The 144,179-nt window shown below is 42.5% G+C and overlaps 1 protein-coding gene across 2 annotated transcripts; it reads right to left on the bottom strand.

Moving 5' to 3' along the window:
- Positions 1-53,771: 53,771 nt before the first annotated feature.
- On the bottom strand, positions 53,772-122,322 carry LOC143940688 (uncharacterized). 2 transcript variants are annotated; one of them, XM_077462321.1, is made up of 14 exons: positions 122,193-122,322; positions 119,867-119,944; positions 116,608-119,004; positions 112,575-112,769; positions 89,798-89,965; positions 87,368-87,469; positions 83,888-83,998; positions 80,935-81,048; positions 71,771-71,949; positions 59,668-59,825; positions 58,431-58,473; positions 56,531-56,717; positions 55,771-55,906; positions 53,772-54,682 (listed from the first exon to the last, which is right to left on the bottom strand). In XM_077462321.1, exons 2-14 carry the CDS (start codon positions 119,919-119,921, stop codon positions 54,583-54,585), a joined length of 3,945 nt encoding a protein of 1,314 aa, XP_077318447.1. In that variant the 5' UTR covers positions 119,922-119,944; positions 122,193-122,322; the 3' UTR covers positions 53,772-54,582. The 2 variants fall into 2 exon arrangements, with proteins under 2 accessions (XP_077318447.1, XP_077318448.1); XM_077462322.1 differs by lacking the exon at positions 80,935-81,048.
- Positions 122,323-144,179: the final 21,857 nt, after the last annotated feature.

The raw sequence follows: 144,179 nt of genomic DNA, 5'->3' as shown, positions 1-144,179 counted from the left end.
GAAATTCAAAAATATAGAAACTCCTTTCTCCACACATTAAAAAATAGGGCAACGTTGTCTATAACAGCCCAAAGATACTATATTCTTATTATAATTCAGGCTGGATTCACCACATCCAATTCTTCAATTCGCATGTCTGGAGATTGTTACTGGCTCTCTATGGAGTCGGTTCACACATCTCCGGAGTGACTCCGGTTCAAATTACACAGGGGTCCTATACTTCTGGTCTGTTTTAGGTCCGAATTCAGCCAAAAATTAGGACTGAAATGGTGAACTGGACGCACAGGACCCCTGCTGTGAGCCGCTCCGTGCTGCAATGTCAACCCAGCCTCGAGGAGGGATTGGCTGCAATACGTACATTGTGAATCTGGATCCTGCTTGCAAGACATTGCACAATCTAATTTGCTGGACGTTATTGGACACCTGTTTAGACCCCAATGGAAACTCAATCTGATATTATTCAGTCACTTGGCCACCCAGATTAGAATGAGATATATACACCAATCAGCCATTATTTTATGCTATGGTATTTGGCACCAAGCCATTTTTAGCAGATCCTTTAAATCCTGTGAGTTGAGAGGTGGGGCCTCCATGGATTAGACTTTTTTTCCAGCACATCCCACAGATGCTTGATTGGATTGGGATCTGGAGAATTTAGAGGTCAAGTCAACTCCTCAAACTTGTGTTCCTCAGACCATTCTTGAACCATTTTTGCAGCGTGCATTATCCTGCTGAATGAGGCCACTGCCATCAGCGAATACTGTTCCATAAAGGGGTGTACTTGGTCAGCAACAATGTTTTGTTTGTACTGGTCAAGTAACTTCCACATGAATGGCGGGGTCCAAGGTTTTCCAGCAAAACATTGCCCAAAGCATCACTCTGCCTCTGATTGCCTTCCCATACTGCATCCTGGTGCCATCTCTTCCCTAGGTAAGTGACACAAGCACACCCGGCCAATCACATGATGTAAAAGAAAATGTGATTTATCAGACCAGGCTACCTTCTTCTGTTGCTCTGTGGTTCAGTGCTGATGCTCATGTGCCCATTGTGGGTGCTTTTGGTTATGGACATGAGTCAGCATGGGCACCCCCATACACAACAAACTGCAATACCCATTTTTTTCTGCTTTCATCATATCAACTTGAGGGACAACATATTTATTGCTGCCTAATGTATCCAATCGACTTTCAGATGCCATTGTAACAAGATAATTGTGTTATTCACTTTAAGATATATGGAAAAACCTGTGCTCGGACCCAGTTGATTACATAAGAAAGCTGCTAACATGATTTGCTGGTCACAAACATATGCAAAAATAAAATAAAGTGTAGCACTCTTTAAAAATCACACCAAAGTGACTATAAGTCCCTTTTCCTTCTCCACAGACAGTCCTTGAGTAGGGATATAACCCAGGCAGAAAACCACTACCTCCCACAGACGCACACTCAGCCTCTTACCAAATGTGATTGACCACCCTATTACAAGTGGTCAAAACATGCAGTAATGCTCCCCGGATGGCTCCTACACCCCTTCAAAAGGTCAGAAAAGTGTTACATAGTAGGTGAGGTCGAAAAGAGACACAAGTCCAACCTATGTGTTAAAATCTTTCTTCATCTGCCAGGAGCAAAGGGGCTGCAGTTACAGTGTGTGAGAGCTAATTTGCGGAAATTTGCCCCTTCACACGGCAGAAGAACTGTGTTACGAATAGACAAGCTGTGTGCCCTCCCTGACACAAATTTATCTCATGTGTTGGGAAAACTTCTCAGAAGTGATTCATACTGATAACAGAGGAACGAAGCACCAGATGGAAACGACACTCAGAGCTTGTTGAGAGATAAGTACACTATAGATATATGTGCTTTGCTCATAGGTTTACAACCACTTTAAGTTTTACAAGGAGCTGAGCAAGAGGAAGCACTCGATTCCCCCATCAATGCTAGTCATCATGGATGGATGAATATTTGCTGTTGGCTATTGTATTATGGCAGCTGGCATCCACAACTGTTAGAATACCCAAATAATGCTCACATCTAATTGGATGCAGGTACTGTAGATCCAAGAATTGTACAGTATGCTCAGCTTTTTTGACCCAAAGGCCGGTGGTGGCAACAGGGTCACCCACAGAATACATTTTGGCCAATTTAGCAACAATTGAAATGTGGTCCTCATATAGTCAGCTTTAGTCCACTGAAACCTGAAATGGTAAGATTAATTATTTGTTGGCTTTTCATACCTCTAGGTAACTTAAGGGTAGAGATTTTGTCAACAGAGTTTGACTCCTCAGCAACTGATCTCACTCCCTCTGCAGTTGTAGGGTTGTCATCCGTGAGATGTTCAAAGCTTGGGATTTTTATATAACCTAACCCTGCTTTAGGCTGGTTTCATGCCTATGCGAATTGGATATGGATTTCTCCACATCCAGTTTGCGTATCAGGTAAATGTGACCGGTTCTCTATAGAACTGGTCACATATCCCCGGGGTGGCTGTGGAGCGCACTGCGTCTTTGGCTCAGTTTAAGGGCCGAATTCAGGCAAAGATTAGTCCCTGATTTGTCCCTGAACCGGAGAATGGGGACACACAGCATTCCTGTTCGATCCGCAGCTTGTTCCAGTGTGAACCAAACCTCAAACTTCTCCACAACTTTATCCTTGACCTGTCTGGTGTGTTCCATGGCCTCCATGAAGCTGTTTGTTCACCAAGGTTCTCTATCAAACCTCTGGGGGCTTCACAGAACAGCTGTATTTATACTGAGATTAAATTAAACACAGGTGGACTCTATTTACTAATTAGGTGACTTCTGAAGGCAATTGGTTCCACTAGATTTTAGTTAGGGGTATCAGAGTAAAGGGAGCTGAATACAAATGCACGCCACATTTTTCACATATTTATTTGATAAAAATGTTGATGACCATTTATCATTTTCCTCCTACTTCACAATTATGTGCCACTTTGTGTGGGTCTATCACATAAAATTCCAATAAAATACATTTATGCTTTTGGTTGTAACATGACAAAATGTGGAAAATTTCAATGAGTATGAATACTTTTTCAAGGCACTGTATGTATTGAAGATGTAACAGTGGGAGCTTTCTCCAGATAAGACTTCTTTTCTCTTGAAGAAAAGCCATCATCTATATGGAAAAGAAATCTAGCTATATAAATGAAAAGATGAAGAGAATCCCTTATCTTCCAGCACACAGAATACATCATAAAAAGTAACAGTAAATGGTTAGGTTGGAAGCAAAAAAACTAGTAATTACTAAAAATCCAAAACCGTGTGCAACTGGGATTATTTCTAGAAATGTCTCTTTCAACTAAGACATTGCAGCTAGAGACTGCTTAATTAATAACATTATGTATGGTATTGAAGACTGCAAAGGAATAAATACGCAGAAATTAGAATAAAATGACTGCTGCCTTGGTAAAATGCCATGCAATTTCTCAAATGCAGACGACACAGAGGCCAAGCTTTTTAAACGATGGGTTTTCATTTCATCAGGAAAGAGCTGTAAAGTAGGTCACAATGTGCAGAGTTTTTTCTTAACAGCCTGTTCTGATGTGCTGCGCCACACTCTGTCACCGTCCTTGAAATAGGCATACGGCATGAGGAATTATTGTTTTTACATGGAAATAAATAACTTTTTATTGCAAAGTTCACCTCTGTGAAAAGATAATGTGTTGCAGAGCAAAAAGAACATGATAACTTATTTTATGAATTTTTTAAATTTGTCTGGAAATGAAAGGCTCAAAACAACACCGTCCTGGATGATGTCACAGTGGCCTTATTCAATAAAGAACTTCCATTCCTAGATGAAACTCAGAACAGCCGATCAGTAATCTTCTGAAGTCCAAAAAAGTGCATCATGGATTCTTATTGATGGCTATCAGTTATTGCCCTTTATAAGCACTTATATATAAAAATTATTTGGTGCAAAAAAACCAAGGGAAGTGTTGTAACGTTCCAAGTCAATAAGCTATAAGCTATATTGTGGAGTAAGATTATTTGCATGTCATTGCATTCTGTGTAACTTACCGTAGGAAATAAAATCTCATTAATGGTAGAAGTGAGCACTTGCCTTTCAGCCATTGCAGCATATTAAAAAACAGAAAAAGAAATCGTGATTTGTAGAAAATTCTGACTAATGCCGCTTACACACGTAGCAGACTATCCGGCAGACTTAGTCTGGCGGACTTTCCGAACGAACTACCTGCCCACACACGGTACTTTTGTGGCGGACTAATACGGCGTACTAAGTCTGCCGGACTATCCGCCGTACTTTTGAAATGAACGGACTCGCCCACACACGCGGAGAAAGGTCCACTCATTTTGAGCGCAGCTCCAGGTAGCGGGGGCCAGCGAAGGAGGCGTCGCTGGCCCCGTCACCTGGTATGGACTTAAAGGGGAATCCCTATGCCGAAAAATCGGCGTGGGGGTTCCCCCTAGGTCCATATCAGACCCTTATCTGAGCACGCTACCCGGCCGGCCAGGAAAGGGGGTGGGGACGAGCGCCCCCCCACCCCAAAGCACCTTGTCCCCATGTTGATGAGGACAAGGGCCTCTTCCCGACAACCCTGGCCGTTGGTTGTTGGGGTCTGCGGGCGGGGACCTTATCGAAATCCGTGAGCCCCCTTTAATAAGGGGGCCCCCGGATCCCGGCCCCCCACCCTATGTGAATGAGTATGGGGTACAATGTACCCCTACCCATTCACCTGTGAAAAAAAAACACAACACACAAGGGTTAAAATAGTTTATTGCACAGCTCTGGGGGTCTTCTTCCGTCTTCAGGGGTCTTCTCGCCGGACTCCTCCGCTATCTTCTGCTCTTTTGCTAGCGCTTTAACCAACGGAGGAGCCCGGCTTTCTTCTTCGCCGCTGCTGCCCTCTTCTTCTGACTTCGGGGGTCTTGTCCCCCTCTTCGGTTCTTCTTGCCGGGCCACCGCGTCTTCTTCTACATTCTACATTGTACCCCATACTCATTCACATAGGGTGGGGATCCGGGGGCCCCCTTATTAAAGGGGGCTCACGGATTCCGATAAGCCCCCCACCCGCAGACCCCGACAACCAATGGCCAGGGTTGTTGGGAAGAGGCCCTTGTCCTCATCAACATGGGGACAAGGTGCTTTGGGGTGGGGGGGCCGTGTGGCCCCCCTTCCCCAAGGCACCCCCCATGTTGAGGGCACGTGGCCTGGTAGGGCTCAGGAGGGGGGGCACTCGCTCGTACCCACCCCCTTTCCTGGCCGGCCGGGTAGCGTGCTCGGATAAGGGTCTGATATGGACCTGGGGGGGACCTCCACGCCGATTTTTCGGTGTAGGGATTCTCCTTTAAGTCCATACCAGGTGAGGGGGCCAGCAACGCCTCCTTCGCTGGCCCTGGCTATCTGGAGACGCGCTCAAAATGAGCGGACTTTTCTCTGGGGGCGGGAAAAGTCCATTAATTTCAAAAGTACGGCGGACTGGCACACACATGGCCGTACTGTCCGCCGAAATGCGAGTCTGGCGGACAGATTGGAGTGCTAAAATACTTTCTTAGTCCGCCGGACTTTTGGGTAAAAAAAAAGTCCGCCGGAGCCTACACACGGGCGGATTGTCCGCCGGACTTTTCCACGAGATTGTTTGATCGTGTGTATGAGGCATTATACAGAGGAGCATGAAGTATGGTCAGTAGTAGCAGTCTAGATATATTCCCTAGCATATGTTACATTTTTACAAATACTGATTTTTTTCCACACTGTTAGAGCCCTTTTCATATAGGATTTCCAAAGAAGGTGATTGGCATGCATTCCTGCCTCTCACTATACACCCCCACACTGCTGGGCTAGAAAAAGTATTCCAAGCTAATGGCTTACTACACACACATTTATCATGTATGGTAATGCCATTTGTCACAACAGTTTTTTTTTTGAAGGCTCCATGTACACTAGCTTAAATAAATATTTCTAGCAGCAGTGTTTAGCTTTATTTTTGTAAGCCTTTAGCAAATAAAGTTATCGTATGTGTCCATGCACACTTTGGAGTCCAGAGGTGTTTTTTAAGCTCATCGGTTAGGAGCAGAAAAAAAAGCTCTCTGGTTTGCATTTTTGGAAGCGATTTACCAGTAGAAGTAATGCTGACAGCTCCAACGAGCTCCTAACGGCTGACAGTGGCATTAAAACAAAAAGTGTGTGGGGGTCCCCCCAATTCATAGCAGGCCCTTCGGGTCCAGATACAGATACTGGTACAGATTTCCCCCCCCAAATAAATGGTGTGGTGCCCCCCCAAAATGTTTAACTTTAGCTTCCCAATTCCGATAAGCCCCCCACCTGCAGACCCCAACAGCCACCGGGCCTGGGTTATGAGGAAGAGGCCCTTGTCCCCATCAACATGGGAACAAGGTGCAGGGAGGGTAGCCCCCCATGTTGAGGGCACGTGGTTTGGTATGGTCTCGAAGGGGGGGGGTGCTCGCTTGCCCCCCCCTTCCTTGCCTACTAGGCTGCATGCTCGGATAAGGATCTGGTATGGATTTTTTGGGGGGGGCATGCAATTTATTTTATTTTTGCAGTGGGTTTCCCCTTAAAATATGTACAATGGGACCCCCCATGTTGAGGGCACGTGGCCTGGTAGGGCTCAGGAGGGGGGGCACTCGCTCGTACCCACCCCCTTTCCTGGCCGGCCGGGTAGCGTGCTCGGATAAGGGTCTGATATGGACCTGGGGGGGACCTCCACGCCGATTTTTCGGTGTAGGGATTCTCCTTTAAGTCCATACCAGGTGAGGGGGCCAGCAACGCCTCCTTCGCTGGCCCTGGCTATCTGGAGACGCGCTCAAAATGAGCGGACTTTTCTCTGGGGGCGGGAAAAGTCCTACCACATGAAATGGACCTGAAAGTGTGCCTTGGTCTAACGTATGGTATACCAAAATAAGGGGGCAAAAACATTCAGGTAGGGAATAGCTCTTTATTGATTTGAGTTTAGTCATTGAGTGAGTTTGGCAAAGGCCTGGGCCATTTCCACTTGCGGATTGGGGATGTAGCGGGCGAAGCAGGCAGACTTCCACCTGCCTAGTCTTCTAATAATAATGTGGTCCGGGACCCCATGATGGGACGCTGTTGAGGCTGCCCCGATACGAAATGAGTGTCTGGAGTACAGGCTAGGGTTCAGGTGAAGAAGTATCCTCATGTGCTTCATGAATTGACCAGTGTTAAGGGGCTTGACAGGAAAGGGTAGAAGGGGACTAGAGTCTGGTTGCTCGGGCAGTAGTAACAACAACTGATTTAGTGTGGCAACTGGACACCAGATGTTATTGGTTCTATAGAAGTTAATATCTGTTCCTGAGCCTACTTGCTGGATTTTGGAAACGGCTAGATTAGTTAAAACGGGAAAGCGCATCTGCTGCAAGATTGCGCTTACCCAGAACAAATGAACAATCAATATTAAACTGAAATTGTAATGACAGCTGTAATAGCCTATGCAGGAAGGACATGACTGCAAGGGATTTGGACCTGCCTTTATTTATAATTTCTGCTGTGGCAAGGTTATCGGTAGTGAAGGTTTGCCCTTTCCAGCTATGGCCCCAGAGCTGTGCGGCTGCCACTATAGGGTAAAGTTTGAAGAGGGAAGATGTGTTGGTGAAACCGGGTATTGCTAGTATTTGTGGTGGCCAGGGTGCTGCAAACCAGAGATGGGCAAAAATTGCCGCGAAGCCTGTGGATGCAGGCAGCTGCGTCTGCCACTACCTGGGGTGACAGGGAAGACACGGTGGGAATGAATAATGATATACCGTTCCAGGTGGAAAGGAACTCCTCTCACATGGAGAGGTCCGCTACTGCTGCGGTATCGAGACTGAGGACTTGATCGGGATCTTGCGTACAGGAAAGGTACACTAGTAGGTGGGACACAAAGGAGCGACCCTGTGGGATGATGCGCATGGCAAAATTGAGCATTCCAAGAAGGGATTGCAGTTGTTTTTTGGTGCACCCTCTGGTGCGGGTGAAGTCTCGGAGGACCGCCCTGATGCGGGTCAGTTTGTCTGGGGGGAGGCTGGCCTGCCTAGTGCAGGCGTCCAGATTGATACCAAGAAACGTGATCGTCTGTGCTGGACCGTCAACTTTGTGTTCAACGATGGGAACATTGAGATTTCTAAACACAATCCTTAGCTTGTCGAGGTCCCCTGGGGATGAGCCGGGCAGCTCTATTAGTAAGAAATCGTCTAGATAATGGATGACCTCTTGACACTGGGCTTTGTGTAAGAGGATCCATGTAAGCGAATGCTCAAACGTCTCAAACAGCCAGGGGCTACTTTTTGACCCGAAGGTCAATTTGGTGGCAAAGTAATACGCGTCTCTCCATTTGATGCCATGCCAGCACCAAAGGGACGGCTGGATAGGTAGGAGTTTAAAGACGTACGAGATATCGGCTTTGGAGAGCCAAGTACCTGTGCCTGTTTTGAGTATAGCCTGGATCGCCATATCCACAGAGGCGTATATGAGGGAAAATTCTTTGGAGGGGATAAGGGAATTAAGACTGGGGATGGTGGAAGAATGAGGCGCTGACAAATCATACACAAGACATTGTTTATTGGAGAACGTGCCCTTGACAAGCCCAATAGGGCTTACTCTCCATGTGTTGAAGGGGGGCTGATTGAAAGGGCCTATCATGAAGTCCCGGTCTATCTCGGTCTGTAGGAGCTGGTCTATGGCCTGCTTATCAGTGGCCCCTGAACGTAGGTTCCTGCACTCATGGGTAGTGTGAGGCAGAGAAATGAGGCCAGTGTGGAAGCCTTCCGTGAAACCTTGGATGAGGTAGGTGGCTAGGGAGGGAGTGGGGTGTGCAGAAAGATAGAAGCCGAGCCATGTGACATTGACCTGGCTTAGTCATGCCTTTTTCAGTTGCTTGACCTCGCACGATTACGAACGATTAAAACAACTGAAATTATTGAAATGTTTGCGAAACGAATGCCTGATGTGGCATCGACCGACGTGTCACAAGCGAGTGAATCGTTTTTTGACACATGGTAAGAACGATTATATGAACATGCAAAACACGACGGTGCGAAATGAAATATATGTACAGATTACATGAAATGTTGTGAGTAATTTGTTGTTTAGATATCACAGTTTAGTGACATGGTAATTTCCGAAGCGTGAAATGAAAAAAACGTGAGCCGAAGCCCTACCTGCGACAGCCGAACCAGAAACGTTGTACGACAAATGCAACTCGACAATGACTGCTACGAAGACCTCGTAAGATGGCAACTTACGAACGCAGTAGCTCACGGACTCAAAGCTCACGGAGACATCGGACTCGGAAACAAAACTAAGAAGACGGGACTGACTCATGCGGGATCTCTTGAACGCTTGTCTCGAATAGTCGGCCTAGTGACGTAATAGGTATCGATCACAGGAACCGACGAAGACCACAGACGAATGGGCTGGTTATATACCCCTCCGGGTTCCTCCCATAAATTCAGGCCACCATACTGGCCTTCTTATATATATATTCGGTTAAAATAGATATTGAACAAGTCACCCTTTTTCTAAAGGTGTTATTGACATGACATTCTTACCACATGTCGGTAACAACCCATACAATCCATACATACAAAGAAACCAAAACAAATAAGTTCAGGAATTAAGTTATGTGTACTAAAATGAAATGACACAGGGAAAAAGTATTGAACACGCTAACTAAAATGTATTTAATACTTCGTACATACAATAGTCCGTATGGGTGGAACTCCAAAGGGTAGAAGTAAGCAGGAAAATACTAATGGGAATATGTTACAGACCCCCTAACCTGAGGGTTGGAGATGGATCTCCTGTCATGATTAGAAGTGGCAACAAGAGAGGGAAATGTCATCATAATGGGGGACTTCAACTATACCGACACTGACTGGGTGGAAGGGACAGCCCACTCATTAAAGCCCACCATTTCCTAAATGTTCTACAGTACAGCTTCATGTCCCAATTGGTAGATTCCCTGACTAAGAGCAATGCATTGCTAGATATTTTGATTACAAATGACACAGATCTCATTGCAGATGTGGAAATATGGGACAACTTGGGAACTAGCGACCACAGGATTATTACATTCTGTCTTAACAGTAGAAAAGGGAGGCACGAAGGGAGTACAAAAACACAACATTTCAAAAGAGCCAACTTTTCTGAACTCTGCTCAATACTGCAGGATATTAAGTGGGACCAAATCCTTGAAACATTGAACACAGAGGAAAAATGGGAATGCTTTAGGAATATATTAAATAAAAGTATCACCGAGTGCATTCCAAGGGGTAAAAAATATAGAAGGACAAAGGTTAAACCTGGGCGGCTGAACCAATAAGTAAAATGTCTTATGAAGGACAAAACAAGGTCAGTGTTAGCATTCAAACCATAAAAGGAATGCAATGTGAGGTGTAAATACGCAAACAGGGCGGTTAAAAAAAGGCTAGATAAAAACAGCATCATTAGCAGTAATCAGCACGAATTTACGAAAGGTCATTCTTGCCAAACCAATCTATTAACATTCTACGAGGAAGTGAGCTGCCATCTGGACAAAGGTAGGCCGATGGCTGTGGTATATCTGGATTTTGCAAAAGCATTTGATACAGTCCCTCACAAATGCTTAGCTACTTCAATACCAGGCACTTAGACACCTTCCTGCCCAGGCCAATTTTCAGCGCTGTCGCAATTTCAATGACAATTGCGTGGTCATACAACACTGTACCCAAATAATTTTTTATTATTTTGTTCCTACAAATAGAGCTTTCTTTTGGTGGTATTTGATCACCTCTGCGGTTTTTTCTTTTGCGCAACAAAGACAGAAAATTCTGAAAAAAAGTTTTTCTTTGTTTCTGTTAAATTTTTTTGTAAATAAGTATGTTTTCTTCTTCAATGACAGACACAGATATGCCTGCACTGATGGGGGCCCTGATAAGGTGGCACTGATGGGCACTGATGAGGTGGCACCAATGAGATGGCACTGATGAGTTGGCACTGACGAGCACTGATGATGGGCACTGATAGGCAGCGCTGATGGGCACTGATAGGTGGCATTGATGGGGACTGATAGGTGGCACTGGTGGGCACTCATAGGTGGCACTGATGGGCACCAGTAGATGGCACTGATGGGTACTTATGGTGGGCACTGATGGGTACTTATGGGTGGAATTGATAGGTGGCACTGATGGGCACTGATAGGTGGGCATGGATGGGCTTTGATTGGTGGCACTGATGGACACTGATGGGTGGCACTGATCAGTGATTGGGTGGCACTGATGACACTTATGGGTGGCATTGCTGGGCATCACTGATGTCATATTTGTGGGCACTGATAGATTGGGCATAATTTGCACATGTGGATAGCCATGGGGTACATACCTGACCATCCACATGTTGCCCCCTTCCCTGGTGGTCCTGGTGGCTTCTCTGGTGGTCTAGTGTGGACATCCGAGGGGAGGCTGCACGGATAAACAATCAGCGCAGACCCCCCCCTGTCAGGAGAGATGCCGACCAGCTCTCCTCTACTCGCGTCTGTCAAACACGAGTGAGGAAAAGCGGATCAACTGCTTTTCCTGTTGACATTGTGATCAACCATGATTGGACGCGGCTGATCACGTGGTAAAGAGACTCTGTCGGAGGCTCTTTACCAAGATCAGTGTAGCGGTGTGTCAGACTGACACACCGCACCACCGATCGGAGTGATGCGCACCCCCCACAGGCAGGAGGCGGCTGTTAGCCTGAAGGACGTCATATGATGGCCAGTCAAGATAACTGAACCACCTATAGCAAAATGACGGCCAGGCGGGAATTGGTTAAGCTACAAGCTGAGGTATGATACCATATGGTATGTACCTGAATAGAAAACTGGCTATGGGGGCGTGTCCAAAGGATTTTGATAAATAATGTTTACTCAGAATGGTCTACAATGGTTAGTGGAGTACCCCAGGGCTCTGTCCTGGGACCAATTCTGCTTAATTTATTTATAAATGCTATAGAAGATGGGATAAATAGCTTGATCTCAGTGGTTGCTGACGACACAAAAATATGCAGGGCAATAACAACACAGTAGGATATAGAAACTTTGCAAGAGGACCTGAATAAATTAATGGAGTGGGTGCGGGCTACTGCATGGCAATTTAAGTTTGACATTGAAAAATGTAAGGTAATGTACTGGGGGGGGGGTAAAAATATAAAGGCAAGTTATTCTTTAGGGGGAGAATCAGTGGGGATTCTAGGATGGAGAAGGATCTACACGGGTCCTAGTAGAAGACAGACTGAGCAATAGTATGCAGTGTCAAGCTGCGGCTAAAAAAAGCAGAATATTAGCATGCATTAAAAGGAAATTTACTCCAGAGATAAGACCATTATTCTGCCACTTTATAACATTCTGGTTCAGCCGCATCTGAAGTATTCCGTCCAGTTCTGGTCACCAATCCTCAGAAAGGATGTCCTGTAGCTGGAGAGAGTCCAGAGAAAGGCAACTAAATTAATAAGGGGACTGAATGAGCTCAATTATGAGGACAGACTACAAGTGCTCAATGTATTCTCCCTGGAGAGGAGACGCTTGAGAGTAGGGATGAGCCGAACACCCCCCTGTTCGGTTCGCACCAGAACCTGCGAACAGACCTAAACTTCGTGTGAACTTTAGAACCCTATTAAAGTCTATGGGACTCGAACGTTCACAATCTAAAGTGCTCATTTTAAAGGGTAATATGCAGGTTACTGTCCTAAAAAGTGTTTGGGGACCTGGGTCCTGCCCCAGGGGACATGGATCAATGCAAAAAAAAGTTTTAAAAACGGCCGTTTTTTCAGGAGCAGTGATTTTAATAATGATTAAAGTGAAACAATAAAAGTGTAATATTCCTTTAAATTTCGTAGCTGGGGGGTATCTATAGTATGCCTGTGAAGGGGCGCATGTTTCTGGTGCTTAGAACTGTCCCTGCACAAAGTGTCATTTGTGCAGGAAAAAAAGTCTTTTAAAATCACTTTCGGCTAAATTGTCGGGTCTCCGTTATACAGAGAACACTCAATGAGTGTTCTCTGTATTAGCCGACAATTCATTCATTCATTGATTTAAAAAAAAAAAAAAAAAAGCGTGGGGGTTCCCCTAAATTCAATTACCAGGCCCTTCAGGTCTGACATGGATATTAAGGGGAACCCCGTGTCAAATTAAAAAAAAAAATTGACGTGGGGGTCCCCCCAAATATCCATACCAGACCCTTCAGGTCTGATATGGATATTAAGGGGAACCCCGCATCAAATTTTAAAAAAAATTGACGTGGGGGTCCCCCTAAAAATCCATATCAGACCCTTTATCCGAGCACGCAACCTGGCAGGCCGCAGGAAAAGAGGGGGGACGAGAGAGCGGCCCCCCCTCCCTCCTGAACCGTACCAGGCCACATACCCTCAACATTGGGAGGATGCTTTGGGGGTCTGTGACCCCTCAAAGCACCTTGTCCCCATGTTGATAAGGACAAGGGCCTCATCCTCACAACCCTGGCCGTTGGTTGTGAGGGTCTGCGGGCGGGGGGCTTATCAGAATCTGGAAGCCCCCTTTAACAAGGGGACCCCCAGATCCCGCCCCCCCCCTGTTTGAAATGGTAAGGGGGTACAAAAGTACCCCTACCATTTCACAAAGAAAGTGTCAAAATGGTTAAATAAGACAAACACACTTTTGAAAAATTCCTTTATTAAAAATGAAAAAAATTAAAAAAAGATTCCAGCGGTGCTAATCCACTCTTGCTATCCAGCGACGGATCTCCGGGGTCCAGCGATGGATGATCATATCCAGCGACGGGGGATCTCTCAGTCCAGCGCTGTCCATACATCCTTCTTCTGTCTCCACTCCGGAGACAATGCAGAGAGCCCAGCGCTGACGTTTCTTATATTAGGAGGGCGGGGTCACCTGTCACCTGACCCCGCCCCTCTGACGCTGGAGAGGGAAGCCAGGGGTTCCCCAGTGACGTGTGGGTGACCCCGCCCCCTCTGATGTAACGCAGGTTTCCGTTACATCAGAGGGGGCGGGATCACCCACACGTCACTGGGGAACCCCTGGCTCCCTTCACCAGCGTCAGAGGGGGCGGGGTCAGGTGACAGGTGACCCCGCCCTCCTAATATAAGAGGGGGACCCCCACGTCAATTTTTTTTAAAATTTGATGCGGGGTTCCCCTTAATATCCATATCAGACCTGAAGGGTCTGGTATGGATATTTGGGGGGACCCCCACGTCAATTTTTTTTTTTAATTTGACACGGGGTTCCCCTTAATATCCATGTCAGACCTGAAGGGCCTGGTAATTGAATTTAGGGGAACCCCCACGCTTTTTTTTTTTTTTTTAAATCAATGAATGAATGAATTGTCGGCTAATACAGAGAACACTCATTGAGTGTTCTCTGTATAACGGAGACCCGACAATTTAGCCGCAAGTGATTTTAAAAGACTTTTTTTCCTGCACAAATGACACTTTGTGCAGGGACAGTGACGGGTGGCCCCGCCCTCCTAATATAAGAAATGTCAGCGCTGGGCTCTCTGCAGTGTCTCTGGAGTGGAGACAGAAGAAAGATGTATGGACAGCGCTGGACTGAGAGATCCCCCGTCGCTGGATATGATCATCCATCGCTGGACCCCGGAGATCTGTCGCTGGATAGCAAGAGTGGATTAGCACCGCTGGAATCTTTTTTTTATTTTTTTCATTTTTAATAAAGGAATTTTTCAAAAGTGTGTTTGTCTTATTTAACCATTTTGACACTTTCTTTGTGAAATGGTAGGGGTACTTTTGTACCCCCTTACCATTTCAAACAGGGGGGGGCCGGGATCTGGGGGTCCCCTTGTTAAAGGGGGCTTCCAGATTCTGATAAGCCCCCCGCCCACAGACCCTCACAACCAACGGCCAGGGTTGTGAGGATGAGGCCCTTGTCCTTATCAACATGGGGACAAGGTGCTTTGAGGGGTCACAGACCCCCAAAGCATCCTCCCAATGTTGAGGGTATGTGGCCTGGTACGGTTCAGGAGGGAGGGGGGGCCGCTCTCTCGTCCCCCCCTCTTTTCCTGCGGCCTGCCAGGTTGCGTGCTCGGATAAAGGGTCTGATATGGATTTTTAGGGGGACCCCCACGTCAATTTTTTTTAAAAATTTGATGCAGGGTTTCCCTTAATATCCATATCAGACCTGAAGGGTCTGGTATGGATATTTGGGGGGACCCCCACGTCAATTTTTTTTTTAAATTTGACACGGGGTTCCCCTTAATATCCATGTCAGACCTGAAGGGCCTGGTAATTGAATTTAGGGGAACCCCCACGTTTTTTTTTTTTTTTTTTTAATCAATGAATGAATGAATTGTCGGCTAATACAGAGAACACTCATTGAGTGTTCTCTGTATTACGGAGACCCGACAATTTAGCCGCAAGTGATTTTAAAAGACTTTTTTTCCTGCACAAATGACACTTTGTGCAGGGACAGTTCTAAGCACCAGAAACATGCGCCCCTTCACAGGCATACTATAGATACCCCCCAGCTACGAAATTTAAAGGAATATTACACTTTTATTGTTTCACTTTAATCATTATTAAAATCACTGCTCCTGAAAAAACGGCCGTTTTTAAAACTTTTTTTTGCATTGATCCATGTCCCCTGGGGCAGGACCCAGGTCCCCTAACACTTTTTAGGACAGTAACCTGCATATTACCCTTTAAAATGAGCACTTTAGATTTCTCCCATAGACTTGTATAGGGTGTTCCGGCTTTTCGAATTTGCTGCGAACAGCCCAAATTGTTCACTGTTCGCTGAACAGGCGAACAGACAATGTTCGAGTAGAACATGAGTTCGACTCGAACTCGAAGCTCATCCCTACTTGAGAGGAGATATGATTGCGATATACAAACATCTCAAAGGGGACCCCAGCATAAGTATGAGACTTTTCAGTCCCAGGAAGTGTAAGAGGACACAGGACCACACAATGACACTGGAAGATAAGCGGTTTAACCTTAAGCTGCGTAGGGTGTTTTTCCCTGTCAGGACGGTTAGGATGTGGAGCTCTCTTCCACAATTAGTGGTGTCAGCAGGGCATATGGATAGTTTTAAAAGACTCTTAAACTGAACAACAGCCCCACACCATGAAGTTCCCACCTCCAAACTTCACTGTTGGTATGGTGTTTTTGGGGTGATATACAGTGCCATTTAACCTCCAAACATGGTGTCTATTATGGCTTCCATAGAGTTCAATATTGGTCTCATCTGACCAGACTATGCCCTCCAGATATTTCACAGGCTAATCTAAATGTGCAGCAAACGTTAAACAAGCTTTAACATGCTTTTTTTTCAGCAATGGAGTCTTGCATGGTGAACGTGCATACAGGTCATGGCGGTTGAGTGCATTCCTTTTTTTTTTTTTAAAACAATTGTACCTGCTAATTCCAGGTCTTTCTGAAGCTCTCCACATGTGGTCCTCAGTTCTTGGACAACTCTTCTGATAATTCTTTTCACTCCTCTGTCAGAAATATGATACGAGGAGCACCTTCATCAATGCCAGTTTATGGTGAAATGATGTTCCTTACACTTCCAGATTATGGCCCCAACGGTGCTCACTGGAACATTCAGAAGTTTAGAAATCCTTCTGTAACCAATGCTATCAGTATGTTTTGTAACAATAAGGTTTTGAGAGAGATGTCTCATCATGAGATGTTTCCTGTGTGACACCTTAGTAATGAGACACCTTTTTATAGGCCATCATTTGAGACTGAACCAGCTGATATTAATTTGCACTGACAAGGGATTGCTTTTTAATTACTGATAGATTTCAGCTGGTGTCTTGGCTTTCCATGCCTTTTTTCACCTCCCTTTCTTCATGTGTTCAATATGTTTTCCCCGTGTTATTCCATTTTATTACATGTAACTTAAAGAGGAAGTAAACCCTGATGGGTTTACTTCCTCTTTTTTTCCCTGCAAAGGTAAAGCATAATGGACTACTATGCATCGCATAGTAGCTCATTATGTGTCACTTACCTGACACAGGAGCCAGCGAAGTCGCCGCTGTCCCCTGTAGTCCGACGCATCCATGTTGCTTGTGGCGTCCCGCAGCTCCGACGAATCACAGCGGCGCAACCGCCATGACGTCACTCCCGCGCATGCGCACGGGAGTCGCGTCTCGCAGCTCCGCCGCTGCCATACGGCGAAGCCGCGATGACGTCACTCCCGCGCATGCGCACGGGAGTCGACAAATTTGGCAAATCCATTCTTGGATTTGCCGCATTTAGTGCGCCTGAGCGCCGCTGTCTACGGCGCATGCGCCGTAGACAGCGGTGCCCATTTTCGGGCAAATATCTCCTAAACCATATAGGTTTAGGAGATATTGCTTGGACCTACAGGTAAGCCTTAATCTAGGCTTACCTATAGGTCCAAGTTGTTTGGAAGGGTTTACTTCCTCTTTAATTTATGAACCTATTTGGTTTCTTTGTATGTGTGGATTGCATGGGTTGTTACCAACATGTGGTGAAAATTTGATGTCAATAGTACCTTTAGCCTAGAAAAATTGTGATGTGTTCAATAGTTATTTTGCCCACTATATATATATATATATATATATATATATATATATATTCATTGTGTGTGTATTTTTTTTTCTTTAACGCAAGCAGTGTAAGCACCTGAACTTGACCTGGTAGTTACCTCTTGCAGCTCCAATACATCAAAGATCAGACTGGCAGAGAAAGAAGCAGCAGAAGGAACCAGCCAGTGGCACTGTCACGCTCATATGCTAACATGGTGCATGCTAATTAAGCCCCATACACACTGTCAGATTGTATGCTGATTTTTTTCCTTCAGATTTACCAAAACCACATACTATGAGGTCAAACCTTAGGTTTCAATTTGTATGCAATCAGACAGGCCCTTGCACTACATGGTTTTGGTAAATCTGAAGATAAAAATCTGCAGAAAATCTGATAGTGTGTATGGAGCTTAAGAGGAGAGACAGACAGGGGGAGATAAAGAGGTGGAGGAAGCAATAGGGCAAAAGAGGGTAAAAAGAGAAAAGGAAAAAAGAAGGTCTGTATCTTTGAGCACAAGGTGGAAGATTTTATGTAAAACATAAGAAATATAATGTTTCTTCATCTTTTATGCACTTTGTACAATATAGTTTATTGAATATGTTTAAGGCAAGAGTTAAATTAGATCCTATGTGTAAGTACACAGGGATGAGATTATTATTGGTTTGAACTGCAAACAGTCATATTAGCTTACATATATAGAAAGTTTTGTACTGTCTCCGTAAGTCAATATGGTTAATTGGTCAATGTAATTTAAGAGACTCTAGTTTTTTCCGTATAGAGGGCTGAAGGGCCTTATAGATGTGTGAAAGTGGTTTGGTGAGAGCAGGGTCTCTCAGCAATTCTTCCATAGGGGAAACTAGGACCGTCAATGGGGAAGCCCAGAGCTGTGTGGAATAGGCATGGCGAAGCTGCAGATATCTAAATAGTTGCAGCTGGATGCTGCGAACAAAGGCGGCTTCAATAAGAGATGAGGAAATGATCCATGCTTAATGATGGAGTCGGAGTTAGCTTTAAGCCGCCTTAAAGTGTGTACTTTAGAGAATGGTTATGGAGACATCCCTCCACTGATGTATATTCACCTCTGCCTGTTTGACCCAACACCATAGGCTCATTGTGTCCACGAGCTTTTTTAAGCTTATTCAATCCTATAAAGTGGTGGATATTCATCACAGTGGTGACCTGTCTATGAAATTGGGATTACCAGCCATTTGCCATTTGGAGTCTTGTCTCTTCTCTTCGTGACTTTTCTGCAACACTACTGAGGACTTTCTTCTTTTTTTATTATTGTTTACATACCTTTTGGCTACCATTCTTCTTATAAGAATATTTTTTGTTGGTGGCTATGAGCCCATGATGATATTGTGCTTCACATAGTATATTCTTGAGAATTTTTATTTGCACTTTTATTGCACAAGACACTTAATTATATGTTATACCTTAGTTTATTTACCTTTTATTACATATATTTTTAATTACCGTAATTGTTTTAGCACTTCGATTTTTATAGTCACTTTGTCACATGAGTAAATGATTCATGGGGTCCCTATTGGCGAGGGTCCACAAATACTACTCTTGTCAGCTTAATAGCACAGCACATTATAGTAAATGTAATTTAACCCTTCGCCCTGGACCAGCCCCATTTCTAAGCCTATGGGTGAGAGGTGTAAGCCCTTGTACACACGGTCGGAGATTCCGACAACCAAATCCGTCGGATTTTGTCCGAAACTGTTGTATACACACGGTCGGACAAAGTTGTCGGAAAATCCGACGTGATGGCGTTATTTTGTTACGACGGGACTATGTTCACGCTAGTAGCCAATAGCTTTGGTGTAGGAATTTGATCTGAGCATGCGTGGCACTTTGTCCGATCGGAATTCTCTACACATGATCAGAGTATGTCCAATCGGAGCATTTTGTCGGAAAATATTTCCGGCAAGTTGGAAAAGTTGGTCCGACGGATATTCCGACGGAAACAGTCCGATGTATACCACACACACAGTCGGAATATCCGACAAAACGCTCCGATCGGACACATTCCGACGGAATCTCCGACCGTGTGTACAAGGGCTTAGAGGGGCCGGTCTCCAATCAGGGAAGTTGATATTCACTGTTTGGTTAAATAAAGATCCCTGATGAAAGTGACGTAACCAGTGAGTGGCCTTCATCTTTTGCACGGAGCTCCAACATATTTTTTCATCTGTAAATTCAGCTGGTTGCCAGACAGCTGATGGGGTTTTTGTGCTGCTAAGAGAAAAAAAAATCTGTGCTATCAATGGAATCGCTGATAAATTAGTAATTGTGTTCTTCTGTCAGTGATTTATTCTGGAAGAGCTTTCAGCTGGCTGCAAAATCACAGCCTGCAATCACTGCTCTTATTCTAATGCAGTTGTTAAAGTAAATGTCACAGCAGTGATTTGTAGATGGAAAAATCTGAACTATAGCCAGATACATGAGCTTTGCCAACTCTGACCACAAAGCTCCATAGTAAAATGAGTCTGTAGCTTCTACAACATTTTCTAATAAAAATACCAGTCTGACTAAATGTTAAATTAATTAATATAAAGGATGATGTGCATAGTACCAATAGATTCTGGTTCCTAATAACAAACTCAGGCTTTGAAAATGTGTCCTTGCATTCTCAAACTACCTAAATGTCCCATATAATTGTTCCACGCTTCATTCAATATGTGTCATAAGTTCTTAAAGAGGGAGTGCACCTGAAAAAAAAATTATTAAAAGCCAGCAGCTACAAATCCTGCAGCTGCTGACTTGCGATGTCGGCAGCCGAGGCCGATCAATCGATCGGCTCTCGGCTGCTGCCGGCGGCATTCTCGGGGAGGGAATCAGGAAGTGAAGCATTGCAGCTTCACTTCCCGGTTCCCTACTGCGCATGCGCGAGTCGCGCTTCGCAACGAGAATGCTCCACTGTCTCTGGGACCCCTGTGTGTCCCAGCAGACAGCGCAGCAGGACAGGAAGAGGCATAGACTCTTCCGATGAGCGGAAGTTCCACTTTAGGATGGAACTCCACTTTAATCACTAGTTCTCAATTTAGAATATAGAGTATGTAGAATGTGGTAGCAAGGCCTCATGCACACAGGATGTTTTTTGTAGTTGCTGTTAGGGGCGTCTGGCGTTTTTTTTCATGCCTCTAAACTGATGTTTCTCAAACTTTTTTTTCTTGTGGTGCACCAAAAAGATCTAACATTTTTCACGGCACAACTGAAAAGATTTAACAATTTTTGTGGCAAAGAACTTATTTATTTTTACATTTAATCTTACATTTAATGTGAAGGATATCCCTGCTTTCGGGCAAATCGGATTGAAGCGATTGTAATCTTCTTTGTACTTTCGCTTGCTTCCTTGCTTTTCATATAACAGTTTCTCTTTCAGGCTGGGCCCGCATCCAATTCTCAATAGCAAGAGATTTTGACTGGCTCTCTATGGAGCCGGTTCGCATATCTTCGCAGTGGGTCTGGTGTGTTTTGCACAAAAATGCTCTGCGTCTTTTGATCCGTTTTAGGTCCAAATTCAGCCCAAAATTTAGGGCTGAAATCTGGCCTGGAATGGTGAACCAGGATGCACTGAACCCCTGCTGTGAGCTGGATTCGTCAATGGTGGGAACCCAGCTTCAAAGTTCCAGACTTGAGTAAGTATTTCTCTGTCAGGGCTGGGATCCTAGCCCTTCCTTCTCTGTGCTAAGGTTGCTTTTTTTTGTTTTAAAACAAAAAACAAAAAACTATTTTTAATTTTAAAATAAATAAGATTTTTTTTTTAAAGCGCCCCCCGTCGCCGCGAGCTCGCGCAGCAAAGAAAACGCATACAAAAGGCGTGCCTGCATATGTAAACGGTGTTCAAATCACACATGTGAGGTATCGCCGCAATCGTCAGAGCGAGAGCAATAATTCTAGCACTAGACCTCTTCTGTATTTTCAACCTGGTAACTGTTAAAAAAAAATTTAAAGCGTCACCTATTGAGATTTTTAGGTACCGTAGTTTGTCGTCATTCCACGAGTGCATGCAATTATAAAGTGTGACATGTTTGGTATCTATTTACTCGGCGTAACATTATCTTCCACATTATGCAAATTGGGCTAATTTTACTGTTTTTTTTTTTTTTTAAATTGTCCCTTTTCCCAAAAAGTGGCGTTTAAAACACTGTTGCGCAAATACCGTGTGACATAAAATATTGCAACAATCGCAACAATTTTATTCTCTAGAGTCTCTGCTAAAAAAATATATATAATGTTTGGGGATCCCAAGTAATTTTCTAGCAAAAAATATGGATTTTAACTTGTAAACACCAAATGTCAAAAATAGGCTTAGTCATGAAAGGGATAAAATAGGAGATAGTTTTATGGCATTTTGATTAATATTTTTTTTTTTACTAGTAATGGCAGCGATCAGCGATCACTGCCAGTGACATTATGGCAGACAAATCGGACAATTTTTACACATTTTTGGGACCACTGGCATTAATACAGCGATCAGTGCTATAAAATTGCGTTGATTACTGTAAAAATGTCACTGGCTGTGAAGAGATTAACCACTAGGGGGCAGGGAGGGGTTAAGTGTGTCCTTGGGGAGTGTTGCTAACTGTCTCCCGATGACAGGGAGCAGACGATCAGTGGCCTGTCATTAGGCAGAAAGGGGAAATGCTGTTTATATCTGCATTTCCCGGTTTTTCAGCTCCGTGACACGATCGTGGGTATCCACGGGCATGGTCACGGAGCTTGCAGCAGGGAAATTCAAGGTACATTACTTTGTCCAGCTGTGCCATTCTGCCTACGTATATATGCCGACAGCGGTCGGCAAGTGGTTAAAGTAGAACTATAGGCAACACTTTTTTTTCAATTTTGGATAGAGTAAGGAAGGTTTATAGCCCCTATAAATTTATTTTTTACCATCCCTGTCCCATTGCAGATATTTCTCTTAATTTCCTGCCCCATAGCCAAACAGGAAGTGAGAGGAAATCTATGCAAATTAAGGGAATCCATTACCCCACCCCCCCAGGCCCTCAGAACTAGTGTCCCCACTCGACAATTTCAGGGCAAGCCTTAAACAGCAAGGTGTGTGGCCTTGACAGGAAGGTGTGGGTCATATTTAAATTAGAGGGTACACGAGTTTAGTCAGGCGTAGGGCAGCACAAAAACCTAAATACACTACTGGTGGCTTGACAACTCACCTGTATGTCCTGTTGTTAAAGAGGAAGTAAACCCTCATGGGTTTTTACTTTCTCTTTATTTCCCTGCAAAGATAAAGCATAATGAGCTACTATGCATCGCATAGTAGCCCATTATGTGTCACTTACCTGATGTCATAATGTAGAGTATAAGATTTCCTATCATTTGAGCCCAGTCTTGCCACAAAGAGTTAATCCAGCTCTGAGCAATCCTCTTTTATTGTTCAGTGAGATAAATCTTGACAAACAGTGAAAAACTTTGTCAAATCCTCCCCCTTGCTGCGATTGACAGGTGATTTACATATCTCGTGCACTAGCCTAAGACATGTATTCTTTTTTAATTCCCTGCCACTCCTTTCTTCTGCTGCTCTGCAAGGATTGGCTGTTCAACACCTCAGCATGATTTGGCATGCGGAAGTCATGTGGGGACTTTTCTAAATTTTGACTGGATGTTACTGATCATAGCAGAAGTTCAGTGTAAGAAATACACAGGAGAAAATGCATGTTGATAAGGGGCGTGTAGAGGTGGACGGGGAGTCTACTGACATCACGACTCCACCCACTGAGCCCTGGAAAACAGACCCACCCACAAAATCTGCAGTTTTTCGGGTCTCATAGCAGACAAAGGGTTGACATTTGACAGATAAGTATACATGCAGGAGGCATGTATATCCTTCTAGATAACCAATATTGCAGTAGATTAGAAAGGATGAGAGTGGGTTTACATCCACTTTAATATAGGCTTACCTGTAGGTAAAAGTGTGGAGTAGCGTGGTTCCTTCTGCACTTCTGTGATCCATTTCAGCCAATATCAGGCTAAAGTCTGTTGTCCGCTGACATCACTCAGCTGGTCCAGGCGCTGGATCGATCTAGACTCTACTGTCTGGATCCACCAAGAAGTCTGGACCTGCAGCTGGCTCAGCCTCTCAATAAGTCGGTTGGAGACTGAAGCTGAAGCTGCTCCCGCCCCCTGCACCTTCAAGGGCTCTATTGAGTGCTGGAGGGGCAGAGCAAGGAGCTGGGGACTGACAGTCATGAATCTCTGCTCAGAACAGAGGGTAGAACTGAGCGATCAGCGGTGTTTGGATGCTCAGTTCCCAGTGTAGAGGCGGTGGGGGACAGATGCAGCAACAGATTGATGCTGCATCCACCTAGGTGAATATAAATAGTCTTTTTTTTAAACCCAAATTTCGCTTTAACCCATTCCCGACCAGCTGCTGCAGTTATACTGTGGCAGGTTGGCTCCCCTGGGCGAACCGTCGTAGCTAGATGTCAGCTTGCCTTTTGATCACTAGGGAGAGCGTTCGCGTGCCTATGGCACGACACCGGAGCTGATGCGTGTGCCTGAAGGTCGCAATAATTGCGGGGCATGCGCGATCGCTCCACACAGAGACAGAACGGAGATCTGTCAATGTAAACAGATAGATCTCCGTGCTGTCAGGGATGAGGAGACCGATCTGTTGTTCATACTAAGTATGAACAATGATCAGTCTGCTTACCCAGGCAGTCCCATCCCCCATAGTTAGAATCACTCCCTAGGTAACACAGTTAACCCTGTGATCGCCCCATACTATTAACCCCTTCCCTGCCAGTGACATTTACACTGTAATCAGTGCATTTTTTAAGCACTGATCGCTGTATAAATGCCATTGGTCCCAAAAATGTGTCAAAAGTGTCCGATCTGTCGCCATAATGTCGTAGTCCTGATAAAAATCACTGATCACCGCCATTACTAGTAAAAAAAATAATAATAATAAAAATGCCATAAATCTTTCCTCTATTTTGTATATAACTTTTGCGCAAACCAATCAATATACGCTTATTGCAATTTTTATTACCAAAAAGAGGTAGAAGAATACATATCGGCCTAAACTGAGGAAAAAAATTGTTTTAAAAAAAATAAAAAATTGGGGATACTACAGCAAAAATGGCAAAATATTGTTTTTTTTTCAAAATTGTTTCTCTTTTTTTGTTTATAGCGCAAAAATAAAAACCACAGAGATGACCAAATACCACCAATAGAAAGCTCTATTTGTGGGAAAAAATAGCATCAATTTTGAAGATGAAAATATTTCAAAAATATTAAATGCAAGATAAACAAGCAGAAATAATTTTTTTAAGATGAGAACATCATCAACTCACTTAGTTTCTTCTGTCTTTCCATATTAAACTGTGCTAATCAGAGGTGATGGTGTAAGTGATTATATATTCAATGAAAAAGAAAGTGAGAAACACAGAAGGTATCATCACACTTAAATGTTGCATGTTTTTGGTAATGATAACAGCTTTAAAGAGGAGCTCCAGTCTATAGAAAAAAAAAATTTTAAGTCAGCAGCTACAAATACTGTAGCTGCTGACTTTTACCTGTCCAGGCATCCTACAATGCCGGGACCCTGAGCCAATTCGTCATTCGGCTTCAGGTGCAGGCGCTAGCATTGTAAGTACCGCCATTGAGGCCTTTTTCTGGGACCAGTGCAGGTAGTTTTCTGCACAAAGCTGAAAACAGGTTAAATCACCAAGTAACATTGTCACACGTTGTAACACATTGCAAATTAATTTTCATCTAGTTTAGTGAACTAGGTGAAGCTGTGCTGACTTCAATCATTCAGTCACATTCAAAGCAATAATGGTGTTTTTTTTTATCTTTCTTGTACATGTTTGGATGGTAATTTTTTTTACTTAGCTTCACCTCATTCACTAAGCTAAGTGCCTCTGGCGTGTGTCCAAGATGGTGGAGCAACCAGATGTCCTTCCCGGAGCTCTGCTGGGACCTTCTCCTACTTTTACCTGTACCTGGCAGATTAGACAACCTGAGCTGCAGCATCTGTCAGTGGATGCCTTCCAAATCATCGGGCCATGGCAAGGGTGGTAAGAAACTCCACTTTCCCCCGGATAGTCCTGATATCGCTGGCCCTAAGCTCCGGTCGCGGCCTGCCCAACTGCCACGCGCCAATATGGCACCCCAGACAGACTCTCCTGTGGAGACCTCCGTCTCCCCTCCGGGGATCCCGGAGGTCATGGTGGCTATTGCATCCTGTCACACTGCCATAGCCACCTGTCAGATGACCCTTACTGTGGCGGAACTACCGCCATAGCGACCCATGTGGGTGCTATGGGGCCCACAGCCGAGTAGGGCCCGGTGAGTCGGTTTGTAAGTGAGGGGGCGGCAGGTTACACTATGTCTACACCTACTATAATTTTGTGGAATGCGTGGGGTCTTAACCCTGCCATAAAAAGGTCCTTGGTATTTACCTTAAAAAATACTCTCCCCAGATAGTTATACTTCAGGAGACCCATCTTATTGGATCCCGTGTTTTAGGTCTTAAGTGGGCGTGAGTCATGCCACGAACTCCAGTTACTCCAGGGGGGTCAGTATACTAGTGCATAGATCACTCCCCTTCCAGCTTCTTGATCTTAAGATAGACCCAGAGGGTCAATTTATAATAATGCATGTTCTTGTCCAACGCTCCCTTGGTGTTGGTGGGCCTTTATCCCCCCCCCCAACTGACTTGATTATGGGGGATTTCAATATGACTCCCTTTCCCGATTTGCACAGACTCTCATCTATCTCTCCGTGGTCCCCTGGATTGGCCCAGTGGATGGGCGCGTTCGAACTGGTGGATGACTGGCGTCACTACCATCCTACTCTTAATGAATTCTCCTGTCACTCGGCATCCTTCCGGACGTTCTCGCTCATTGACTTGGTCCTTGCTTCCAGCTCCATGCTGAGTAGGGTGTCTGAGGTCAATATGCTCCCAAGGGGGGTCTCAGATCACGCTCCAGTGCAGATTTAATTGAAGTTGGGGACATCAGGGGAATGTATGTGGCGGTTATCCATATTCTGGATAGAGGACCCTACCATATAAGAACATATTCAGAAGGGTGTGTGTCATTACTGGCTTGCTAATGTAGACTCTGCTGCCCCTACAACTACTTGGGATGCCTTCAAGGCCTGATCCCGGTGGGAGCTTATATCTCTCGCATAGCAGCAGCGTGCAAAGCATCCGCACAGTCACTGGATGAATTGGAAAGGGAGGTTGGCCAGAAGGAGGCCTCCTATGTTGCAGACCCAAATCCTACCACATATGGGGCCTGGCAGTTTGCAGGGTGTCCCTGATGAGGGTAGATATGACCCATAAATCTTGGTTACACACTGCTCAGAGAATATTCAAATATGGGAATAAGAGTGGCAGATTATTAGTTTGGCTACCAAAGGGGCAGTTTGCGGTGACCTCCATTAGTGGGGTTAGAGATCTCACTGGATCTGTGCTGAAAACACCCACTGAGATTAATGACCGATTCCTTCTCTACTATCGACAGCTATACTCTTCTCGGCTATCCTATACTACCTCTGACCTGCATTTCTAGTTGGACAGAATTAAATTCCCTAAGATTGACAACAGGACTTGTGCCAATCTAGAGCAGGAGATAACGTTGAAGGAGGTGCAGCTGGCCATGACTCAACTTGGGCCAGGGAAAACTCCAGGAGTCAATGGTCTCCCTGTGGAGTTTTACATGCAGCATCTGGAACTACTTGCCCTCTGACTTACCTCTTTGATCAAACAATTTTTTCTCTTAGGGGAGTTTCCGGATTCTATGTCAGAGGTGGTAGTGGTGTTGGTGCCTAAGCCAGGCAAGAACCCTGAGCAATGTTCCTCATACAGGCCAATATCCCTCCTCAATGTGGATACAAAGATTTTGGCGAAGGTGTTGGCTAACTGTCTATCCAGGGTTCTGGAAGATATAATTCACATTATTCAAACTGGCTTGGTGCTAGGCAAGGGCACCGACATTAACCTCTGCCGCCTCTTTCTGAACCGCTCCATCCCTCATGCCAATAGTGGGAGTAGAGTCATAGCTTCCCTCGATGCTGAGAAGGCCTTCAACTCAGTAGAGTGGGGATTTCTTTGGGAGGTGATGGATAGTTTTGGCTTTGGACCTCATTTCCTCCAATGGCTTTAGATGCTGTATGGCTCCCCTAGGGCTAGAATCCGCACCAATGATAGGTTAGCTGAACCTTTTCTGCTGTAGAGGGGTACCTGACAGGGATCTCCACTACCCCCTCCCTATTTGCTCTTGCTTTAGAGCCTCTGGCGATTCTTATTGGGGAATCTGGCTCAGTCAAGGAACTGCAGATGGGGCCGTTGGAAGAGAAGATATCCCTATACACTGACGATTCAGGCAAGGGTACCGACATTAACCTCTGCCGCCTCTTTCTGAACCGCTCCATCCCTCTTGCCAATAGTGGGTGTAGAGTCATAGCTTCCCTTGATGCAGAGAAGGCATTCAACTCAGTAGAGTGGGGATTTCTTTGGGAGGTGTTGGATAGGTTTGGCTTTGGACCTCATTTCCTCCAATGGCTTTAGATGCTGTATGGCTCCCCTAGGGCTAGAATCCGCACCAATGATAGTTTAGCTGAACCTTTTCTGCTGCAGAGGGGTACCCGACAGGGATCTCCACTGCCCCCTCCCTATTTGCTCTGGCTTTAGAGCCTCTGGCGATTCTTATTGGGGAATCTGGCTCAGTCAAGCAACTGCAGGTGGGGCCGCTGGAAGAGAAGATATCCCTATACACTGAAGATTCACTTCTCTATCTGCAAGATGCAGATGGATTTCTGAAGGTGGCCCTGAACCTGTTTAACGAATGTAGTCATTATTCAGTGGTACGTATAAACTGGAACGAGTCCATACTATTCCCCTTGATCCACAAACAAGAACTAGCACCCCAGATACTCAGCTGGTATGGGTTGATCAATTCAAATACTTAGGCATCCAGGTTCAGAGGGAACCAGCTAGATACTCTGAACTAAATGTACTTCCGCTACTTTCTCAACTTCAGGAGAAGTGTGCGGCGTGGTCCTTGTTACCCTTAAATCTTATGGAACGAATTAACCTCCTAAAGATGATCTTCCTCCTTAAGTTAACGTACATCTTCCGCAACTGCCCGACCTGGATGCCCAACTTATTTTTTAGGGAGGTGGAGTGATGTATGGGAAGCTTTATATGGGGGGGAGCCTTCCCTAGAATGGCTAGATCTACTTTGATTTTCCCGGTGCGCTGTGGAGGGCTAGCACTACTAGACCTACAAGTGTATTTCTGGGCCACTGTTCTAGTTACCATCTGATGGTGGTTCCTGCACTCACAGACGAATGCTGTGGTGTGACTCGAGGCTGCTAGTCTGGGATCTCTCAAGGAACTAGGGAATCTGATCTACCTGCAGCTAAGAAGAGATTTACTCGAATGAACCGGTGGTCTCCTTTCACCCCACTGTGGCGAAACCCCAATCTCCCACATATGCGCTCTGCCACTGACCCCCAGCTATGGGCCAGGAATGAGATTAGGATCCTGCGTGATGTTCTGTGGCCGACAGACTGCTTTTACTGGAGGAGCTTAGGACCAAATTTCATTTGCTGGGCTAGATGACTTTCTGGTACTTCCAGCTGAGCCTTGCTGTACGAACCCAGTTCCCTGCTACCCCAAGCCTAGCTATGGACCCTATAGAAGAACTGCTGGCCCAAGACCGTTTGTCCAAACCTCTATCTGCCCTATTCTTCGACTTACTGGGTGTTGATTCTCCCAAGATGGAACGTCTTTGGGAGAGATAGAAGGCTGACATAACTGGACTTGACAGAGAAGACTGGGAGGATTGTCTGGGGGAAAGTGCACAGGTGTGGATTTCCTCTAGGAATAGGTTAATTCAAGTAAAATTTCTACACAGGATATACTATATGCCCCAGAGGCTGCATTAAATCTACCCTGAGAAGTCCCTGGATTGCACTCGCTATGTGGGGAATGTTGGAACCTACATGCATATGTTCTGGAGTTGTCTGCTTCTGGATAGAGGTGGTTGAGCTCATAAACCTTTGCCTCCAGTTGACCCTCCCGACTACTCTAGAGCTGTTGCTCCTAAGTATTCACAATGATGACTAAAGGCCTAGATACACCAAACTGCTAATTTCCTTTTTGTTATAGTTACATAGTTAGTAAGGTTGAATAAAGACACCAGTCCATCCAGAGTGAGTGTCTACAATTGTCCCTATCCCTGTACATTGCACACTCACATCAGTCCCTACGCTCAAGGAGCTCACAATCCAAGGTACTCATTCATATACTAGGGCCAATTTTGGACAGAAGCCAATTAACCTACCTGCATGTCTTTGGAGTGTGGAAGGAAACTGGATTACCCGGAGGAAACCCATTCAGGCACAGGGAGAGCATGCTAACTCCAGGCAGGTAGTGTCGTGGTTGGGATTCAAACCAGCAACCCTTTTTACTGCTAGGCGAGAGTGCTAACCACTACCCCACTGTGCTGCCGTTATACTATGCTAGAAGAGAGATCATACAAAGGCGGAATTCCCAATCCCCTCCCTCCGTAGTTTCTTGGGAAAAATCAAGCTCTGCTCTTCCTATGTACAAACTGACGTATGTTAATAGAAATTGCCCCAAGAAATATGAGAGAGTTTGGCAACCCTGGACCAAGTAGATGGGGGAACTCCCCCTGGGATTTCTCTTTTAGACAGGATGGGGGCCACGCTCTCACACATTAATTCCAACCTGTCTTTACTATGGGCTTTTTGGCTCTGTGTGCTGCTGATATACATTGATATGCTGACTATGCCTCTCACTTAATGTAAGAAGACTTTAATGTAACTTTGTTTATTTCCGTGCTGTTCTTGACAAGTTGTACCATGCCTATTTTTCAATAAAGGAACATTCTGTTCATGTTAAAAAAAGCTAATTGCCTCCATCCAAGGTTGAACAAGAACCCTATGGACTTTGCTCCTTTCCTTTGGCCTCAGAATTGTGTTTACTTTGTTTACTTTTGTCATGTGCCCCTCAACCTCAAACTTTATTTTTTGGACAGCCTTAAAGTGGTTGTATAGTAATTTTTTTTAACTTTTACCTACAGGTAAGCCTATAATAAGGCTTACCTGTAGGTAAAAAAAAACCTGTACGGTTTAGGAGATATTGCCCTCGCAATGCTCCGCTGACTGCAGCGGCGCATGCGCACAGGGGATTCTTGGTTGAAAGTCCGGCAGACGCCGGACCCTGCCGAAAAGAAATCTCCTGCGCGCAGGTGCGGGAGTGACAATATCGCAACTCCGGCCACTCACAGCGCCGGAGCCGCAATACCCGGAAGACACGCTGAGGGAACATGTCAGCTCCCTCAGCGTGGATCTGCCCGAGATCTCGGGGGCCTCAATCTAAGGTAAGTATTTCATGGATGCGGAGTATCGGTGCACAACCATTTTCAGTTCTCTCTACAGAGATGTTCAATCGGATTCAAGTCTGGGCTCTGGCTGGGACACTCAAGGACATCCACAGAGTTGTCCCACAGCCACTCCTTTGTTATCTTGGCTGTGTGCTTAGGGTCATTGTCCTTTTGGAAGATTAACCTTTGCCCCAGTCTGAAGTCCAGAGCACTCTGGAGCAGGTTTTCATCAAAGATGTCCCTGTACATTGCTACATTAATCTTTCCTTCAAACCTGACTAATCTCCCTGCTCCTGCTACTGAAAAACATCTCGACAGCATGATGCTGCCACCACCATGTTTCACTGTAGGGATTGTATTGGCCTTTCAGTGATGAGCGGTGCCTGGTTTCCCCCAGACATTACGATTGCCATTCAGGCCAAAGAGTTCAATCTACATTTCATCAGACCAGAGGAGTTTGTTTCTCATGGTCTGAGAGTCCTTTAGGTGCCTTTTGGCAAACTCCAGATGGGCTGTCATGTGCCTTTTACTGAGAAGTGGCTTCTGTCTGGCCACTCTACCATACAGGCCTGATTGGTGGAGAGCTGCAGAGATGGTTGTTCTTCTGAAAGGTTCTCCTCTCTCCATAGAGAAATGCTGGAGCTCTGTCAGAATGACCATCGGGTTCTTGGTCATTTCCCTGACTAAGACCCTTCTCCCCCAATTGCTCAGTTTGGCCAGGTGGCCTGCTCTAGGAAAGGTCCTGGTGGTCCCAAACTTCTTCCATTTACAGATGATGGAGGCCACTGTGCTCACTGGACATTCAATGCTGCAGAAATGTTTCTGTACCCTTCCCCAGATCTGTGCCTCAATACAATCCTGTCTTGGAGGTATACAGACAATTCCTTGGACTTCATGGCTAGGTTTGTGCTCTGACATGCACTGTTAACTGTGGGACCTTATATAGACAGGTGTGTGCTTTTCCAAATCATGTCTAAACAACTGAATTTACCACAGGTGGACTCCAATCAAGTTGTAGAAATATCTCAGGGATGATCAGTGGAAACAGGATGCACCTGAACTCAAATTTGAGTGTCATGGCAAAGGTTGTGAATACTTATGTGCATGTGATTTTTTTAGTTTTATATTCTTAGTAAATTTGCAAAGATTTCAAACAAACTTCTTTCATACTGTCACTATGGGGTATTTTGGGGAAAAAAATGAATTGAATCCATTTTGGAATAAGGCTGTAATATAACAAAATGTAGAAAAAGTGAAGCGCTTTGAATACTTTCTGAATGCACTGTATGTGGCAGATGAGGTTTAATAATGCAAAAATGTAAAGATATGCTCTTGGGAGCTTAAAATATGTATGCAAGGTACCCATTAGGTGGTAAAGTTGGAAAATGATATAGGATTCCTTGTGGACTACAGGCGGCAATGGCAGGCCGCAGCAAGCAAGACTAGCATAACTACTATTATGATACAGAAATATATTTATTCAAGAGATAATTTTACCTTAAATATAGTAGAAAACACCTGTAGTAATTCCCCAAGGAGGTGAGTGGTTGGTGCACTGACTTGTAGTTTCCTCTTAGCAACCAAGCAAACATCTACATGAAGGAAAGCCAGCAACTCGATCTTCCACAATGAATACATTTATTAATCCAGGTGTGGTACAAAATAATACAGGGCTCACGTGTTTCAGGATAGCCATACAATATTCAGAAGAACAACTTATACATACATATACAGATACAAATCCTGCCCCTACCAACACAAGCTGTGGTAATTGAATGAGACAATTAGCTTCAGACAAAGAAGGTGGCCTGGCTGGTGGGGGAGGAAAGAGAGAAAAAAAGAGAGAAAAGACACACCAAAAAAACAGTATTTGTACAATATATGAAGATAAAACCAAAACAGTCAATTATTATGCAGGAAAAAACTGCAAGTAAAAAGGAAATAATGAAAGTGAGGGGGGTCACAAAAAAGCTTTAATTTTACAAAGGGAATTAAACATTAAAAAACCCCATACATACAATCAATGCGCTACAAGGATTGAGTGGGTTTATTGTCAGCAGGAGGTAGCTCTTAAAGTGGATGCAAACCCAATGTCATCCTTTCTAAGCTACTGCCATAGGGGTTATCTATAAGGATATACATGCCTCCTGCATGTATCTTTACCTGTCAAATGTCTCCCTTCTGTCTGCTATGAGTAGGGATGAGCTTTGTGTTCGAGTCGAACATACGTTCGACTCGAACATCGGCTGTTCGCCCGTTCGGCGAATTCCGAACGTTATGGGCCGTTCGCGCCAAATTCGTGTGGCGCTCACGGCCCACAATGCACTGCGTCATCACAGTGCATTGCTGGCTCATGATTGGCCAAGCATGCACTGTGACCCCGCATGCTTGGCCAATCACAGCGCCAGCAGCGAGGAGAGCCTGTGGCCGATCGTTATCGGCCGATTTTCGATCTTGCTCTTCTGTAGTGGTTGTTGTCTGCTTGCCCTGACCGCAGTATACACCGCTATATTCACCTCACCTATTGGGCTAGTGATCTATCTTTTATAATAGAGCTTGCAGTCAGTAGTGTTAGGAGCTTGTGCGTGCTGTCTGCGTGCTCTGTACCCAGTACACACCGCTATATCCACCTACATAGCTCTTCCCTATTTGAGCCCACTTGCCATCTGCAGGAGTTATTGGAAGTTGTGTGTGCCTCCAGCACAGCACAGTATACATCTGTATATACCCCTTTATCTCTGGTGTTCTATAAAAAAGGCATCTGCAGGAGTTAGTGGGTTTTTTGTGCCTCCAGCACAATATACACCTGTATCTACCCTTTATTGCTGTTCTCTAATAGAGGCATCTGCAGGGCTTAGTGGGTGTTGTGTGACTCAATTACAGTATACCCCTTTATCTCTGGTGTTTTATAATAAAGGCATCTGCAGGAGTTAGTGGGTGTTGTGTGACTCCAGCACAATATACATCTGTATCTACCGTTTATTGCTGTTCTCTAATAGAGCCATCTGCAGGGCTTAGTGGGTGTTGTGTGACTCCATTACACTGCTGTTTTACCCAACTCCCTTCAGGCCATTACCATGTCTGGAAGGCCAGCAAGGAGAGGCAGACAGGCGCGAGCCGATAAAAGAGGGCAAGCAGGCTCTGTGTCTATAGACAACAGTGCTGGTCGTGGACGCAGTGCATTGTCATCAGCACGTGGCCATGGGACACGCTTGTCCTTCTTTTCGGCAGCTGGACATGTTGAACCGCAACATGCCAACGACTTGGTAGAGTGGATGACCAAGCCCTCTTCATCCTCCTCATCCTCTCTCACCCAGTCTCAGGGTACTAGCAAAGCAGCTGCCAACACATCGTCTTCCCTCCTCTCAATGTCATCATCAGTGACTCCTTCCCTAGACCCACCACGTCCTCCTGAGGAGTTTCCTGAACTCTTTGAGCACAGTGTTGAGTACATGCTCCAGGAGGATGCCCAGTGTTTTGTATGCTCTGATTATGACACTCAGCTAGAGGAAGGCAGTAGCGTGAGCGCAGAGAGAGGGGATGCTCAAGAAGGACAGCAATCTGGCAGTCATGTTCCACAAGCTGCAGCATACTGCCAGGTTTGCTACAGCGATGAAGAGGGAGGGGATGATGAGGGCACTGACTCCACGTGGGTGCCTGGTAGGAGAGAGGAGGAGGAGGAGGCACATGTCCAATGAGGCAGGATGCCCTCCGGGGGCCAGCTTAGGGGCAGCACACCGATTGAATCACACCGCAGAGCTCCACCTGTGCAGGGCGCTGCCTCTGCGCGTTATTCTAAAAGTTCTTTGGTGTGGGCCTTTTTTGAGACGAGTGCATCAGCTCGCACCGCTGCTATTTGCAACATATGTCTCAAGCGTATCTCGCATGGCCAAAACATCAGCCGCTTGGGCACCACATGCTTGACCAGACATATGTTGACCTGCCATGCAGCTCGTTGGCAAGCGTACCTCAAAGACCCACACCAAAGAACAAAGCGGACCTCTCCTTGCTCCTCATCAGCTGGCATCTCCAACCCCACTAGACCTTCAGTCCTCTCTGAAACCTGCTCTGAGAGGAATGAAGGTGTAGAATTAGGTGTGTCACAGCCAAGTGCTTCCGGGCACTCTGCTAGCAGTACACCCACGTCCGATTATAGCAGGCAAATGTCCCTGCCCCAGCTGCTGGACCGGCGAAAGAAGTTCACTCCCAGCCATCCACATGCCCAGCGGTTGAATGCTAGCTTGGCTAAATTGCTAGCACTTCAACTGCTGCCTTTTCAGTTGGTAGACTCGGCCCCCTTCCGTGAGTTTGTACAATGTGCGGTTCCTCAGTGGCAGGTCCCCAAACGCCACTTTTTCTCACGGAATGCGATTCCGGCTCTCTACCGGCTTGTTTAAGGCAATGTCCTTGCCTCGCTGGACAGGGCGGTCAGCGGTAAGGTGCATATTACCGCTGACTCATGGTCCAGCAGGCATGGACAGGGACGAATACCTGTCTTTCACGGCCCATTGGGTCACTCTTCTGGCAGCTGGGAAGGATGCAGGACAAGGTGCAGTAGTGTTGGAGGTTGTTCCGCCACCACGCCTCCAAAATGCTACTATTGGTTTTGACACACCTCTCTCCTCCACCCCCTCCTCTTCTTCTTCCTCCATGGCCTCTTCCAGTGCTTTGTCCTCAGAACCAGCGGTGCTCCGTAGGCGTTCCAGGGGCTACGCAAGTACGCAGGCAAAACGATGCCATGCCGTGCTTGCGCTGGTTTGTTTGGGGAACAGGAGCCACACTGGGGCGGATGTTTTGTCAGCTCTGCAGGGGCAGGCCGAGAGGTGGTTGACGCCACGCCAGCTTAAGCCAGGAATGGTGGTTTGTGACAATGGCACCAACCTCCTCTCCGCCCTCCGACAGGGACAACTGACCCATGTGCCCTGTGTAGCTCACGTCCTTAACCTGGTGGTGCAGCGGTTCTTGGGCAGGTACCCCGGCTTACAGGATGTCCTGAAGCAGGCCAGGAAAGTCTGTGTGCATTTCCGCCGATCATTTAATGCCTGTGCTCGGCTGGCTGAGCTCCAAAAGGAGTTGAACCTGCCCAAGAACCGCCTTATATGTGACATGCCCACCAGGTGGAACTCAAAGTTGGCCATGCTGCAGCGGCTGCACACGCAGCAGAGGGCCATCAATGAGTACCTGTGCGACTACGGCACCAGGACAGGGTCAGGGGAGCTCGGTTTTTTCTCACCACGCCAGTGGGGCATGATCAGGGATGCATGCACTGTCCTGTCACCGTTTGAGGAGGCCACAAGGATGGTAAGCAGTGACAGTGCATGCATCAGTGACACTGTACCTCTTGTCCACCTCTTGGAGCATACGCTGCGTGGAATAATGGACAGGGCACTTGAGGCAGAACAGAGGCCGGAAGAGGAGGACTTCCTTGCCTCTCAAGGCCCCCTTTATCCAGACAGTGTTCCTGCTGTGCCACCCATCACACAGGAAGAGGATGAGGAGGAGGAAGAGGAGGAGGAGGATGATTGTGTCAGCATGGAGGTGGAGGCTGGCACTCAGCATCAGCAGCAGCAGTCTTGTAGGGATGATTTACAGTCCCAAGAAACACGTGGACTTGTACGTGGCTGGGAGGAGGTAGCTGTGAATCATGTTGCCCTTAGTGACCCAGAGGACTCCGGACCGAATGCCTCAGCTAACCTACGCTGCATGGCCTCCCTGATCCTGCAAAACCTGCGGAAGGATCCTCGTATTCTTCGGATCAAGGAGAGGGACCATTACTGGCTGGCCACTCTCCTTGATCCACGGTACAAGGGTAAGGTTGCCGACCTTATCTTGCCATCGCAGAGGGAGCAGAGGATGAGACATCTCCGGGAGGCCTTGCAGAAAGGTCTGTGCAACGCGTTCCCAGAGACTGGGAGGTTACAAACTCCTGGTCCTGTACAACGTGTTGCTGAGGCATCGGTCAGAAGGAGCGGTGGAGAAGGTGGCCGTCTGACTGATGCTTTCAGACAATTTTTTAGTCCGCAGCCCCAAGGTATGATCGGTTCCAGCAACCATCGCCAGCGTCTGATTTACATGGTGCAGGAATACCTAGGGGCAAGGTCAGACTTGGACACCTTTCCCACCGAAAATCCTCTGGCTTACTGGGTCTTGAGGATGGATCACTGGCCAGAGCTTGCACAGTATGCAATTGAGCTACTGGCCTGTCCTGCATCCAGCGTTCTTTCGGAACGCACCTTCAGTGCTGCTGGTGGCTTTGTTACCGATCACAGGGTGCGCCTGTCCACCGAATCAGTTGATCGACTGACCTTCATCAAGATGAATCAGTCTTGGATCACCCACAGCTACCAAGCACCTGAAGCTGATGTAACCGAATAATTTTTTTTTGAAATATCACATCCCTTCAAGACTGCCTATGCTGATGCTGAGTGACTGTCCTGTTATGTTGATTGTCTATCCTCTTCCTCCTCCGCTGATATGTTGGAAGAACATTTCTGGTTCTGGGTGATGCCATCAGCCCAATTTTTCTGCCCCTGTTTAACAGGGGTGTTTAAGTACAATTTTTGATGCAATGCTTTGCAGCAGGGCTAATTCCTGCAATAAAACTAGAGTATATGGGAGAGGTTGCAGTGTGGTGTCACCAGCACCAGTGCCTAAGGCCCAATTTTTCTGCCCCTGTTTAACAGGGGCGTTTAAGTACAATTTTTGATGCAATGCTTTGCAGCAGGGCTAATTCCTGCAATAAAACTAGAGTATATGGGAGAGGTTGCAGTGTGGTGGCACCAGCACCAGTGCCTAAGGCCCAATTTTTCTGCCCCTGTTTAACAGGGGCGTTTAAGTACAATTTTTGATGCAATGCTTTGCAGCAGGGCTAATTCCTGCAATAAAACTAGAGTATATGGGAGAGGTTGCAGTGTGGTGGCACCAGCACCAGTGCCTAAAGCCCAATTTTTTTGCCCCTGTTCAACAGGGGCGTTTAATTATAATTTTTGATGCAATGCTTTGCAGCAGGGCTAATTCCTGCAATAAAACTAGAGTATATGGGAGAGGCTGCAGTGTCGTGGCACCAGCACCAGTGCCTAAGGCCCAATTTTTCTGCCCCTGTTTAACAGGGACATGTAATTACAATTCTTGATATAATATTTCACAGGAGGGCCCGTTCCTGTGCCCACCCAGAGTAACTGTGAGGACTTATAGTGTTGTGGCACCAGCACCACAACCACCAAAGGTAAATTTTTCTACCACTGTTCAACAATGGCATGCAATTACAAATCTTGATATAATCGTTCACAGCAGGGCGCTCCAGCGCCCACCAAGAGTCACTTTGAGGGCTTACAATGTTGTGGCAAAACCAACACCTTGTTCCGCCATTTCTGCAGAGCATATAGGGCAGGCCCCTACTTTCAAACATCCAACTTACAAACATCTCCTACTTGCAAATGGAAGGAGACAACAGCAAGTGAGATGAAAAAAGATGGACGACAAAACAAATTATACAGGGGTGATAACCCTTCCCTATGTTTTCCAAAAAGCTTAAAAATAGTTTTTTTGACTGGAGCTACACTTTAAAAATGTACCAGTTGAAAATTACAAACAGTTTCAACTTAACACAACAAACCTGCTGTTCTGAGTATATAGGGCCTGGGGGCCACACGTATTTCCTTTTTTTAATATGGGTACAGGGTTCCCCTTGATATGCGTACAAGACCCAAAGGGGCTGTTAATGGGCAGGGAGGGCTACCCATGCCATTTTTCTCAATGGTTTTCAACCATATTGCAGGAACCAGATATAACATTAAAACCGCAAGCAGTTTTCAATTATGTTATTTCTGTTGTCATTTTGTGCAGGGACTGTTCTAAACACGGGAAACACGTGGCACTTCACAGGCATACTACAGACACCCCCCAGGCACCATATTTAAAGGAATATTTCACTTTTTTTTCACTTTAATCATCATTAAAATCAGTGCTCCCGCCAAAACGGACATTTTTAAAAACATTTTAGGCATTGACCCATGTCCCCTGGGGCAGGAGCCAGGTGCCCAAACCCTTTTTAGGACAGTATCTTGCATATTAGCCGTTAAAATTAGCACTTTTAATTTCGAACGTTCGAGTCCCATAGACTTCAATGGTGTTCTCAAGTTCGTTCGAATTTGGGGTCCGTTCGAAAGTTCTGGTGCGAACCGAACCGGGGGGTGTTCGGCTCATCCCTAGCTATGAGACCCGAAAAACTGCAGATTCTGTGGGTGGGTCTGTTGTCTGGAGCTCGGTGGGTGGAGTCGTGATGTCAGTAGACTCCCCACCCACCTCTACACTCCCCTTGTCAATGTGCATATTCTCCTGTGTATTTCTTACACTGAACTTCTGCTATGATCTCTAACATCCAGTGAAAAGACAGGAAAGTCCCCACATGACTCCAGCATGCCCAATCATGCTGAGGTGGGGGACATCCAATTCTGGCAGAACAGCAGAAGAAAGGAGTGGGAGGGAATTAAAAAATAATGCATGTCTCTTAGGCTAGTGCACGAGATCTGTAATTCACCTGTCACTCACAGCAAGGGGGAGGATTTGACAAAGTTTTTCTCTGTTTGTCAAGATTTATCTCACTGAACAATAAAAGAGGATTGCTCAGAGATGGAATAACTCTTTGTGGCAAGACTGGGCTAAAATTATAGGAAATCTTATACTCTACATTATGATAAAAAAAAAAAAATTCTGGTTTACATCCACTTTAAGCATGGAGGAGATCAATGATGCAGGTTTATACATGATAAACTTTAAAGCATATGTTCGATTACCTAAACACTTGCCCAATGACAGCTACAGTGTGGTCATCCAGTTCTGGGAGCATCTATTGTCCTTCGGACACAGTTGATCACAGTTTGGGGTAAAAAGCCAATCACAGCAGCTCTTTACCAGGTGTTCAGCTGTTTCCAATCACAGCTGATCACAATGTGAACACACTTGCCAGTAACTGGCAAGTGTGAAAGGGACATCTACACTGATAATCAGGGCACCTGTGTCAGAAATCATGAATCAGACTGAGACAGAAGTACAATTAAATCACACTTGTATATTAAATAAAAATAAAAAGGTAAATAGAAAAAGCGTAGTCAAAGCATAGCCAGAGTCCAGTAACCGGATCCAGTAGTCAGCCAGGACAGAGTTGTTCAATAACCAGATCTGGTAGTCAGCCAGGCCAGAAGTCAGGGATCCCCGTAGAGCAACAGCAAGCAGGATAAGGAGCCAGAAGGGATGTCAGCAAGCCAGTCTTTAAACAGAATCGCAGGAGAGGGTTTATTGTGATGTGACCAAGGCGAAGGCAGAGGTGAAGTGAGCTGGAGAGCTTTAAGTAGGCAGGACAGACGAGCATGATCAGGAACAACTGGTAACTGTGGAGAGAGATGAGAGCTGCCAATTAGCCGACAGATGAGAAACCAGCCCAGAGAAGGAAGGGCTAAGCCAGCCCTGACAACCTGTCCTGATTATCAGTTCAGCTCCAACAATGCCTATCAGTGCTGCCAATCAGTGCCCACCAGTGCTGCCAATCATTGCCTCCTCATCAGTGCCACCTATCAGTGCACTTCAGTGCTGCCTACTAGTGCCCATCAGTGCCGCATATCAGTGCAGCTTCATCAGTGCTTCCTCATCAGTGCCCACCAGTGCTGCCTCATCAGTGCCCATCAGGGCAGCCTATCAGTGCCCATCAGCGAAGGAGAAAAACCTGTTTGCAAAATTTCATAACAGAAACTAAGAAACCTTTTTTTTGTTTTGTTTTTTTTGTTTGTTTAGCAGAAAAAAAAGAAAAAAAAACAGTGATTATTAAATACCACCAAAAGAAAGCTCTATTTGTGTCAATAAAATGATAACAATTTGATATGGGTACAGTTCTGTATGACCGTGCAATTGTCATTCAAAATGTGAGAGCACTCAAAGCAAAAAATTGCTCTGGGCAGGAAGGGGGTGCATGTATATGGGAATTCATAGCAGCACACGTGTTGACCTGGAAGGGCCTGTGTTTTTATTCAACCTACCAACTAGGTACCAAATCACAATCTCAAAAAGGAAGTAACACAAGCAGATGCTAGATTAGATGAAAAACGGGGTGTAACGTCCATACAGGCTCATTTTGTTATCTATAATTTCCCAAAATTCCTATATCATCTAAAAGGAGGGAAGAGCTTTAAGGTGGTTTAAACACAGAAAAGTAAACTCTCAAAATGTTTAACCTTCCTTTATAGTCTGATTCCAAGAATTTCCCCCTTTAGAAGATTTAGGTAAGAAAAATCACTTGATATGTTCATTCCCCTAAATATTAATAACTAGAACAAAGTAATGAATGGGAAACCCCCAGGACTCTTCAGTGCATAAATCCTAAAACATTTCATTACATTTTTATTGTAGAGGATGTTTAGATGTTTTGTCGAGTTTTAAATAATTTTTTTGTGTTTTTGGACATTTCCCCCCAAATCCTGTTCAGTTTATGGAATTCAGACAGGATAGGACAGTGATGGCGAACCTTGGCACTCCAGATGTTTTGGAACTACATTTCCCATGATTCTCCACTGCACTGCAGAGTGCATGAACATCATGGGAAATGTAGTTCCAAAACATCTGGAGTGCCAAGGTTCGCCATCACTGGGATAGGAAGTGAAGAAAAATCTTCTAACTAGGAACACATTTAAAACCTGACAGGGAATCTAAGCCTTCCCCACAAAAAAAAAAGTAAAACAATGTTGTCTTTTTAGTATGGAATAGACCAGGGAAGGCTTTAAACCCCTATTGTGTTATTTTATTATCTCTGTCCTAATGAAGAGATTTCCCTTTATGTCCTGTCCTATTAATGCAACAAAACAATGAAAGGAAATCTCCCCAATTTGTGAGTATTTTCTGTCGTAGGCAGTAACTTCCATTGAGATTCCATTGAGATTTCACCTCAGGTTTTGCTCTGCTGACAACTGTTAAAATAAATTTACATTTCCGCTTACGTTCTATTTTGGCAACAATGGTCACCTGGACAAATAGAGATGGTAAAGCTCCTAAGCTAATAATCAGATGACAATAAAACATCTAAACCCTGAAAACTCTATGCAAAGATAAAAATAAGTTTTGCCTTTACATATACTTTAAAGTGGGGGCCCCAAACACCGGGCCATGGGCTCTCTGCAGCTGGGCCGCGAGCGTGGCAGGTAGAAAGCAGGCGAGCCAGCAGGCAGGTGAATGAGCAGAGGGATGACATCATCTCTTACCGCCCATCCTGCATCGCCGCAGTTCTGCCCTCACTGTGTAGCCGTGGACAGAAGAGAGATCACTGCCTGCCCTGACTCTGGGAGTCATGTGCTGAAAATCTGGGGACTGCCAGATCTGCTGTCACTATTGCCTGCCATCAAATTGCCTTTACAAAATGACAATTAAAAGTGGCAAGCTGGATTTGGTATTTTTTGGTGGCAGGCAACAGTGGGAAGCATCAGCTGGTGTCAGGATAGTGACAATCAGCATCTGGTGGCAGGTGACAATCTTCATCTGGTGGCAGGCAATGTGACAAGTAACAAGCTGCATCTGGTGGCAGGCAACATGGCAAGTGACAATCCGCATCTGGTGGCAGGCAACATGGCAAGTGACAATCCACATCTGGCAAGTGATGTGACAAGCTGCATCTGGTATCAGGCGACGTGGTAAGTGACAAGCTGAATCTTAAGACAGGTGCTATGACAAGTGACAAGCTGCATCTGAAGGCAGGTGACCACACAAGTGACAAGCTGCATCTGAAGGCAGGTGACCACACAAGTGACAAGCTGCATCCAGTGACAGTTGATGTAGCAAATGAAAATCTGCGTCCAGTGGCAGGTGACATGGCAAATGACAAGCTGCGTCTGGTGGCAAGCAATGTGGCAAGTGACAAGCTGCATCTGTTGGCAAGTGACAAGCTGCATTTGTTGGCAAGTGACATGACAAGCTACATCTGGTGACAGGTGACATAGCAAGTGACAAGCTGCCTCTGGTGTCAGGCGACGTGGCAGATGACAATCTGCATCTGGTGGCAGGCAACGTGACAAGTAACAAGCTGCATCTGGTGGCAGGTGACATGGCAAGTGACAAGCTGCATCTGGTGGCAGGTGGCATGACAAGTGACAAGCTGTGTCTGGTGGCAAGCGACGTGGCAATTGACAAGCTGCATCTGGTTACAGGCGACATAGCAAGTGACAAGCTGCATCTGAGGACAGGTGGGATGACAAGTGACAAGCTGCATCTGGTGGCAGGCGACGTGGCAAGTGACACGCTCAGGGATCCCACTGATTCTGCATTATGGTGAGTTGAACTGTTTCATTTTATATAACAATGTAATACTAGAAAAAATGTGCTTCAATCGTCCTGACACCATATCAACCATGGTGCCATGATGATTGAAGCACTAACAACATCCATTGCCCCAACAAATTGCCTGCGAAAAACCGCATTCCCCCTGGGCCTTGACATAACTTTCTTCTATGCAGCCGATCCCCGGTGCCAAACAGGTTGGGGATTGCTTCTTTAAAGGATCTATAGTAACTTCATTCAAAAGTCGCAAATAATACCTGTAATGTTTGAAATATGTGTTTTTAGTCAGCATTTTGCAGGGTGAATCTAACATGCAATTGTAGTGCTTACCTCCTAAGGAGCCGCTTGACACGTTGGACCTCCTGTTCATGTGCCAAGCAATAGGAGTAATTTGCTGTAGCAACAATGATTGGTATAAAACACAACCCCCCTGAACCTGCAGGGGGCAACCCTATCTGGGGGATGTGTATATCTATATCTGTCTATCTATATATATATATATATATATATATATATATATATATATATATATATATATACCACACTAACAGTTCATCAACCAGGAGTATGCTTCCCTATTCTACTGGCCAGCTCATTGGGGCTCAACCATTATGGTGGAGCGCTCATGTCCCTTTAAGGACTGGTGCAGGCCCTGCCATTGTATTCCTGACAGACAACTTTGTCCCTCATTTATCAAGGTGTAATGCAGGGTTGGCCAGTGGCCTCCCCACTCTGTGTCACCAGGGGCATCTCGGTCTGCTCTGTACTCTGGTCAGTGTCCTTAGAGTCCAGCTCCTTGCTCAGGCAGGAGGCTCAACCAGCACTGGCAGTGAAGGGGTTAACCACTAGGGGGCAGTGTAAGGGTTAAGTTTGAGGGTTAAGTGTGCCCTGGGGAGTGTTTCTAACTGTGGGGGGGCATGGCTGTGTGTGACACGTCACTGATCTCTGCTCCCGATTACAGGGAGCAGAGATCAGTGACACTGTCACTAGGCAGAACGGGGAGATTGTTTACATTAGCATCTCCCCGTTCTTCCACTCCGTGAGGCGATCACGGGTATCCCCGTGACAATCAAGTCCGCGGGACCCACGACCTGACTAACGGAGGTCCCGGACAGATTTAAAGGGACTTACAGGTACGCCCATTTGCCTGTCCGTGCTATTATGCCGACGTACATCGGCGTGCGCCGGTCGGAAAGTGGTTAATAGCGCCTGGAAGGAGCTGTCATTCGGTCCCGCCACTAAATTAAACAAAGGGGTGGGGTCACTCAGTGACATCACCGGTTTGAGCAGGCGGATGACAGGTCTGTGCCCGCTCCGCAGATGCAGAGCAGACACGGACACAGCCGCTGTTCTCTATGGGGCAGTCGGATGGAAATGGACTGCCTGCTCATTTCCATCCGATACCATCCAATCTGCTAGATGGAGGGGGAATGGAATCCCCATCTGTCTGTTTTTAGCAGAGTGGACTGGATCGAATGGAGGCGGGTGTAAACGGACACATGTCCATTTACATCAGCCTCTCCATAAAGAACAATGGGTGGTCTGAACTGAAAAACAGACAGGCAGACCCAATCGGTGTGCTTGTGTGAAAGGGGCCTTGTTCACACAGGGCATACACAGCGTACCTTTATGGGGACGCACAGGTGTTCAGTGCATCTCTGTGCAGACCGTCCCATTGATGTAATTTGGGATGTAGCACCTGCATGAATTTTACATCCATGTAGGTCTGCAAGGATGTCAGATTGGGAACAGTGCAGTGCCTGTGCAGTCATTGCATCCCAATTGACATAAATGGGACTGCCTGTACAGGGATGCATGGAACACTTGTGCATCCCTGTGTGGGTAAACATGGCCCCCCATAGCCCTCCATGGGCGTACACTTTAGTATGCCACATGTGAACGATGCTTTAGTGGCAATTTAGCAGGAATTTTGTTATGTTGTGTTTATGTACACTATTAATGATTTTAGTGTATTTTTTGACGAAAACATTGCTTTGATAAACAATTGCACAAATATCGCGCTGTCTTAAAAATCAGAAACACCTTCTTTTTATTCTACTGGCCATGTGCTTTCAGAAAATGCATGGTTTGGGGGGTCTTTTACAAATTCTGAAAGCTGTAAGTGAAAAATTAAAACCTTCAGATTTTTAGAGAAATTTTTGTGTGCGTTCGATTTTCACCATTTTGCAAAAAGGCGAGATGTAAAAATTTTATTTTTTGTTTATTAACTCCATGCAGGTTAAATTTTCATATTTATTAAGGATTTAGCAGGGATTTTGTAAAATTAGTTGTGTTTTTATCTACTAATAATGGTTTTAGTGTATTTTTTGGGAATATATTGGTTTGATAAACATTTATGCGCAAATACCATGGGGTCTAAAAAATCGGTAGCATCATCTTTTTATTCTAGAGGTCATATGCTTTCGGGAAATATATGGTTTTGGGGGTCTTTCACAAATTCTGAAAGCTGTAAGGGAAGGAAAAATGAAAACCTTCAGATTATTCGAGAAATTTGGTTATTTACATTTTTGCGTATGTTTGATTTTTATCATTTTGCAAAAAGGTGCAATGTAAAGATTAAGCTTTATTGTTATTTATTAACTCCATACAGGTTAAGCTTTTATATTTAGTAGGATTTAGCAGGAATTTTGTAAAATTAGCTGTGTTTTTATCTGCTAATAATGGTTTTAGTGTATTTTTTGCAAATATATTGGTTTGATAAACATTTGCGCAAATACCACAGGGTCTAAACAATCAGTAGCACCTTCTTTATATTCTAAAGGTCCTATGGTTTCAGAAAATATATGGTTTTGGGGGTCTTTCACAACTTCTTAAAGCTGTAAGAGAAAAATGAAAACCTTCAGATTGTTAGAGAAATTTGGATATTTACATTTTTGCTTACGTTTGATTTTCACCATTTTGCAAAAAGGCGCAATGTAAAAATTACAAATATTTGTTATTTATTAACTCAATACAGGTTAAGCTTTTTTATTTAGTAGGAATTTTGTAAAATCTGTTGTGTATTTATCTGCTAATCATGATTTTAGTGGATTTTTAGTAAAAATATTGGTTTGATAAACATTTGCACAAATATCGTGGGACCTTAGAAATCAGTAGCATCTTCTTTTTATTCTACTAGTCATGTGCTTTCAGAAAATATATGGTTTGGTGAGTCTTTTACAAACTTTGAAAGCTATAAATGAAAAATAAAACAGCAAAGGAAAAATTGCCAAAATGGCCTACCCACCTGAGGGTAAAAATGGAACTGGCAGCAAAAGGGTTAAAGTGACTGTCACCAACTTAGAAAATTGCAGGTAAAGGCACACAACACATAAGTATTTTAAATGCTTATCTGCAGTGTTTTTCTTTTCCATTTTATAATACACTTTAATTCATTGCAATGAGTCTTGGATGTAAAATTGATCAGTCAGTTCCCTAGCACAGGATTCTTCCTCTTTGGTAATCATAGCTCTCTCTTATTCTAATGCTGCGTACACACGATCGGAATTCTCGTTGGAAAAGCTCTGATGGTTTTCCCGACAGAATTACGATGGAATTCGGCTCAAGCTGTCTTGCCTACACACGGTCGCATCAAATTCCGATCATTTATAACGCAGTGACGTACAACACATATGACGTGACTAGAAAAAGGAAGTTCAATAGCCAGTAGCCAATAGCTTCTGTCTCGTAGTTGAATCTGAGCATGTGTGATTTTTGGCGTGTCGGAATTGCACACACACGATCGGAATTGCCGATAGAAAGTTTTTCCGTCTGGAAAATTGAGAACATGCTATCAATTTTTGGCTGGCAGAAATTCAGACAGCTAAATTCTGATGGAGCATACACACGGTCGCATTTTCCGGTGAAAAGCTCTCATCTGTCTTTTTCTGGCTGGAATTCCGATTGTGTGTACGTGGCATAAGAGTGTCTAATCATTATCTGTGCTGGTTTAACATCTCCACTGCTCACCTCCCTACATAACCCTTTATGTAGCTGTTGGGGAAGGAGCGAAGGGAAATACTATACAGCATCACTTGAGTGAGAGCTTTGAGTCTGTTGGGGGTCCTACTATAGCACATCCAAGATGGTGGCAACCATCAGCAGACTCAGAAATTTCAGATATCACAAGGGAGGCTTTTACAGGTAAATAACACACATAAAATATAATAAATGCACGTATAATCATATGGGAAGATTTTTGTTGAAATGGTTTGACGAAGGGGTTTCTTTTTATTGATAACAGAAAACAAGAAGGGAGCAAATCTTGTATGTTAAAAGATGTGGAACTAGTCCTTCCTGTGATCAGCTGATATACCAGCCATCTGAAGGCTTGAAAGATCAGTGGAGAGCTGACATAAGCACACCGGCAATTATGCCCAGAAACATGCCGTAAATTGTATCTAAACCCAAAACCATAAATGTAATTTATAACAGTTTACCAATTTTTAGATGTGGTGGCTGCATTAGTTTTTCGGTTATTATGTCTTGATTTATACGTAGTGATCCACCAGTAAGCCTGTTATTTCCTTTAACTTCCTTTAACAGATTAACCAACCAGCCGCCACAGTTGCACTGTGGCAGAATGGCACGGCTGGGTGAAACAACGTTACCTTATGTCGCTTCGCTTTTGGCCCCTTGTGCCTGACCCCGATGCAAGTGCCCAGCGGGCTTCCGCGATCGCTCGTGACAGAGCGAGAACTGGGATCTGTGTGTGTAAACACGCAGGTCCCGATTCTTTCAGGGGAGAGGAGAAAGATTGTGTGTTCATATTATGTATGAACACCGATCTCTCTCTCTCTCCTCCTCAACAGTCCCCTCCCCCCCCCCCCACAGTTAGAAACACACATAGTGAACACAGTTAACCCCTTGATCGCCCTCTAGTGTTAACCCCTTTCCTGCCAGTGACATTTAAACAGTAATCAGTGCATTTTTATAGCACTGATCGCTGTATAATTGTCAATGGTTTCAAAAATGTGTCAAAAGTGTCCGATGTGTCCGCCATAATGTCGCAGTCCCAATAAAAATTGCAGATCGCCACCATTACTAGTAAAAAAAAAAATAATAATAATAAAAATGCCATAAATCTATCCCCTATTTTGTAGACGCTTTAACTTCTGTGTAAACCAATCAATTTTTTTGGCCAAAAATATGTAGAAGAATACATATCGGCCTAAAATGAGGAAAATATGTGTTTTTTTTAATAAAAAATGTGGGGTATTTATTATAGCAAAAAGTAAGATATTGTTTTTTTTTCTAAATTGGCGCTCTTATTTTGTTTATAGCACAAAGAATAAAAACCGCAGGGATGATCAAATACCACCAAAAGAAAGCTCTATTTGTGGGGAAAAAAGGATGTCAATTTTGTTGGGGTACAGCACCGCACGATCGCGCAATTGTCAGTTAAAGAAACACAGTGCCGAATCGCAAAAAATTGCCCGGACATTGAACAGCCAAATCTTCCAGGGCTGAAGCGCTTAAGCTGTCCAGCAAAGTGTAAGTTAATGGGTTGAGACAAACCATTCAATTATTTACAGCAAAGGAAACTGCCATATTGGCCTCTGCTGGACCTGCAGTTGACATGATGCTGCACATGTGATCAGCTATGATGTCATTTTATGGCTTGGCAGTTTGGTTGGGAACTAATATAAGCACATGGATAACTGTAACAGTTATCAATCAAGGCATGCCCTTAATGTAACTGTTTTGAGAAACAGTTAATCAATGGGTTTAGTTCTGCTTTAATACTGACAGGGGTGCTTATAATCGTCAGCTTTTAATCATTTAGTTAAAAACCTCTATCCCAAAAGGAAAAAACCTTTTGTAACTGCTTAAAATATGTTAGCTGGGTTTTGGCTTCAATTTTGTAGTCACTTTTATAGCCAATCCAAATCTACTAGTCTATCTAAAACTACCCTTTCCACGGGTTGGCAATGTAACTGTCTAAGCCCCTGTACACACGGTCGGAGATTCTGCCAACCAAATCCGTCGGATTTTGTCCGTCAGATTTAGTCTGACGGATTGTGTCCGAAACTGTTGCATACACACGGTCGGACTAAGTTGTCGAAAAATCCGATCTTTCAGAACGTGATGACGTAATTTCGTTACGATGGGACTACATTCAGGCTAGTAGCCAATAGCTTTGATGTAGGAATTTGATCTGAGCATGCGGGCACTTGGTCCGATCAAATTTCACTACACATGATCGGAGTATGTCCGATCGAACCAGTTGGTCAGGAAATATTTCCAACATGTTGGAAAATTGGGTCCGACGGATATTCGGACGGAATCAGTCCGATGCATACCACACACAGTCGGATTATCTGACGACACGGTCCGATAAGACGCATTCCGACAGATTCTCCGACCGTGTGTACAAGGCTTAAGAGTGGCTACATTGCAACAGTAAGTGATTGAGTGTAGATACCCTAATTCAAGAATCATGTTGCTGGCTGGATTACCAGTAAAAAAAGACTAAAAAGGAAAACGATTGCAGCCACCTAATCTACAAACTGGAAAGTTGCAGTACATTACATTTTTGTTTTTGGGTTTAGATACTTTTAACTTTTTCTACAAAATAGCCTATGCAGTCAAAGGGCATCACTATTAAAAAAACAGTGCAGCTTTATAAAATGTTTGTTAATTTTAATGTCATATCTGTAGCCCATTTGGGACTCCAAAAAAAACAAAACAGTTAGCATTCCCTACATGACCAAGGCTGCTGTTAGAATTCATGGGGCCGGTATGGTCTTCCTGACTGATCCCCCCCCAACCCTGCCTACACCACACCCCCAAGATGCAGTGGAACAGTGGCACTGCCTTTATCCACCTACGCCCCAAAAATGAAAAAAAAAGTTCCTCCTCTGCTCCTATCTCCTGAGCCCCTCCATTGATGTGATGGGGTCTAGGGAAATGTAATTTAAGCCCTGGTAAGAAAGTAGGAGCAGGGGTGGGGTCTAGTAAAGTCAATTTTTTCATTTAGGCAGAAAGTTGCCCCGGCGATCCCTCTGTTTAGCTGACATGGCCTGTGCCCAGTACAACGGGACCAGTTGTACTGCCTTATCAATGGTCCTGCCTACATTGTGTCCTGTTGTTAGGATTCAAAACCATTTTTATTCACTCCATGCTGGGAGTGAGTATCCAACAGATTTCACATAATAGCAAAATGACAAGATGTGGGGATTGCTAACTGGGAGCCCAGGGGGCAAATTGCCTACAGGTACGATAATAAAATGAATAAAAAAAATGTAGTAAGCTGCACATCAATTGAAGCCGATTGACTACATAGGCTATTTTCTGAAAAGGTGAGTTTAGTTCTGCTTTAATAGTAGAAATGCTTAAAAATAGTTACAGGAAAGTAACCACTCAGCAGCACATCAAGGGCAATTAGGGAGTCCAGCAGCAATGTTAAGTTCAACAAACCATGGCCAGTGACCCAGCTGTGTGATAGACCTATGCACTGTAAGTAACCTTCACAGTCTAATAATTAAGCCTTTCTACTACTAAATCATCTTTTAACACACAAGGTTTGCCCCCTGCTTCTTCACAGTGCTGCATTTTTCTTGATTATCAGAAGCTACATGACCAAGTGTGTCTCCTCCTGTTTTCTTTTACATTTGGATGGATTGTGGATGGTTACCTACTGATTGCCTTATTTATTTTACAAATTTCAGTGCAGTGGTATATTTTATTTTTCTCTATAGATTGAAAATGCCCACTTATTTGGGCCCTCAACATGCATTCTTAGACCAAAAAGCATACCTGACTTTTTTTTGTGCACCACAGGCAACATGCAGGCTTAATTGGCTACCTTTTGGTGTGCTAAGGGGTAGGTGTGTTTGCTGAGGTTAAAACACATTAACATGCATGCTACTACGATTTAATGCATACAACAAGCTTCATGTATAAAGTGTGAATGCTATCAGAATTGTGCCAGAGATTTTCCCCAAAAATACCCATGCTTCTTCCTTCAAAGAGTGCTGGCAATGCCCAGGGGCTTTATATGTTTAGGGATCTGCAGTCTTCTACTGTCAGCTGCTAGTATTACATTGCAGTGTAAAATTATGTATGTTACTTGCTGACTGGGAAGTGTTGGGAAAAGATCCTTCAAGGAGGAAGTAGAGAGAGAGAGAAGGTCTCAGCCACATGCCCTGTCCATTCTACAAATACCAGATCAGAAGAGACAATTATGCAAGTATTCCTATTTTCTAATAGTTTAATTGCAGCTGCTCATAGCTTTTTCATTGTATTCTGAATCCTCGTGACAGTTTATCTGTCCTATTACTATCCCACATGCACAGTGGCAGATTACTAGGAATGCATTTCACACTGGCTGGGCAAAACCTGGAGGGTCTCCTCATCACCATAGATCTTGTTTTCAGGACCCTGCTATTGGACTTGGCTACAACATTCATCTGGGGGTATCTATATAAATAAATATAGATACCTGGGTATATGTGCACAATTCCACCAGGTTTCCTATTAAGCCCGTTGCTGATAATATCTATTTGTACATTGCATGTATGTACTGTTATGAATCTTTTCTTTTAGAAAGTTTGTATTAAAGTTTGTATTATTTCTACAGTGATATGCATCTATATACTTATGGTTAATGTTATATGCTGGTTGCAGTAGTTGCTCTGCTCCCAATTACTGTGATTGGTTAATTTCCCAAGAAGGAAATCCCCCCTGGGCAACAGGGGCCTTGTCCTGGACGGAGGCATCACCAACTTTATTTTTAATCCCCACGCTTTCACTTAGTGAAGGTTCTGGTTCCCTTATTTAACTACATATTTAGTGAAGAGCACGCGCTATGCATTTTTCAAGTGTCTAACATTAGACTTCAGCATCAGTCTGACTGGACTGTGAGAGGTTCTGTGGTCTGGTTAGATGCTTAAGTTACTCTCTCTTGGAGCTCGCCCAGTGGGAGTGGTGCTCTTGCTGTGCTTTCTGGGAAAGGGTATATAAGATGCGGACGTCACATGGTTCGGGGTTCCGGTCTAGAATGATGTACTGACTTCATGGTCCTGGTCCTCCTGACCAGCCCCCAGGAAGGCTATTGCCTGGGGTGTGGATCCACCCGATTTTCATGTCTCGGGGCTGGTAGCCCGAGGCAAGGAAACTAAAGGAGGATTCTGAGGTGGTTGGGTGCCGTCTCCGGTTTGGGAGAGACCCAGTGACTTCAAGCATTCCAGGGGAGGACTCTTCAGAAGAAGACCACGTACGGGTTGGTTTCTTAGTAAGAGCCTGGAAGGGCTGAAGTACCCAAGAGAATCCAGTCTCGTGGATATCGCCAAGCTGACTGAAAGATCCAGGTATCATACGAGTGTTCTTCAAGTTTAGTTTCCCTACATGTTCTACAACAACGTCTGTAGCAGAGACATTATCTTGTACGTTCTACAACAACATCTGTGGCAGAGATTTGTTCCTGATTAAGCACCTTGTTGGCTGCTAGGCCTTGTGAGAGAGGAACTGTCCAACTTGAGTGAACATCCAGTTGTGAATGGCTATTCTCTGGATGCAGTCAAAGTAAGCAAGTTCTTCAACATTTTGATTTTGACATTAAGAGTACCTAAACTTCTTTCCAACCCTCTGATCCCAATTTAAGAGACTGTTTCATTGTCTATGTTTTTCAAATAAAATCCATTCAAGTGGATCTGTTGTCAGTCTCTCGAGTTACTGGGCCATTTACCATGGGACACCCCTAGACGTGAAGCGAGGAGAACAGAAGGTAATGGTAAGCCCAAATCTTACCAGCAGCTCCTTCAGGGGTAGTGCTACATTAGCATAATATCCTTTTTAGGGAGTGCCATTTCTTATAACCCGCACCCAAAAGAGGTCTACATATGTAACTGTAGAATATTTTGACAGCCACTTCTTAGGCCCCATTCACACGAGGTGTTTCAATACATACCCTGTGCAAGGCCATGTTTACCTGCATGGGGATGCTACATCCCCATGCAGGCAGTTCTTTTGATGTCTAATGGGACGCATTGGCTGCACTGATGCAATTGCTGCTCCCAGTTCGACATTTGTGCGGGTGCAGTGCATGACCCTGAACGCAGACAGTGTGTTTATCTCATTGATGTGCACCTGTACATGCACGAATGTCAAATTAGGAGAACCAATAGACATCAATGAGATTGCCTGGATGGGGTTGCATGTGCCCTGTGTGGGTAAACATGCACTTGCACGGGGTATGCATTGATACTCACCAGGTAATCAAGGCCTTACAGCTGCTATTATTATACAGAAGGAAGAGGGGGGAGCTGGAAGGACTTGTGAGCAGGGACTCAGGCACAATCCTCCCACATGTGTTGCGTTCTTTAGAAATAAGATTGGCAACATGTTACCATCTGATTAAACAATCTTGTTTTGATTTACCAAAAACTGTAGTACAAGTCACGCCTAATTGGATATAAATGATGCTTACACTAGAGTTGCTAATACATTTAGGGGAAGTTGCACTGGAATTGTACAGTCAGATTACCAGAGAAAAACAAAAATAAAATAAACCGGTGCCTGTATCAACCCATCAAGCATTTTACACCAAACAAACATGATATATATTTATTAGTGGTATTTTTGTGTGCAGGTTTCAGAATTGCCTTTCAAAAAAAAAATTTCTAACCACAATTTGCATACAGACATGCCATATTACATAGCCACAAGGTAATATTGCAGAAACTCCAGTCCTTTACAAATGCAGAGAAATACAAACAATAGTATGTAGCCACTGTGTGAGTGGTAGAGGGGCAGACACAGAGCATGGTTCCCACTAAGTCGCAATTCTCAAAAAGCAAGGCATGTATTGGCAACAAACAATCTTGGGCGTCTGGGCTAAACCATCACATAAGATATAAAATAGCAGCTTTCTCAGTCCCAAAAATAGAGATACATTTAGTAGGTTATATGAAATATGCTAATATCTAGATGTCTTTTTTTAACTTAAAATTCTCTTTTGAATATAAATAAATAAAAATTTCTGTGACTTAGTGTATGCAATTTACTAAAACATGAAAATTCCTATGTTTTATTTGGACTAAAGGTCACTTTGCAGAGATGCTTTGAGACATATACAAACTTTAGTCCTTAATGCATAGGAGAATTCCTCCTCCAGTCCTGAATTCCTTTGGTTCCTCTTGTGGATTCACATTGACATACCAGTGTGATGACTGCAGTTGACTCAGCTATGAATGTCCCTTCCGAGCTGTAATGATGTAAGGTTGTTGGTACAGAAAAAATTCACATCCAGGATGTTGTTCTGTGATGATGCTTAGATTTGCTGAAATTTCTATGAATCTGTTACTATATATATATATATATATATATATATATATATATATATATATAGCAGCTTAGATTGATCACATCCTGGTCTCCTCTAGAGGCCTGCTCATAAAATCCTGGATAGCTTGATGAAGGGGTAACCATTTGTTAATTGATGTCTTCAGAGCTGTAATCCATCTGTTGAAATAATATATGTCAATATAAAAGTGCAACACCCGTGCTATTTAAAGATTATCTGTATGTTTTATTTAAAAAAATAAAACAAAATCTGGCAATGTTTTCCATTTCACATGGGTGACCTCTTTTCTGTCTCAGCAGTGAATCCCCGATTGATACCCTGCTGTGTTGTATCAGAATTAAAATGAGTATCAAAATTTGTGACATGCATGAGTGTTCCAAATTTTCCTCCATCTTGTGATGGAGGACAAAGAAACACATGCATTTTTTATGGGTAGCTGGCTATAATAAAAAAAAAAGTAAGAAAATGTGCCCACCTATATCTGCCCACATGTGGTCATGTCAGTAAAAGAAGACTTGGACACAAACTTATTGCGTTTTCTCATGAGATGGACCCATAGGTGGGCAAATATAGGCAGACCCATGGCCGCTTAAATATGACCACCTACAGTGATACTTTGTAGTCCATTTTTAATTTGTCAAAAACAGACTACCAGAATGCCCATGTAAAGGGAGCTAAGAAAAAACTGCTACACACAGGTCTCAGATGCAGACCTCCAGTGCATTGGCAGTGTTTAGCCTGACTTCTAGTGTTTTCTCTAGAAAATTGATATGCTGCATATACACGATCGGAACTCTCGTCGGAAAAAGCTCTGATGGTTTTCCCAACGGAATTCCGCTCAAACTGTCTTGCCTACACACGGTCACGCCAAATCCCGACCGCCAAAAACACGGTGACGTACGACGGGACTAGAAAAAGTAAGTTCAATATTTAGTAGCCAATAGATTCCATCTTGTAGTTGAATCTGAGCATGCGTGAGTTTTTGCACATCGGAATTGCATACACACGATCGGAATTTCCGATAGAAAGTTTTTCCATCGGGAAAATTGAGAACATATCAATTTTTTGCTGGCGAATATTAAATTCCGATGGAACATACACATGGTCGCATTTTCCGATGAAAAGCTCTCATTGTCTTTTTCTGGCCAAAATTCCGATAATGTGTCCGCGGCAATACAGTTGTTCTGACAACATTGTTTGGATATGAAATCTGCTCAGCTCTACACATAACAGAAACAATCCATACCGCTTGTTCTCAGCTGCACTTCCTGCACTCAGGTAGAAAGTTTTAAATTCTTCAGATGGGGGTCTGAGCTCTATTATGCAATGTCTTGAGTTGTGTGTCTGTTCATAAACAGTGTATCCTTGTAGGTAGATGCCACCTGAAATTAGCAAAAAAGCTCATTAGTTTAGATAAATAACATCTAGAAAATGTCATGCTGCTCCTACAGTGTTATATTCTAACACTAGTTCTGATGGGTCAAAACTTGGTAACATCTGGCTTTGTGCAGATCAGGATTGTCTTGAAACACAGTCATAAGGCATTAAGGGTGATTTACTAAAGTTGAGTATCTTGACACAATAAATGGTTTGAGTATTTACTTCAAATCCAATCATCATCCTAACGTAAACAAATTTATTGCATGGAGATTCTCAACTCGCTTTTTTTAAATCGGCCTGACTGCTTCAACCCAAACTTCCACAGAACATTCAAAAACTTTCCACAAAGTTTTGGAGAACCACTTTTAAGGACAGTCTCGAACAAGACCTAAAGCAAGTATAAGAATAAGCAATTCACAGCTTCCGCTGAACTTTTGTATGCTTCTTTTAGGTGTGTGACTCAAAAATGTTGAAATCAGACACAGAGAACCAACTAGCATTTTTGGAGAAAGGTGAGCCATTGCCGCTACCACATATCTGTTAGAACAGGTGTACTTTAGCTTTTTATGGTCTGCTAATTGGTTCAAACACCTAAATATTTAATCACTGGGGCATTTAAAACTCACCAAGAGCACTGTTTGAACGAATACTTGCGTAGAAGTACAAGCAGCCATCTTTTAATATGCAGTAGTGCTGGACCCAGACATCCTTGTTTCTGTCCAGCTGGTGAAGGAGACCCAAGCACTCTGGGCTCTTGATTGCTAATGGAGGAAGACTGATATTGTGCATGGTCACATCCACCCACATATGGTTCTATATTGAAAAAAATGTTGTGAATTTGAATTATTTGATACAAACTGCACATTTATATTGTTAAATAAAGAGCACATCACTTTTAGTTAAATGTACATATCCTCACTATCCCTGTAACTTAAAGTGGTTGTAAACCCTTACATATGGGAGGCACAGTGGTGTAGTGGTTAGCACTCTCACCTAGCAGTAAAAAGGGTCGCTGGTTTGAATCCCAACCATGACACTACCTGCCTGGAGTTTGCATGTTCTCCCTGTGCTTGCGTGGGTTTCCTCTGGGTACTCCGGTTTCCTCCCACAGTCCAAAGACATGCAGGTAGGTTAATTAGCTTCTGTCAAAAATTGGCCCTAGTATATGAATGGGGACCTTGGATTGTGGGATCTTGAGGGCAGGGACCGATATGAGTGTGCAATGTACAGGGATCGGGACAATTGTAGACACTCACTCAGGTTGAACTGGATGGACTGGTGTCTTTATTCAACCTTGCTAACTATATATGAAATTACTAACTTCAGGTGATACACAGTGATAAAACAAATCCTCCTACATAAGTTGTACCTGTTTATCTGTAGTATTCTCTTCTACAGCCAAGTGTAGAATTTATAAAGCTTGTCGTGTAAGAAAAAAAAATATAGCAGAGTGCTTAAATTACCCATAGGAGAGCTGATTGGCACGAAGGGACACACAGCACACAGGAACAGAGCTGAGGCTGTCAATTGGCTGGATATCCCTCCCCTGTCACCCTTTTCTCTTGGTGTCAGGAAAACTTGTCAGAAGTAAGTCATGCAGATAGGAAAGAAGCAGCAGACAGAAATGACACTTAGTGCTCTTAACTGAGACAAGTACACCCTATAGTAGGATATGCTGTGTTCATATAATCTCTGAAGTTTACAACCACTTTAAACTCATTTAGAAACCCTGCACACAGTTGCTAACATACTGTATGATAGCATTACAGCATAAAAAAAAAATACTTCACATTTTTTCCCCACTTTGCCCAAACCAAAAACATTTTTTTGGGCTATAGCTGGTCTAATTGGGAAAGAGATAAATGCTGCAATAATAACGGTATAATCTTCACACTACACTTTCTTTTTAACATCTTGAGTCCTGGGTGCCATTAAAAATGGAACTTGGAAAAATGGAACTCATGAGCTCACAAGCTTCCAATACTTCTACAATACGTTTATGTCGGGAGTATAGTGACATCATGGCAGTTCCTGTCAGTATGGAGGCTCCAGCAGAGCTGTTGTAGCTTTGTCCAGCCTCTACCTGCAGCAGTAGCACTTTAATAAATATCTACTGCTAGAGATGGGCAGAGGGAGCTGCAGCAAGCAGCTCCAGCTCCAGCTTTCTTGCTCTCTATGTTGTGTTATGTACAGACACAAAACATAGAACAGAGCAGACCACTCTTAATTAACAAAGGGGCTTGTATCCTGTTTTAATTAGAAGTAGAATCTGCTCAGTTTCTCAATTTCGAAAAGCAGTGCAGGCTTTATATCTGCACCACTCTTTGGCAATACCCTCCAATATGCAAGACTGAAACACTGCCAAAGTTAAGAAATGCTCTAAAATCCAAAAGGTTTTAGGGAGACAATGGTCTGGGACACAAGAGGTTATTAAACAATGTGTTGTTATAAGACTCTGCTCAGTAACAACCCTGTAAATAAATTAAATCAATTAAAAACTATTTAAATATACTACAAACCAATTACCTGATTTAGAGGATGAATGGCTTTATCCATTGCCTCCAGCCACCTAAAACACAGGATAAATGCAGGAACACGTAATGAGTGAAGCAAAATTTAATTTCAGAAAAAAATGCACATATCTCTTACAAAAGTTTAGTTTTCAATTAATGTATGACCATTTTAATGGTGGACACCTTTCCTTTTGTGTAATAATTATGTCCTATGATTAAAAGTATTATAAATAGAAAGGCTGCACAGAATCATGTAAATATTTTATTCTATATATACAGTATGTATATATATATATATATATATATATTTATCTCAGTCATTCGCTGATGTACTGGTACAGCAAGGTTATTGATATTGTAGGAACGCTGATGGCCTGTTCACACCAAGCTGATCTCACATACATTGGTGCACTGCAGTGCCGATTATTGTGAATAGCACTCCAATGCAATTCCAAAATTCATGTGTGCTGCAAGGCATTGCAAGGCAGCACATCACACAGGGGGAGATTTACTAAAACTGGGGCACTCAGCATGTGGTGCAGCTGTGCAGGATAGCCAAACAGCTTCTAACTTCAGCTTGTTCAATCGAGCTTTGACAATAAAACCTGAAGATTGGCTTCTATGCAAAGATTTTACATGCTCCAGTTTTAGTAAATCCCCCCGTGTCCTGTGCATTACACTGTGATAAAATGCAAGCAGCACCCATTTTTTCATGCACTGAGGAGTGTTGCAGACATTTTATGTTGAATGGGCTGCCAAATGCATGCATGAAATCACAAAAACATATATAATTCATTGCACTGCAATGTGCTATGAATAGGCCCTAAGTCGTTTTTAAACCAATAGATGAGTATACACATGCAAACATACATTTTTAGATTAATAAAATATTTTTTTAATTTAAATTAAATTTAGTAATTTTAAGTATATCATCTGTTGTAATGTTTAGTGTTAAAATGTAGAAATAGAACATTATAAAATCCACCCCACTGCATCTTTAGGATATAAACACTATTCTGGCCTTGGACAAACCATGCAGAACTAAGATGGATTAGCCTGGCTCTGTGGTCTGCTTGTATGTGAGGAAGCTGCAGAACGGGGGCTGGATTATGGGATTTTTAAAACCGCAATTAGTGTTGCATAGCATAGAATGTAACATTTTGTGAAACTGTGAATATTCAGTGAACGAATTGGAACTCAGGCATTGTTACTTGGTTTCATCACTGCTGCTCACCAAGGCAACACATTACCTTTTCATCTCTTGGTTAGATGTTGCACAGAAATAGAATATGCGGTTTCCAGACTGTGGTACACATCTAAATACAAATGGTTTCCCCAGTGTAGTATCCACACCAATTTCAGAGCCTTCCAGTTTTGCCACCTCAAGTGGCCGACATTTTCCTTCATCCTGCAAAGAGAACCCAGATAAATGTGAAGCTTGTCCGAAAACAATACATTCTAATCTAAACTGCTTTCTTTCTATGTGCATGCAGGTGACACCAATATTTTTTTTATGATAGATAGATAGATAGATAGATAGATAGATAGATAGATAGATAGATAGATAGATAGATAGACAGATAGATAGATAGATAGATACATACATAGGCCATAAGGAAACGTTTTCTAATGTGCCTAGTTGCTGTTTTCACTGGGAATATTCATAAGGGCTGTCATGTTTTGCCATCTAGATACAGGATTATTGCCTCATCTGGCCAAAAATCTATTGGTACTTTAACTGGTAATCTTGAAGCTCCAGCATTATCTAAAGCCCCGTAGTGTCTGGATCTGAGAGTATGTTGAGCAAGATATGTTGGGCTGCCTGAACTCAGTATAAATACAATCAACACAATCTGAACTCTTTTTACAGTGAGGCCCAAAACTGCACAGTAAACGGCAGTTGAGTGGTGCTTCAAAAAACACATGTAGCCCCAGTCTGCAGAGCTGACATAAGAGGAGAAAGTGCATGAACCTGGCTGTCAGATTTTACTGTCTTTGCTGCCGTTCCTGCCCGAGCTGAAAGAGGGACAGGCATAGGTGTGAAGATGTTATTACAGAGCTTTGTGTAGCCTGTTTAAGCCCACCCACCACAAAGACAAAGAGAATGGGGACTGCTTGAACTTCTGTGAATGTTGGGAGAAACTGAGAATCGTGGGAGAGGTAGTTCCATACAGAATAAGCCTACTATGTGGACTAGGTGGAGGAAATATATTTTCCGTCACTAGAGATCTGTGGGAAGATAAAAGGAAAGACTTGTTTCTGGGCTCATTTAGATGTAAGGGAGACATTCTGAGAGGCAAATTGTCTATCTGGTCACTCGCAAGCTGCTTATGACCCTATGTAGATCGGAGAGGTGTAGCAGCAGGCATTCCCTGGTACTAGAGGACACTGCTGACACTGACTGAGCCCACTGTTTCATTGTCAGGGAGATTGCAGCTACGGATGTTGATTTTGTTGTGTAGCCACACTGTATATTAGTTAGTGTTTAAATGTATCTTTCCTTGGTAGGGTAACTCACCTAGGACAATTTCTAGCTGCTCATTTGCTTTATGCCTTATATTTCATAGTTACTGGAGCACCCTACTGCCGCCACTAGGTGTCACTTATGCCTAGGGCTATAGTTATGGGGCTTAGCAAGTCTTTTGCTATTGAGACTTTATGTCCCTTCTGGCTTCCACTAGTAGACTTTCTACAGTGCTGCATACTGGGGGAGGTTATAAAAGCTCAGGGAGTGGCTTGGTGATCTCTTTTCTCCCCAGGCCTCAGCCTGGGGAGGACGTGTTCAGAGTTTGTGCTGTGTAGGCCTGAGCCCTATGGGCTCAACACAGGTTTAGCTGAACAGCCCTGCATGGCCGAGGAGGGTACATATTGGTACAAGAGAGCCGATGGAGGTCTGTTAGATGGGGACAGAGTGTTTGCTCTTGTAGAATCCTGGCCCTGTCTTGGAATAATGGAGTCTGTAAGCCTGGTTGCAAGTGGAGACTTAACCCTAACCCTCTCTCCCCTTGTGAGTAGTAGCAATAAAACTTAAAAAATTCTAAAGTGGCTTGTGCCCTTCCTTGTCATGTAAAGCTCTCTACTGTGACCATGGATCCACCCTGAGGTAAAGCTAGCCTTCTCCTTGCTAAAGGTCCACTTTTCCTCTCCCCATGCAGTAGATGTGCTACAGTTTTACTGCTAATGAGTTGCAGGAGAGGTCACTGACCAATCCCACTACACCCTAATAAAGTGTAACAGTGTTGGTTTTACCAGTGTTTGGAGGAACCTTATCCTGAGCACTTCAACATCATATTTGGGCCCCAAAATGCTGACTGGTGGGGAAAGGCACTTAATATAGACTGCCAGTCTATTATTGTAGTACCAGCCCCTAGTATAGTGTTTACGGGTTACATTTGTTTGTTACCAACTGCATATTTTGTTTACCATTGTTTTACCTATTTGTTGTGCAGTACTGCTGTTTGTATTGTTTTATGCTGTATGGGTACTGTGTATATTTGCAACAAATATTCCCCCTTTAGCCCTGGTGTATCGTGGTGCTGCTTGTATAGAACAGCGGCTCCTTCTGGGGTAAGCGCTACAAGCAATTACTTTGTTGGACTGTAATAGCTCTTCAAATACACAAATGCAACCTGAAGAGTTTTATTTGCCAGGGCTGCTTCCTGTCTAGCACTGGTGACCTAGGCATGTTGTTTCTGTGCTTGCAGAGGATTCTGACCCCCTTTATAAAAGGAGGTTATCACAAACTGTGCATAAACAATAGTAGCATTGTACTGATGCAAATGAGTAAAAAAGCGCTAACCCTACCTCAGATTGTTACTGACATTTTAATTCCAGCTAACTTAGAGCTTATTTACCCCACTTCTCTTTTGTACATTCACAGGTTTTATGTGTGTTTTCTGATATTTTAAAATGAATGTTTACCGTATTTATGGAACCTGCATATACTGTTTTTTGGCTAATCACTTTGCTCTGTTTCCTCATATTTATACTCCTATGTGCATTTCATTTATCCAATTACCTCATGGGGAAGTTGGTCTTGCTTAAAGGAAATATTCAGTCTATTCATTATTTTTTTTATTACTATATGTAAATGCTGTATAGCCAAGCTTGCTTATTGCTTACTCAGGTTTAGCTTATTGTTTGGCAGTGTTGCACAATGTCTGTAATTTACGGCTTTTTTTTTTCTCACAATCCAAGTCTTTAAGTTGGCTGACTGTTAAAGTGTACGTATACTCAATATGTTTAATTTTAGGCCAACTACATTTTTATGTCCCAACTGGGGCAATCCAACCTTTTCACTTGCCAAGGTGACCATAGCCAGCAGGACAGCAAATGAGGGGCAATACAATTTTTTTAAGTTGTCTCCAGAACAGGAGGGAAGTGAAATCTTCTGATGGGGGCACCTGTTCCAGTAGCAACTGTCCAACAGAAAGAAATCTCCACAGCAAAACTAAAATGAATGACCCGTCCTCTACTTTATTCATTAAAAAAATAAATACCTTTTTGTCTATACAAACACTCACTAATCTCTATTTTTAATACAATAACAAAAGTATAGAAAAGAAAGCATGCAAAAGGGTGAAGCTTGAATTAGGGTAACTGCAAAATGAATTAAAAATTTAATTCAATGAATTGAATTAAAATTAAATGAAAACACACTACCTCCTTTTTAAAAGGTGTAACCCTTTAGGTAGACTAAATATCTTGTCTCTAGAACTGTGGGCATTACCAAATATGGATATTTGCAAACCCATTATATTTGAATTTAACTTTAACTTTAACCTTTAAATAACAGACAATTGAAAGGGACAAAACAAATGCATATTTGTGAATGTCATCAGCAAATCCTCTGAATTCACTAGCTTTACTATCGACTTACTATAATGCAGCTTTACTACAAGTTTGCATTCATACATTGTTCTAGATTACTAAAGATCACTTCTCGGAGAAATTGTTTTGTTTTGAAACAAGGAGTATTTAATTTGAGCACGTGCTGCTGTAGCCGTCCTGCTAAAGATAATGACTTGTTTCAATAATGGCTGTTGCTTGATAACGCAGGCATGTGGCTTGTACACAACCAGCGGTTTAAATATAAGCCTATTGCTTCACTAAGCTGTTTACATAAAATGCTAAGGCTTATGCCCCGGAACTTGAAAACAAGAGCAGGACTAGATATATATTTTACAGCAGAAAGGAAAAAAAAAAGATTAGTGCTTTGTGCATCCAGCTGTTTTAAATGTTGACATTTAATTGAACCCGTGCTTTGCCTATAACAGGTTCACTTTCAAGATGGCCACTGATGCAGGTTATACCTACAGTGCCTTGTAAAAGTATCCCCCCCCCCCCGGCTTTTTACCTACTTTGTTACATTACAGCCTTTAGTTCAGTGTTTTTTTTTTATCTGAATTGTATGTGATGGATCAGAACACAATAGCCTAAGTTGATGAAGTAAAATTAGAAAAATATATATATAAAACTATTTTTTCAGAAATAAAAAAATGATAATTGCCATGTGCGTATGTATTCACCCACTTTATTATGAAGCTCATAAAAAGCTCTGGTGCAACCGATTACTTCAGAAGTCACATAATTTGTGAAATGATGTCCACCTGTGTGCAATCTAAGTGTCACATGATCTTTCATTACATATACACACCTTTTTGAAAGGCCCCAGAGGCTGCAACACCTAAGCAAGAGGCACCACTAGCCAAACACTGCCATGAAGACCAAGGAACTCTCCAAACAAGTAAGGGACAATGTGTTGAGAAGTACAAGCCAGGGTTAGGTTATAAAAAAATATCCAAATCTTTGATGATCCCTAGGAGCACCATCAAATCTATCATAACCAAATGGAAAGAACATGGCACAACAGCAAACCTGGCAAGAGACGGCCACACACCAAAACTCATGGATCGGGCAAGGAGATCATTAATCAGAGAGGCAGCACAGAGGCAACCCTGGAGTAGCTGCAGAGTTCCAGTTGCAGAGACTGGAGTATCTGTACATAGGATGACAATAAGCCATACACTCCATAGAGTTGGTCTTTATGGCAGAGTGGCCAAAAGAAAGCAATTACTTTCAGCAAAAAACAAAATGGCACGTTTTGAGTTTGCGAAAAGACATGTGGGAGACTCCCAAAATGTATGGAGAAAGGTGCTCTGGTCTGATGAGACTAAAATTGAACTTTGTGGCCATCAAAAAAAATGCTATGTCTGGCGCAAACCTAATACATCACATCACCCAAAGAACACCATCCACAGAGAAACATGGTGGTGGCAGCATCATGCTGTGGGGATGTTTTTCAGCAGTCAGGACTGGGAAACTGGTCAGAGTTGAGGAAAAGATGGATGGTGCTAAATACAGGGATATTCTTGAGCAAAACCTGTACCACTCTAGGACAGAGGTTCACCTTCCAGCAGGACAAATGACCCCAAACACACTGCTAAAGCAACAGGGGATACATGTAAATGTGTTGGAATGGCCTAGTCAAAGCTCAGACCTCAATCCAATAGAACATCTGTGGTCAGACTTAAAGATTGCTGTTCACAAGCTCAAACCATCCAACTTGAAGGAGCTAGAGCAGTTTTGCAAGGAGGAATGGGAAAAAATCCCAGTGGTAAGATGTGGCAAGCTCGTAGAGACTTATCCAAAGTGACTTGGAGCTGTGATAGCCGCAAAAGGTGGCTTTACAAAGTATTTACTTTAGGGGGGTGCCTAGTTATGCGCATTGACTTTTTCTGTTATTTTGTCCTATTTGTTGTTTGCTTCACAATAAAAAAAAAATCTTGAAATCTGTGGGCATGTTCTGTAAATTAAATGATGCAAATCCTCAAACAATCCATGTTAATTCAGAGTTGTGAAGCAACAAAACAAGAAAAATGTCAAGGGGGTGAATACTTTTGCAAGGTACTGTATGTTCCTTAAAGTGTTACTAAACCCAAGACCCTGCATTCACTATATCAGGTCTCCCACAGTACACAGAATATGGAAATACAATTATTTTAGTAAATCTAAACTGCTAAATACCTTTTCTTATCAGCAGTCTTGTGACTTCTATCAGTGTCCAGCCAAGCACTGGTTAAAGCTAGGTAGGTAGGTGGAGTTTTATGACTGTGCTATGAGAATGCAAGACCCCCGTCCCTCTGTCTGGACAGTGCTAATTGGCCCTGTGATGATCACATGCATCCTCTCAAAAAAAAAAAAAAAACTCTCTAGCAATATACACTAAACTGAGCATGTGCAGCCTGACTCCATAGACTCTGTGTTATCAGGAAATTATCAGGGGACAGTGGAAGGAGGGGAGGATCAGAGAAGACAGGATAAAACAGCCTTTTTACACAATGCAGAGGATTAACCCCTTAAGTTCCACAGTGAGTATAACAAGCATGCTTTACTGCATATATAGACTGTTTTTGCTGTTGTGGGTTTAGGAACACTTTAATTCTTCAAGCTCAAAGTGGCAAATAGAGCAGAAAAGAAAGTACGGTAACTAAGTGCTGCTGCACATTTAGGGGTGCAATGCAGGTAAAAAGGACAATTCAAATGTAGACAGATGGCAGAACCCATGTCCCTTTTTACTTGGCCCAGACCAAAGCCAAACAAGCACCTCAATGAATGCTTGTATGTGTTAAAGGGCAACTACAGAAAAAAACTTTGTGGAGCAGCATCAGAGAAAGGACAGAGTTCTTTGTATAAGGGATCAGCAGCGTGAGACTTTCATATTTTGTATGCAGTGTGGGGAAGTGACATAACCTCGAGAATATCAGACACTTGTGGCCAGAGGGAGAGAGGCAGGTTTTTTTTTCTGTGGGAATGCGGGGGAACGCAGCCTCCAGCACCTCCAGCACTGAATGTATATAATGGCTAGGGGTGCTGGGGTGTGCTGCAGGGTCTATTGATGCTAGAAGGGATCTATTTTTGTGAGGGATCTATTGTTACTGGTGGTATATATATTGTTGCGGGGGGGGGGGGCTTATGTTACTGGGGGGGGTCAGTTGTTGCTAGGAGAGATCTACATCTGTAGATCTGTATTGTTGCTGACTGCTGTAGGGTCTATTGATGCTGGCTATGGGAGATCTTTTGTTGCTGCCAGTGTTCTATTGTTGCTGGGGAATCTACTGTTGCTGGAGGGTTCTATTTTTACTGGATGCACAGGATCTATTTTACTGATTTTCTTGTTATCATTAACAAATTCTCTGCAAATTACTTAGCACCACAAAATGATACTTGGTTCTGTATTCTCTAAAAGGGGCAGTAATAGGAGCAACAGTGCTCAGAGATAGGTAGAGATGAAACCAAGGAACAGTGCTCGGGGGTGGGTAGGGGTGGAACCAAGGAACGGTGCTTGGAGGTGGGTAGGGGTGGAGTCAAATGGGTGATTCAGAAAGAGGGTGTTCCTGCACCTATTCTCTGAGAAAAAAAGCCCTGGAGAGAGGCACAGGACCTCAGAGCTGTACTATAGATACGAGAGTTAATTATTATTCTGTTGTTTTAGATTTGTGAATTGAGCCTAGTGTCAATTTAATGCATATTTGTGTTTCTAATAAAGATGTGACAGTATAATCATACAAGTTATGGTGACAGAATCAAAAATCCCTCCAATGTAATCAGTGCCTAACACAGTAAAACCTTAGAACAGATCTAACTCATGTCTTTCCATCACATATCCCAAAAGTAAGACCATTATTTTTTATTGGGGACAGCAGGCAGAGCCATGCAAATCATTGCTTTATGCCCCATCAGCCAAATGCACATTCAGAACCACTGGTGTAAAGTGAAAATATAGCCTAATACAGTGGTGGCCCGTTCATACAGAGGATAGCGTGTGCAGGTAGGATCAGAGACCGAACAGCTTCACTGTTTGCTGTATATAAAAAGGTATTTAATGCGTGGGTGAAGGATAGAGCAGGGAGAAAAACCATGTAAATCAAGAGCTCTGGAGAAAAGGATTGATTATAGCTCAACCTGGCTACACACATTGTACTAGTTTTATTCCATTTTTGGTTTAAGGGCAAATAGCAGTAATCAAGGAGGAGATTTTTATACACAGTGACTGTCACACACAGGCAATGCTAAATATGAGCAGTAAGCCCTTGTACACACGGTTGGGGAATCCGTCGGAATGTGTCCTATCGGACCGTGTTGTCGGATAATCCGACTGTGTGTGGTATGCATCGGACTGATTCTGTCGGAATATCCGTCGGACCCAATTTTCCAACTTGTTGGAAATATTTTCCGACAAACTGGTCCGATCGGACATACTCCGATCATGTGTAGAGAATTCCGATCGGACAAAGTGCCACGCATGCTCAGATCAAATTCCTACACCAAAGCTATTGGCTACTAGCCTGAACGTAGTCCCGTCGTAACTAAATAACGTCATCACGTTCTGAATGATTGGATTTTCCAACAACTTGGTCCGACCGTGTGTATGCAACAGTTTCGGACACAATCCGTCGGACAAAATTTGGTTGGCAGAATGTCCGACCGTGTGTACGGGGGTTTAGGGTTGCTTTGCTGTATGACTTTACTTGTGCATGTACCTTTTTGTTTATTTCTTTTTTTTTTAACATATAAAATTTTACGTTTTGAAAAAAGTAGTTGCATATGAGGCTGCATTAGATGGGGCACAGTGAAGCTGCATTAGATCGGGCACAGTGGGGCTTCATTAGATGGGCACAGTGGCTGCACAAGATGGGCGCAGTGGCTGCATTTGATGGCACAGTGGCAGCAATTGATGGGCACAGTGGCTGTGTTTGATGGCACAGTGGCAGCAATTTATGGGCACAGTGGCTGTGTTTGGCACATTGGCTGTGTTTCATGGTACAGTGGCGGCAACTGATGGGCCCAGTGGCTGCGTTTGATGGTACAGTGTCTGCATTTGATGGGGCACAGTGAGGCTGCATTTGATGGGGCACAGTGAGGCTGCATTTGATGGGCACAGTGGCTGCATATGATGGGCACAGTAACTGTATTTGATGAGGCACAAAGGCCGCATTTGATGGGGCACAGTAGCAGCATTTGATGGGGCACAGTGGGGGTATTTGATATGGCGCAGTGGCTGCATTTAATGGGCACAGTGGCTGCATTTGATGACACAATGGTGGCAATTGATGGGCACAGTGGTGGAAATTCATGGGCACAGTGGCTGCGTTTGATGGGCACAGTGAGGCTGCAATTGATGTTTTTTTTCAGAATTTTTCAGTTTGTTTGCGCCCCCCCCACCAAAAAAATTTTGAGCACTAGCCGCCACTGGCCTAATATCATAGAGCCATTTATTCAAACCTGCATACAGCTGTTTCAGGGTGAATTCACAGATAATATGGTGACAAGAGTTTTACTGCATTATAAAATGCCTGTCACAGCAAGAACACAGAGAAAACAATTGTGAGTGAGGCTTTGCACCCAATGAGACAGTATAACCATACATGTTATTGTGAGAAAGGACCAATGGAATTAAAAAGCCCTCCAACGGAATCAGTGTGTAACTGTCAGGAGCGTGTAAAAACTCCTGTTCTTTGACAGCTGATGGTCTCGTTCCATCATCCTGGTTTTTGTTTCTAGCTATGATGCATCCCTGTCTGTCCACCTGCGAGGTGATTGATGAGGCCAGTCTCTGGGTGATTTAAGCCCTTTTGCCAGTGTCACTTAGCAATCGTTTTTCTGATCGCTGCATTAGTGTCACTGGTGCCACTAGGTAGCTAGTTATTTTTTAGGTTCACTGCCAGGTTTTTATAGCATTAGGTACCCCCATATACTACCTAATAAAGGTTTTAACCCCCTTATTGCCCCTAGTTAACCCTTTCACCAGTGATCACATATAAGTGTTACGGGTGATGCTGGTTAGTTAGTTTGCTTTTTATAGCATCAGGGCACCCACCATTTATTACCCAATAAAGGTTTAATCCCCTGATCACCCGGCGGGTGATATCAATTAGGTTATAGTGTCAGATAGAGTCTCCCCCAGGCAGCGCTAGGTTAGTGCCAGTACCGCTAACACCCACGCGCAAAGCATACACCTCCCGTAGTGGTATAGTATCTGAACAGACCAATATCTGATCTGATCAGATCTATACTAGCGTCCCCAGCAGTTTAGCGTTCCAAAAAATGCATTGTTAGCGGGATCAGCCCAGATACCAGCTAGCACCTGCGTTTTGCCCCTCTGCCCAGCCCACCCAAGTGCAGTATCGATCGATCACTGTCACTTACAAAACACTAAACACATAACTGCAGCATTCGCAGAGTCAGGCCTGATCCCTGCTATCGCTAACAGATTTTTTTGGTAACGTCTTATATTTAAATCCTGAAGGCGGGGCTTGGTTTTCGGGGTCCCGTACGCAGCTAGGCTCCCAAAAAGTCCCCCACATGTGCTATCCTCGTGCTCATGAGAAGCAGCAGAATGTATTTTGGGGTATAGTTTCACATATGCCCATAGCATGTGTGAGCAATATAACATTTAGTGACAACTTTGTGCAAAAAAAAAAAGTTTGTAATATTCCCACAACTTGTGGAAAATTATAAAATATTCCATGGACTCAACATGCGCTCAGTAAATAGCTTGGGGTGTCTACTTTCCAAAATGGGGTCATTTAGGGGGGGGGTTGTGTTATTTGGGCATTTTATGGCCTTCGAAACTGTGATAGGTAGTGAGGAGTGAAATCAAAAATTTGCACCCTTAGAAATCCTGAAGGCGGTGATTGGTTTTCGGGGTGCTGTACACGGCTAGACTCCCAAAAAGTCCCACATATGTGGTATCCCCGTACTCAGGAGAAGCAGCAGAATATATTTTGGGGTGCAATTCCACATATAACTATGTGTGAGCAATATATCATTTAGTGACGACTTTTTGTAAACTTTTTTTTTTGTCATTATTCAATCACTTGGGACAAAAAAAATAAAAAATTCAATGGGCTCAACATGGCCCCTCAGCAATTTCCTTGGGGTGTCTACTTTCCAAAATGGGGTCATTTGGGGGGGGTTTGTACTGCCCTGCCATTTTAGCACCTCAAGAAATGAGATAGGCAGTTATAAATTAAAAGCTGTGTAAATTCCAGAAAATGTACTCTAGTTTGTAGACGCTATAACTTTTGCGCAAACCAATAAATATAAACTTATTGACATTTTTTTTTACTAAAGACATGTGGCTGAATACATTTTGGCCTAAATGTATGACTAAAATTGAGTTTATTAGATTTTTCTTATAACAAAAAGTAGAAAATATCTTTTTTTTTTCAAAATTTTCAGTCTTTTTCCATTTATATCATAAAAAATAAAAATCGCAGAGGCAATCAAATACCATCAAAAGAAATCTCTATTTGTGGGAAGAAAAGGACGCAAATTTTGTTTGGGTACAACATTGCATGACCGCGCAATTACCAGTTAAAGCAGTGCAGTGCGAAATTGTAAAAAGACCTCTGGTCCTTAGGCTGACAATTGGTCTGGGGCTTAAGTGGTTAAAGCGGAACTTTAGCCAGAAAATTAAGTCCTGATAGATCACTTCATGCTGACCCCTTTTGCAGGTATAGCTGTAAAATAGATGTGAAACTTGACTTGGAAAAGAAAAAAAACTTGACACCATAGCACTAGGAACTCCCAAAGAAGCATTTTGGAAATATAATAACCACTGTGCAACCAGGACTGGATGATTTTGGTTTTGCAGCCCTCTTAAGATCAGGGAGGACAGTTTAGGGAGAAAGAAAAGACAAGCAGGAAAGGTTACAGGACAAAATCTGCTGCCAGGGAGACACAAAACAGTTTTCCCATGATGCTCAACTACACTGAAGATTGCCTGAACATCATGGGAAATGTAGTTCCAAAACATCTGGGGTGCCAAGGTTCACCATCACTGGCTTATGCTAAGAGGTAGAGGTGCCATCATTCCGCCACAGAAACATTGAGGATCACAACTGGATCATCATATACAGCACCAAGCAGCACACTGTAACATAATAATAGACACATCAGAGATTATTCTAACTTCATTAACAGTTGCATTTTACCTTCGGCTGACCTGCTTCAAGCTAGTTTTGCATTCCCACAGACTTGTATGGGAATGCAAAACCGGTATGTTGTAAACTAAAGCTTGTCTTTCTGATCTGCAAGAGTTCAACAAAGGGTCACCTGGGTCAACGTACTACTATAATCATAATACTGTTATAGAACAAACTTATTGGACTTATTGCTCAAATTAAAAGATTGAAGTGTTTATTATTTTAACACACCCACACTGGGATTTTAATGTTGGGTGTAGCTTTGATTTCATTATAATTTAATTACAAATGCTACTGCAATAAAAGCTTTAATAACATTACAGCTGTAACATCAAAATATGAATTTACACATTTGCTAATTTACCTTTTTATGCTTGTAGTAGTGAAGAGTTCCATCATGTTTGAGGACAAACCATCTTTTCCTCCATCCTTTTAGTAATCCTGAATGTGTGCGCTTATGAAGATAGCCACGACACGTCGGCCTTGGGGTATTGGGGAAGCGGCTGATGTCTGATCCAACAACCAAAGTCAACACATCTGGACCTGAAGTATATTTAGTTAAAATGCTTTACATCAGTTTTTTTCCTGTTCGGAACTATAATGATCTCTTCATTACATGTTAATACACCTTTATAATAGTACAATTTAGAGCATATTGTGTGTTTATGACTTGAGTATGGAGCAATAAATGAAGTGTTCATTAAGGCTTAGTGCAGCTGAACTCAAATTTTAAATGAACAGTAAAATTTGATTTTTTTTCTGTTTACTAAAGATTGATCAAAATCTTTTTTTTTCATACCTGTAACATTTTAAAACTTTTCTAAAACTTAGTTTTAATAAAATGTTTAAATATATTTTTCATTGAAAGATTCAAATAAAGTGAAAGGGGGAAGAATTTGGTGGTTGTAGTTTCAAACACAGTCACCCAAGCACATTGACAGACAACATTTTGAAGAGCACATCCTGGTGCTTGCTATTCTAATACATGTTGGCATGTTGCAGGATGGTTCTTATTTACCTTATGTAGAAAAGCAAGCTGTCATGCACATAGAGTATGTAGGTTGGGTCTGGTATTGACCTGCACTGCATACAACATGCCAGTATCATAGAAGTGGTGGGAATTGTTTTGCACATTAGAGCTATCAAATATTTCATATTTCTCAAGGTTCCGGTATTTTCTTAGTACCAGAATTCTTAGAAGTAGCCTCATTTTTATGTATAAATGTATCTAATGTTAATAAAAATATTTAGTTGAGTAACTTTTCATGTCTCAAACACAGAAAACTGAGCTGTGAGTTGCAAATTGAAGATAGGCAAGTTTATATTTCCAGAAAGGAATCATAAAGTGGAACTTTATCTAAATTTTTTTTGCAGGAAGGCTTTTTATTGCAGAACAAAAATCCCATGTCTCTTCTGCCATCAAAGCTAAAGAGGCTTCTTACGTGCCGGTTTACAAACTTCCGTAGAATGGTCACTGACTTTTGCATGCCTTGGTGCTGGGATGAATTAACTCCCATGCACCTTTGTGAGCGTTACGTCACCCAAGTGGGCCAAACAAGATAATCAAAGATGCCAAGCTTAGCAGAAATGGACAGTTCATGGATGTCACTTCGCTAGAAGGAAGGTCAGTATATTGGAGTTTGGTTCCACTTTAACAAAAACAATTATTAGGCTATAATTTCCCCCATGGTAGATATGTAAATGAAAAAAACCTCATTTAAAAAATAGACTGGAAACTTGCTTGACAAATACAGTAATTACAGGCATAATTGCTATAGATTTGTAAGAAGTGTGAAGTCTCAGCCTTACAGAGAAAAATAACAAAAACCAACAAAAAATCTAATTAAAAATATATTTTTGGCATCCTTTTACCTAAACAGATGTGTCAGAAGTGTCGCTTCACATGGATAAAGTATTATCTGGCCAATCTTAACTGTCTCACCAATATAGACAGGACTGGGTACAGACCTCTACAAATTCATTTTAAAGTGACACAAAGAAAAAAAATCTGTTTTTCTAGACCTCATATCATCTGTGTCACATGTTTACCGCTCGTCTCCATGTTTTTTTTAATTAGTAGTTTAATTTAGACCAAGCAGGTCCAAACAAACTATTTACTTCACTAATAGTTGCAGTGGCTGTACAGTATAGAGCGCTGTGTTCCTGGAGCAGGACGAGAACTTCCTGTCTGGCTGCCAAAAACAAAATCGAGCTGGGCTGAGTGTTCTTAGTAGTGGTGTTCGACTACTAAAGGAAAATGATTCTTGAGGTCTCATTTTTTGGGACCAGTGTAGCAGTGATCGGTGTAGTCTTTCAAATTAGAAAGGAGAATATTTTTATACATGCCAAAAGGGCTCTAGGGCACTGCTTTATGGAAGAGTTAGGTGTCATTCTCTTAGAAAAGGGAAAGATAAACCCAGAGAAATAAATCGGTACTGGAACCACGTGACAAGTCTTACATCGCCATCTCTCTCCAGATACTCTCTCTTTTTTATCAGAGAATCCAGCACAGTGCCCAGCACTGGTACTCTCCTCCTTCATAGCAATATTTTTAGATATCCCATTATTCTCTCAAAATTCCCCTCCTCCAAGTGTGAGTAATGAATAGGTAATCTCATATTGAATATAAAACAGCAACTTCTTTGTGTGGTGCAAAAACCAATGATGATTAGCAGTTTGCAGTAACCCAATCACAAATAGTATTTCTAGTTAAAACTGAAGCCTGACTGGTATGTATATTGCACAATGAACATGACTGCTCTCTATTCCTACTATGTGCGCCAGTTTAAATATGACTAAAGTTTGCTTAGATTGTTTGTGCCCATTGATTGTGTTATTCTTTTGTTGCATCTTCAAGGCCAATAGAAGATTAATAGGATGCAGAATTCTATTTAAAATTGCATAACATAAACCCAAACACTGTAGATCTGTTTTTTTTTTGTTTTTTTTTTAATAAAAGGTCTTCGCATCTCCCACTTCCATCACATACCCAAAAAATGAAAGGGTTTATTCATTATTGACAGTGAAAGGAGCAATGCAAATAATTATATAATGACCCTGGGCCAACCATGCACCCAGCTACACTGGTTTACAGCACAGATACAGCTTATAAAGCCATTTCTTCCCAACAGCATACAGCTATTTCAGGCTTATTTGCCATCGTCAGTTCATTGTATGGAAGCCATGTTGGGGTAGGGCTTGCAGCCTGTGAAAAAGTATTACCGGCAGATTAAATTAACAAAAAGCCCTCCACTTTTTGGTTACTTGTAAATCCACTTCACCATAACCTGTCTGGTTATAGTTACTTAAAGCTGTTGTAAACCTCTGAAATTAAAAATGAACAAAGCATATCCTTCTATAATGTGTACTAGCTTTGATCCAAAGTACCTACAGTGATTTCTGTCTTATTTGTCGTTCTGCTGCTATCATAATGAGTCACTTCTGACATTATATGCCGCCACCAGACAATCCTAGGAGATGGCCCTGCTCACCTCCAGCACACAGCAGATGATTGATAGCCTTAGCTGTTCATGGTTTCCTATGAGACTGTCTAGAGGGTGGTGTTCCCTTTCCCACCACTCAGGTCTCAAATCCACATAAGTGGATTTTTTTGAACTAAAGTGGAGAGTTAATAACCAGGAGTTGTGCTTTGACTGCTTCTGCTTGACTGCTTCTGCTTGCAAGTGTTGTTTTTGGGGGTGTTTTATTTTCTCCCCTCCTTTATTTGATACATTTGCTAGCAGTTTTTAAAAGACATTTTTTGCTGACACTTTTTAAACAGCATTTTTTTTCCCCTCTTTCTTCCTCCCAAATTAGGGGAGGGGTTAATTGTTCACAGGTGTGATAAAGGTAGTTATACAAACTCCCCCTTGAGCTTGCTCCCTGATTGTGGCTTGCATGTGGATTTTCTGAACATAAGTGGATTTTTTTGAACTAAAGTGGAGAGTTAATAACCAGGAGTTGAAAACAGGAGTTAAGACAGGAGTCTCTAACCTCTATCCTACATCCATCCTCCCCTCCATTTTAAAGATCCCACTGCAAGGGGCAACCAGACAGCTTTCCAGAAATGTCAGGCTGACAGCAAGCCAGATTCACCGGATCAGAGTGTTTTAAGGGGACAACCGCAGCCAGGTAAGCTCGCACCTCCACTCCCCCCCCCCCCCCCCCCAGTGATTGTTCCAGGGACTCTGTCCGACCGCCTACGGGGATCAGGAAGGAATTTTTGCCCCACTGGTGCGTTTGGCTGCTACTGTCAGGGGGTTTTTTGCCTTCCTCTGGAACAACCATAGGTTAGCATACCCCTACCTCCGGCCTCCTTTCCATTTTTTACGCTATCCTAGGACGACTATTCCAGATCACAGCCAGACTTCTTTTCTAAGCGGAGATCTCCACCTTAAGTAAAGGCAGCTGGAACAGCCAGCAACCGAATACAACAACTCCTTCCGCATCCATATAGGCATCCCCTGATCAACTTGCGCGCTAATAGCCTCAAGCACGGCGGCAAGTCTGATACCTAGCCCCACCTCAGGATCAATACCCTGATCAGGATCATCATCTTAGGCCCATAGTACCATCAACAGCATCCACAAACCATGTGCTACTTCAAATACTCAGCTGAAGTTCTGCACAGACTAAGGAACATCAACACCACATTGCCATCTTCCATACAAAAAATACTTCAAAGAGAACAACTATTAAAAACCGGACGACAAGCAGCTCCCAACCACAGGAAGACATCTACTCGACCACTACAATTAGATTGCGCCTTGATTAACGCCAGGTCTGCAGTCAAACATAGACTGGAAGTACACGACTTCATCATCGAGAACAATGTAGATTGTCTCTTCATCACCGAAAGCTGGTTAACCTCTGACTGCAACACCATCCTCACCGAATTGGTGCCGGAAAACTACAGGATCCTAACCGAACACCGGATAGGGAAAAAAGGAGGAGGCCTAGCAGTGATCTTTAAAGGTCACCTGGATCTCACTAAACCATCATCTCAGAACCCAGTGTCTTTTATGGAAACCCTGACGCTACATTTTCAACCAACACCCCATGACACCACTCATATTCTACTGTGCTACAGACCACCGGGACCAAAGTCCAATCTTCTTTCACCCCTCACGGAATCCTTTGCAATGCACACCCTAAAATTCAAAAATTTCCTGGCACTCGGAGATTTCAACCTTTGGGCAAACGAGCCTAAAGACCCCATCGCGACTGCCTGCATCAATCAACTAGAAGAACTGGGTCTACAGCAACTGATAAAGACTCCCACGCATGGGTCAGGACACACCCTGGACCTCATTTTCAAACAGAACATCGACGTCAACATATGCGACAACATAACTCTGCCATGGACGGATCACCACGCCATCAAATTCAAAATCACTACCAACATCACCAACGCAAAACGGAAACCTGTAACAACGCACTGGACCAGATCGCATAAAAAACTGTACTCCGAAGCCTTCAAAACCACTCTGTCCAAAAAAAATATCTACAATAACCTTAAACCACTCTACGGAGGAAACACTCAACTCCCTGAACAAGGCATTACTGCAATCAGCAGACTCGGTAGCACCAAAACGCAGGGCTCTCATCAGGAAGAAAAATGCTGGATGGTTTAATAGCTCCCTCTCCGTACTAAAGCAAGAACGCAGAAGAGCGGAAAGAACATGGAGAAGAAATCCCACCGAGGAAAACCTATTTAACTACAAAGGTCTGACAGAGAATTATCGGAAAGCAATCTTCAAAGCCAAAAAGGACCACTTCTCATATACAATCTCAACGGCCGCAAACCAACCACGGGAACTGTTTAAACTGGTTAATCAATCAATGAATCCGGTGTGCCTAGAACCCCCAGAAAGCGAATCCCAGGATTACTGTGACAAACTGTCAGATTTTTTCATCGATAAAGTCAAAACCATCAGGGAAACAATTTGTCAGAAGAAAACATCCGACCTCAGCCAGCAAATACATAAAGAGGATGTCCGCACCAACATACCGCAACCGCCAAAATTTTCACTATCCCCAATTACCGTAGACACCGCAAAAAACATCATTAATAAACTGCGTGACAGTACCTCGCCTATTGACATCATCCCCACAAAACTACTGAAAGAATGCTCCGACATCGTGGCTCCAACCATAACCCACCTCATAAACCGATCATTCCACGAAGGGATTGTTCCCAGCATCCTCAAACAAGGCATCGTCAAACCTCTACTCAAGAAACCAAACCTGGACCCTCAGGATCCAAACAACCGTAGGCCAATTACAAGCCTCAACACCATTTCTAAGATCATGGAGAAAGCTGTAGTACATCAGCTACAACTTCACCTGGATACTCACAAACTCCTGGACCCGCTGCAATCAGGCTTCCGCCCGGGTCATGGAACAGAAACAGCTCTCCTCAAGATTTGGGATGACGCCCTCGAAGCGGCAGATGACGGAGAGCCGTGTCTCCTCGTACTGCTAGACCTAAGTGCAGCGTTTGATACAGTAGATCACAATACTCTACTCGTCCGCCTCACAGAAGTAGCCGGAGTCCAAGACATAGATCTCCATTGGTTCGCGTCCTTCCTAGGAAATCGGTCACAGACAGTGAAACTAGGAAAATTCCTCTCCGAAACTCGGGCAGTCACCTGCGGAGTCCCTCAAGGCTCTCCGTTGTCACCCGTTCTCTTCAACATTTACATTCGCCCACTCCTTCAAATCATCAGATGCTCAGATCTCTGCTTCCACTCTTACGCTGACGACACGCAACTTTATTTCCGGATCAATGGGAAAAAAGATCAACAACAACAACTTGAAAACTGCCTCAAATCAATAGAGGACTGGATGACCACCAACTCCCTCCAGCTGAACCAATCAAAGACAGAGCTTCTTATCTTACACCCAAATCATAAGCCCGCAACCAAAACCTCCTGGTCTCCACCAACCGTCTTTGGGCAGACTATCTCCCCAAAGACCAAAGCGAAGAGTCTCGGGGTTATTTTAGACGCACAAATGTCAATGGATGCGCAAATAGGAGCAGTAGTCAGTCGATCTCACCATCTGCTGCGCATGCTTCGCAGACTCATCCCTTTTATCCCAAAGAATGACAAACTCGCTTTACATAGGATTACCACAATATCAACTTGCGCGATTACAACTGATCCAAAACACGGCGGCAAGGCTGATAACAGGAAAAAAACCCTGGGAATCCATTTCTCCTTCACTGAGGAGCTTACATTGGCTAACCGTAAAAAATCGGATCACGTTCAAGACCCTTTGCCTCACCCACAAATGCGTGCATAGAGAAGCTCCGCAATACCTAATGGAGAAAATAAATCATTACACACCAAACCGCAGTCTTCGATCAGCCAACAAAAACCTCCTCCTCGTGCCCAAAGCCCGGTATAAATCCAAGGGGGATCGGAGATTCGCTGTCCAAGGGCCTCGGCTATGGAATGCTCTACCAATAAACATCCGCCTGGAAGAAAATCACCTGGCTTTTAGGAAAAAACTCAAGACCTTCCTCTTTTAGCAGATGATCAAAGCTCGCCACAGCGCCTAGAGGCGATTCAGTTCGCATTGTGCGCTATACAAGTATTTCATTCATTCATTCATTCATTTAAATTACACTCATCCCCCTGCTGTATGCTGTGCAATGTGTGACATCAGATCCCCTCCCCATGCCTTCTGAAACTTAGAAATGCTGTTTAGAATGTGTGCCTTGAGAGGCTGTAGAGGAGATAGGGCAGAAGATAAACAGGTACAACTTATATAAGAGGCTTTGTTTAATCTCTGTGTATCACCTAAGGTTAGTCACGTCACTGGGTATATGTGAGGGTTCACAACCACTTTAAATAAGAATAATTTAGCATTTTCAGTTTCACTACAGATCACCCACCGAGATCACTGAGATTATGGTGTAATCAGTAAGCAGTATTCTTAGTTAACTGATGTTCAGCATTGTTATGAGCGGAGATTACTCAAAATGTTACTGGCCAATGAGTGCTGTTGCATGTCTAGTTCAAGCAACTATATTTCAGATTGTGGCATAAAACACTTAACTGCCGAGGATTTTACAGCCCATTATCTCCATCTAAGTTCTTGGGTAATACTCCTAGTGCAGCCATTACAAAGCCAAAGATTGTGTCATACTTAACCCTCTAGAATAGATTCCCTGTGTTGTTAAAGGAGAATTCCAGAAGAGATAGTATAACATGATTGCAATGGTCATGGACAGGAAATAAAGCATTGGAAATATTTCTCACAGCTGAAGCAGAAGCTAGTGTGTCCATGCTCAAAAAACGAATATAAATAAAGATAAAATCAAGATAAGGTGCTAGTGCATAATAATTAAAAAAGTGCCAACCAATCAGATGATACAACAAATACAGTGCTTAAACAAGTAGCTTGTGAGTGGGGTGTGCCCTTGTTGCGGAGTGGTGTATATTTATACTGGTTAATTGGATTTAGGCAACACATGCATTTATTGATGGATTATTTACACTGAGCATTTATTGATGGATTGTTTGCACTGTGCATCTTTCTCTCTATAAGGAACTTTCCTTGGATGTTTATGAATTAATTTATCTATTTGCACATGTCTATGTTAAACATACTTGTTTAAGCACTGTATTTGGTTAATTGGCATTTTTTTTTAATTATTGATGCACGTTATCTTGCTAGCGGAACACATTTTTATTTATATTTGTTATTATATGTGTGTGTGGATATATAGTGAGTGCAGCTATCACTATTTAGTTACTTAAATTATCATATTTTTCTGACACTTAGCGCAACCATGTTGGTTCTTTAGCATTGCTCAAAACTGACAGATCGATTTTGGGTGGTCTGGGACTTATATAGTATAAATATAAAAAATAGACTTTTGCTCTCAAGGGCATGCAGTGCTGAATGCAGTAACATTTCTAAACATGTTATTATGATCCAACATGACATACCGTTTTCCAGCTTGTTTACATGACATAAGAAGAGCAGGGTATTTTTTAGCACAGCTGTTTGACTATTTCAGTTATACACAATGGCACACTCCTTATATGTATGGGTTGCCTATTTGCAATGATTAAATTCAAGCAATAAATGTGCTTATCATCCAATGTCACTTTAAAAACTGATATACTTTTTAAACTTGAATTCTGTAAAAACTGCCACAGTTGAACCACAAATATATAATAAAATACATAAATCATTGGGAATTTCTTTTCACCCTGCATTCATTAAGTAACCTGTTAAGTTAAATATATCTCATTTTGTGTAATTTAACATCCAACATTGAGCACCGCATCCCCTGCTACTTAGGCAAAAATACATCAATGTATTTTTGCTGTATGCAACTCTACTAAATATCTACTGCATACATTTGTGGGATGCTTTGTTTGTAATTTATACACTAAGCTAGATCAGATCAGAGGAATATAGGATGTACTCTAGGTAGCTTTGAGAAGCTGACACTTGGAGGAGAGGAGTTTGGATTGTGAGAATACAAACCAAGGAACTCTCAGGTCTTACCATGATTAATGTCGAAAGTAAAGAATTGATGTATGTTTCCTATTTTTGGACCATACAGGGGGGAAACTCTTTTTGTAAGCACAGCCAGCACAGTTCTGTAGCTGCAGCTTTTGTCTGATGAGAAAAATGAATGTATTAATGACATTGCTAGCCTAAATACTTCATTTGATAACGCCTGTGCTGTAGGTGAAAAATATGGGCATGTGTCAGTAACTTTAAAACTTTCATAGGCTAAACTCTAATTCTTCTGTGTAGCAAAATTATGGATTGCCCACCAGCATTTTTTTTTGTAAATAATACTGGATGGATAACCCATCATGGTGTGCCACATATAAGAATCGACGTTGGCACTGCAGATGAGACCTAAGACTGTAACTCCTGCATTTGGCAATACCAAGTAGCTAGTAGCTACATGTGGGTGGATCACAATCATAAACATTTCATTTGGTTTTAACAGGGCACAATTTTAACCCACATTAACAGTATTTTCCAGTATAATGTGAAAATGACCATGACATACAACATATTGTATGTCCAGAGAAACCAGTTAAGAAATGTACTGTAATGTAGAAAAAAAACCTCTTGCCAATTTAGGAAATTGCAGGTAAAATCACAGAAAAATCAAGTATTTTAAATGCTCACTTGCATTGTCTTTGCTTTGCATAAATAGTTTATTTACTTGCCATGTTTCTTTGATCTTTTTTGCTAGAGAATTTGACTACTCTAACAGTAGTCAGTAATTTCCCTGGCACAGCCCCCCTCTCCTTGCATGACATACTGTAGCTCCTTCCTCTCCTAGGAGTGTCCAACTGATGTCTGTGCTGACCCAGCATCTTCACCCCTCCCCACATCTCCCTATATAATTTATATGTAACAGCCATATCATCAAACGTGGCAGCCCCAGGGCTTTTGGATGTCTACACCAAGGAGGCTATTCCAGTTAAAAAGCATGCATAAGATACACTAAATACATATATAATGTTATGGGAAGATTTTTGCTGAAATGAATGGCCTGGTGACAGGGTCTACTTAAGTATATTCAAATGATGTTTAGTTTTCAGCCTACAAAAGTAAATCATGAAAAGCAACCTCAGCAGCAGTTTGGCCATAACATGGCTATGGCTAGCCATAAATGGGTAGATCATGTACACAATTGTGAGATCTTCACATCCTCAAAGAACAATAACGTCTAGATGTTGAACGTTAGTTATGTTATTTGGGCCAGCTTCTGTGTAAAATCTCTGGTTGATGAATGTTCCTGCTTAGGCAGTGGAGGAAGGAAGTAGGCATAGTGGGCAGTGCCTGGGGCAAGATTAATTTGTGACAACCAATAGTGATCAGGCAAGAATTTCTACTTCCAAAAACAGGTATTCAGGAATGTCAGGGGTGGTCAAATTGATGCTGAGTTGAGGGACTATCCTTCACTGGAACTGGAGTATAGGGTGGGAGAGCTTGTACAAACCCCCCCCCCCCAAAAAAAAAGAGAGGCATAATCCCTAAAACATCAATAAATAGAAAGACAGAGTATCGCCAATTCTCCCAGGGAGGGAGGTTTGGGGATTTTTAGCATACCTAACAATGTACTCCACAAAAAAGGCGATATACATAAAAACAACAATATTTATTAGACACAATTTAAAATCTAAGAGTAACAGTCTAAAATAATGTGATACCTGCCAGATTTGTCATACAAACAACAGAACAGTAGTGATGCTGGGATCGATGCGTTAAACCCAGATAAGGGTTTCCTCAGGATGCACTTCATGTTCACAACATATTGACCCATAACAGTGAGTGCAGCAAAGCTGATAAAAAGAATGCTCAACAGTACTATACCAACATGGTGTTATCAAGAATGGCAATGGTTCTCCGTACAAGAGAAGATTTTTGACCCAATAGATTAGAGTACCAAGAGAATAAAGATGGCAGCCAAAACCTTAAATTTAACCCAAAGTTAGGTTGTGAACACAAAGTAGATCCTGAGGAAGCCCTTATCTGGGCAAAACACATCGACCCCCGCATCGCTACTGCTCTGTTGTTTGTATGACAAATCTGGCAACATGTATCAAATGATTTTAGACTGTACTCTTAGATTTTAACTCCAGTTTCAGTGAAGGATAGGATGTGTCTAATAAATATTGCTATTTTTATGTATATCCCCTTTTTTGTGGAGTACATCGTTAGGCACGCTAAAAATCCCCTGCATGCCCATGTCTCCCCTACTGGGAGATTTGGGGATACTTTGCCTTTCTACCCTCCACTGGCCTATTTAGAATGGATAATCATCAAGACTGATCTACTAACATGTAATGTGTGGTAAAGGTAAACCAAGGATGCCTCTGTTCACTATACACATTTTAATTATGTGCAGGTTAGTTTCCTATTTTGTAAAAAACAAATCCCCAGCTCTTAAATGGGTGTTTGAAAAGCCAATTTGTCTCAAGAATTAAAAAAAACAAAAAACGGTTAAATTCCATCCCATGATACAATATAAAAAAAAACCCACAGACTTATTTTTGTAAGAAAAAAATAAAAAATGTAGGAGTAAGAAATAATGAAACACTGAACAGTAAAAATTGACACATTGGGGGCTTATGTATACAATAATGTAACAAAAAGAAAGCTATTTTCAATTCTGCAGTACAAAGTCGAACAACATGAAATTAGTACACTGTTTGAGCATCAGTTCCAAGTACGTGGAATAATACAAAAATATGATATCTAAAATAAGATATTTTAAAATCATGCCACATTGTAGTTCATATCTACGAACTAATTTATTTATTACACAGCTACCTAAAATAACTGTAACAGTTTTGCAAATTGAATGAATTGTAATGTGCCAACTATATTTTTTTAGACATACAGTATAGTATATATACTATATATATATATATAGTAGTATATAGGTACTATACACAGTGTAGCTCATTATGTTAAGATGAGTTCTAACCTTGTCTTGCTAGGCACGCAGCTTCTGAATGAGGAATACTGGTCACATCAGTTCCATTAACAGCCATTACTATGTCGCCCACCTGAAGTCCTGCTTCTTCAGCTGCTCCATCTGTTAACATAACACATACATTATGCAGCCAAAGTGGTGTGAAATCTAAAACACCTTACAAAGTTGGACTGTAGAAAAAACAGTCTGATCATCGAGAATTTTCTCGCTAAAATATTTTTAAGAATTACAAAAACTAAATTTCTAAAGGAATAGTTACTTTGATTTAAAAATAAACAAATGTGTTTCCATAAATGTAGCCTCCGAAATATGTTGATGCGCAAATCATTGGGGTCGATTTACTAAAGGCAAATAGGTTGTTCACAATTCAATAAATGTGCCGCGCTTCTAACCAGCCTTAAACCTTCTTCTAAACAGATACTATGTATCACTCTATAATGCACATATAACATCAAGTGCTTATGTAATTCATCCATGTGTGCAAATAACAAAACAAAACAAAAAAATATATATATATAGAATAAATTGTTTAGAACTAGATTTTAGGCTCGGTTTACACTAATGCGAAGCGTGAACCCTGCAAAATCCACTGCGGGATCCTGCATCGCACCTGACTCGCAAGGCAGTTCACACTGCTTAGAGTGTCAATAGAAGTTAATGACATCCTTTAAATCAGTTCGCATATCGTAGTGCGAACTGTCCAGTTCGGACATGAATCGGAATGCATGGGTGTGAACACCCATGCGATCAGATTCTGGAGCGGCCCAAAAAAGGGTCCTGTGTGAGTTTGGTCCGAATGTGATGCAAATTAAGCCATACTATCTGTATGGCTGAAATCGCATTGCATAGACATCGCATGTGATTTGCACTGCAGTGCGGTGCGAACTATAAGCGATATCGCACAGTGCACTGGTGTGAACCGGGACTTAAGGTTGGTTGAGAAGCGCAGCACATTGACTGAATTGTAATTACATTGCAGAGTATGGGACTGTTAAATAGGTTGTTCAAGTTGCAAGGGAAATTGCACTGTGCAAGAGACTTTTTCCCCTGAGCTTAGTGAATGTGGGGAATTTTCACTTTTGCAGAGAATATCCAATCATGTGCAAAAAAATAAAATGAAAAACAAATTTTTGATTGCACTTGATTGGATGATGGAAGTTATCATAGCTTTAACAAATTCAGTAATTTCCAGGGAAAATTCCTTTGCACAGTGCAACTTAACTTGCAAAGTGAACAGTCTATTTGCCTTTAATAAATCAACCCCATTGTGTCTTCTTAAACAGAAAACCAGAATAAAATGCTGTTTATGCTGAAGTGTACATTGGCAGTATTCTACAATTTCTCTTTCAGTGCAATCACAGTCACTGATGATAAAAATGCCTTCACTGCAGATACCTGCCTGATTTACTTATAGCCAGAAATTGTTTACAGGCCCCAGTTATATTCCACAGCACATACTGTACACTACATGTGAAGTTATGTACTTTGTTTTTAGGCAATCAGTGCCCACATAATAATTGTGCACTATTTGCATCTACATTGGCTGCATGACATAACAACTATAGAAAATTGAAAAAACACTACAACAACATGCCTTGTTAGACTCTAGGAAAGAACTCCACTCAATTGAACAAGACTATGCTCACTATTCAACCCCCCCCCCCCCAAAGTATTATCTAGAGTGAACCACATATTTGTCCTTACCCACATTTTGCCTCAGCTGGACTCCTGCTACAAAGCATCCATCCCATGGTCAAATCACAATGCCATTATATCAACTTTTTCACTGCTTATTTTAAAACCACATGATGGTGCATAGTTGCTGAATGACTTTTTTCTAAGTAGTTTTTAGGTGGTCCTCAAAATTACAATCTCACTAATGGAATCCTTTACCTTAAATTTGACCCCAGACATTATTCCAAAAACCCTCTAGAATGTCCATAAGTTGGTGTTCTGAGGCTGTCCAATTCAATTTCTTCCCAGTTTAAAAAAAAAACAAGGAGCTTTTAGGCTTAAACAATTTGAAAAGTAGTTCCTGACAGTTACTGCCCAATATAAATAAAATCCCTCTTCGGATTGTTTTTTATATCTTTGAGGGATCTTTTTTTACATATTTGGTACTTTGTACAAAGACGAAATAGTCCACCAATATCTTTTTAAAAAATCTACTTCCAGGAAAATGGTCAATAAGGTTTTCAGTTACTGGCTGCACATGATGGCTGCAGATCTCTCTAGTTACTGACCACAGCACCTGGGAAGCCCCAAAACTCACTTTTATGCCCTGTACACACAGTCGGGCATTCCGACGACAAAATCAAAAAATATGATCGTTCAGAACGAGGTGACGTGGAACACGTACGATGGGACTATAAAGAGGCCAGTAGCTAATAGCTTTGTTTTGTAATTTATTCTGAGCATGCGTGGCACTTTGTCCGTCGGAATTGTCTACACACGATCAGAATTTAAACCATCAGACTTTGTGTATCGGAAATTCTGACGGAAAAAGTCAGATGGAACCCACACACGTTCGGATTTTCACAACAACACGATCCGATCACACATTTTCCATCGGAAAGTCCGACTGTGTGTACAGGGCATAATACTTTACCTGTAATGTAAAAAGATATGGAATATTCTTACCTCTGCCTTGCTTCTTGCCAACAAAGCCATCAAATTTCCAATTTACTTGGGCCTTGTACAGAGCTGTGTGTGCTCCCTGCCCAATCTGTATGGGTATTGAGTGGCCAATTGTACACTCAAGCAGGCAGGAGATATAGTACCTTCATATCCTGATATATCAGGTATTGTTGAGTTTCCTCATTTATTCATTTATGAATCCTGACAGCCCTCTCCAGCACCTCACAACTGGCTGGTGATGCTGCCCATACCATGGGTGGGTAAATCCAAAGGCACAAGAGGCAGTATAAAACTGAAAACTCCTAGTTCGTTTGTATTTACAAATTAGTGTGTCCTGGGCTGGCTTTCAAATGTATTCCCCATAAAATAGCCTCCCTTACACCTTTGTGTATAGTATATTAAAATGCCATAACAAGTTTACAACATTTTAGTGATTATCATTAGGATAGTTTATGTGGATTTGTGTCCAGCTATTGCTCTAATGATTTTATAATAATCATGCAGCTCTTGTCAAACCTGTAAAAATTCCAGGTTTCAGAAAACATATTTGCATGCTTTTATTTATTGAACAAGGTTTCCAACCAATAAAAAATGTCATTATTCTTCGAAAAGCAATTTTCAATTCATGAAACATTCTCTCCCTTCTGATTACAAATATTTGAAGTTTTTAGAAAGCTCAGCAGCTTTAATTATTTTCTTGAGGAATATGATTGAAACACATTTAGATAAAATGTAAAAGAACACCTAAATGCTAAGATATTTTTCATAACCCCAGGAACAGGCCTGTTTTCTCACAATTCACTGTTCCAGGCTTTCAATAAATAATTCACTTACTTGTATCGACTTCAGTAACCAGAATTGGTTTTGAAAACTGGATCCGGAATCCCCATGGGTAGTCTCCTGTACCTTTTGTAATTCTGACTGTACGTTCTCGAACTGTTCAAAAAGGAATGTTTATTCAGAATTTATTACCTCTGCTACTACATCTGAGAATGTAAGGCAATTTAAATTCTAAGAGCATTTCACTTATTCGGGGTAATATCAGAAATCTTAGTAGGCTTTATTTACAATAATTTATTAAAACATACAGTATTTAGGTTTATTTAATAAGGCAATGCAAACAGAAAGACGATAAGTAATATGTGTTTACATACTATATGTTATAGTCAACTATGAAAGCTAACTTGGACATTATAACCAATCAGAATTTTTTTTTTTACTGATTTCGCTGCTATTAGTAACCGTGGTATTAACATCATATTTGCTATTTCTGCTGCCTTATTCAGTAAGTATGATATATTAGAAAATAGCAAAGTAAAAGTGCAGCTTTCCCTGCTGCTACCTCCCTCCTCCCTTTGGCATATGTTGCAATAAGTAATATGGAAATTTGCTCAGCCCGGGATGTAGCTGATTGCTGCAGGATTATGTGTTATGCTCAGAGACTACAGTAGGCAAGGCCTGCATGTTCTTTAAACTATTAGGACTGTTCTCTGCTGCTAGCCACATACATTGCAATCGTTTTATCCATCTTGAAAGATCAGCACAGTTTTGCATTTCACGTGACACTAAATTCACCATCAATGACTGGGGATTTCTGGATATGATGTCTAGAAGCAAAAAAACCTGCCGCTACATTTTGTTCAGGTGAAGAGCATGACTTTAAACTTTTATGACACATTTTTTTTAATTCCTTTTTTCTTTCGGGGTCGGGGGGATGAAACCGTGCATAGGTGTTATTAGTACCTTGCACCTGGGCTGCATCCCATGGGCCACCTGCTGGTGCTCTGGGTCTCGCAACACCTTGTCATGCAGACAGCACTGGGTTAAGTGATAACTCCCCTGGGGGTGCCTGCATAATTCTGGTGCAGCCCTCACCAGGAGTCAGTGGTGCCAGACCTTTGCAGCTTTTCTCTCAGGAAGGTAACAAATGATTTTACTAAGCTACCCCAACCTCTAAGTTTTAAGAGAAATCTCAATCACTAACAACAAATATTTACAGCGGCCAGTCACTACTGACCACCAAGGTTTTGGTGGCATTTAAAGGCTAACCAAAAAACATTTACTACTGACCACCAAGGTTTGAGGAGGCGTTCATCACAGACTATCAATGTTTAAGGGAGAACTTACCCCTTACAGGTTCTATTTAAAAGAGAAGTATGTTTTTAAATATGTTTTATTCATACTTACCTAGGTGGATGCAGCATCACACTGTCGATGGCTCAGTTCTCACTCGTCCCAGAGCAGAGAGATGCTGCCTGTCAGTCAGCATCTCTCCTGCTCTGATCCTTTGCGCTCATTGGAGCGATGAGCTGTGGAGGGGTGGGGAGTGGCCATCTCAGCAGCTCGCTGAGATGCTGAGACTGCCATCAGTCAAGGCAGCTGGCGGATCCAGACTTCGGAAGTTGGGATGATGCGCTGCCTCGACTGATTGCAGTGACGTCAGCGGAGAGCAGACTTCAGACTGCTCTCTGCTGAAAACGGGTCACAGTTGTGCAAAACTCATTGTACTCTTGTGACCCAGAAGAGAAGCCCAGCCTAAAAAGCTCAGGCTTGACTTCTGCTTTAAAAACCCTTGTTTAAGCCTTTCCCACTGTGTGGCCTGACTCGGTCTCTCCCATTATTGACTGTTTGCTGCAAAATTAATCTACTCAGTGTCGTTAATTAATTCACCAAATTTCAATAGGCTTAAGTTGAGAATTCTGTTTAAGTTTGGAAAGATTTCTTATTTCTTCTTGTATATTCTAGAAAGTGAAGGCAAATTAACCCAGCAGGACAGAGAACGTAAACAAACCCGATAGATGTTGTAACCATTCCCTAATATATCCAAAGCTAAAGAAAAAAGTTTTGTCATGACATAAACTTTAGATGAGAGGAGATGTAAACCTTAATGGAAGGACATGAAGATTTAAAATGGTGTTCTAGTTGTCATGGGTTCCCTTGATCTATCAATTCATTTTTGACAGTGAAAGCTTGTCGAAAATGGTTGAAAACGGCAAACGGCCAGCATAAGAGATTGGAAGTTCATCCAGTAAATCAGCAAGCACAGGGTAGTAATCTTCAATCATGGAATTTAAGACTTGTCAGAGAAAGACCATTAGTAACAGAAGAATAGTTTGTTACTTTTAACACTGCATCTATCAGCATCCAAGTTAGTTGGAATTAGTGTTGAGATTATGTTATGTACACTGTAGTGGACACATTACTTATTGAGTGGGTCTGACTCTCTGGGAGTATCAGAAAGAATGGTCACCTTAACCCACTTACTTGCTATAGATCGTGGCCTTTTGCTGAGACATCTTGGGCTATTATCTGGACTGCAGTCATCGCCTCTAAATATCCATGATGCTGAATGAAAGCTTTCTGTATATAATCCTTTGTCCTTGCTGTCAGTTCGTGATGCTAGATCTACCGAACGTGTTTCTTCTGAGTTTCCTGGAAAATATGTTGACAGAGCAGCAGGCATTTCAGTATCAGTAAATAACAGAGGTGGATATTAATGATTACAATTTTACCAGCTGCTATGGCAATGACAGTGCTTGTCACATTAATAACAATGTCTCTGTGCATATTTTACATTCTTAAAGTAAACCCTCATGAGACGGGGTATTGGAAGAACCAAGGTGGATCTGGAAGATGCAGAGATCTTATGATAGTTCAATCAAATCTCTTCAACTACAAAATGTATGGGCTTCTGCATGTATGCACAATATTGGGATGGGGATGAATACCCAACAGTTAACTGTAAAAGAGACAGTAAAGCAGCACTATATATATATATATATATATATATATATATATATATATATATATATATATATATATATACACAAAATAATTGTTAAACAGAGCACATAAATCAGCTATATGAAGCACCTCAAAATCTAGTTAACAACACAATGCTTATAAACAGATGGTTACATAAGCTGCAAAGATGTGTGAAACAGCCAAGACATTCGTTATAATAAGTGTCACATCTATGCATGCGAAGCAGTAATTTTCAGCAATTAGTTACAGAAAAATAGAAGCAGGTCTGCTATTTATATGTAACCAATGTGTGGTAAAATTAAATTGGATGAAAGCTGTGGTTCTTAGCCAAATCCTAGCAGTGGAGTTAACATAAAATCTGGAAAGGAAAAGGCTAGTTTAGTTATTACAATAGCATGTATCATGTACATGTATGTCAAAAGTACGGGCCTGGACAGCATCTCTCAGTGCTCTCCAACATGTGCATCTGAAAATGTGACTGAGCAGTCAGTGATCATTTTAAAGCTGAATGTTGCTCAGTTGAAATACATGTTAATATATTAGCTCCATGCACACTAGCTTTTTTTAAGCTCCTAGAAGCTGTTATTAACATTTTTGTTCCTAAAAGCTAAATAATGTTATCCTATGTGTCCATGCAAACTACTTTAGGCTATTAGCATTTTTTGAACTTCAGTGTCTAGGAGTTTGAGTTTTACGGAGCATTTTTCCAGCAGAAAAAAATCCTGAATGCTCCTAAACACTCCGTAGGCTCCATGTACACTAGCATTTCTTTTAAGCTAAAAAAGCTGGAAAAAAACACTGGATAAAAAAGGCTGGTTTTGTAGTGGCGTTTTAGGAGTGTTTAGGAGCGTTTTATTAGCATTTTTGCAGTCCCTTTAACAGAAAGGGTGAAAAAAGCTCAAAATATGCTATTAAAGAGGAAGTAAACCCTGATGAGTTTACTTCCTCTTTCATTCCCTGCAAAGGCAAAGTATAATGGACTACTATGCATCGCACGGGAGACAGCACGCGCGGCAGCTCCGTCATTGAGAATGCCGCGCTCAGTGCGCCTGTTTTCGGGCAAATATCTCCTAAACCATATAGGTTTAGGAGATATTTCTTGGACCTACAGGTAAGCCTTAATCTAGGCTTACCTGTAGGTCAAAGTGGTTTGTAAGGGTTTACAACCACTTTAAGAGCGTTTAGGAGCATTTCTGCTGGGAAAACACTCTAAGAAACTCTACAACATTTGGTTTTTCCTGCTACTAGACGCTGAAGCTCAAAAAATTCTAATAGCCTAAAGTAGCGTACATGGACACATAGGATAACACAATTTAGCTTCTAGGAGCTTAAAAAAACACTAATGTACATGGAGACTAAATGCTCCTGACTGCTACTAAATGCTACTAAAACTGCTTTTTTTTAGCTTTTTTTTTTCTTCATGCTCCTAACTGCAAAAACACTAATAAAATGCTACTGTTCCTAAATGCTCCCAAAAGCTTCTAAATGCTCCTAAAAGCTATTAAAATGCTATTAGAAGCTGGCACAAAAAAGCTTTTATCAGCATTTTTCATCCAATGGTTTTTGCTAGCTTTTTTTGACCATGAAAAATGCATGGAAAATGCATATGTGTTTGTTAAAAAATAAATGCTTTTAAACCCCAAAACTATTCACGTGCATCCACTATAATTTGATCCTCCACAGAACCTCTTAGCCCTTGTACACACGGTTGGAGATTTCGACGGAATGTGTCTGATCGGACCATTTTGTCGGATATCCCGACTGTGTGTGGTCTACATCGGACTGTTTCCGTCGGAGTATCTGACGGACCAAGTTTTCCAACTTGTTGGTAAAATTTTCCGACAAAATGCTCCGATCGGACATACTCCGATCATGTATAAAGAAGTTGTCGGAATCTCCGACCGTGTGTACAAGGGCTTACAGTGGTGGAGATTGATGTTTTTTGACTGCTCCTTGCTGATCAAGACTGGTCTTGTTGCCACCCCCTTGTGCTGTAACAAAAATACCCATTTAGTACTAAGGAACTCAGTCGGAGCCCCTGGGGTGGACACTTTCACCAGCCAATGGACAGTGTCCAAGTCATATGGGCTCTGCAAGAAGGACCCTCCTATACTGCAGATCAAAAGAAGGAAGAATCGCTCCCAGCCTATCCTGTGACCATAGCTTACATTTTTAGCTTTTTTTTAACTAAAAATTGTGATTAGCTGTAAAGGGGTTGAGTATGAGGGAATGTGTTTTTAACTGCCCAGAGTGGAGCTATAAAGAACATAGCAGTGTCACCTCCCTGTCCCTAGCCTGCTAACTGAACAGTATAAGACCATTAGCACGCTGTTGAAGTTATTAATTCAGCTAAAGCTGCTGAATATTTAAATTTAATAAGACACATGTGATATAAGACTATAATGTTGTAAAGCAAATTAAGACAATGCAGAAATTATTTTCACTCTACATTCTTGCTGCTATTGCTGAATAACTAGCAATTAACCTAAAGCCGAATGAAGGCTTCCCAAAGAGTCAGAGCTCTTGAGCTATGTGCATGGATCCAGCTGACCAAAAGTCAACAAAGCTATTCCAGGACTGATTTTTTTGACATTGTAACATTAATCTGAAAACAGATACTGTATAATGAAGGGGTGTTTTGTTACTGGTCTACTTGACTTTTTTTTCTTTTACAGTTTATTAATTTGTTTTGGATTACTGTGCTTTTAGTGTTAGCATTGTATTAATAAAAAATAAACAGAGACAGTCAGCCTATACCAAGGCAGTGAAAATCTACATTGATGCCCTCATTGCCAGACCGGCAGCACATGGAACGTCTTTTAGCCATTAGCAGCGCCAACCTAGATAAATTCTGAAACATGTGATCACTTGGAGCGTCTTTATGGAATCCTCCCAAGTCAGAGACCTTGTTTTCCCTCCCTCAAGATCATCTTTCTAGGCCCTGGATTCAACTGTTGATGTAGACTTGATTTATTCCGCTATGTTACAACCATATTTTCTCTATAAGAGATGCAGTTAAACAGGACATGATACAAAGGGATAGCTCAACTTCCCCTCCCCTTTCCCACCTTTCCCAAGGCCCCCCCCCCCATTTGTTCAAAACACCTTCCCTTCTTTCATCCCTTTTTACTTTGAGTCCACCCCCTTCTCCATTTCTTTACTCATCTGTCACCACCCCCCCCCCCCCCCCCCGCACTAGTTCAAATTTGAAATATAGCTACCTTTTACGTGAGTTTAGGGCAATTATTAAGGGTATTTAGATAATACATTAAACTTATTGTGTAATATCATTTATTGATGCAAGGACGAAGACCATTTCATAGCAACATGTGGCGAGATTCTCGTTTTATTTTTTATTATTTTTACAGGCATGGTTGAGCCTTTTTTAATATGTGACAGTGTAATGTTAAACATACTTGTCAAAACACTAGCCAATTCAAACTGAGTACATAAAATTGTTCTCTCTGGTGAAGAGACGCTTGAGGATATGATTTCAATTTATAAATACCATACTGGTAACCCCACAATAGAGATAAAACTTTTCCATGGAAGGGAGTCTAATAAGACACGTGGCCACTCATTAAAATTAGAAGAAAAGAGGCTTAACCTTAAACTGCCTAGAGTGTTCTTTACTGTAAGAGCGGCAGGGATGTGGAATTCCCTTACACAGGAGGTGGTTTCAGTGGGAAGCCTCGATAGTTTCAAAAAACGATTAGATAAGCACCAGAACGACCACAACATACAGGGATATACAATGTAATACCAACATATAAATCAAACACATAGGTTGGATTGATGGACTTTTGTCTTTTTTCAACCTCACCTACTATGTAACTATATAAATGTACAATCAGGGTTTGCTTTTAGTGAAAATTTTGTCAAAACAATCAGTAGATCCAGAGGAATGCTCTTAATAAGCCATAAATAAGCTTTGAAACAAGTCTTCTCTGACCTCTGGAGCTACAAGCACTGTGAAGGAATTCATTCACAAATTTCACAGCTGAAGCGCTGTTGATTCAAATGGTTGATTCTCTCAGCAGCAACTGTCAGTCAAGTTTAGCTTTGCCCACTCTCACCTTCTGAGTCTCCTTATTGGTCTTCCAAGTGATAAGCTGTTTTGCCTAGGAAGGGGTTAGGACTGGTTGTTAGGGGTCTCGTACAGCAAATGCTCATGTCTGTGCACACATGACCATTGACTGCAGGATAGTTTTCAGCTCTGATTCGTGCATTCCTGGTTCTTGAAAGTCTGCTTACCTTGTCCCTGACCTGGTTACATCTGACATCTCTCTTGGATCACCCCTGCCTGTCATGTCTGCTGCTTGCCTGTGTTACCAACCTCGGTTTTGATTTCTCATGCCACCTTCCGAATTGGTATGTTACTGACTCCTGCCTATTTCTGACCTTGTACTTGATCTTGACCCTGCACCTGTTTGCCTGGCTGCTGCTTAACATAGCTTGTGACCTGACTCCATACTACCACTGGAAGGACTTCTGTGTATCCAAGCTTCAGTTCACTACTCCATCTTCCTGGCACATGCACCCTTCCACTGCTCTAGCAATCCCTGTCTCCACTGCCAGGGGTGCTTGAATGGGAATTGCACAAGAGGCCACCCTCATCATCTCAGGCTCCACAGTCAGGTACAAGATGTCTGGTTTTAGAGGAAAGGTTACATAGCTAGTAAGGTTGAATAAAGACACCAGTCCATCCTGAGTGAGTGTCTACAATTGTCCCTATCCCTGTAAATTGCACACTAACATCAGTCCCTACCCTCAAGGAGCCCACGATCCAAGGTCCCCATTCATATACTAGGGCCAATTTTGGACAGATGGCAATTAACCTACCTGAATGTCTTTAGAGTGTGGGAGGAAACTGGAGCACCTGGAGGAAACCCACGCAGGCACAGGGAGAACATGCAAACTCCAGGCAGGTAGTGCCATGGTTGGGATTCGAACCAGCGACCCTTTTTACTGCTAGATGAGGGTGCTAACCACTACACCACTGTGCCGCCCCAGTTGAGATTTGCCTTTGAGTTTTCCCTGAATCAGCATCTAATTATGTTTAGCGGAATCAGATCTAAAAACTCTTTAGATTTTTTCAGCAGAAGAGACATGGAACTCCTACACTTGTGTGCATATGCTGTGAGTTCTTGCAGATTAAGTTTACGTTTGCTTTAATTATTTTCTAAGTCTTTCTGCCCAGTTTAGTGACGGGTTTACTTTAAAGCAGATTTGAAGTCATCTTGGCAGTAGAAGCTCAATCTAAATCATTCTAAGCTGGACCTATAAGAACAATCTTAAATTTGGATGCTTAAATTCATTTTACCTACTCGATTAAGTATATTTTACTGACACGTGCCTGTTTGACGTAGTTTGTCTTAAGCTTCAGTTGCATACTCAAGCCAAGGATGTGTAGTTCACATCTACAGTACATAGTAGGATTAAACAACTAATGTCACGTTACTAGAAGATTAGAAAGCATTATCACTGTGCACATGAGAAGCAAAAATAGAATTGAAAACTCATCTTATGTTTGGAAATGCAGAAAATATTTTGCATTGGTCAACAAATATATAGATAGCATTGACCTAATAGCATATACTCTAGGTGTTTGCATAATTGCTATGATAATGCCATAATAGCTGCAAACATTTTTTTGAGAATATATCAAAACATTCTCAAACATTCATTCTGGCTTCCAACTTTTATAGCTGGTGGTCCTTCAAACTACCTCCAAATTATTTTAAATGGGGGCCTGTATCTTCATTGTTTTAGCCACCACCCTCTGTTTGAGACTTTGGTCCCTTCTCCCACACACACTATTACTTGGCATGGACTTCCACAAATACATGTGACAAGCTTGTTTGATATGGCAGCACCAGATCATTTTTTTTAATATGATAAAATATCTTTATTTTACAAATAAACATTTGATGGGGTGCTTCTATATTTATTTTCACATCATTCTGAGCTTTCCAATAAGAAAGCCCAGCAACATCTGCACACTTGTTGCCTACATGAAAATGAAATGTGTGTGTTTCTCCCTCTGACTTTTTAAAAATGAATTACTGTCTTGAATAACTGTGTTAGAATTCTTGATCATAGATTGATCATTTGTTGAGTAAACTAAAAGTGGTACAATTGTGTTCAAAAAGCTATTTGGTAGTTGTTAAGCGTGAAAAAAATAACTTTCATTTTCAGATAAGTTGTAGGCAAACAATAGATAAAAATAAATAAATAAATACATAAAACAATTCAAGTATCCTAGAATGCTACCATTCTATTGCAATGATAGAATTTTGAAGTGCCCACAAGTTTATTGGCAGATCGCATGGCCTGTGCTTAGGAATTTCTATATTTTGTCTTGTCTGAATGACTTTTTTAAGTCTCACTTTTTTGGGGTTTATGTCTGCTTTAACACACAAACACATGTTATCCAAGGGCAAATAACTGAAAGAGTAAACTAGAATAATATATATTTATATATATATATATATATATATATATATATATATATATATATATATATATATATATATATATAAACATATATCTGTACTGTATTTGTGGAGAAATAATTGTGCACACTGACTTTTCTGATTGTGACGCAAATGTCGTGGGGTTGGCTTAGCTCGGACTATGCTCTCAGAGTACAGTTGAGTAAAATACTTTGCTAAGATATAAAAATGTACACGTTGTATCTGAATCAAATCTGTAGGTATATATTATGTGTGTATGTCAGTAATTAGGTTATAATATACAGTAGATATGATATAAAATATGAAGTTAAAAAATCTAGTCAAGTAACAGTTATTGAAATAATAAGTGTCACATTTGTACATAAATAGAAGGTAAAGTAACAGCAAATTGGAATACTTTTCCTTAAGTACCTAATGAGCTACTACCCGTGTTGCCACCAGTAACCTTGGCACTGTTCAAAGCCATCTGAAGCAGCCAATTAGTGGGGGACCGACCAATCAGGCTTCAGAATGTAGACACCGTTATTAACTATCCTAATAATTTAACAGCAGGTGGCTTGGTTGCCATATCTTACATTCACCCTGAAGCAAGGTTGTTTTGGAGATGGTAAATTGTGGGTGCTATACTAAGCAGTTTTATTACATGTTACTTTATATAAAAACAGTAAATCAATAAACCTTAATTTATTTTTAATTATGTGCAAGTATGAAAAGTTTTTTTTTTTATAGTGCTTTGTATATGTAAAACTTATGCTATTTTTTTGCCTGTCTTTTTCCTACGCCTTAAAGTGGTTGTAAACCCTTACAAACCACTTTGACCTACAGGTAAGCCTAGATTAAGGCTTACCTGTAGGTCCAAGAAATATCTCCTAAACCTATACGGTTTAGGAGATATTTACAAAAAGACAGCCACCGCTGTCTACGGCGCATGCACTGTAGACAGCGGCGCGCAGGTGCACTGGGCAGGCCGCAGATCGCGGTGATAAGCCGCGAGTGTCGGCTCCAGTGCGCATGCGCAGGATTGACGTCATCACTGCTCCGGCGAATCACAGCGCCAGAGCAGTGAGACCCGGAAGTCACTCCGGGATCCATGGCAGTGGCAGACATGAAGACAGAGGACCGCTTCGGGGGCTTCGTTCTCAGGTAAGTTATTCATAATGAGCTAGTATGCTATGCATACTAGCTCATTATGCCTTTGCCTTGCAGGTTGCTTTTTTTTTTTTTCCAGATGGGTTTACAACCACTTTAAAATGTAACTAAAGGAAACAATTTTTTTTAAGTTTTGAATAGCGGTATTAGAACACCTGTCAGTTTTTACAGCTGTCTGCACCTCTGTTAGGGACATTCAGCCTATCTATTTCTCCTGTTTACTGTTTTCATCGAAAGAGGTCCTATAGGAAAATCCTACATTTTAGGTTGAGATCAATACAGTAATAGAGGGGAAATCTTTCAATGGGGGCACCAGTTCTGAAGACCCTGGTGCCACCCCAGGATTCCCTCACTTTGGAGAGATTTCCTCTGACTTTCTGTTTTGGCTATGGGACAGGAAGTCCAGTGAAATCTACCCATATATGGCAAGATGGCAAAAAAACCTTATGGGGTTATAAACCACCCCCCCCCCATCTAAAATGAAAAAAAAGATTTGCCTTTAGTTACACTTTAACCACTTCAGCTCTGGACCAATAAACACCTTAAGGACCAGAGGTCTTTTTGCAATTTCGCACTGCGCTGCTTTAACTGGTAATTGCGCGGTCATGCAATATTGCACCCAAACGAAATTTGCGTCCTTTTCTTCCCACAAATAGAGCTTTCTTTTGATGGTATTTGATTGCCTCTGCGATTTTTTTTTCTTGCGATATAAATGGAAAAAGAGCGAAAATTTTGAAAAAAAAAGATATTTTCTTCTTTTTGTTATAAGAAAAATCGAATAAACTAAATTTTAGTCATACATTGAGGGCAAAATTTATTCAGCCACATGTCTTTAGTAAAAAAAATGTCAATAAGCGTATATTTTTTGGTTTGCGCAAAAGTTATAGCGTCTACAAACTAGAGTACATTTTCTGGAATTTACACAGCATTTAATTTATGACTGCCGATCTCATTTCTTGAGGTGCTAAAATGGCAGGGCAGTACAAATTCCCCCCAAATGACCCCATTTTGGAAAGTAGACACCCCAAGGAAATTGCTGATGGGTATGTTGAGCCCATTGAATATTTTTTTTTTTGTACTAAGGGATTGAATAATGACAAAAAAAAAAAAACATTTTTTTACAAAAAGTTGTCACTAAATGATATATTGCTCACACATGCCATGGTTATATGTGGAATTGCACCCCAAAATATATTCCGCTACTTCTCCCGAGTATGGGGATACCACATGTGTGGGACTTTTTGGGAGTCTAGTCGCGCACGGCACCCCGAAAACCAATCACCACCTTCAGGATTTCTAAGGGTGCAAATTTTTGATTTAACTCCTCACTACCTATCACAGTTTCGAAGGCCATAAAATGCCAAAATAGCACAAAAACCCCCAAAATGACCCCATTTTGGAAAGTAGACACCCCAAGCTATTTACTGAGAGGCATGTTGAGTCCACGGAATATTTTATATTTTGCCACAAGTTGCGGGAATATTACAAACTTTTTTTTTTGCACAAAGTTGTCACTAAATGATATATTGCTCACACATGCTATGGGCATATGTGAAATGACACCCCAAAATACATTCTGCTGCTTCTCCTGAGTACGGGGATACCACATGTGTGGGACTTTTTGGGAGTCTAGTCGCGCACGGCACCCCCGAAAACCAATCACCACCTTCAGGATTTCTAAGGGTGCAAATTTTTGATTTAACTCCTCACTACCTATCACAGTTTCGAAGGCCATAAAATGCCAAAATAGCACAAAACCCCCCCAAATGACCCCATTTTGGAAAGTAGACACCCCAAGCTATTTACTGAGAGGCATGTTGAGTCCATGGAATATTTTATATTTTGCCAAAAGTTGCGGGAATATTACAAACTTTTTTTTTTTTTGCACAAAGTTGTCACTAAATGATATATTGCTCACACATGCTATGGGCAGAAGTCAAATTACACCCCAAAATAAATTCTGCTGCTTCTCCCGAGTACGGGGATACCACATGTGGGGGACTTTTTGGGAGCCTAGCCACGTACGGGACCCCGAAAACCAAGCACTGCCTTCCGGATTTAAATATAAAATGCTACCAAAAAACCTGTTAGCGATGGCAGGGATCAGGCCTGACTCTGCGATCGCTGCAGTTATGTGTTTAGTGTTTTGTAAGTGACAGTGATCGATCGATACTGCACTTGGGTGGGCTGGGCAGAGGGGCAAAACGCAGGTGCCAGCAGGTATCTGGGCTGATCCCGCTAAAAATGCGTTTTTTTGGAACCCTAAACTGCTGGGGACGCTAGTATAGATCTGATCAGATCAGATATTGATCTGTTCAGATTCTATACCACTACGGGAGGTTTATGCTTTGCGTGTGGGTGTTAGCGGTACTGGCACTAACCTAGCGCTGCCTGGGGCGACGCAGACCCTGACCCTAAAACCTAATTGATATCACCCGCCGGGTGATCAGGGGGTTAAACCTTTATTGGGTAATAAATGGTGGGTGCCCTGATGCTATAAAAAACAAACTAACCAGAGTCACCCGTAACACTTATACAGTGATCAGTGATGAAAGGGTTAACTAGGGGCAATCAGGGGGTTCAAATTTTTATTAGGTAGTATATGGGGGTCCCTGGCGCTATATAAAAACCTGACGGGGAACCTAAATAACTAACTGGCTAACCAGCGTCACCAGTGACACTTATACTGTGATCGCTGGTGAAAGGGGGTGAAAGGGTTAACTAGCAGCAATCAGGGGGTTAAAACCATTATTGGGTAGTATATCGGGGTACCTAGCGCTATAAAAACCTGGCGGTGAACCTAAAAAAATAACTAGCTACCTAGCGACTGTAGCGACACTAATGCAGCGATCAGAAAAACGATCGCTTAGTGACACTGGCAAAAGGGGGTGAAAGGGTTAACTAGCGGCAATCAGGGGGTTAAAACCATTATTGGGTAGTATATCGGGGTACCTAGCGCTATAAAAACCTGGCGGTGAACCTAAAAAAATAACTAGCTACCTAGCGACTGTAGCGACACTAATGCAGCGATCAGAAAAACGATCGCTTAGTGACACTGGCAAAAGGGGGTGAAAGGGTTAACTAGCGGCAATCAGGGGGTTAAAACCATTATTGGGTAGTATATCGGGGTACCTAGCGATATAAAAACCTGGCGGTGAACCTAAAAAAATAACTAGCTACCTAGCGACACATGCAGCGATCAGAAAAATTATCGCTTAGTGACACTGGCAAAAGGGGGTGAAAGGGTTAACTCTAGGGGCAATCAGGGGTTAAATCTTTATTGGGGGGTGATAGGGGGCTACCCTGGACCTAACACTAACTGTCCTGACAGTTTTTACTGTCACAACTGACACTGAATGCATTGATCAGTAAAGAAATGATCAATGCAATCAGTGACACTGTGACTGGGGGGGGGGGAGGGGGGCGATCGGGGGGGGGGGGGGAGTTTGTGTGCCTGTGTGTACCTACATGTCAGTGTAGTGTTGGTGCACACTTACTATTAGTCTTCTCCTCGTAGTCCGGTCAAAAAGACCGCCCCGAGGAGAATGACATCACTTCCTCCTTCCTGTGTAAACAATACACAGTGGGAGGAAGCTTCTCATTGGCCAGGAGCGATCCAGAGGGGGTGGCCAAAAACCAACGGCCATCCCCTCATCACGGAGCGCTCCTGGAGCGAACCGGACCGTCGTATCCAACGGGAGGGGGTCCGATCGGACCCCCCACCCGCTGGAAGGCAGGCACGTACATCTACGTGATTGTGCCTGCCTGTGCCATTGTGTTCACGTACATTGGCAATACGGCGGTCCTGAAGTGGTTAAATAAAATGTTACCCCATATTTCATATTCCTGATATGTGTCTGTTGTGCCATGTGTTAAAAAGTATCCTATTATCATTGTATTTCTTCCTTTGAAATACCTGGTGTTCCTGGCAGTGACCCTGATTTCCTATTTCAAATTGACCATGCTAGGCATAGAAACACCTCCATTCCCGCATGGTCTATTTTCTAGCTGTGCTGGGAGCCTGCCTGTCTTCCAATGACCAAGACATGTGCTAACATGCCCCCTTGCACAGTTATCAGTCATTCACTGGGAAGACCAGTGTATTGCTGTTTCTCCACGCCCATTTTACTAAGCTTAGCTGAGAACAGAGATGATGTGCTTACTAAAAATATATTTACATATATTTTATATTTTTACAAGAAGAAAAATCTGAATCAAATCAATATTTGGTGTGACTTCCCTTTGGCTTCAAACCAGCATCAATTCTTACATGTGCACACTTTATACACTTTCACAGAGTCAGAAATTTTGTAGGATTAGAGTAAGGTCTATGATTAACCACTTATATCAAGCAAAAGCTAATGATTATCAATTTCATATGTAGGTTAACACAGTCATTAACTGAAACAGAAACAGCTGTGTAGGAAGCTTAAAACTGGGTGAAGAACAACCAAACTCTGCTACTAAGGAGATCTTGTGGAAGGCAATTTTATGTCACAAGTCATACACCATGGCAAGACTGAGCACAGCAACAAGACACAAGGTAGTTATACTGCATCAGCAAGGTCTCTCCCAGGCAAATATTTCAAATCAGACTGGGGTTTCAAGATGTGTTGTTCTAGCTCTTTTTAGGAAGCACAAAGAAGCGGCCAATGTTGAGGACTGTAGATGCAGTGGTCGGCCAAGGAAACTTATTGCAGGAAAAGACACATCATTCTTTTTTCCCTTTGAGATTGGAAGATGTCCAGCAGTTCCATCAGCACAGAACTGGTGGAAGCCAGTGGGATCCAGGTACACCCATCTACTGTCTAGAGGTCTGGCCAGAAGTGGTCTTAATGGAAGAATTGCAGCCCAAAAGCCATACCTCTGATGTAGAAACAAGGCTAAGCATCTGAACTATGCATGAAAACATAGGAACTGGTGTGCAGAAAAATGGCAGCAGGCTCTCTGGACAGAAGAGTCAAAATTTGAAATATTTGGCTGTAGCAGGAACAGTTTGTTAGCTGAAGGTCTGGAGAGCAATACAATATTTGAGTGCCTGCAGGCATAAGTGAAGCATAGTGGAGGTTCCTTGAAAGTCTGGGGCTGCATTTATGTTGAGTTGCAGCTGTGGGGCAGTATACTTGGTAGGAGGAAATTGACTAGCCCCATGTTATGGTGTATTCTCCTTTATATGCATACCAGTGTTCACATTTTACTGAGGTGCAAAAGCCTGGTGTGCTGGGGAATGGGAGACGGATTGTCTTGAGATATGGTAGGTGCAGTGTACTCACTTTGGTTGAGGGATACAGCTGCTAGAGCTGGGAGTTGGGAGCTGAAGTTTTGAAACAAAGTGCAAGGAATATGATGCTTACGATGCAACTCACTGCCTGCTGCTGTTATGTCCTTTACTTTTGCTAGTAGCTTGCTCTAAAACCTTTAATCTTACCATGGCTGTGGTATGGTCACATTGTTTCTCCAAAGCGTCCATCGCTAATTTCATGCGCACAGCTTTTGCTTTCACCTGTGCTTTCTTTTGGGCAAAGACTGACAGAATTTTAGAAGATTCAGTGTTGGCACGGGCATTAAAAAGTTATTGGCTGAGAGTGGAAGATCTTGTTTGTAGAGATTTAACTGGTCTCTACAAACCACCAGGGATGCCAGACAGTGCCCACAATGGATGCCAATCAGTGCCCACAATGGATGCCAGTGGGCATCACTGATTGGCATGCATTATTGTTTGGCACTGATTGGCATCCATCAGCACAAAACAATACAATACAATGTCGCCTATCAGTGCCCATCCGTGCCACCTATCAGTGCCCATCCGTGCCCATCTGTGCCACCTATCAGTGCCCATCCATGCCAACTATCAGTGCCCATCCATGCCCATGTGTGCCACCTATCCATGCCCATTCATGCCGCCTATCCATGCCAATCCGTGCCAGCTATCAGTGCCAATTTGTGCCATCTATTAGTGTCCATCCGTGTCACCCATCAGTGCCACCTATCAGTGCCCATCAGTGCCGCCTATCAGTGCCACATATCAGTGCCCATCAATGCTACCTCATCAGTGCCACTTCATTGGTGCCACCTCATCAGTGCCGCCTTATCAGTGCCCATCAGTGCAGCCCCATCAGTGCCCATCAGTGAAGGAGAAAACTTACTTATTTACAAAGTTTTGAAACTGAAACAAAAAAAAACATTTTTTTTTTCAAAATTTTCGGTCTTTTTTTATTTAACAAAAAATAAAAACCATAGAGGTGATCAAATACCACCAAAAGAAAGCTCTATTTGTGGGAAAAAATGATAAAAATTTCATTTGGGTACAGTGTAGCATGACTGTGCAATTGTCATTCAAAGTACGACAGCGCTGAAAGATCAAAATTGGTCTTGGCAGGAAGGTGTTTAAGTGCCTGGTATTGAGGTGGTTAAAAAGGTATTATAAGCAGAAATCAGAATGGCATGTGGCAATGCAGGCCGTTTCTACTGTATACTTAATAATACATAAATTGACTTGTATAACAGTCTCACTGTAGTATTGGCATTGTAGGCTGTAAGATGTGCTGTTATTAGCTTTCTGGCATGTACAGGTTAATATTACAATGGCTGCACTGTTCTAAGCTGTTGTATATACTGTACAGGGTCCAAATCACATCTCACCCTATATATCTGAGTTACAGAAGATTTTTTGGCTGGTGCTAAATTATTTTTTGACTGTTTTGCTTCGACAATCAAAGCATTCAAAGTGTGATTTCTCTAACTGATCCATTTGTAGTGAGATCAAACTACGGTCTCAGTAGCTTGGCAGACAGTGACTCAATCCAAATTACATTTTACAGATTGTACAAAGCCTTAATCCAAACTTGTCCAGATCATGACAGAGGAACATCAGATCAAAGCAAACCTTGCTTTTTTTTTTTGCTTTTTTGGTTCAATAGAACTTGCGGAAAAGCATGCAGTGTGTTTTTGTTGTAATTTTGCCGCAATTTGCGTTTTTTAATCTGCCCAAAACAAATAGGCCAAAATAAAAGCATAAAAAAAATACAAAACAGAAATCGCAGCAAAATCGCTGTAAAATTGCATGTGAATAAAAATTTAAAACTATAGGACATCGCCAACTATGGACTGAGGTACGGAGAAAACTATTAAAGGCAAACAAACAGGCAATGCATGTGTACAATAGGGATGAGCCTATCACCCCCCGGTTCGGTTCGCACCAGAACCTTCAAACGGACCTAAAATTCATACGAACTTTAGAACCCTATTAGTCTATGGGACTCAAACGTTCAAAATCAAAAGTGCTAATTTTAAAGGCTAGTATGCAAGATATGCAACAGACAACACAAGCAATAAGGGGTATCTTCAGGTGTATACTGTGCTGGAGGCACACAACACCCACTTTAACTCCTGTAGATGCCTGTATTAGAGAACACCAGCAATAAAGGGTAGATAGAGGTGTATACTGTGCTGTGCTGGAGGCACACAACACCCACTAACTCCTGCAGATGCCTGTATTAGAGAACACCAGCAATAAAGGGTAGATACAGGTGTATACTGTCCTGGAGGCACACAACACCCAGGAACTCCGGCAGATGCCTTAATTAGAGAAAAACAGCAATAAAGGGTAGATACAGGTGTATACTGTGCTGGATGCACACAACACCACTTTAACTTTAAGATGCCTGAGAAAAGAACACACTGTCCCTGCCTATCTATCTCTTTCCCTGCACGCGCTGGCAGCCTTATATAGTGTGGGGCGTGTACTAAACCCCCTGAGCTATAATTGGCCACAGGCATCCTGCCTGTGGCCAATTATGGCTCTCCTCGCTGCTGGCGCTGTGATTGGCCAAGCATGCGGGGTCACAGTGTATGCTTGGCCAATCATGAGCCAGCAATGCACTGCGATGGTGTAGTGCATTGTGGGCCATTCGTGCCATGCGAATTTGGTGCGAACGGTCCACAAAGTTCTGAATTAGACGAACGGCCCATGTTCAACTCGAACATGCGTTCGAGTCGAACACTGAGCTCATCCCTAGTGTACAATGATAGCATTGTATCAAATAAATTCTTAAAACTGTGTAAAAATGAAAGTGACACTATCATGACATGGTTATTTAGCTGCTTTTTACATAATGCAATGTTTTTTCTACATTATAATAGCAAGGTCTCAGTGGAGCAGTTGCTTTTAGAGTATAGGCACCTGCTGTTTTTAAAGATAATAATTTGATGAAAAGGTGGCTTTTGTTAAACCTGAAATCTGGGTAGATATATAGATGTAATGCAATGATGTATTCATTTATAAAAGAAAAGAATGGAATGCATGTATAGTCTAGTATAAGGCCCTGACTCTGACCCGGTACCAGTCAGTAATAATTAGGGATGAGCTTCGAGTTCGAGTCGAACTCATGTTCTACTCGAACATTGCCTGTTCGCCTGTTCAGCGAACAGTGAACAATTTGGGCTGTTCGCAGCAAATTCGAAAAGCCGGAACACCCTATACAAGTCTATGGGAGAAATGTAAAGTGCTCATTTTAAAGGGTAATATGCAGGTTACTGTCCTAAAAAGTGTTTGGGGACCCGGGTCCTGCCCCAGGGGACATGGATCAATGCAAAAAAAAGTTTTAAAAACGGCCGTTTTTTCAGGACCAGTGATTTTAATAATGATTAAAGTGAAACAATAAAAGTGTAATATTCCTTTGAATTTCGTAGCTGGGGGGTATCTATAGTATGCCTGTGAAGGGGCGCATGTTTCTGGTGCTTAGAACTGTCCCTGCACAAAGTGTCATTTGTGCAGGAAAAAAAGTCTTTTAAAATCACTTGCGGCTAAATTGTCGGCTCCCCGTAATACAGAGAACACTCAATGAGTGTTCTCTGTATTAGCCGACAATTCATTCATTCATTGATTAAAAAAAAAAAAAAAAAAAAGCGTGGGGGTTCCCCTAAATTCAATTACCAGGCCCTTCAGGTCTGACATGGATATTAAGGGGAACCCCGTGTCAAATTTTAAAAAAAATTGACGTGGGGGTCCCCCTAAATATCCATACCAGACCCTTCAGGTCTGATATGGATATTAAGGGGAACCCCGCATCAAATTAAAAAAAAAAATTGACGTGGGGGTCCCCCTAAAAATCCATACCAGACCCTTTATCCGAGCACCCAACCTGGCAGGCCGCAGGAAAAGAGGGGGGACGAGAGAGCGGCCCCCTCCCTCCTGAACCGTACCAGGCCACATACCCTCAACATTGGGAGGATGCTTTGGGGGTCTGTGACCCCTCAAAGCACCTTGTCCCCATGTTGATGAGGACAAGGGCCTCATCCTCACAACCCTGGCCGGTGGTTGTGAGGGTCTGTGGGCGGGGGGCTTATCAGAATCTGGAAGCCCCCTTTAACAAGGGGACCCCCAGATCCCGCCCCCCCTGTTTGAAATGGTAAGGGGGTACAAAAGTACCCCTACCATTTCACAAAGAAAGTGTCAAAATGGTTAAATAAGACAAACACACTTTTGAAAAATTCCTTTGTGCAGGGACAGTTCTAAGCACCAGAAACATGCGCCCCTTCACAGGCATACTATAGATACCCCCCAGCTACGAAATTTAAAGGAATATTACACTTTTATTGTTTCACTTTAATCATTATTAAAATCACTGCTCCTGAAAAAACGGCAGTTTTTAAAACTTTTTTTTGCATTGATACATGTCCCCTGGGGCAGGACCCGGGTCCCCAAACACTTTTTAGGACAGTAACTTGCATATTACCCTTTAAAATGAGCACTTTAGATTGTGAACGTTCGAGTCCCATAGACTTTAATAGGGTTCTAAAGTTCACACGAAGTTTAGGTCTGTTCGCAGGTTCTGGTGCGAACCGAACAGGGGGGTGTTCGGCTCATCCCTAGTAATAATCATCTGCACAGAAACACTTTGGGAGACTGGCAGAAGATGTATGTAAGACTCTTTTGCATTCCACAATGCTGTCAGTCAAACATAAGAAAAAGCTTAAAGTGGAAGTAAACCCTCCTATTATTTTCAGCCAAGGAAGCTGCCATCTTGGCCTATGCTTAATCTTTAACTGCCATGATGCTGCACATGTGATCAGTTATGACCCCAGCCATTGGATGGTTTGACAGTTTGGTTGAGAGCACAACTAATGTGACAGTTAGCATTTCAGGCATGCCGGAATTTAACTGTTTTTTTAAACTATTAAATCAATAGGTTTACTTCTGCTTTAAGGGCCAGTTCACACCATGTATTTCTATGGCTCTAGTTCACACCAATGCAATCAGTTCCAATCAGTTTCAGAAACTGACTGAAAATGTATTGGAACTGACTGCTCTGGTGTGAACTAGAGCCACTGGCTGGAATACATGGAAAACACTGCGCATGCATTTTAAGGTCCAGTTTACACCACAAAAATGCACTCCGTATACGTTCCGGATCAGTTTTTGCTTACAGTTCACACCACATGCAGCTCCAGTGTGTTTTTGATACAATTTGCTAGGTCCCAGTACAGTTCTGTGCAGAAAAAATGCAGCACACTCTAATTTTTTCTGCCCTGGAACCTGACCGGAAACTGATTGTTCTGGTGTGAATTGGAGCCATTGGATAACATGGAAAACACTGGATACATTTTTAGTGCAGAAAAAAAACGCACGGAACTGCATCTGGTGTGAACTAACACTGTGAGCAGTATATTACTGCCTCCTTATTGTCCAGTGATAGGCTCTGGTGGGCTCTGGTTTAAACTAATTATATTAATTAATGCTTTTGTCTACAGGAGGTCCAGGATCTACTTGTATAACTTAACAACAATCATTCTTGACCACAATGGAAGTGCCAGACCAAATGATAAGAGTCCATCATAACTTATTGGTTTACATGAAAGACAGGCAATGTGTTTTGGGGGGGGGGGGGTTCAGAAATCAAGTCATCTTGACTTCCCATGTAGAAGCTGCTGGCTAATAAAGCTCCTAAGAGTACAGCTTCCCTACATACTGTAGATTCATAGGGTAAAGGCCTATTTTGAGTCCATTCAAGTTTCCTATTTGAACTGGAGCCCTGATAATGGAGGAGTTTCTTCTGGACCCTAAATGCATTGGCTGTTTTTAGTGTAAACTGATACATTTATTTGGGCTCTTTTATCATTTGGTTTGGTGCTCCATCCATGTACGTGTTTTTTTCTGGTAGCTTACTGGGTACCCACGTGAGTTGTCTATTGTGGGCGGCCAAACCTGGGCAAATGTTTATTTCTTTTCATTACCTTGTATGATCTTATGTCAAAGTCCCAGCACCTCTTAGATGCTTTTTTCATTGGAGTCCTAATCACAAGACTGACCAAATAAGCTAAAAAAGAGCAAATGTATGTACTTCAACTGTGTATTTAGTTGTTGCTTTGAGTTCTTTTTAAATTATTAAGGGTCCATTAGACTAGTGTGTTGTCGTAATGCACATTAAAATATGCATTACTACAAAACATAGTGACACAAAAATAAGTTTAACACAAGGATGTGAACAATCAGAGTGTTGCGGTGTCCTAAGCTGTAAAAAATTGTGCAAGTTGTTAAAATATGCATGAAATGAGTTGGCAGACCATTTAAAATATTTGGATTTCCTTAAAGCAGACCTTCACCTATTAAAATAACTTTTTTTGTGCTTGTTTCCCCTTTATTTGAAAGGGCTTTTATCTTTTTTTGTACTGCAGTCCGACACTTCCTGCTTTCTCGTCTAGGTGAGAATAACGTAGGGATCCCTCCGGCCCCTCTTAGTATGTCCATGTCACACAACCAAAATGACGGTTTTACTGATGGGCTAATTGGGCACATGCCTACCACACCATTCCATACATGTGTAGACATGACTCTGCTCCCTGCCAGGCAACTGGCAGAGATTTATAGCATGAATATGAACGTGTCACAGGGAGTTCTGCACATGTGCAAGCATAGCACAGATATCTACAAGGTGCCATAAAGCAGAAACCAGCACCCAGGATTCCTACATGCTTGTGCTGTAAGTCTCTGCCAGGTCTTTGGGACATGCAGCATATCTGCGTATGCGCAGGACATTTGAAGATGACAGCATGGAAATGAAGCAGAGGGACCAGAACATCGCAGGAGTGAAGTTCTTTTTTAACGAAATGTACATTATTGTGCAAAACACCACACATTTGCATTAGTGAAGCAGGGCATTCAGGTTGAGTATGTTGGAAGTTGGGTGCTAAGCCTTGCCTTCCATGCTAATTACATCCTTTTGTTATTTGAATCCCCTCCCCTTCACATATATATTTATTACCAGGGAAGCTCTAGAGTTAGGTTGTAAAAAACTATAATGTTGCTTTTTTTGTATTTCCTACTAGTTAACACGTGCACTTTATGGCACTCTTACGCTACAGTATCTCACATTTTTGTAAATATTTTATTATATCTTTTCATGTGACAACACTGAAGAAATTACACTTTGCTACAATGTAAAGTAGTGAGTGCACATCTTGTATAACGTGTAAATTTGCTGTCCCCTCAAAATAACACAACACACAGCCATTACATAATTACATAGTTACATCGTTAGTCAGGTTGAAAAAAGACACAAGTCCATCCAGTTCCAACCACAAAAAATAATATCATAAAATCCCATATACCCAATTCTATACCCACGGTTGATCCAGAGGAAGGCAAAAAACCCCAGCAGAGCATGATCCAATTTGCTAAAGCAGGGGAAAAATTCCTTCCTGATCCCCCGAGAGGCAATCGGATTTTCCCCAGATCAACTTTACCTATAAATGTTAGTAGCCTTTCTTAAAGCAATCCACTGAGCTGGCCAGAACCACCTCTGCAGGGAGTCTACTATTCCACATTTTCACAGCTCTTACTCTGAAGAAACCTTTCCATATTTAAAGATGAAATCTCTTTTCCTCTAGACGTAAAGAGTGCCCCCCTGGCCTCTTTGTTGACTGTAAAGTGAATAACTCAACACCGAGTTCACTATATGGACCCTTTTTATATTTGTACATGTTGATCATATCCCCCTTAATTTCCTCTTATCAAGAGTGAATAAATTCAGTTCCTCTAATATTTCCTCATAGCAGAGCTCCTCCGTGCCTCTTATCAGTTTGGTTGCCCTTCTCTGCACTTTCTCCAGTTCCCCAATATCCTTTTTGAGAACTGGTGCCCAAAACTGAACTGCATATTCCAGATGAGGTCTTACTAATGAGGTCTAAACCACTGGCAACAAAAGTGAGGACACCCTTAAGTAAAATTGGGCCCAATTAGCTATTTTCCCTCCCCGGTAACATGTGACTTGTTAGTGTTACAAGGTCTTAGGTGTGAATGGGATGCAGGTATGTTAAATTTGGTGTTATCGCTCTCACTATCTCATACTGGTCACTGGAAGTTCAACATGGCACCTCCTAGCAAAGAACTCCCTGATAATCTGAAAAAAAAAAATTGTCGCTCTACATAAAAATGGCATAATCTATAAGAAAATTGCCAAGACCCTGAAACTGAGATGCAGCACAGTGGCCAAGACCATACAGCAGTTTAACAGGACAAGTTCCATTCAGAACAGGCCTCGCCATTGTCGATCAAAGAAGTTGAATGCACATTCTCAGCCTCATATCCAGAGGTTGGCTTTGGGAAATATATGTACCAGTGCTGCCAGCATTGCTGCAGAGGTTGAAGAGGTGGGGTGGTCAGCCTGTCAGTGCTCAGACCATATGCCGCACACTGCATCAAATTGGTCTGCATGGCTGTTATCCCAGAAGGAAGCCTCTTCTAAAGATGATGCACAAAAAAGCCTGCAAACAGTTTGCTGAAGACAAGCTGACTAAGGACATGAATTTCTGGAACCATGTCCTGTGGTCTGATGAGACCAAGATAAACTTATTTGGTTCAGATGGTGTCAAGCTTGTGTGGTGGCAACCAGGTGAGGAGTACAGACAAGTGTGTCTTACCTACAGTCAAGCATGGTGGTAGGACTGTCATGGTCTGGGGCTGCAAGAGTGCTGCCGGCACTTGGGAGCTACAGTTCATTGAGGTAACCATGAATGCCAACATGTACTGTGATATACTGAAGCCGAGCATGATCCCCTCCCTTCGGAGACTGGGCCGCATGACAGTATTCCAGCATGATAACGACCCCAAACACACCAACAAGACAACCACTGCCTTGATAAAGAAGCTGAGCGTAAAGATGATGGACTGGCCAAGCATGTCTCCAGACCTAAACCCTATTGAGCATCTGTGGGGCATCCTCGAAGGTTGTAGAGCGCAAAGGTCTCTAACGTCCACCAGCTCCATGATGTTGTCATGGAGGAGTGAAAGAGGACTCCAGTGGCAACCTGTGAAGCTCTGGTGAGCTTGATCCCCAAGAGTGTTAAGGCAGTGCTGAAAAATAATAGTGGCCACACAAACTATTGACACTTTGGGCCCAATCTGGAAGTTTTCACTTAGGGGTGTACTAACTTTTGTTGCCAGTGGTTTAGACATTAATGGCTGTGTGTTGAGTTATTTTGAGGGGACAGCAAATTTACACTGTTATACAAGCTGCACACTCACTACTTTACTGTGGCAAAGTGTCATTTCTTCAGTGTTGTCACATGAAAAGTTATAATAAAATATTTACAAAAATGTGAGGTGTGTACTCACTTTTATGAGATACTGTATATATTAGATGTTGACTAACCAGACTCCTCAGTGATGTTGCTGGTTATTGAGCTGCCTCCAGCTGAATTGTAGTTCTTGGTCTCTTTAAACTGCTTCCTTTTCTTAGCCCAGCGGTCTGAAGCTTCTTCTTGAGGACTTTCACAGCTTCGCGATTCCTTTAGCACTGAATCCTTAGGTAGCTTCAGGTGTTTGCTGAATGTGTCTGATTTTGAATCTGATTAGAAAAAAACAAAATACTATTAACTTGATTTCTCACTTCCTCTGGCTTCTCACATGCAGAGTGAAATAGTTTAAATGTGAAGATGTACATATCTGAGAAATAACTCAAAGTAGGTTAATTACATCTTATCCCGGCAACGTCTAGTAATATCAGACTAAGCTGAGTCTTAAAGGAAAAGTGGATGTCTGAGAATTCTGGAATATTGGGGCTATAACTTTTTGGTAAACAATTTTATCTGTTCTGAAGATATATAGACAAGATAAAGCTGTCAATTATATCAAGCTTGAATAAACATTTCTTAGCCCAGTCCTCCATATGGCCAATGTTTGATGAGTGATGTATTTTTATATCATGTTATACATGTGAAAATGATATGTGATTAAAGATGGGAAAGCCTTGAAAAAATTTGAAAAATTGGGAAAAAAATTGGTTCTTTTAATTTTTTTTTTTTTTTAAAGCCATTTTATTTATTTTTGCTTTTTTCTGGAAGTAAAAAAAAAAAAGTGTGGGATATGTTAATTTACAATGATAAATAATATATCTATGACATGGTATTCAAACTTGCAAGTTCTCTCAGCTGAGGACAAGCAAACTCTAGAGTACAATTCAAGAAACCCTTCACTTCTCAATGCAGTTCTCAAACATGCAAATATGTATTTCTGCCACTAGGGGGCACGGCAGGGGAAAGGCTCCAGTTTAGTTTGCTTGTGGGCTCCATCTTGTACCTCTTACAGTTGGGAGATTGTTGGGATACAGTAGATAGATAGTTTCTGACCTCTCAGTAAATGTGTCTGTCAAATTAGTTCATCTTTTTAAACCTTTAAATGATTCCCCACCATCACAGCATAATTTTTACCTATAGTCTGCTTAGTAAATAGTTTTTTCATTTTCCTCGTCTGAGTAAAATGGTGAGACCAACATCTAGAAGTTGGAAACATTTCCACAGAGAAATATCTACTGAGAGCAAAGCTGCAATTTGCAGATATAGTGAGAAGCAATTTTCTTTTCCAAATGCTACAAGGATGACAAAACAGGTGCCCTGGAGACATACAAAAAATACTTTATGGAATTAAATGATCCAGAGCACTCTTTCTGCTGCTTCTGGATCATCACTTAGTGTTTCTTCACCAGCAGCATCTCCAAGTAAGGAAGTGTGACAAGCCACTGCCTCCCAAAAATACACAATCCTTTTATTTATAGATAAATTGACACCTGAAAATTGATGAAACACTTGCAAGAGCAATATATGCTTCTTAACCAGCATTGTCAATAACTAAAAATCTACAGTATAAACGAATATAGTGATATAGTAAATAATGGCACTGTGTGTTAACAAAAGATACACAAAAATTGTATATAAGTAAATGAACACTAAACCATACATGAAAAATCACCCAGTGACAAGTGATAATCAGTGAAATAGGATAAACCAATAAACAAGTTCACAGATTGAATCAGTCCTTCAAGTATGATATTTGGACATCAATAAGGGTTCACAGAGGATAATAGGCAGGTTTACCACACTGCATGCAATTGGTGACTCTACTTCCCTCTAGGTGTCCACTCACCAGATGAAGTTGCCTTGCACTCTCATGTTCAGCAAATAACTATCAACCCACACAAGGTTAAAAAATTCATCAATCTCCAATCTATAATGTTGATCCCATGGAAACTTCACATATAAAAAATGTGATGCTCCGACTGTGACGATTTCTGTGTGGGTGAGATACCGCTATAAACATGTTGGGTCCGCTGTGACCATGATATCCGGTCTTATACTGCTGCAGTGGATTCATTACATGTGGAATTTATCTGACTTAATTTGAGTCTTGAAGTTTTTTAACTTTAATAAATTTTGATCAAACGTTACTGCACTATTGGAGCACTTTATTTTTTATATGTGGATTTTCCATGGGATCAACATTATGGATTGGAGATTGATGAATTTTTTTAACCTTGTGTGGGTTGATAGTTATTTGCTGAACATGAGAGTGCAAGGCAACTTCATCTGGTGAGTGGACACCTAGAGGGGAGCAGAGTCACCAATTGTACGTGGAGTGGTGGATGGACTTAATTTAAACATGCCTATTATCCTCTGTGAACCCTTATTGATGTCCAAATATCATACTTGAAGGACTGATTCAATCTGTGGGCTTTGTTTATTGTTAATCATATTTCACAGATTATCACTTGTCTCTGGGTGATTTGTCATTTATGGTTTAGTGTTCATTTACTTATATACATTTTTTGTGTATTCTTTGTTAACGCGCCACTACTTACTATATCACTATATTTGTTTATATGGTAGATTAATGATCATTTGCATCCTTTTTTTTCACATTTTTTTTCCAGAAAAAAACAGGGGGAACATGTTTTTTTCTCATGACTTCAACATTTGTGGAAATTTTACATCTCTATATGTGATATAATAAACAGTATATCATAATACACCTTGTCTATGCAGCTTATATATCTAATAAGCAGTCAGGAAGAAGTGGAGTGTAAGGTTGATGTCAGATAGGAAATATCACAGGGAGAGTGTTTTTATTCAGAAAAACGCTACGTTTTTATCCCATTCTATGAGTCAAGAGTGAATCTATAAATGGCTAAGCAGAGAGTAATGCACTCCAGGAATGCCATTTTTTTGTGTTTTTAATAGTGCTTATGGAACAGTGAGAATGCAATTCAATTACATTCTTATTCAAGGTTACAACTTTATTCAAGGTTACAACCTTATTCAAGGTTATTCTGAAGGGATGCCCATAAACATGAGAATGGTAATCAGAATTCCTGACCACCAAATAATCATTCTGTAAATGATCAATACACTTTTGTAGAGTGTATAGTTATGTAGTTGGAAAGACGGTCTAGACCTTCTACACCTTTGGAGTGTGTTGTTTTTTTTTCACACATAATGTGAATTGCAATAGGGCAGCTACGTTGCCTCAGGGCATTGGAGTGACATTTAAAATGAATGTCATAGCAACACGTACTTCACTGCAATAGACCCCACCACAAAGGTGTGTATGGGCCCTGAGAAACATTGGCCTTGAAAACAAAAGAGAGGCTTGGGGGGCTAGCACAGTGTATATGCAATGTATATGCAGGAAGCAGGTTTGTGGTACTGTAATGTGTACTATTCCATACCGTATGTTACCATATGTGCAATAACATTGTGCCATTAACAGGCAACCTAATGCACTAAAGCAAAGCAGACCTTTATGTTAAGACCTATGACAGATCCGTTCAACTGTAAGCCTAGTAGCAGCTGCTGTGTTTTCTAGCTACAGTGCGCCTGTGCCTCAGAGAACAGTTTCTGTTAGAGACTTAGACGCTGCTTCCATAATAGCTCATCCACCTTTAACTTGGGTTGTTTGGTAGTATGTAGTCCCTACATGAGTTAATTTCTTGTGTTTGATTTTTTGCAGGAAAAAGGGAACTGATGCAACATTTTGTGTGTGGCATTTTCACTTGGGGGATATTTAACTACTAAAACTGTAGAAGATGGTGACGACTGCACCAATGCTAATCTGGTTAGATTTATATATTGACAAGACACTCCTGCTACTAGGCTTAGCTCATGTAATCAGTAATGCTCCAATGAGAAAACCTATTTTAGCTCCTTTCCAAACACTGGGTCACCAGGATGTGCTGCGGCCATAACAGAGTTCCCCTATACATACAATGTATCCCCCTTTTGCCACTATAATTGGTACAACAAGCCAACAGTTCTCTCATGTCATGTTCTCTCAGTTCTCATCCCGGACATCTCTAGATAATCAATTTTTTGTTGGTTACAAAAGTAAAGAAAGACAATGCTTATGAAAATTACCTCTTTTGATCATTTTCAGAGTAGACATTTCTGTTTTTTCTAAAGGTTCATCAGCTTTTTCTTCAGTTTTGGCATTATTGTCTTCAGAATCTGATTTTGGCAAGCAAGGAATGTGACATGTTATTGACTCAAATGAAGTCCCTGGTATAGCACTGTCAGAACTGTATCTTGGCGATGTGTTGTTGCTTTCCTCAGGATCAGGACACAGGTTCCCATCAATTTCCTTTACACATGTATCCTCTGGTGCATTGCTTTGGTTTTCCATCAATAAGAAAGCGTCAAATGTCTCAGAAGTCTCTGAAGAAATATCTTTACATGTCAATGGTGTCTGGTCCTCGAAGGAACTATAAATTTTATTTTCTCCATCTGGTTCTTCAACATCTGATACAGGTGTCAGTACTGAGTCTCTATGAACCATGGAATACTTAAAGTCTTTTAGAGGTTCTTTTTGAAGCCTAGAGGTTGTTACATCATTGTCACCTTGAATTAGCACCCTTTGGTCTAAGTCTCCAGTCACAACTGTTATAACAGATCCTCTTCTTTTTTTGGTTGTACTTTCCGCATCTGGACTCTGGTTTAATTTTTTTCCTTGCTGATCTAATAGGGGAAGACATTCAGCAGGTATACTACTACTGTTTTTCCCTAGAATGTAGTCCCTTGAGGTACTTCGGGATGGCGGAGTAACTTGAATTAAAACATTTTTTGTTTGCAAATCAGACAGGTCATGAACCTCCATAAGATTGTCACTATCTAACATGTCTTCATCAAATCCACTTTCAGTAAGCTCTATGTGTTCATGTTCATCAGCATTTTTTATTAGATCCTCTAGGTCTCCCTCATCCACCGGTTTGTTGTCAACTTCTACATGCTGAAAAGAATACAAGGAACATCTATCTGAGTTCTCAGTTTTATCTGGAATACCCGTTTGGCTACTGTTAACATCTCCTTGCACAAAATAGGAGATGGTCTTATTTTCAAAGGGGATCTGATCTTCATGACCATTAACACAGTCTTGAAATGGTAAAGGCATTGCAGACTGCACAAGCTCTTCTTTACTAATATGTTGTAGACTTTCATGTGCTACCGATTGTGGCATTCTCAAAGCTGAATGTTTTTCTGTGGCATAAAAGGGGTATCTTAGGCGACTGAAATTTAAAAATGGATCATAGTACATTTCTGGAAGTGTTCTCCGTCTCATTACTTTGGTTTCAAGATGAGAATTGCTCATTCTCCATTGGCAGTAGTTGGATGGATTCAACTTTAGCTCTTTGTTGGAGACAAATGGAACGTGACTGAAATTAGTTTTATTTGGCCAAACTGGTTCCTTAGAGTATTTCTTCCAGTTCCCCATGTATTGAAAAGGATGATTTTCAACTAGCTTAGCTATACTTTCTCCTCCATAAACCTTGTCCTTTAACTGCCTTGGCTCAGTTTCCAACTCAGAACAAGATGACGATACTGGAGAATATGGTTCTTTTATGAAATCTTTGAGAAGTAAGGCCTCATCTTCAGCATTTTTATTTGGGAATACTTCCTCTTCATCAGCAAACTCTGCAGGAGGTGGAACATGAACACACCATTCAGGGCATCTATTTGTGCAAAATCTTTTTCTTTCATTGACACTAAAATCTGAAACAGGGTATGAACTACATGATCCTATGGTTGACCTGTAATCTGTGGTTTGGGTAAAACCACTTCCAAATACATCTTCAGTTTTCTTTTTTACTTTATCAGATTCTATGTGAACCATTAGACTCTGGCGGACAGCTTTATAACTGACTTCAATACCTTCCCCAATTATTTCTAATTTTATTAAAGGCTTATCACATGTCTGTTCTGTTGGTGATGAAATATTGGCATCTTTTTCATAATCAGCTACAAAATCCCATATGTGATCAGCATGGTGTTGGCTCTGTTGGTGTTGCCTATCGTGATAACTTCGGCTTTTCTTAAGACATTTTCCATTGGTTATAATCACGTGAGTCCTGCTATTTGGCGCTAGTATTTTGTTTATTTCCACATTCAAGTGAACACCATTTGAAGTCACTTGTGCTGTAAATTCTCCATCATCGGTGTCTGCTTGTTCCTCAGGATCACAGTGGAATTCATTTTTCTCACTTTGTAATACTGTAGAGTTATCTTCCAATATCACTTTAACAAAGTTCTCTGATTTATCTACAGGTTTTTCTGAAGGACTTGATGCTGTTTTAGAATATTCCGAGTTGTGATGAACATCCTGATTGTTCTCTTCGTAGATCTGTGGATATGTTTTATTAGGCGAGGTACATGAAATCGAATAATCATTTAATTGGTCCAGTTTGCCATCTTTAGGAACCATATCTGTTTTCTGATCAGATGATTTTCTTTGACAATGACAAACAAATGAAAACTGTTCATCTATGAAGCAAAGTTAAATACAGATTAGGTTTATATCTATTCACATGTGTCTATGTACTACAATAGTAAGTAACATTAAATATATTTATAAAATGCAATCATAATGCAATTAAGATTTCCAAATCTTCTTGCATGTGTGTATTGCATCAGTAAAGAGACAAGAGGTACATGTTCTTACAGCTACTATAGACAGACAGATACACAGAAAGACAAGTAGAATGGGCAAAAAGTGATATATATATATATATATATATATATATATATATATATATATATATATATAATAAATAAATATTGCAAACATGTGTATCACAGTTGCGTCAACTAAGCATGTGTATACACTGCCACCTAGTATAACTAATTAAAGTGAAAAAATTAACAGCACCATGATATTACTGAAGTATGTATTTTACAGATATTTGCGGAACGTCACACAAAACATTTTTTTCATAGAGCTGTTCATTTTTTCATTTTACCTGGTTTGAAAACAAACATGGAGGGGCTGTACACTGATTATGTCACTCAATTTGTGATTTATTCCACCTGGCTGGCTAGATGATAATCCCAGCCTGTGGCCAAACCCCTCTAATGCTTTTCACTCCAATGGGATTAAATATGGCTCCTCTTTGCTTGTGTGCTGGATGAGCCCCCGCGGACGAGCGGCAGCACTGGCACCTGGTTTGTTACTCAGACTTTACACCCGTCAATAAAACAGGTGTTATATCAGAAAAAGCAAATGTAGAGTAGGGATTTGTAATTACAAAGGAGTAACTTAGTTTTGGAATTTGATATTCTTTTACTCTATCAGGATATACACTACAGCACATACTTCAATGTAATTATGTATATTGCTGTTACTTACAGTCATCACTGTCTGAACCTTTTCTGTTCTTGTTTTTTCTTCTTTTTCGACTCATCCTGTCTTTGTGAAAACTTCCACCTGCATGACAAGTAATGGCTTTATGATAACATGTAAGAAAAGAAAAAGAAGAGAAGAAACTACAAAGGAGAGAAACATGGAATTTCTGAACATTCTATGGTCTCAAATGGTCTAATGTATACAGGCCGGAGTTCAAGGATTTTCAGAATTTTCATCTTCAGTGCACTCTTCCCCCCTCCAATTACAGTTGTCTGTATACTCACAGATCTCAACATTTTACAAAATAAAATAATTATGCCATGAAAATGAAGGAAGGGCATTCTGTTTTCGCATTTTTTGTTTGCCTGTCCTCTTGAGAGAAACCATGCCTTTCCATGTTTCTTTATTTATGTTCAAATGGGTTGAAAAGCAAGGTTCAATATACTGCATATCTAATTATAATTTAAATCATGATGTAATGTTGTGCTCATTGCCCACTACCCACCACTTTATATTTCCCTTTTATCATGAGAGGCAGCAGATGTAATAAACACAATGGGGTTGATTTACTAAAGACATATAGGCTGTTCAATTGCAAGGAAACATGCGATTTTCAAGTGAATTTGGTGACATTTAATTTGGCAAAGAATACCCAATCACGTAAGGAGGAAAATAAAAAAGCAGCATTTGCACATAAGCATATTGCATATAATTAAATGATGGAAGTCAGCAGAGCTTCACCCTACTTACTAAGTTCTTAGGAAAATTCACTGCCAAAATGCAACTTTCCATACAAAGGTAGGAGTCTATTTGCCTTCAGTTAATTAACCCATATATATATATATATATATATATATATATATATATATATATATATATATATATATATATATAATGTAATATATAGAAAGCAAAGATAAATCACTGAAATATTTGAAAAATAGATTGTAGATATACAGAAATTGAGATATGTGTCATTTATATCATGTTGTAGAACAAACAATGGAGACCTTGTGGGATAGGTGAAAAAATTAAAAATTCCCTTAATGGGTTAATCTTATGACCAATTAGGTCTGAAGCAGCTTCCACACACACCTACCGAGGGCAAGTTTTAGAAATTCAATAAAACAAACATAAAAGCAGCGCTACATAGCAAAACACAGTCCGATTATTCCAGGTGTGCCATCATACAATAGTGCAACACAGTCCAATTAATCCAAGCGTGCTGTCATTCAATAGTGCATACATATAAAAAGTCAAAGATGAACTGCAAATGTATTCTAAATCAGCTCCACAATATATGTATAGAAAAATACATATATGATTCCCACACTGTGTTTGATTCCCACACTGAGATGAAAAGCAGTCACCAACACCTCCATACGTGAAAAAAATGGGGGATAAGCAGGTCCCCCTTTGAATCAGACTCTTACCAGAAGTCTGATTCAAAATATTTCTAAGAAATATTGTTTTTTAAAAAAAAAAAAAAACGCAGAGGTGATCAAATACCACCAAAAGAAAGCGCTATTTGTGGGAAAAGGGCACATAAATTTTGTTTGGGTACAGCGTCGCACAATCGCACAATTGTCATTTAAAGCAATGCAGTGTTGTATCACAAAAAACGGCATGATCATGAAGTGGGTGAAACCTTCCGAGGCTGAAGTGGTAAAAATATTTTAGGGTAACACCTTTAGGATCTTGTTAAATTACAATTACAGAATGCAAATGAAAATATACACTTGGGATAAAAAAACAAGGACAAAATAGAAGGAAAAACACAAGAAGAAATATAAGGAGAACCTATTAATCACAAGAAGTACAAATTACAGAGGATGTGATTTTAGCTTAAATTACCTTTGCTCATAAAGTTCAGAATTTTTAAAAGAACCAGCTTAAAATGTACATGGTCACATATGCCAAAGCAGTCTGATCTGACCCAACCTATGGTCAATATGCTGTTACCAGACATCTGCATAATTTAAGAGCAATAGTCACATATTGTACTGCTTTGACAAAGTATGAATAGTTATCTTGATAATTCAGCTGATTTGATTTTGATACACATGAACAAAATATGTTACAGATATGAAAGTACTAGATTGTAATCTTGAGATAACAGTGAAATAACTTTTAGACCTCTATACAGTTGTTAAGTCATTAGCTAAACTGACTACATGAAACAATGAATTAAAAAATAAACAATTTGAACAATGTGAACCACGTTGATGGAAAACAATGTACAACTATCCACAAGACACGGCATAGGTAATATTAATTAATGACACCAATAATACCTAATAATTACAATTATTTAAGTATACAAACTCACCTAGATGATTAGTTATTCTCTTAAGAAATTTCAGATAAAATTGCAAAAAGACAAAAGAGAAACCCAGTACATGTCCAATGTCCAGCTTTGTATTGCTTCTATGCAGTTCTATTCCTGTCGCCTAAGCTCAGAATCTGATTACCACCTTTAATCCGAGGTAGAACAAAGATGGTCTCCTTTCTTTAATCAGCCTAGTGATATCAGGCTTCCTTAGTGTACCTGGATAAACACATGATAGCAGAAGCACTGGTAGCAATATTGTAATTATTTTGTATGCTGTATTAATGTTACAAAAAAATAATAATAATAATGGTTATAATCACAATATATGTATCTATTGCTCATTAAGATAGACATTATATTTTTGGTTTCAGATCATTATACATTTTCAGGTTTTCTGTAACACATAAGAAGTTATGCAAACTGGTTGTGCAATGCATAAAGGACCACATTATTCATGGCATATCTAAAGCTAAAATGTTCTTGTTTTAATTTTATATAGAATAAAATAGATATCTGACATCTGTGTCTCATTATGGAAATGTTGCTTCACTTTCAGTCCTGTGGATATCTTTGAGGGAATTCCCTTTCTTTAGTTCTTAGACAAAAATATGCATCCCACCTGGAAAAATGTTACCCTTATTTTAATTTCTAGTGACAACGGCGATGAGGACAATTAGAGACTGAATTTCCCTAATTACAGACAGCAATAAAAACTGTTTGAAGTCCAATCCATTCAGTACCATACCATTATTACAACACAGTGAGGGGTGCCCGGCTTACAAAATTATTTATAAATAAAATAAATAAATATAAATATATATATATATATATATATATATATATATATATATATATATATATATATATATATTGTGGCAGCAGGCAGGTAAAATCACCTGGTTGTATCCAGGATGGAAAATATGTATACCCTACATTCAGGCTTTATGCGGACTTGTACAACTAGAGGGGAGTGCTGGGAGTCCTATAGGGGAAGAGTTAATTAGCCCAGCTGAAGTAAGTGGGCTCATTAAGGCCTCTACAAAAAACCCCAGCATGCTTAGGGAGATGCTCCATCCTGGAACCAGTTTTGTGTTTGTGTAGACTGGGGAGTGTGACACCTGTTCTGTGCGGTGAGTTAACGCCTGTGTGGCAAACCTCTACAACAGAGACAGAGACAGAGACAGGGACTGGTGCAGCACAAGGCTGCACTCAGTTGTTAGACAGGGAATCTATGTGTGTAATTAGAGGTCAAGCTGATCAGGATTTATTTTCATGTTTTTTTTTTTTTTGCCTGTTATATTTTTCACTGCATGTAGCATAAATAAACCGCACCTTTTGTTGTTTCCACCTACAACGCTGTCTGCTGTGCCTGATTTTGTGTTGTGAACCCATCCAGGGGGTCACACACACCCGCTGCCGAGCTAACCCCTCACAGTTGGTGGAGAGTGCGGGCAGTTTTTTTTTAAGGCCAGCACGGAGGAGATACTGAGACAGCTGGCTCTAGCAAATGCAAATCAGCAGCAAACAAATGCGGGTTTACAAAAGAGCCTTGCAGCCCAGCAGCAGACAAATGCAACTTTGCAGCAGACCAATGAGGCAAGTGGTTACACTAATACCGCATCCTTTGGTGTGAGCCGTTTACTGACAAAAATGACTGGAGAGGATGATCCGGAGATGTTTTTGACCACATTTGAAAGGACTGCTGAAAGGGAAAAGTGGCCTAAGGAGCAGTGGGCTGGACTGGTGGCCCCTCTGTTAACTGGGGAATCGCAGAAAGCTTATTATGACCTAGAGCCTGACCAAGCAAAAGACTATGTGGTGCTAAAAACAGAAATATTGGCATGGCTGGGTGTCACCCTGGCCGTCCGGGCTCAGCGTGTGCATAATTGGACTTTTCAGGTTGGAAAACCCCCCAGGTCTCAAATGTATGATCTCATTCACCTGAGCAGGAAGTGGCTGCAGCCAGAGACTTTGACCGCACCAAACATTGTGGAACGTGTTGTTATGGATCGTTTCCTGAGAGCTCTTCCTACTGCCATCCAAAAATGGGTAAGCCATGGAGACCCAGAAAATGCAGATAAACTTGTGGATCTAGTTGAGAGGTACTTGGCTACAGAGAACCTGACCACCTCTTCCAGGGACTCATGGACTTTCCACCCTAAGACCAGATCATCCCCAGTGGCGGATAAGATGACTCCAAGGGGTGAGGGTGGAGAGAGTGAGAGGGTGGGAGTTCTACCTAAGGTCTGGCGGGAGCAGCCCGGGAAGCCCAGGCTGCAAGAGGCAGCAAAAAAGATTATTTGCTACCGCTGCCGGCAAGAGGGACATATTGCAGCCAATTGCCCAGTTGTGGATGAGCCTATGCAATGTGACTTTATAAGGGAGAGACGTCAGTCGCTGTTTGCGACAGTTGCATGCACTGCCATTCGGGGACCTGAGAAACATTTATGTAAAATGTGTATTAATGGTAGAAATGTTGATGTGTTGCTGGATTCAGGTAGCCTGGTAACATTGATAAAAGCTGAATTAGTTACTACAGAGGTCTCTGGGAAGAACAAGGTGGCTGTTATTTGTGTGCATGGGGACACCCGAGGGTATCATGTAACTTCAGTGTTTTTTGAGACCCCCAAAGGTAACCTCTCTCATCAGGTGGGGTTAGTGTCTCACTTACCACATGATGCTATTGTGAGAAGGGATTTTCCAAAGTTCTGGGAACTATGGGATTGTCCTGAGCCCCCCACTGGTGCCCCTATAGACCGGGAAGATGACCAGAATTCCTCTGGGAGTGGTGAGGACTCTCCTGAATTTCCCTTGTCGGTATTGGCGGGGGAAACTTGAGAAACTGGGGAGGAGCCAACATCTTCAGATGAAAACATGCCGTCTGTGGAGTTTTCGGATCTTGAGGTTCACAAGGAAAATTTTGCCACAGAACAGTTAAAAGACCCCACCCTAATAAAGGCATGGGAAAATGTGGTGAAAATAGATGGCGAGTTAGTGAACCCAGATAAGATTTGCACTTACCCGTACTTCACTATGGAAAGGGACCTGCTGTATCGAGTGGCTCAAAGAGCAGAAGAAACCATTGAGCAACTTGTGGTGCCCAAACCTTACAGGAAGTTGGTGTTAGAATTGGCCCATGGGCACATTCTGGGAGGTCATCTGGGGACAGAGAAAACCAGAGAGAGGGTATTGTAGAGATTCTATTGGCCTGGGGTCATGAAGGAAACCGAAAATTATTGTTCCTCCTGCCCTGTGTGTCAGAAGTCGGCACCTATGCCACATTTCCGTAACCCGCTGGTACCTCTTCCTATCATTGAGGTCCCCTTTGAGAGGATCGCAATGGATTTGGTAGGTCCGATAATGAAGTCCGCTAGGGGGCATCGGTACATTTTGGTTATATTGGACTATGCTACCCGTTATCCGGAAGCAATTCCTCTTCGAAATACCATAGCCAAAGAGCTATCTCTTGTTTTTAGCCGCGTGGGTATTTGTAAGGAACTGCTTACGGACCAAGGTACACCCTTTATGTCCCGGGTTATGAAAGAACTATGCAAGTTGTTCAAAGTGACACAATTGCGTACATCTGTGTATCACCCCCAGACAGATGGGTTGGTTGAAAGATTCAACAAAACCCTAAAACAAATGTTAAAGAAGGTGGTGGATAGAGATGGAAAGAATTGGGACTGTCTAATACCCTATCTGATGTTTGCCATTAGGGCGGTACCCCAATCCTCTACGAGTTTCTCACCCTTCGAGTTGCTCTATGGGAGACACCCAAGAGGGCTGCTGGATATCGCCAAGGAAATTTGGGAAAATGAGAGTTCTCCTCACAGGAGTGTGATTGAGCATGTCGCCCTGATGCAAGATAGAATTGCACAGGTAATGCCAATCGTAAAGGAACATTTGACCCAAGCGCAGTTAGCACAGCAGAGCGTGTACAACCGTGGGGCAAGACCCATACTTTTTCCCCGGGGGATAGGGTCTTGGGGCTAGTCCCTACGGTTGAAAGCAAATTTCTGGCCAAATGGCAAGGTCCATACGAAGTAATTGAAAAAATTTGTGAGGTGAACTACAGGGTTAGACAGCCAGGAAGGCGAAAGACGGAACAGATCTATCACGTCAATCTGCTGAAAGCCTGGAGGGATAGGGAATCCCTAGTCGCAGAGACTTGGTCACAAGCCCAGTCTGATTGCTTAGTTCCTGAGGTTGGAATAGCAGTCACCTTATTGAAACCCCAACAATAGGAGGTTAAAGAGTTTGTACTTCGTAACAAAGAGATTTTCTCTGAGCTGCCGGGACAAACATCTGGCGTAGAGCATGACATTATCACCCCGCCAGGATAAAGGGTAAAACTAAAACCTTATAGAATACCAAAAAAAGGGGGGGAGGGGGGACAAAGAAGGTGGGACTTTATATGAAGCACATGATCGCAAAACACAGTACCAGTTGAACAGAGGAATTTTATTCACACAGCAATATAATACATTGTTATAATCGAATGAGATATATAACATGGTAACAATGGTAGCTATAGTGACAACAGGGATATCAAAAGACATGACCACTGATGTTGGTAAGAAGATAAATATAATAATAAACATTAGACATTTTAATGACAATGGTATCACAGATATGATTAATGTAAAACTCCATAGTTCAACAGGGGCGGACTTGAGTAAAATCAATATTGCACATTACTATCTGCAGGATCTATGGCCTTACTGAGCCAGATGGGGTAAGGATCAAGTAATAACTAAGTAGAGATAAAAATAGAAATAGATAAACACACGGCAACAAATAGCTCTACGCGTTTCGTGGCTGATGCTCATCAGGAGCATGCACGTGGATGTCTAGAAAAGAAAACAAACAGAAAGAAAAATAGTATAAGGTAATCAAATGAGGCCTATAAAGCAGGGGTAAGGTAATACCCCTGACAGGACTGAAGTACAAACTTACTCATTAAAATGGCTAGCTAATGATGCAGCAGGAAGGCGCCAAAGACATCCGGAATGGCCTCCAAACGGGGGCCGTGGCAGACAGCCCAACAAAGGTGACCCAACCAGGCTACAATCAGGGCGGACAAGGGACCACAAGGATACTCTGTAAGAAAAGCAATCAAGATTGCAATAGGAAGTCACTCTTGGTGGCTACAGTAAAGATGTGAAGTGAGACACCCGTGCTGGTTAAGATAAAGTAATGATTGAGCAGCTGGCAGTCGGAGAATCATCTCCAGCTGAACGGGACCATAATCGCAGACGTGCGGCTATCTGAAAGACGCCGCACGTATTGCACAGCAAGCGTGACGTTGACACACAGAACGGAACATACGCCCCCTCCAAACAGGAAGGTTTAGGGATGGAAGCACATGATTTAGCTCTATTGGTTTACTATTATTACACCTCTGCCATTTAAGACCTTATGTTTAGCCTCTCTGCCCTTTATAGATATTCCTTTAATATATCATTATACCCCTTTAACAATAAGTGTTAATTTAATTTAATTTTTTCATATTTATAATAATTATTGAATACTGCTGACATTGGTACAGCTGGTTGGATTGCCATGGTGTCCGGCCCCTTGTCCTCTCCCGGGGGCTGTGACGCGCACCACGGACCTCCGCCCCTTTCCCACCTTCCTGTTTGGAGGGGGCGTATGTTCCGTTCTGCGTGTCAACGTCACGCTTGCTGTGCAATACGTGCGACGTCTCTCAGATAGCCGCACGTCTGCTACAGTTATGTTACACTCGTGGGCAAGGGGGGAGTGATTATGGTCCCGTTCAGCTGGAGATGATTCTCCGACTAGCGGCGCCTCTCCTCCCCCTCGTTTATGCCACACGGCGTGACAATGGTGGGCGGTACCGCGGTGACTCATATATGGGCGCCTCTCGGGGCGTTCTTGGCATTCAAGGCTTCCTGTACACTTTACCGTACACCTCGCTACTCTTTTCTCTCCCCAGCTGACTTTTGTCTGCACAGGTAATTGTTTTGCTGCACTTTCCTTTAGTTTCCTGTACACTTCATCTTACACCGCGCTACTCTTCTCTTTCTCCAGCTGACTTTTGTCTGCACAGGTAATCGTTTTTGTTGCACTTTCCTTTGGTTGGTTATCAGTCTCTATATCTACCACCATTTAAAATTCGGCTCTTGTCACTATTCTCTTGGTAGTTTGCAACTGCCAGCTGCTCAATCATTACTTTATCTTCACCAGCACGGGTGTCTCACTTCATATCTTTACTGTAGCCACCAAGAGTGACTTCCTATTGCAATCTTGATTGCTTTTCTTACAGAGTATCCTTGTGGTCCCTTGTCTGCCCTGATTGTAGCCTGGTTGGGTCACCTTTGTTGGGCTGTCTGCCACGGCCCCCGTTTGGAGGCCATTCCGGATGTCTTTGGCGCCTTCCTGCTGCATCATTAGCTAGCCATTTTAATGAGTAAGTTTGTACTTCAGTCCTGTCAGGGGTATTACCTTACCCCTGCTTTATAGGCCTCATTTGATTACCTTATACTATTTTTCTTTCTGTTTGTTTTCTTTTCTAGACATCCACGTGCATGCTCCTGATGAGTGGCGCATCAGCCACGAAACGCGTAGAGCTATTTGTTGCCGTGTGTTTATCTATTTCTATTTTTATCTCTACTTAGTTATTACTTGATCCTTACCCCATCCGGCTCAGTAAGGGCATAGATCCTGCAGATAGTAATGTGCAATATTGATTTTACTCAAGTCCGCCCCTGTTGAACTATGGAGTTTTACATTAATCATATCTGTGATACCATTGTCATTAAAATGTCTAATGTTTATTATTATATTTATCTTCTTACCAACATCAGTGGTCATGTCTTTTGATATCCCTGTTGTCACTATAGCTACCATTGTTACCATGTTATATATCTCATTCGATTATAACAATGTATTATATTGCTGTGTGAATAAAATTCCTCTGTTCAACTGGTACTGTGTTTTGCGATCATGTGCTTCATATAAAGTCCCACCTTCTTTGTCCCCCCTCTCCCCCTTTTTTTGACTCCAAAGGGATGGAAATACATGACCTTACCAGCTCATGATTTCATGGAAAGTCCCATAGGGATGGAAATACGGGACCTTACCAGGTCTTGGCTTCCTTAAAGTCCCTAAAAACACCCTCTTCTTTATTCAACATAATTTAGGGATGGAAGCACATGATTTAGCTCTATTGGTTTACTATTATTACACCTCTGCCATTTAAGACCTTATGTTTAGCCTCTCTGCCCTTTATAGATATTCCTTTAATATATCATTATACCCCTTTAACAATAAGTGTTAATTTAATTTAATTTTTTCATATTTATAATAATTATTGAATACTGCTGACATTGGTACAGCTGGTTGGATTGCCATGGTGTCCGGCCCCTTGTCCTCTCCCGGGGGCTGTGACGCGCACCACGGACCTCCGCCCCTTTCCCACCTTCCTGTTTGGAGGGGGCGTATGTTCCGTTCTGCGTGTCAACTTCACGCTTGCTGTGCAATACGTGCGGCGTCTCTCAGATAGCCGCACGTCTGCTACAGTTATGTTACACTCGTGGGCAAGGGGGTAGTGATTATGGTCCCGTTCAGCTGGAGATGATTCTCCGACTAGCGGCGCCTCTCCTCCCCCTCGTTTATGCCACACGGCGTGACGATGGTGGGCGGTACCGCGGTGACGCATATATGGGCGCCTCTCCGGACGTTCTTGGCATTCAAGGCTTCCTGTACACTTTACCGTACACCTCGCTACTCTTTTCTCTCCCCAGCTGACTTTTGTCTGCACAGGTAATTGTTTTGCTGCACTTTCCTTTAGTTTCCTGTACACTTCACCTTACACCGCGCTACTCTTCTCTTTCTCCAGCTGACTTTTGTCTGCACAGGTAATCGTTTTTGTTGCACTTTCCTTTGGTTGGTTATCAGTCTCTATATCTACCACCATTTAAAATTCGGCTCTTGTCACTATTCTCTTGGTAGTTTGCAACTGCCAGCTGCTCAATCATTACTTTATCTTCACCAGCACGGGTGTCTCACTTCACATCTTTACTGTAGCCACCAAGAGTGACTTCCTATTGCAATCTTGATTGCTTTTCTTACAGAGTATCCTTGTGGTCCCTTGTCTTCCCTGATTGTAGCCTGGTTGGGTCACCTTTGTTGGGCTGTCTGCCACGGCCCCCGTTTGGAGGCCATTCCGGATGTCTTTGGCGCCTTCCTGCTGCATCATTAGCTAGCCATTTTAATGAGTAAGTTTGTACTTCAGTCCTGTCAGGGGTATTACCTTACCCCTGCTTTATAGGCCTCATTTGATTACCTTATACTATTTTTCTTTCTGTTTGTTTTCTTTTCTAGACATCCACGTGCATGCTCCTGATGAGTGGCGCATCAGCCACGAAACGCGTAGAGCTATTTGTTTCCGTGTGTTTATCTATTTCTATTTTTATCTCTACTTAGTTATTACTTGATCCTTACCCCATCCGGCTCAGTAAGGCCATAGATCCTGCAGATAGTAATGTGCAATATTGATTTTACTCAAGTCCGCCCCTGTTGAACTATGGAGTTTTACATTAATCATATCTGTGATACCATTGTCATTAAAATGTCTAATGTTTATTATTATATTTATCTTCTTACCAACATCAGTGGTCATGTCTTTTGATATCCCTGTTGTCACTATAGCTACCATTGTTACCATGTTATATATCTCATTCGATTATAACAATGTATTATATTGCTGTGTGAATAAAATTCCTCTGTTCAACTGGTACTGTGTTTTGCGATCATGTGCTTCATATAAAGTCCCACCTTCTTTGTCCCCCCTCCCCCCCTTTTTTGACTCCAAAGGGATGGAAATACATGACCTTACCAGCTCATGATTTCATGGAAAGTCCCATAGGGATGGAAATACGGGACCTTACCAGGTCTTGGCTTCCTTAAAGTCCCTAAAAACACCCTCTTCTTTATTCAACATAATTTAGGGATGGAAGCACATGATTTAGCTCTATTGGTTTACTATTATTACACCTCTGCCATTTAAGACCTTATGTTTAGCCTCTCTGCCCTTTATAGATATTCCTTTAATATATCATTATACCCCTTTAACAATAAGTGTTAATTTAATTTAATTTTTTCATATTTATAATAATTATTGAATACTGCTGACATTGGTACAGCTGGTTGGATTGCCATGGTGTCCGGCCCCTTGTCCTCTCCCGGGGGCTGTGACGCGCACCACGGACCTCCGCCCCTTTCCCACCTTCCTGTTTGGAGGGGGCGTATGTTCCGTTCTGCGTGTCAACGTCACGCTTGCTGTGCAATACGTGCGACGTCTCTCAGATAGCCGCACGTCTGCTACAGTTATGTTACACTCGTGGGCAAGGGGGGAGTGATTATGGTCCCGTTCAGCTGGAGATGATTCTCCGACTAGCGGCGCCTCTCCTCCCCCTCGTTTATGCCACACAGCGTGACGATGGTGGGCGGTACCGCGGTGACTCATATATGGGCGCCTCTCCGGGCGTTCTTGGCATTCAAGGCTTCCTGTACACTTTACCGTACACCTCGCTACTCTTTTCTCTCCCCAGCTGACTTTTGTCTGCACAGGTAATTGTTTTGCTGCACTTTCCTTTAGTTTCCTGTACACTTCACCTTACACCGCGCTACTCTTCTCTTTCTCCAGCTGACTTTTGTCTGCACAGGTAATCGTTTTTGTTGCACTTTCCTTTGGTTGGTTATCAGACTCTATATCTACCACCATTTAAAATTCGGCTCTTGTCACTATTCTCTTGGTAGTTTGCAACTGCCAGCTGCTCAATTATTACTTTATCTTCACCAGCACGGGTGTCTCACTTCACATCTTTACTGTAGCCACCAAGAGTGACTTCCTATTGCAATCTTGATTGCTTTTCTTACAGAGTATCCTTGTGGTCCCTTGTCTGCCCTGATTGTAGCCTGGTTGGGTCACCTTTGTTGGGCTGTCTGCCACGGCCCCCATTTGGAGGCCATTCCGGATGTCTTTGGCGCCTTCCTGCTGCATCATTAGCTAGCCATTTTAATGAGTAAGTTTGTACTTCAGTCCTGTCAGGGGTATTACCATACCCCTGCTTTATAGGCCTCATTTGATTACCTTATACTATTTTTCTTTCTGTTTGTTTTCTTTTCTAGACATCCACGTGCATGCTCCTGATGAGTGGCGCATCAGCCACGAAACGCGTAGAGCTATTTGTTGCCGTGTGTTTATCTATTTCTATTTTTATCTCTACTTAGTTATTACTTGATCCTTACCCCATCTGGCTCAGTAAGGCCATAGATCCTGCAGATAGTAATGTGCAATATTGATTTTACTCAAGTCCGCCCCTGTTGAACTATGGAGTTTTACATTAATCATATCTGTGATACCATTGTCATTAAAATGTCTAATGTTTATTATTATATTTATCTTCTTACCAACATCAGTGGTCATGTCTTTTGATATCCCTGTTGTCACTATAGCTACCATTGTTACCATGTTATATATCTCATTCGATTATAACAATGTATTATATTGCTGTGTGAATAAAATTCCTCTGTTCAACTGGTACTGTGTTTTGCGATCATGTGCTTCATATAAAGTCCCACCTTCTTTGTCCCCCCTCCCCCCCTTTTTTTGACTCCAAAGGGATGGAAATACATGACCTTACCAGCTCATGATTTCATGGAAAGTCCCATAGGGATGGAAATACGGGACCTTACCAGGTCTTGGCTTCCTTAGGCCGCGTACACACGGGCGGACTGTTCGCCCAACCTTGTTCGGCAAACAGTTTCATCAAACAGTCCGCTCAAAATTTGCATGAGCGGACTTGCCCACACACGAGCGGACTGTTTGACGAACAAGGTTGGGCAAACAGTTCGCTCAACTTTTGAAATGAACGGACTCGCCCACGTAAGGCGGAGGCAAATCCGCCCATTTCGAGCGCGTGTACAGGTAGGCGGGGCCCGCGAAGGAGACGTCGCGGGCTCCGCCGCCTGGAATGGGCTTAAAGGGGAACCCCAACGCCGAAAAAAATCGGCGTGGGGGTTCCCCCCAAGTCCACACCAGACCCTTGTCCGAGCACGCTACCCGGCCGGCCAGGAAAGGGGGGCGAGCGAGCGCGCCCCCCCTCCTGAGCCGTACCAGGCCGCGTGCCCTCAACATGGGGGGTGCCTTGGGGAAGGGGGGGCCGCGCGGCCCCCCCACCCCAAAGCACCTTGTCCCCATGTTGATGAGGACAAGGGCCTCTTCCCGACAACCCTGGCCGTTGGTTGTCGGGGTCTGCGGGCGGGGGGCTTATCGGAATCCGGGAGCCCCCTTTAAGAAGGGGGCCCCCGGATACCGGCCCCCCACCCTATGTGAATGAGTATGGGGTACAATGTACCCCTACCCATTCACCTGTGAACTAAAGTACAATAAAAAACACAACACAGAGAAAAAATATTTTATTGCACAGCTCCGGGGGTCTTCTCGCCGGACTCCTCCGCTATGTGTGTGTAGCTCTTTTGCTAGCGGAGGAGTCCGGCTTTCTTCCTCCCCGCCGCCGGCCTCTTCTCCCGACTTCGGGGGTCTTGTCCCCCTCTTCGGTTCTTCTGCCGGGCCACCGCGCCTGGTCCGGTGGCCCGGTCTTCTGTCGCCGTCTTCCGTTCTTCTGTCGCCGCCTTCGGTTCTTCTGCCGGGCCACCGCGCCTTCTTGTAGCTCTTTTACAGGCGGTGGCCCTGTCGCCGCTGTCGTCGCCGCCGCCGCCGCCTTCCGTTCTTGTTCTTCTTCTTGTTCTTCTTCTTCTTCTTCTCCTGGAGATGTTGACTCGACGATCTCTCCGGCCGGAATGCCAGGGACACGCTCCGCTGCCACTTATATAGTGACAATGGGGCGGTGTCACATGGTATATGTCACATGGGTTGGTCACATGGGTTGATGTCACATGGGGACTATGACATCGTAAGGGGGCGGGGTCACCATGTGACCAACCCATGTGACATATACCATGTGACACCGCCCCATTGTCACTATATAAGTGACCGCACAGCGCGGCTCTGGCATTCCGGCCGGAGAGATCGTCGAGTCAACATCTCCAGGAGAAGAAGAAGAAGAAGAACAAGAAGAAGAACAAGAACGGAAGGCGGCGGCGGCGGCGACGACAGCGGCGACAGAAGACCGGGCCACCGCCTGTAAAAGAGCTACAAGAAGGCGCGGTGGCCCGGCAGAAGAACCGAAGGCGGCGACGGAAGACGGCGACAGAAGACCGGGCCACCGGACCAGGCGCGGTGGCCCGGCAGAAGAACCGAAGAGGGGGACAAGACCCCCGAAGTCGGGAGAAGAGGCCGGCGGCGGGGAGGAAGAAAGCCGGACTCCTCCGCTAGCAAAAGAGCTACACACACATAGCGGAGGAGTCCGGCGAGAAGACCCCCGGAGCTGTGCAATAAAATATTTTTTCTCTGTGTTGTGTTTTTTATTGTACTTTAGTTCACAGGTGAATGGGTAGGGGTACATTGTACCCCATACTCATTCACATAGGGTGGGGGGCCGGTATCCGGGGGCCCCCTTCTTAAAGGGGGCTCCCGGATTCCGATAAGCCCCCCGCCCGCAGACCCCGACAACCAACGGCCAGGGTTGTCGGGAAGAGGCCCTTGTCCTCATCAACATGGGGACAAGGTGCTTTGGGGTGGGGGGGCCGCGCGGCCCCCCCTTCCCCAAGGCACCCCCCATGTTGAGGGCACGCGGCCTGGTACGGCTCAGGAGGGGGGGCGCGCTCGCTCGCCCCCCTTTCCTGGCCGGCCGGGTAGCGTGCTCGGACAAGGGTCTGGTGTGGACTTGGGGGGAACCCCCACACCGATTTTTTTCGGCGTTGGGGTTCCCCTTTAAGCCCATTCCAGGCGGCGGAGCCCGCGACGTCTCCTTCGCGGGCCCCGCCTACCTGTACACGCGCTCGAAATGGGCGGACTTTCCGAGCGGGAACAGTCCACTCATTTCGAAAGTACAGCGGACAAGCCCACACACGGGCGGACTGTTCGCTCAAACACAGTTTCAGCGGACAGTTTTTCGGAATTTCCGAAAGACTTTGTCCGTCCAACTGTCCGCTGAAACTGTCCGCTGAAAGCCCACACACGAGCGGACTGTCCGCCCAAACACTGTTCAGCGGACAAGGTTGGGCGAACAGTCCGCCCGTGTGTACGCGGCCTTAAAGTCCCTAAAAACACCCTCTTCTTTATTCAACTTATAGAATACCAGAGGCCCGACGGGAGGCAATACGTGGGGAGGTTCAAAGGATGCTGGAATTGGGTGTGATAGAGGAGTCCCAGAGTGACTGGTCCAGTCCTATCGTACTAGTGCCCAAACCTGATGGGAGCTGGCGGTTTTGTAACGATTTTCGACAGTTGAATAAAGTTACAAAATTTGACACCTACCCCATGCTGAGTTGATTGACCGGCTGGGAACAGCCCGATATATGACAACTCTTGATCTCACCAAAGGGTATTGGAAAATTCCCCTGGCCGAGTCGGCCAAGGAGAAAACTGCGTTTGTAACCCCAGATGGGGCATTCCAATATAAGAGAATGCCGTTTGGGTTACAGAATGCACCGGCAACGTTCCAGCGGAAAATGGATAAGATTCTGAGGCCCCATCAAAAATATGCTGCAGCTTACCTGGATTATGTGATTATCCATAGCACAGACTGGGTCTCACATTTGCCAAAAGTACAAGCAGTCCTAGACTCTATCCGGGAAGCTGGGTTTACGGCCAATCCAAAGAAGTGTACCATTGGACAGGAGGAGGCCAAATATCTTGGGTACACTATTGGGAGGGGGGTGATAAAACCCCAAGTCAATAAAGTCGAGGCCATACAGAGTTGGCCATGTCCCAACAGCAAGAAACAGGTACGAGCCTTTCTGGGAATCGCTGGCCATTATCGACGATTCATTCCCCATTTTGCTTCTCAGGCTGTGCCCCTCACCAACCTGACAAAAGGGAAAGAGTCTGTCATGGTTAAATGGTCCCCAGAGGCTGAAGAAGCATTTCAGTCCTTAAAAACAGCCTTATGTAGCCAGCCAGTGTTGTACTCACCAGACTTCTCTAAGGACTTCGTTGTACAAACTGATGCATCAGATGTTGGGTTAGGAGCAGTGTTATCCCAGGTCTGGAACGGGGAAGAGCACCCAGTCATTTACCTCAGCAGGAAGTTGAAGTCCCATGAGGTAAATTACGCCACGATTGAGAAGGAATGTTTAGCAGTGAAGTGGGCTCTAGATTCCCTTCGGTACTATCTGCTAGGTAGGCACTTTGACCTGGTGACTGATCACGCTCCTTTAAAGTGGATGGCTCAAAACAAGGAGACCAATAGAAGGATAAATAGGTGGTTCCTGGCCCTACAGGAATTTAACTTTACAGTTAAGCATCGCCCTGGTTTAAAATGGGGAATGTGGATGCTTTGTCTCGGATACATGCGTGTCTGACTGCTTGTGTTACAACCCCAAGGTTGAAACATGAGGGGGGGGGGGGGTATGTGGCAGCAGGCAGGTAAAATCACCTGGTTGTATCCAGGATGGAAAATATGTATGCCCTACATTCAGGCTTTATGCGGACTTGTAAAACTAGAGGGGAGTGCTGGGAGTCCTATAGGGGAAGAGTTAATGAGCCCAGCTGAAGTAAGTGGGCTCATTAAGACCTCTACAAAAAACCCCAGCATGCTTAGGGAGATGCTCCATCCTGGAACCAGTTTTGTGTTTGTATAGACTGGGGAGTGTGACACCTGTTCTGTGCGGTGAGTTAACGCCTGTGTGGCAAACCTCTACAACAGAGACAGAGACAGGGACTGGTGCAGCACAAGGCTGCACTCAGTTGTTAGACAGGGAATCTATGTGTGTAATTAGAGGTCAAGCTGACCAGGATTTATTTTCATGTTTTTTTTTTTGTTTGGCTGTTATACTTTTCACTGCATGTAGCATAAATAAACCACACCTTTTGTTGTTTCCACCTACAACGCTGTCTGCTGTGCCTGATTTTGTGTTGTGAACCCATCCAGGGGGTCACACACACCCGCTGCTGAGCTAACCCCTCACAATATATATATAGTTTTATACCCTATGAGATAGCGTATGTACACACCTGTAAAAGGGCGAAACTTTGCCATCGTAGTTGCTCACATTCTCCTGGCCTGAGGCCCACCTCTAGGAAGGAATGTCCACAAGTTAAGCCGTTTATGTGTTTACTTTACATCATGACCTTCATCTCCACTCCTGCAGACCTGACATACATATTCTGCACAGTGCATGTCCAACACAACCTTAGGATAACCACCCAACTCTTCCAATATCCTCACTGAAGTTTCTCCTCATAGATGAATTCTCCAGATAAGATTATTATGGACCTACCCCAAGGGGCTCACTGCCTTGGGACATTCCCATCACCCTCTGCTTAGGTGATTTCTGCTCTAGAATACATAGGGCTGAACAGCTCCACCTATTGAACCCATCCAGGGTCTAAGGGAGCTCACTAAAGGGGTGACAACTCCTGTTTAAACTCCCCTTGTAACATTGGCACATCCCTGTGCCAAGGGTACCACATTTTTGGAAAAGTAAAGCATGGATACATTCCAACTTTTAAATTACACTTATTATGACAAAAAATATATATATTGTACTATTAGTAGTTTACCTCACCCTGGTTCATAATGCCCCAGTTTGCCTGACTCCAATTGTCATGTGTGCCTATTTATTTTCAAACAGGTTGAATGGGGGAGAAAAGCAAAAGAAAGAATCACAGGCAGACAGACTTCAGATGTATAGAATCATGAACCACAGGGTGATCAAATTATTGGGAAAACACATAAAACATGCTCCATAATAAAGTTATGCAAAAACAAACATTCTAAAACATATGCAGTACATGGTGATTTTAGTGACCAAAAAAGAGGAAATAAAACAAAAACTATTTAATGCCATCTCCTATGCCAGCATGCTGCCTGCTATTAAAGCCCACCTTTCTTGCCGCCGCATATTTGTGTTATGCAGTCAGTAACAGGTTAAACAAATTATAACAACAAAGGGAGGAAACCTGATGGAAGAGAGCAAAAACATATGGCCATCAGAATTAGAACTGGTGCTCAGATAAGGAAGGAAGATAAGACACCATGGTATTTAAATCTCTCAGGGCCACCATCTGCAAGTTGAAAATCCTACATGACTCTTTCTCCAAAAATAACTGATTTCTGTCAAATCAATGGCTAGAGTGTATGACACGGTCAATCATCATACCTCTAAGCTCGTGAGTTTGCTTTTGTGCTTGGCACTGGTGGGCACTGATAGGCTGCACTGATGGGCACTAATAGGCACAGTTAAGGCAGCACTGATAGGCACAGATAAGGTGGTAAGGTGGTACTGATGGGGACAGATAAGTTGGTACTGATGGGCACAGATAAGGCGGCACTGATGGCCACTGATAAGATGGCACTGATGGGCCCTGATGGGTGGCTCGGATGGGTGGCACGGATGGGTGGCACAGATGGGCACTGATAGGTACCAGATAGATGGCACTGATGGGCACTGATAGATGGCACTGATAGGTGGCACTGATAGGTGCCACTGATGGGCACTGGTAGGTGACACTGATGGGCACCGATAGATGGCACTGATGTGCAGCAGCACTGTCCAGGCACTGATTGTGGGCACTGATAGGTGGTACTGTGGGCACTGACAGATGGCACTGTGGGCACTGACAGGTTGCACAGGTGGGCACTGACAGGTGGCGGTGGTGGGCACTGGTAGGCGGCACTTGTAGGGGGCAAAAATAAAAAAAAAATAAAAAAGAAAAAATAGCCGATTAACGGCTGTGTTGACATCACGTGATCTGCTGTCATTGGCTGACAGCTGATCAAGTGGTAAGGGGTCGGGATCGACTCCTTACTCCGATCTGTGATCCAGCGAGTCTCATAGACTCTCTGATCACAGAGCGCCCCACGCATGCCCTTCAGGGGGAGCGCAGGCTGCTCGTGCATGGGACAAAGTCAATAGATGTAGTCCCGGTGAGGCAGGTCCGCGCTGTAGCCGTCATTCGGCTATAGCGCGCATCTCTAGAGGTTAAATACTATAATAGTACCGTAGACACGTATTGTATATTCCCATAATTCTGCTCTTTACTATCCACTAAAAAACATAAACACTCTGTCAGATTTGTATATGAATATAACATACAGTACATAAATGCATTATCATTTACACATATATGGTCATTCACATATGTATGGTACCATGGTATATACAGTAAGTATATCCCAGGGGAGATTGCAGAGATTATAAAAATTGCAGGGAGCAAAACACAGAGACCAAGCCCAGTCAAGAAGAAAGATCTAGAGGTACTGTATGTATGTATGTTATAATGTGTTTTTTAGCCAGTCTCACGGATTTAGAAGGCATAGTTAGATACCCTTACCCCCAATTAACAAGGAATAAATTTATAAAGGTATATTCATGCTGTTAATTAGGCCTCTAATAGGAGCACAAGATTTGCTTATAATAGGGATACTAAGTAGGTAGAATTCTGACAACTATTCACTATAGGAGAAAGGGGGAAGTATAACAAAATAATCATTGTCATTTTACTGAGGCTAAGGGGTGACAACACTGAAGAAATTAAACTTTGCTACAATGTAAAGTGGTGAGTGTACAGCTTGTATAACAGTGTAAATTTACTGTCCCCTTAAATTAACTCAACACACAGCCATTAATGTCTAAACTGCTGACAACAAAAGTGAGTACACCCCTAAGTGAAAATGTCCAAATTGGGCCCATACTGTCAATATTTTGTGTGGCCACCATTTTTTTCCAGCACTGCCTTAACCCTCTTGGGCATGGAGTTCATCGGAGCTTCACAGGTTGCCATTACAGTCCTCTTCCACTCCTCCATGACGACATCACTGAGCTGGTGGATGTTAGAGACCTTGCGCTCCTCCACCTTCCCTTTGAGGATGCTCCACAGATGATGAATAGGGTTTAGGTCTGGAGACATGTTTGGCCAGTCTATCACCTTTACTCTCAGCTTGTTTAGCAAGGCAGTGGTCATCTTGGAGGTGTGTTTGGGGTCATTATCATTTTGGAATACTTCCCTGTGGCCCAGTCTCCCAAGGGAGGTGATCATGCTCTGCTTCAGTATGTCACAGTACATGTTGGCATTCATGGTTCCCTCAATGAACTGTAGCACCCCAGTGCCGGTAGCACTCATGCAGCCCCAGACCATGACACTGCCACCACCATGCTTAACTGTAGGCAAGACACACTTGCCTTTGTACTCCTCACCTGGGTGCCGCCACACATGCTTGACACCATCTGAACCAAATACGTTTATCTTGGTCGCATCAGACAACAGGACATGGTTCCAGTAATCCCTGTCCTTAGTCTGCTTGTCTTCAGCAACGGTTTCTTGTGCTTTCCTTCTGAGATGACAGCTATGCAGACCAATTTGATGCAGTGTGTGGCGTATGGTCTGAGCACTAACCGGCTAAACCCCACCCCTTCAACCTCTGCAGCAATGCTGGCAGCACTCATACGTCTATTTCCCAAAGACAACCTTTGGATATGACGCTGAGTATGTGCACTCAACTTCTTTGGTCGACCATAGCGAGGTCTGTTCTGAGTGGAACCTGTGCTGCTAAACTGCTGTAAGGTCTTGGCCACTGTGCTGCAGCACAGTTTCAGGGTCTTGGCAATTTTATTATAGATTAGGCCATTTTCATGTAGAGCAATAATTGTTTTTTCAGATTCTCAAGGAGTTCTTTGCTATGAGGTGCCATGTTGAACTTCCAGTGACCAGTATGAGATAGTGAGAGAGATAACACCAAATTTAACACACCTGCTACCCATTCACACCTGAGACCTTGTAACACTAACGAGTCACTTGACACCAGGGAGGGAAAATGGCTAATTGGGCCCACTTTGGACATTTTCACTTAGGGGTGTACTCACTTTTGTTGCCATCAGTTTAGACATTAATGGCTATGTGTTGAGTTATTTTGAGGGGACAGCAAATTTACACTTATACAAGATGTACACTCACTACTTTATATTGTAGTAATGTGTCATTTCTTCAGTGTTGTCACATGTAAAGATATGAAAAAATATTTACAAAAATGTGAGGGATTGACTCACTTTTGTGAGATACTGTATATAGGTAATATGTGATTCCACAGGTGTAATGGATTTGGTGCATGCATGGGTGTAAACATAGTGTATATTTTTGTTTTGTTTGACATTTATCTCTTACCTTGAGAAAACGGTCCAGCATGGTCCCAAAAACACAGTGGAACATGGAACTATGTTTAACTTTGCAATATGACCTCAGTAATATACGAAGATAATTTGTGGTGTGATATTTTTTACTCCCCTCTGCAGCTATACCACCTTGTATTTCAATTATTATTATTTTTTTACCATTAGGCCTCTTTCACACGGACTGTCCGTTCAGGTCCGCCTGTCAGTTTTTTAGGTGGACCTGAACGGACGCTCCATAGACCTCTACGGAACATCGGATGTCAGCGGTGACATGTCCGCTGACATCTGACCCGCTCCAATCTGAAAAAGTGTGACGGAGAAAAAAACCTACTTTTCCATCCATCTGAGGATCGGATCAGGTGAGGACAGACTCTACGGTCTGTCCTCATCCGATCCCCCATAAGGGAGACCTGTGGGACCTGTCAGGGCGGCGGCGCTCTGACAGGTCCATCCCTGCACAGTGTGCAGAGACGGACCTGTCATCTTCCTGCTCAGAAGGGATCGACGGAGCGATCCTCCGCTGAGCAGAGCGGGCTCCGTACACGGACACGTCCATGTGCAGGAGCCTTAACTCAATTATTTTTACCCCTCTCCTATTAACCTCCCTGGCGGTATGATTCATTCTGGTTTTAGGTGCTGAAATTATTTTGCATGGAAATTTGACATTTTATATTGTAGTCCTGTAATTCTTAGGAATAACTCTATTAAATCTGTCCAAACCAGAGTCTAACAGACATCCTGGGTATGATAAAGTTTATAATATAATAAATAATAATAAAAATTATTCAATAATGTAATCAAATCCAAAAACACTGAAATTTGCTCATTTGCAGAATTGTCGCTGTCATTAGATTTAGTGTTTGATGACGAATTTCCCCACAAATTTCTATCGCTCAATTCTGCAAGTGATTCTAATTTATTATCGCTGTTTTCTAGTTGGTCTGAAATCACTTTTGACATGAAGGGACACTTTTTGGTTGCTATGGACAATCTCCAAATTCCAGGCAGAAAAAAACAGTATTTATAATATAAAAGTGCATGCAGGGCACTGCACAGACCACTAGGGACAAAGGGGGTGTGTCATTTTTTTATACAGTACTGTAATCTGTAAGATTACAGTACTGTGTGTGTTTTGTGTATATTAACTTTTTTGAATTTGGCGCCGATCTCCGCTCCCGTGCACAGTAACGTCGCAGGGAACGGAGCTCGGCGGCACTCGGGCACTGTGTGAATCGAGCGGAGGACAGATCGATCACACAGCGCGGAGGACGTCGCTGGATCCAGGGGGACAAGGTAAGTAACCTCTCCCTGCATTCAGCGATGTGATCCCGAGTCTGGCTCGGGGTTACCGCTTATGATAGTAAAATCCTAACCCGGGATTACCGCCAGGGAGGTTAATCTGAACAATCTTGAAGCTTTTAAATGCACTTTGTGAAGATCTCCACACATTTACTTACTTGAAATCTGTGACACGTATTCACTATGCCCTGTGGGTCTGCACTGCTGTGTCACACATTTCCCAGTGCCTACCTTCTGAACTACAGAGGTGCTGAGAGAAGGAGTTTTTGGAGGTGGAATCTGTACAGGAATCACTGCTTGCAGGCAGTAAGGTACCATGGGATATGTAATCAATAGAAATCAAAAGTACCATGGGATATTTAATCAATAGAAATCAAAAGTAAACACTAGAGAAGAAGCTGCTAAGCATGCAGGGAATCCAGGAAATTGTGGAAAGAGATGTCAGCAGACAGGCAGCACTCGCAACACGAAAGGGGAATTTTTGTGTAAGCTTACATTGGATTGTTAAAAATAACTGATGTTTATTGCTATTACAATGCTGGTGTTATACAGTAAAATAGGCACTTCTACTCTCGTAAAAGTGTTTAAAAAAAAATATAGCTATTATTTGAATATTAATACGTATCTGTGCTATAGTGCTTGTTTTTGTTTTAAGAAACTGATTCAGCATTGTTTTTTTTTCTATCAGAGGCTATATAGAGTGTTATTTTGACCAGTTCTGCAAGCTAATGTATTTTAGTTTTTACTTAGTTGCCTCCTCTCTTCTAGTCCTGACTAACAGTATGGGGTTGATTTACTAAAGGCAAATAGACTGTGCACTTTGCAAGTGCATAAAATAAAATAACGTCCAGTGCTTATCTACTATAGATCAGATACTAAACCATACATATAACAATTATATGCGAAAAAAGGAGGTCAACATCAGCCTCATCAGAACCCCAAAGCTCTGATTATACTCACCCCTTTCCATCTGTCTCCAAACCCATTCCTCCACCGTGAACAATGAATTCAGCTCTGTCATTTGGAATCCACACATCCAGGACAAGGCTATGGGCTCTACATTGTATTTGATGAAGTCAAAGGACCTCCGATCACTTTGGCGCAGGGGAGAAGAGGCTGTGGGTTTTAGTCTAGCAGCATGGCGGGAGCAGCAATTGGGTGGGTACAAGTGATTTTTACCTTACATGCCAACGGCCATTTAATTCTTGCAATGCAGAGGAAGCTCCACTGCAAGAGAGTATTTTTCTGTTCCCTGGATTTCAACTTTAAATAGTCACATACATATCCACTATAGTCAGGGATAGTGGACATGGAATTACATCACAGCGTTAGGATTTAATAGACTGCAACGGTGGTTCCACTGAAAAGCAACATATTCTATGAGTGTAGATTTGGACACAATGAATGACCACTCTCAGAATA

Source organism: Lithobates pipiens, unplaced genomic scaffold (assembly GCF_037356315.1).
Source record: "Lithobates pipiens isolate NorthernLeopardFrog02 unplaced genomic scaffold, aLitPip1_a1.2 Scaffold_3, whole genome shotgun sequence".
Taxonomy (NCBI): domain Eukaryota; kingdom Metazoa; phylum Chordata; class Amphibia; order Anura; family Ranidae; genus Lithobates; species Lithobates pipiens.
The sequence above is the reverse complement of the archived record's forward strand: the minus strand, read 5'-3'. Positions and strand labels throughout refer to the sequence as shown.

Excerpts from the sequence above, each read along its gene's own strand:
- LOC143940688 (XM_077462321.1), bottom strand. The coding sequence starts at position 119,921 with ATGAGTCGAAAAAGAAGAAAAAACAAGAACAGAAAAGGTTCAGACAGT. Across the intron at positions 83,999-87,367 it reads GGTTACTGAAGTCGATACAA|ATGGAGCAGCTGAAGAAGCA; the intron begins GTAAGTGAATTA and ends TTATGTTAACAG. Across the intron at positions 55,907-56,530 it reads TCGTTCAAACAGTGCTCTTG|GTGGCATCTACCTACAAGGA; the intron begins GTGAGTTTTAAA and ends TGCTAATTTCAG.